The sequence below is a fragment of the Triticum urartu genome, chromosome 5A (genome assembly GCF_056163025.1).
Source record: "Triticum urartu cultivar PI428250 chromosome 5A, HENAU_Tu73, whole genome shotgun sequence".
NCBI lineage: Eukaryota > Viridiplantae > Streptophyta > Magnoliopsida > Poales > Poaceae > Triticum > Triticum urartu.
Genome location: NC_141877.1, coordinates 488,269,938 through 488,414,116, shown reverse-complemented (window position 1 = coordinate 488,414,116; position 144,179 = coordinate 488,269,938). Strand labels below are relative to the sequence as shown.

The following is a 144,179-nucleotide window of genomic DNA, read 5'->3' as shown; positions in this document are numbered from 1 at the left end:
GAGTACATCCTCGCGGTTGGGAGGTTGTAAATCCTAGCTGCGGGGATCTGCACCAACGATCTCCACCGACTCTTCTTCCGCTGTGCTTCGAGTCGGTACGGAACAGATCAAACCTTGTATGCAGTCTCCATAGTGGTCCTGGTCGTGCTCGCTATACCAAAAAAATTTGTTTTTTGTCGCGTTCCCCTACAATGGAATCAAGAGCCGTGCTATGCGTAGATGCAGGTTACGATCTAGAATACATGGAGATGTATGGGTATTGCATAATATAATTTTGGAGTAGATGAGATCTATTGCTGAAAATTATTTATGCGGGTGACAGATGAAATATGTTACCCGGCGTTCTTGTTGCTTCCCTAGAATTTGCATTTTCTCAATCTCGAGACAGCATGGTGGAATTTGACAAAGTTCTGGCAATCCGTGATCCTGATTGATCATGGAAGTGCTATCAGTTCTTTGGGTTCTGCCGTAGTCAAAAGAAAGATGAAATTCGCAGATGAAAGGGCATTGCAGATATGATCTGCACGGGGGTCATGCGTATGACGAAGTTTAGTATGGGGCTCGAGATTTAATTATCTCGTGTTTCATACACCCCGAGATGTTAATCTAGCAACTTGAATAATCATGCTTGATGATAAAACGTTGGTAGTTGCGGTTTAAGTCAAAACCTTAGAAGCCACGTAAAATAAAATTTTGCATAAACCAATTAGAGGCGTCTAACTTGGTTTTGCAGGATGTGCATGTGATGTGGTATAGCAATGCTCATATTCAATTTGATTATGTATGAGATGACTATATGATGTAATTAACATGACCTGCGTGTCATGATTCGGCATGATGGCTGGAGCCATATGATTGCACTTTAATGACCTGCATGTCAACCTTAAGTAATGCATTTATTTTATCCGCTATGGAGATAGCAATATTATCTGGTGCATCGACAAGGTGGTGGCAATCTTCGCAAAGGTGAACACCGACGCGAATGCCGGAGACGAAGAAATACTTGACATCTCCATCAGAAGAGGCTATACCACATCATGCCATTATGAATTGCCTGGGATGTTTATCCCTTTTGATGCACCCTTCTTGATTGCGCGGTAGTCGCTTTTATTAGGGTGATCTCTCACTTAAAATATCAAGTAGTTAGTGTTCTCCCAAGTGCAGCACCGTCACAACATCTATCCTTTCGGGGTGTGCCATGGATGCATGGGTACGAACGATTGGAGAAATGTAAGGCGGGTGAGGAAAGACCTCGCAACAAGATCACTTGGTTGTCTTGACGTTCATGGCAGGATCGTCCTGAGCTCGGAACACACGCATTGAAAGATGAACAAGAGTCACATAGAGATGTGATTGGCAAGTTGGCCTACCAACTGAATCTTCGTCATGAGATGATGATTCTATGACGTTGAATTGATATTTGGATCTTGAATCACTCAAAATCAATTTTGAGAGATATTGATTTGAGTGGGAGCACACTTTAGAATAAAAATGTTTATTCACTAGTGCAAATTTCATTATTAACAAAGTCTAAGTGAAACTTGTGTTTTCCGTTGTAGATCAAATGGCTCGCAACACCGCGTTCAACTTAGGCCCAATGTTAGAGAAAGAGAAGTTAGCTACGACTGGAAACAACTATGCGGACTGGGTCCATAACCTGAGGATTGTCCTCAGGAGCGCTAAGAAATTGTACGTGCTTGAAACTGCTCTTCCAGCTAAACCGGCGGCAGAGGCCCCAGAAGATGAACAAAATGTCTGGGCCACTAAGGATGATGATCACAACTTAGTGCAGTGCCTCATGCTAGCTTGCATGAGTCCAGGGCTTCAAAAACGTTTTGAATTCCATAAACCCCGTGATATTATCCGGGAATTGGATGCTCTATACAAGGAAACCGCAAAGTATGAACGATTTGATATCATGAAGGCTTTGATGGAATGCAAGATGGCTGAGGATAGTTCAGTTGGCGAACACGTGGTCAAAATGATTGGCTATTTTGAAAGGCTTAAAACCCTGGAATTTCCACTTCCACCTGGCCATATGATGGACATGTTGCTTTCTTCACTCCCCCATCTTACGACGGTTTTGTCATGGACTGGAACATGACAAGGATGGAGAAGACACCGGAAGAGGTGCTCGCCATGCTGAAAAATACAGAAGGAGGACTGCGGAAAAATCGCAAGCAAGTGTTGCTTGTGAATAAAACCGCCTGTTTCAAAAAGAAAGGCAAGCCAAAGAAGGGCAAGGGCACCGGTAAGACCGGCTCCCAAAGCAACTCTAAGGGCGGAGCCAAGAATGAAACTGAGTGCTTCTACTGCAAGGGCACATGACACTGGAAGAGAAACTACAAGAAGTATCTGGAAGATAAGAAGACCGGGAAACCCGGAAAAGGTATAATTGTTATACAGGTTAATGTCATTGATGTTTTGCTTGCTAGCGAAAATTCTAAGTCTTGGGTATTTGATACCAGATCGGTTTCTCACATTTGCAACTCGATACAGGGGCTTCAGAAGGTGCGCAAGCTGGCAAAGAATGAAGTCATAATGCGCGTCGGGAATGGCATTGGGATCGCCGCTCAAGCCGTCGGCATTATGCCTCTACGTCTCCCTTCAGGATTTATCTTAGAACTAAGTAACTATTATTTTGTTCCACTGTTGTGTAGAAACATTATCTCCGAATCATGTTTAGTACACGATGGGTATTCATACAAGTCTGAGAACAATGGTTGTTCACTTTATTGTAAGGATATGTTTTATGGATTTGCACCCATTGTTGGGGGCCTTTTCATACTAAATGTTGAATGTGAAAATGATGTCTTTAACGTGAATGCCAAATGCCTTAAGAAGGCTGATACCACCACCACTTACTTGTGGCACTGTCGGCTTGGCCACATCGGAAAGAAACGCATGCAAAGACTCTAGAGAGATGGAGTTTTACCGTCCTTTGATTTTGAATCATTTGACACATGTGAAGCTTGTCTGATGGGGAAAATGACCAAGACGTCGTTCACGGGTCATCCTGAACGGGTGGGTGAATTATTGGAAATAATACATAGTGATGTATGTGGTCCAATGAGTACAACCGCACGGGGTGGGTATTTCTACTTCGTGACTTTTACTGATGATTTAAGTCGGTATGGCTATATCTACTTAATGAAGCATAAGTCGGAAACCTTTGAAAAGTTCAAAGAATTTCAGAATGAGGTCGAAAATCATCGTAACAACTGCGGTCTGATCGCGGAGGCGAATATCTTAGTCATGAGTTTGGCCAACATCTGAGTGACCGTGGAATCGTTTCATAGCTTATGCCTCCCGGAACTCCACAGAGAAACGGAGTATCGGAAAGGCGTAACCGAACCCTATTGGACATGGTAAGGTCGATGATGTCTCTTATAGATCTGCCGATATCTTTTTGGGGTCATGCACTAGAAACTGCTGCTCACACACTAAATAGAGCACCGTCTAAGTGTGTTAAGACGACACCACATGAGATGTGGAATGGGAAGAAACCCAGTTTGTCGCATCTTAAAATTTGGGGATGTGCGGTACATGTAAAACGTTTACAACCTACCAAACTCGATCCCAGATCAGACAAGTGTAACTTTGTAGGTTATCCACAAGAAGCAATTCGGTATTCCTTCTACCTACCCTCCGAGCACAAAGTGTTTGTCGCTAAAAGCGGAGTCTTTCTTGAGAAAGAATTTCTCGCCAAAGAATTAAGTGGGTGGACAGTACAACTTTATGAGATTGGTGAATCTTCGACAACTGTTGATATGGCTAAGGAACCGGAAGAAATTCTGCTAATTATCCCTGCAACTGAGCCGGAAGTTGTCGCATATGATGCGGAGACTTTAGACAATGTTGTAACTGAACATGCAGATCAGGTAGGGCTATCCAGCCACCTGAGTGGTTTCATAACGAAATCTTCATTCTTGAAGACGATGAACCTGCGCACTACAAGGAAGCGATGGCGGGGCCCAGCTCAAAAGAATGGCACAAGGCCATGAGATCCGAAATGGAATCCATGTACAAAAACTAAGTTTGGAACTTGGAAGAACTTCCAGAAGGCATAAAGCCGATTGGTTATAAATGGATTTTCAAAAGAAAGACGGAGGCGGATGGTAACATTACTATCCACAATGCTAGACTTGTCGCGAAAGGGTTCACACAAGTTCCAGGAGTGGACTACGACGAGACTTTCTCGCCCGTAGCTATGCTTAGGTCTATTCGGATATTGCTAGCAATTGCTGCTTATTTCGACTATTAAATGTGGCAGATGGATGTCAAAACGGCTTTCCTAAATGGAAACCTCAAAGAGGATGTATACATGATACAGCCAGAAGGTTTTGTCATTCATGAGGATGTTGGAAAGGTATGCAAACTTCAGAAAGCCATTTATGGTTTGAAGCAAGCATCAAGGAGCTGGAACATTTGTTTTGATGAAGTGGTCAAAGAGTTTGGCTTCATCAGGAATGACGAAGAATCTTGTGTTTACAAGAAGTTTAGTGGGAGCGCAAAAGCATTTCTAATCTTGTATGTCGATGACATATTATTGATTGGAAATGACGTGAATTTTCTTAGTGAAATAAAAGACTCATTGAAAAAGAGGTTTTCAATGAAAGACTTAGGCGAAGCGGCATATGTATTGGGCATCAGAATCTATAGAGATAGATCAAAACGCCTGATAGCACTTAGCCAAAGCACGTACATTGACAAGGTGTTGAAAAGGTTCAACATGGAGAACTCCAAGAAAGGCCTACTCCCCATGTCACCTGGCACAGTGCTTTGCAAGAATCAGAGTCCTCGGACTCTGGATGAGCGAGTACAAATGAATGATGTTCCATATTCCTCAGCAGTTGGTTCTATTATGTATGCCATGCTATGTACAAGACCAGATGTTTCCTATGCGCTAAGTGTTAGCAGCCGGTACCAAAGTGATCCAGGGTTGGAACACTGGGCCGCAGTCAAGGGTATTATTAAGTACCTCAGAAGGACCAAGGATTTACTCCTTGTGTACGGGGGTGATGAAGAGCTCATTGTAAGTGGTTACACTGATGCAGGCTTCATGACTGACCCAGATGACTTCAAATCTCAATCAGGCTATGTTTTCATATTGAACGACGGCGCAGTTGATTGGAAAAGTTCCAAACAAAAGACTGTGGCGGATTCTACGACAGAGGCGGAGTATGTTGCCGCTTCAGAAGCCTCCAAGGAGGCGGTATGGATCAAGCAATTTCTTGAAGACCTTGGTGTGGTTCCAAGTGCTCTGGACCTGGTAGAGATCTATTGTGATAATAGTGGCGCTGTGGCTCAGGCAAGGGAGCCAAGTTCGCACCATAAGACAAGACATATTCAACGCAAATATAAACTCATTTGACATCATGTCGAAGAGGGTTTAGTGAAAGTACGCAAGGTTCACAGGGATCTGAATGTGTCAGATCCGATGACGAAGCCTCTACCACGAGCAAAGCATGAGCAACACCGAATAGCCATTGGTGTTACGGAAGCCGTGTAACTTGATTATGACTCTAGTGCAAGTGAGAGTCTGTAGGAGATATGCCCTAGAGGCAGTAATAACAGTTATTTTGTATCTCTTGGTTTGTAATGAAGGTATATGTTCCATGCTATAACTACAATGATTCTCGAGTCTGCAAATAAAACGAGGCTTGGAGGGAAACTCATGTGCACGTGTGGGATAATAAATGGTAAAATGTATTCCTAGTCAAGCCTCTATGACTGGCTCAAGTATTGCATGATGATCCTGTTTTCCTGATCATGGGCATGACTATGCCGGCAATTTTGAGGGCACAATTGTTAATAGAACACATGTGTTGAATCGACCCAATATGATGTTATGTTGTGAGATACTTTCGTCACAAGTTAATGGTTAATAACACAGGGAAGTAAATGTTTGCATAATTCCTCAGACCATGAGAGTATCGAGTTTCTTCGTACTTTCTTCGTGAACTTTGGGGTTTGTTAAACGTAATCCGTAACTGGGTGACTATTACGGCGGATTACGGGTTCATGGAAAAGTATGGCAAGTAACAAGATAGCTCAAGATTGGGATTTGCTCCTCCGACGATGGAGAGATATTGTGATTTGATCACTGGGATGCCGGAACATGGAAACGAGAAAAGACAACAAAACCGGTAACGAGGTAACTTGCATGGTGGACAAAGTTTTGGCCCATGGGAATGCAATAAATCTCACCTCAGGTATTTGTGACATATTGCGAAGCAACAGGAATAGCTCACAACACCTGGAGGTTCACTCGAATATTTCATTCGTGTGGGTATAGGGGTCAATATGGGTGTCCACGGCTCTGATGTTGAACATTTATCGGAAGGGGTTCCAGGTCATGTCTACACTTCACCGAACCTATAGGGTCACACGCTTAAGGGTCATCTATCTACTGAATACTAGACAGGGAGTCTGAGAGAAAGTCACCGAAAAAGTTTCGGAGACAACGGAAGAGTTCCGGAGAGAGAACACCAAATGAGTTTCGGTAAAACCGAAAAGTTGTTTCGGAATATATTATTAGGTCAAAATGGTTTCGGCACTTGCCTGGAAATTCTTAGAGGGCCCCAGAATTGGTTTGGGAATTTTCGGAGAGAAAAACCGAAAATGTTCCGGAGCTGCCGTAACCGCCGTTGTTGCTTTTCGCTGATAAAAATCACCACACCGGAAATGTTTTGGATCATGCCCAAAATAATTTTAGAGGGTGCCGGAAATGTTCTGGGACCTTCTGGAATTTTTCAGAAAAAATGTTTCACGGAAAACATCTTGTCTCAGCACGAGGGGACAAGATCCCACGAATCGGGGGTTACATGTTTGGTGGCTTTTTGTCTAGGAAGCACCCATGTTTCTAGGAGACATTTTGGTGGCTTGTTTCCCCCCCCCCCAATGGGAGGGGGCAAGGTTGTGGCTGGGTGCCTCCATGGTGTCCCCTTGGTGCCACACTTGAGTTACCATTTCACCCTTCATGTGGGACATGTAGCATGGGTGTTTTGGTATTTCCTCCACCACCCCACCCCTTGCCTTGGCCTATAAAAGGAGGAGAAGGGGCTGCCATTCTCCTCATCCCTTGATCTCATACACATGACATGCATTATCTGGCTTCTTCTCTCCCTCCCACGAAAAGAGTTTTGTAGAGCCGTAAGGCTGTCTGGGTTCCGGCAGGAACTAGTTCTGGACGGCGAAGCCCTGCCGGATAGCTGACACCGTATGTGTGCAACCCCGTAGAGAGGTTGTAGTTTCGGTCTTTTGCCCAAGGGGCTGTTCGAGTGTCCTCCCGAAGGGCTGTTCGAGTCTCCGTTCGAGTTTCGAGGGTCCTCCCGAAGGGCTGTCCGCAACATCGTCCGGGGGACTGTCCGACCGCCTCCCGAAGGGCTGTCCGGCGAGGGATTACATCCTCGCGGTTGGGAGGTTGTAAATCCTAGCTGCGGGGATCTGCACCAACGATCTCCATCGACTCTTCTTTCGCTGCGCTTCGAGTCGGTACGGAACAGATCAAACCTTGTATGCAGTCTCCATAGTGGTCCTGGGCGTGCTCGCTATACCAAAAAAATTTGTTTTCTGTCACGTTCCCCTACATTAGGGAGCTATTATAAAATATTCCATTAATTTGGAATTTAACCATAACACACGTGCAAAATAAATCCATGCATTTTCTGTTTCGAGTCGATCTCCAAACCTTGCTGATAATTGTTTCTCCATTTATTGAGGCTCCTCCAAAAATCTCAACATTTTTTGCCACACCAAAAACCTAGTCCCAATTCAAACCCATTTAAATGATATTCAAATGAGTTTGAATTTAAATCTTGCATTCGTGCCAACTTCTATTTTCTCGGGCCAAGCATATTTTTGTGAGTCCAAGAAAATAACCCCCATGCCCAAATTCTTTCTCCAACCCTTTCTTTCTCTCATTTTTTTCTTTGCTATTTACTGTTTTTGGTAAATAAATAAGAAGTGGGAGATTAGAGAGAAGTGTTGGAAATATGCCCTAGAGGCAATAATAAAATGGTTATTATTATATTTCCTAGTTCATGATAATTGTCTATTGTTCATGCTATAATTGTATTATCCGGAAATCGTGATACATGTGTGAATACATAGACCACAACATGTCCCTAGTGAGCCTCTAGGTGACTAGCTCGTTGATCAACAGATGGTCATGGTTTCCTGACTATGGACATTGGATGTCATTGATAACGGGATCACATCATTAAGGGAAAGATGTGATGGACAAGACCCAATCCTAAGCATAGCACAAGATCGTGTAGTTCGTCTGATAGAGCTTTTCTAATGTCAAGTATCTTTTCCTTAGACCATGAGATTGTGCAACTCCCGGATACTGTAGGAATACTTTGGGTGTGCCAAATGTCACAACGTAACTGGGTGGCTATAAAGGTGCACTACGGGTATCTCTAAAAGTGTCTGTTGGGTTGGCACGAATCGAGCTGGGATTTGTCACTGTATGATGGAGAGGTATCTTTGGGCCCACTCGGTAAGACATCATCGTAATGAGCTCAATGTGACTAAAGGGTTGGTCACGGGATGATGTGTTACGGAACGAGTAAAGTGACTTGCCGGTAACAAGATTGAACGAGGTATTGGGATACCGACGATCGAATCTCGGGCAAGTAATGTACCGATTGACAAAGGGAATTGTATACGGGATTGCTTGAATCCTCGACATCATGGTTCATCCGATGAGATCATCGTGGAACATGTGAGAGCCAACATGGGTATCCAGATCCCGCTGTTGGTTATTGGCCGGAGAGTTGTCTCGGTCATGTCTGCATGGTTCCCGAACCCGTAGGGTCTACACACTTAAGGTTCGATGATGCTAGGGTTATTAGGAAGATTTGTATGTGATTAACGAATGTTGTTTGGAGTCCCGGATGAGATCCCAGACGTCACGGGGAGTTCCGGAATAGTCTGGAGGTGAAGATTTATATATGGGAAGTCATAATACGGTCACCGGAAATATTCGGGGGTATGCCGGTATTGTACCGGGACCACCGGAGGGGTTCCGGGGGTCCACCTGCCCCGGAGGGCCTTATGGGCTGTAGGTGAAAGGGAGCCAGCCCCTAGTGGGCTGGGCGCCATCCCACCCTAGGGCCCATGCGCCTAGGGTTTGGGGGGAACCCTAAAGGGGGGTGCCACCCTTGCTTGGGGGGCAAGCCGCCTTCCCCTTGGCCGCCGCCCCCCTCTAGATCTCATCTAGAGGGGCCGGCCCCCTTCCCCCTTGTCCCTATAAATAGAGGGGAGAGGGGAGGGCTGGAGCACCACATCCAAGGCGTAGCCCCTCCCCTCCCCAACACCTCTCCTCCTCCGCGTGAGCTTGATGAAGCCCTGCCGGAGAACTGCCACTCCATCACCACCACGCCGTCGTGCTGCTGTTGGAGCCTTCTTCCTCAACCTCTCCCTCCTCCTTGCTGGATCAAGGCGCGGGAGACGTCACTGGGCTGCACGTGTGTTGAACATGGAGGCGCCATTGTTCGGTGCTTAGATCGGATTCGACCGTGATCTGAATCGCTACGTGTACGACTCCTCCAACCGCGTTCTTGCAACGCTTCCGACTCATGATCTTCAAGGGTATGAAGATGCACTCCCTTCTCTCTCATTGCTAGTTACTCCATAGATTGATCTTGGTGATGCGTAGAATTTTTTTTAATTTCTGCAACGATCCCCAAGAGTGGCATCATGAGCTAGGTCTATGCGTAGTTTCTATGCACGAGTAGAACACAAGTTGTTGTGGACGTCGATTTTGTCAATTTACTTGCCGTTACTAGTCTTATATTGATTCGGCGGCATCGTGGGATGAAGCGGCCCGGACCGACCTTACACGTATGCTTACGTGAGACTGGTTCCACCGACTGACATGCACTAGTTGCATAAGGTGGCTAGCGGGTGTCTGTCTCTCCCACTTTAGTCGGATCGGATTCGATGAAAAGGGTCCTTATGAAGGGTAAATAGAAATTGGCATATCACGTTGTGGTTTTGGCGTATGTAAGAAACGTTCTTGCTAGAAACCTATAGCAGCCACGTAAAAAAACTTGCAACAACAATTAGAGGACGTCTAACTTGTTCTTGCAGCATATGCCGTGTGATGTGATATGGCCAAAAGGATGTGATGAATGACATATGTGATGTATGAGATTGATCATGTTCTTGTAATAGGAATCATGACTTGCATGTCGATGAGTATGACAACCGACAGGAGCCATTGGAGTTGTCTTAATTTATTTATGACTTGTGTGTCAACATAAACGTCATGTAATTACTTTACTTTATGGCTAACCGTTAGCCATAGTAGTAGAAGTAATAGTTGAGGAGACAACTTCATGAAGACACGATGATGGAGATCATGATGATGGAGGTCATGGTGTCATGCTGGTGACAATGATGATCATGGCGCCCCGAAGATGGAGATCAAAAGGAGCAAAATGATATTGGCCATATCATGTCACTATTTGATTTCATGTGATGTTTATCATGTTTTATATCTTATTTGCTTAGAACAACGGTAGCATAAATAAGATGATCCCTCGCAATAATTTCAAGAAAATGTTCCCCCTAACTGTGCACCGTTGCTAAGGTCCGTTGTTCCGAAGCACCACGTGATGATTGGGTGTGATAGGTTCTAACGTTCGCATACAACGGGTGTAAGCCAGTTTTACACACGCAATACACTTAGGTTGACTTGACGAGCCTAGCATGTGCAGGCATGGCCTCAGAACACGGAAGACTGAAAGGTCGAACATGAGTCATATAGAAGATACGATCAACATGAAGATGTTCACCGATGATGACTAGTCCGTCTCACGTGATGATCGGACACGGCCTAGTTGACTCAGATCATGTATCACTTAGATGACTAGAGGGATGTCTATCTAAGTGGGAGTTCATTAAATAATTTGATTAGATGAACTTAATTATCATGAACATAGTCTAAAATTCTTTGCAATATGTCTTGTAGATCAAATGGCCCACGCTAATGTTGCCCTCAACTTCAACGCATTCCTAGAGAAAACCAAGCTGAAAGACGATGGCAGCAACTACACGGACTGGGTCCGTAACCTGAGGATTATCCTCATAGCTGCCAAGAAAGCATATGTCCTTGATGCACCGCTAGGTGAAGCACCTATTTTCCCAGCAGAACAAGACGTTATGAACGCCTGGCAGACGCGCAGTGATGATTACTCCCTTCTTCAGTGCGGCATGCTTTACAGCTTAGAACCGGGGCTCCAAAAGTGTTTTGAGCAACACGGAGCAATGAGATGTTCCAAGAGCTAAAAATGGTTTTCCAAGCTCATGCCCGGGTCGAGAGATATGAAGTCTCCGACAAGTTCTACAGTTGTAAGATGGAGGAGAATAGTTCCGTCGGCGAGCACATACTCAAAATGTCTGGGTTGCACAACCGCTTGCCTCAGCTGGCAGTTAACCTCCCGGATGATGCGGTCATTGACAGAATCCTTCAGTCACTCCCACCTAGCTACAAGAGCTTTGTGATGAACTTCAATATGCAGGGGATGGAAAATACCATTCCTGAGGTATACTCAATGCTGAAATCAGCAGAGGTGGAAATCAAAAAGGAACATCAAGTGTTGATGGTGAATAAAACCACTAAGTTCAAGAAAGGCAAGGGTAAACGGAACTTCAAGAAGGACGGCAAGGGAGTTGCCGTGCCCGGTAAGCAAGCTGCCGGGAAGAAGACAAAGAATGGACCCAAGCCTAAGACTGAGTGCTTTTATTGCAAGGGAAACGGTCACTGGAAGCGAAACTGCCCCAAGTACTTAGCGAATAAGAAGGCCGGCAATGTCAAAGGTATATGTGATATACATGTTATTGACGTGTACCTAACCAGCGCTCGTAGTACCTCCTGGGTATTTGATACCAGTGCGGTTGCTCATATTTGTAACTCAAAACAGGAGCTGCAGAATAAACGGAGACTGGCGAAGGACGAGGTGACGATGCGCGTCGGGAATGGTTCCAAGGTCGATGTGATCGCCGTCGGCACGCTACCTCTACATTTACCTACGGGATTAGTTTTAAACCTCAATAATTATTTAGTACCAACTTTGAGCATGAACATTGTATCTGGATCTCATTTAATGTGAGATGGCTACTCATTTAAATCTGAGAATAATGGTTGTTATATTTATATGAGAGACATGTTTTATGGTCATGCCCCGCTGGTCAATGGTTTATTCTTATTTAATCTCGAACGTGATGTTACACATATTCATAGTGTGAATGCCAAAAAGATGTAAGGTTGATAATGATAGTCCCACATACTTGTGGCACTGCCGCCTTGGTCACATTGGTGTCAAACGCATGAAGAAACTCCATGCAGATGGACTTTTGGAGTCTCTTGATTATGAATCATTTGACACGTGCGAACCATGCCTCATGGGCAAAATGACCAAGACTTCGTTCTCCGGAACAATGGAGCGAGCAACCAACTTACTGGAAATCATACATACTGATGTGTGCGGTCCAATGAGTGTTGAGGCTCGCGGAGGCTATCGTTATGTTCTCACCCTCACTGATGACTTGAGTAGATATGGGTATGTCTACTTAATGAAACACAAGTCTGAGACCTTTGAAAATTTCAAGGAATTTCAGAGTGAGGTTGAGAATCAACGTGACAGGAAAATCAAGTTCTTACGATCAGATGGTGGGGGAGAATATTTGAGTCACGAATTTGGCATGCACTTAAGGAAATGCGGAATTGTTTCACAACTCACGCCGCCTGGAACACCTCAGCGTAATGGTGTGTCCGAACGTCGTAATCACACTCTATTGGATATGGTACGATCTATGATGTCTCTTACCGATCTACCGCTGTCATTTTGGGGTTATGCTATAGAGACTGCTGCATTCACTTTAAATAGGACTCCGTCAAAATCCCTTGAGACGACACCGTATGAATTGTGGTTTGGTAAGAAACCTAAGCTGTCGTTTCTGAAAGTTTGGGGATGCGATGCTTATGTCAAGAAACTTCAACCTGAAAAGCTCGAACCCAAATCGGAAAAATGCGTCTTCATAGGATACCCTAAGGAAACTATTGGGTATACCTTCTACCTTAGATCTGAAGGCAAGATCTTTGTTGCCAAGAATGGATCCTTTCTAGAGAAAGAGTTTCTCTCGAAAGAAGTAAGTGGGAGGAAAGTAGAACTTGATGAAGTATTGCCTCTTGAACCGGAGAGTGGCGCAGCTCAAGAAAGTGTTTCTGAGGTGCCTGCACCGACTAGATAGGAAGTTAATGATGATGATCATGAAACTTCAGATCAAGTTGCTACTAAACTTCGTAGGTCCACAAGGACATGTTCCGCACCAGAGTGGTACGGCAACCCTGTCCTGAAAATCATGTTGTTAGACAATGGTGAACCTTCGAACTATGAAGAAGCAATGGCGGGCCGAGATTCCGACAAATGGCTGGAAGCCATGAAATCCGAGATAGGATCCATGTATGAAAACGAAGTATGGACTTTGACTGACTTGCCCGATGATCGGCGAGCCATAGAAAATAAATGGATCTTTAAGAAGAAGACAGACGCGGATGGTAATGTGACCATCTATAAGGCTCGGCTTGTCGCTAAAGGTTATCGACAAGTTCAAGGGGTTGACTACGATGAGACTTTCTCACCTGTAGCGAAGCTGAAGTCCGTTCGAATCATGTTAACAATTGCCGCATTCTATGATTATGAGATATGGCAAATGGACGTCAAAACGGCATTCCTTAATGGTTTCCTTAAGGAAGAATTGTATATGATGCGGCCAGAAGGTTTTGTCGATCCTAAGAATGCTGACAAGGTGTGCAAGCTCCAACGCTCAATCTATGGGCTGGTGCAAGCATCTCGGAGTTGGAACATTCGATTTGATGAGATGATCAAAACGTTTGGGTTTACGCAGACTTATGGAGAAGCATGTGTTTACAAGAAAGTGAGTGGGAGCTCTGTATCATTTCTCATATTATATGTGGATGACATACTATTGATGGGAAATAATATAGAATTCTTGGAAAGCATAAAGGCCTACTTGAACAAGTGTTTTTCAATGAAGGGTCTTGGAGAAGCTGCTTATATATTAGGCATCAAGATCTATAGAGATAGATCGAGACGCCTCATTGGTCTTTCACAAAGTATGTACCTTGACAAGATATTGAAGAAGTTCAATATGGATCAGTCCAAGAAGGGGTTCTTGCCTGTATTGCAAGGTATGAGATGGAGCACGACTCAATGCCCGACCACGGCAGAAGATAGAGAAAATATGAGTGTCGTCCCCTATGCCTCGGCCATAGGGTCTATTATGTATGCCATGCTGTGTACCAGACCTGATGTAAACCTTGCCGTAAGTTTGATAGGAAGGTACCAAAGTATTCCCGGCATGGAACAATGGACAGCGGTCAAAATAATCCTGAAGTACCTGAAAAGGACTAAGGATATGTTTCTCGTTTATGGAGGTGACGAAGAGCTCGTCGTAAAGGGTTACGTCGATGCTAGCTTTGACACAGATCTGGATGACTCCAAGTCACAAACCAGATACGTGTATATTTTGAATGGTGGGGCAGTCAGCTAGTGTAGTTGCAAGCAAAGCATCATGGCGAGATCTACATGTGAAGCGGAGTACATGGCAGCCTCGGAGGCAGCACAAGAAGCAATCTGGATGAAGGAGTTCATTACCGACCTAGGAGTTATTCCCAATGCGTCAGGCCCGATGATTCTCTTCTGTGACAACACTGGAGCTATTGCCCTTGCCAAGGAGCCCAGGTTTCACTGGAAGACCAGGCATGTCAAGCGTCGCTTCAACTCCATTCGTGAAAATGTTCAAAATGGAGACATAGATATTTGTAAAGTGCATACAGACCTGAATGTCGCAGATCCGTTGACTAAACCTCTTCCTCGAGCAAAACATGATCAACACCAGAACTCTATGGGTGTTCGATTCATCACAATGTAACTAGATTATTGACTCTAGTGCAAGTGGGAGACTGTTGGAAATATGCCCTAGAGGAAATAATAAAATGGTTATTATTATATTTCCTTGTTCATGATAATTGTATATTGATCATGCTATAATTGTATTCTCCAAAAATCGTGATACATGTGTGAATACATAGACCACAACATGTCCCTAGTGAGCCTCTAGTTGACTAGCTCGTTGATCAACAGATGGTCATGGTTTCCTGACTATGGACATTGGATGTCATTGATAACGGGATCACATCATTAAGGGGAAGATGTGATGGACAAGACCCAATCCTAAGCATAGCACAAGATCGTGTAGTTCGTCTGCTAGAGCTTTTATAATGTCAAGTATCTTTTCCTTAGACCATGAGATTGTGCAACTCCCAGATACTGTAGGAATACTTTGGGTGTGCCAAACGTCACAACGTACCTGGGTGGCTATAAAGGTGCACTACGGGTATCTCCGAAAGTGTCTGTTGGGTTGGCACAAATCGAGACTGGGATTTGTCACTCCGTATGACAGAGATGTATCTCTGGGCCCACTCGGTAAGACATCATCATAATGAGCTCAATGTGACTAAAGGGTTGGTCATGGGATGATGTGTTACGGAACGAGTAAAGTAACTTGCCGATAGCGAGATTGAACGAGGTATTGGGATACCGATGATAGAATCTCGGGCAAGTAACGTACCGATTGACAAAGGGAATTGTATACGGGATTGCTTGAATCCTCAACATCGTGGTTCATCCGATGAGATCATCGTGGAACATGTGGGAGCCAACATGGGTATCCAGATCCCGCTGTTGGTTATTGGCCGGAGAGTTGTCTCGGTCATGTCTGCATGGTTCCCAAACCAGTAGGGTCTACACACTTAAGGTTCGATGACGCTAGGGTTATTAGGAAGATTTGTATGTGATAACCGAATGTTGTTCGGAGTCCCGGATGAGATGCCGGACGTCACGAGGAGTTTCGGAATAGTCCGGAGGTGAAGATTTATATACGGGAAGTCATCATACGGTCACCGGAAATATTCGGGGGTATGCCGGTATTGTACCGGGACCACCGGAGGGGTTCCGGGGGTCCACCTGCCCCGGAGGGCCTTATGGGCTTTAGGTGGAAGGGAACCAGCCCCTAGTGGGCTGGACGCCATCCCACCCTAGGGCCCATGCGCCTAGGGTTTGGGGGGAACCCTAAAGGGGGGCGCCACCCTTGCTTGGGGGCAAGCCCCCTTCCCCTTGGCCGCCCCCCCTCTAGATCTCATCTAGAGGGGCCGACCCCCTTCCCCCTTGTCCCTATAAATAGAGGGGCGAGGGGAGGTCTGAAGTACCACATCCAAGGCACAGCCCCTCCCCTCCCCAACACCTCTCCTTCTCCGTGTGAGCTTGGCGAAGCCTTGTCGGAGAACTGCCACTCCATCACCACCACATCGTCGTGCTGCTGTTGGAGCCTTCTTCCTCAACCTCTCTGGCGGTGTCCTGAACTAGGGGGTACTCACCACGTCGTCTCCCGATCTATTAGATTGGGCCGAGGCCCCCCATGGCCGTATACTCATGGGCCAGTTCGGACGGCTGCCGTATACAAGGAAGATTCCACAAGACTTGGCGATCAAGGCAAGGACTTCTCCCCACCGGCGTATTCGGCTAGGACTCTTTTTATCCTAGGCCTCTGGTGCATTATATAAACCGAGGCCAGGCTAGTTGATAGAAGATACAACATACACATCAACAATCATACCATAGGCTAGTTTCTAGGGTTTAGCCTCTCTGATCTCGTGGTAGATCTACTCTTGTATTATCCATCTCATCAATATTAATTAAGCAGGACGTAGGGTTTTACCTCCATCGAGAGGGCCCGAACCTGGGTAAAACTTCGTGTCCCTTGCCTCATGTTACCATCCGGCCTAGACGCACAGTTTGGGACCCCTACCTGAGATCCGCCAGTTTTGACACCGATATTGGTGCTTTCATTGAGAGTTCCGCTGTGTGATCGACAAAAGGATCGATGGCTCGCCTGCAGATCAACTACGATTTCGGCGTCTTCGTCACCAGCTCGACTGGTCACCTTGGTTCGACCAAGAAATGCACCCCGTGTTCGGATCACCATGTTCGGACGAGTGCCTTCATCAAACATCAACTCCGATCTCTATCAAGATCATGGGGGAATCATCCATGGAGCTCGGGGGCTCAACGTCAACATTGCCCTCAAGCGACCGTGCTGTTTTTTTGGACAGCGAACTCGTATATGTCGCCACCACCTCCTCGAGTATCGCTTTGACGATCTCTTTGGTGGAATTGTGCGGAATTGAGTCTATAACAACCATGGAAAATTTCGTCGAGTTCCGATGGAGGAATCTCTGGCAATCCACGATATACCGGAGCAGTGTCAAATCTGGACGGGAATTTGGATGAGTTTAGGGCGTGGTGTTCAGCTTCTAGCTCGTACGTCCTTTGGAAAATCCAACCGTTGATCGGCTGCGGAATTCCTGTATCTACCACCTCTCAAAATTTCAGCTCGATCCGACCGTCCAAACTCCGGGAACCTTCCGATTAGTGCATTACTTTTCGGATCTGTTTTCTGCGCGAAAATGAATCCGACTCGAGTTCATCTTTTCTATAAACGGGATTTCGGACATCCTTTTTGAAGGAAGTTTTGTATGGGGTATTGTGTTTTGTTCCCGAACACATCCAACTAACTTTAAGATCTTTTGAACATAATCTTCAACATCATGCTGGTGTCAAACCAGTCCGGCAATATTACTCCACGGCTGCCGACCTGCGCTGGACACGGCGTCACTTTGTTGAGCCGAGCTCAACTTCTTCGGATCATCATCTCGGCAAGCCGAACAAGTGTCCGGCATCGCGAAGGATAAATCATCACCAACATCGCCGCCCCACGGATTACACGGAGCGGGCATACCGGCATCGCCACACGGTTGCTTCACCAAGCCGGCATCGACCACGTCACGACCTGCATCGACAGGGCCGCACTATTGCTTCTTCAAGCCGGTGTCCATCACGCCGTCCTACTTCGACTCATCGGCTGACATCGAGGCTTCGACATCTCGGCTGGACCGGGGGCTTCGCCATCTCTTCATCAACCTACTCCAGACACTTCGGCGTCACTAGCCGACCAGCTCTGTCACGTTAGCTGGGCCGAGGGCTTTGCCTCGGCGAGTCAACCTTTACCAGCATTGCCATGCCGCCATTTTATCGCCCATCAGGCAATGGGTGTGTGGAGCGAGTCCCAATTTTGGGGATCACCTTCCTTTGGATTGCTACAACAAATAAACCAGGTGCTATTAATCCCAGTATTTTTTGCTCATTTGGGTTCATTTTTCCCAAGGAATTATTACTCTGGTTTGTCCGTCATATGTACACAGGTCTATCAAATGGTGGCCGCATTAACGATGGTCGCGTGGTGGTTCGATCAGTTTCCGTACATAGTCCGGCAAACACCGCATCCGGAGCTCGGACTGACCTGCGAATTCAGGCTTTGCCACGCCTTTACTGCATCATGCCGACGCCCTGCGTCGACATTGACTTCGGCGCCAGGCCATATTTCTTCTATTACTCACTTTGCATCAATTATTTATTATGCAATGATTTTTTTTAATTATCATTATTACTATTATCTCCGGTTTGCACTATTTTTTCTGCACAGGAAAATGATCTGGGGACTTCGGCGTCACTCTGCCGATCTGCATTGACCGTGCTATGTCACCACTTCGGCGTGTCGAGCTCTCCGCTCCGCCACCTCGGGACCAGCTTGGGGGATGGAACCTTGCCCCGCATCAAGCTCGGACCGCGTCATCAATACCGAACACATTAACCAGCTAAGTCGATTTCATGCTCAAAGCTTTAATTTCTAACTTGTGTTCGGTTCGACCAAGCGTTATACTTTTTTGGAAAAAAGTTGCTTGTAAAAAATTTTCTTGTCCAAACTTTGTTTGTGACACATAAATTCAAATACCCAATTCATTTGGGGGCTTCCTTCACGAAGCTTTTCCTGTTGCATATGATTATACTTGTACGGCTTCGTTCCTTGTTCGTGTATTACGCCACAATATGCACCATATTGACTTAAGCGATTTGCAAGCTGGGTTGCCTCGCTCCTGTGTTTACCCCTACGTTCTCGATTGTTCGGCTAGGGAGTAAAGGGAGCACCTCTGCGATTGTCACGATCGGGTCTCCCGAGCCGGACCTCAGACTGGGTGAAGCCGAAAGCTAGCGCTCTTATAGTTTTCAATGATGGTCGGCACACAATGGAACTCATGAGTACAAAAAATCTATTGCACAAGTCTCATAATAACAATGAGCACCGAAGAAAGGTATCGGTGGGGGTACTATTTTCTTCGAAGATGCTTCTTACTCTTCGTAGTAATATAGCATAAGTTCCCTGAGCGCGCTTTGTCTGTTACAACCTTATGGCCTGATTGCCTGGTTATTGGAAACACCGTCGATATTCTCGACCGATGGAGTACATAACACTTTTCGGTCCTTGACCGAAGAGGGAGAAGCCGATGGTCGGTTAAGACGCGTTTAAAGTTCGGTTGAACATAGATATGATATAAGTACTTTGGTACATGCAATCATTCTTCTACCCAAGTCACTTGGGGGCTCTTAGGTTTATTTGAGCCTTTTTATAATAAGTGTTCTTCTTCTTAGTCGTTGCAAAGTTTTATTATTATTATTTATCACTCCTTTTTTCGACACGAGTGTGCGGTCACTAGCTGGGGAGCCTAATTTCTCTCTCAAAGCCGCTAGAGTTTAGTTTGCTAAACTGGCCTGATGAGAAGTACTCCGCCCTCGGGATGGGAGGTTGAAGCCGTAGGCTGACCCGCTCAAAGTCTTGAGATAGGATGTATCATGTTAAAGCACGACAGAAGCACTTCTTTTTTCTAAGACCGATTTTCGGATTGGCACTGAACACTTGATCTTGTTCGGATGTCATGTTTTTACTGACGTTTCTTGGTTTTCCAAGCTTTTTGACACTTTTAAACTATTTGTGCTTTTCCAGCATTAGTCTCGCAGTGCAACGCCGGACACCTTTAGGGATTCAGCAAAAACATTCTCAGATATTGCTATATATGCATCGGTTTTGAATTGTGTCTTCGGTCAATAGTTGGGTTGCCCGGCTCCGGCACTTGCTTCCTACGTTTCGTTTTGTTCGGCTAAGCATGCAAAGGGAGAACCACTGCGATTGTGCTTCCAGCTCACATGATTAAGCACCTCAGTGGAGAAAGCCGAAAATTGACTATCACAATAAGCGTAAACTGGTCAGCGATCTGATGACTATGTTAAATGATGGGCCGTTCATAACATTGGCCGAAGTGTTTACGGCTTGACCCCGACTGTCGCCGAACACTACCGGGGGCTATTAACTGGCCTCCCAAACTAAATCCTCAATATTTTGCTCTTACATTAGAGCTGAGGTTTAATGATCATGCTTAGCATGACAACCCAAAGAAAGGAACCGATAGCGGGACTATTTTCTTTGGAAGACATTTCTTCTGTTAAACAGTAATATAACTCTCTGCGTACCTTTGTTTATAAAACCGTATGGCCAGATTGCCTTGTTTGTTGTAAATCTTTACCCTCATAAAGGCTTTATAAAGTAGGACAAACACTCCTCGGCTACTGGCCGAGGAGGTGGAAGCCGATGGTCGGTCAACAAAGTTTTGTACAATGCGGATCCGAGCATTAATGACGTAAAATACTTGGATACATAGAGTCATTACACATAATTTGTGATTTTACTATGGATATTGATCCTTAATTCGTCCACCCATGCCCGCATTAAGGCTCGGGGGCTACTGGGCTTCGGGCTTATTATTTACAAATATTAAAGGGGCACATTGATCCCCAGATCTGGTGTTACCACCCGACCAGTGTCTCGGGGGCTACTGCATTGCTTGACCAATGCAGAAAATTTTATGTGCAATATAGTTTCCGAGGAGATTTTGATCCTCAGGTTGGTCGGCCACACCCAACCTGAGTCTCGAGGACTGAGCACGCCGCTTTTAGTGTCCCGAAGTATTCTGCCGAGCTTGGACTTGATCCAGGTTGATTTTGCAAATCAACCTGAGTCTCAGCGGCTACTGGGATCAGCGGTCTTACGTCATCCTTCAGGTGCATCTCGGGTTTTAGACCGATACACACCTTGAGGGCTACTGGCTATATATCTCGGCAGAGAATAAATTGCACCAATAAAAAATATTCACAAAAATCGGCCCACATTCGGGGTGGTGCACCACCTCGGAAGCAGCCCGTCATAAAGCTCGGGCGTTGGTGGCTGGCTCCATAGAGGGCATTTCCGGCATTAAGCTCGGCTAAACTCCTTCAAACTTCTTTGAACCAAGGTGATTTACGACACCTCGGATATACAGTCCGGCGTTGGAGTTCGGATACATAGTCCGGCGTTGGAGCTCGGATACATTCCAGCGTTAGGGCTGGAAAGCGGTCCGGTGTTGGTGCTCGGTTGCAAAAGATACCTCGAATACAGTCCAGCGTTGGAGCTCGGACGCAAGAGGACACTGCCGCCCGGGAACAACTTCAAACCCGAGGTGTGGCATAAAAATAACAAGGCATTGGTAAAGGCCGAAAACTTAAAGGGGCTCCTCGGATACCCGACGTGTAAACTCGTCGAATGCATTTCGGTGATCCTCAAGATCGAAGATAAAGAAGATTTGTTGAACCAGTTTTCAAGACCAACGACCGAAGATGAAGAACAGTTCGGAAGAATCGAGGAGCATCCCTAACTTGAAGACCGGTTCAGGGGGCTACTGACGGTGTCCTGGACTAGGGGGTACTCACCACGTCGTCTCCCGATCTATTAGATTGGGTCGAGGCCCCCCATGGCCGTATACTCATAGGCCAGTTCGGACGGCTGCCGCATACAAGGAAGATTCCACAAGACTTGGCGATCAAGGCAAGGACTTCTCCCCACCGGCGTATTCGGCTAGGACTCTTGTTATCCTAGGACTCTGGTGCATTATATAAACCGAGGCCAGGCTAGTCGATAGAAGATACAACATACACATCAACAATCATACCATAGGCTAGCTTCTAGGGTTTAGCCTCTCTGATCTTGTGGTAGATCTACTCTTGTACTACCCATATCATCAATATTAATCAAGCAGGACGTAGGGTTTTACCTCCATCGAGAGGGCCCGAACCTGGGTAAAACTTCGTGTCCCTTGCCTCCTGTTACCATCCGGCGTAGATGCACAGTTCGGGACCCCCTACCCGAGATCCGCCGGTTTTGACACCGACACTCTCCCTCCTCCTTGCTGGATCAAGGCGCGGGAGACGTCACCGGGCTGCACGTGTGTTGAACGCGGAGGCACCGTTGTTTGGTGCTTAGATCGGATTCGGTCGCGATCTGAATCGCTACGTGTACGACTCCTCTAACCGCGTTATTGCAACGCTTCCGACTAGCGATCTTCAAGGGTATGAAGATGCACTCTCTTCACTCTCGTTGCTAGTTACTCCATAGATTGATCTTGGTGATGCGTAGAATTTTTTTAATTTCTGCAACGATCCCCAACAAGAAGCCCATCCCGATGCAGCCCAACCTCACTGATCCATGGCCTATCCCTTCCTCCCGTCGCCATTTTCTCTCTAGCTCCGCCTCTCCCGCGCCCTTGCAAACGCGTGTGAGCACTGCTGTTGCGGGGGTCGTTGCCCATCTCCAGCCGCCCCACCGGTTCCTTGGTTGTCGCCCTGCCATCCCTCTACCCCGCTCGTCCTCAGCTTTGCTGCATCTCGTGATGGCCACCCGCAGCTCACCACCGCCCGACGCATCCCCGTTGCTCCTCCTCGTGCCTTGTTTCGGCATCGTCCGCAACATCCGACGACCACAGCTCCGCCCCCATGTGCCTCTCCATGATCCCTACAGCAGCCAACCTCTGTCGTCTCCATGGCCAAGCCGACGCCATGGCCGACCCCAAGCTCTCCTCTGTCGTCATCATCTGCAACAGTTGCAGGTTCGGCAGACCCATGCCCGCCATGGCCCTCCTCGCGCCCCTACTTCCTCTCCGGCAGCCTCCCGTGGCAGCAACCACCTTTGCGGCCAAGGCCATCGAACCACGACTTCGCCTCCTGCTCGACAAGTACCGCACCGAACACCAAGTACAAGGATAACTCGCGAAGCCCCTGTGCGCCAAGTTCCTTGTCTGGATCCATGTAACTTGCCTAGATATGTAGTTTACATATGCTTCACCTCTTGCCATGTTAATCAACATTTAAACTTGATGAGTAGCTTAAACGAGAGCGAACTAAATACTTGAATGTGGTGTTTCGTCGATATGCAACTCGTTGCATATTGAACTCCACTTAATTTGTACTATTGTTTGTTGCACTTTGCCATGCCATGACTCATTAAACCGGACATGCATCATATTTGGTTGTGCATCATGTCATGTTTATGCTTGTTTGTTTACTATGTTCTTTGCTTCTTTCCCATTGTGCTTCTTCTCGATAGTTTCGGTTACGTTGCGATTGTGAGAATTCGTTCGACTACGCCTTTTTGTCTACTTCATGGATTCGGTCTTCTTCCTAGCGGGATTTCAGGTAAGATAACCATTACCTTGGATACCACTACTATCTTTGCTTTGCTAGTTGTCTCGATGCTATCGCAATGCCGCGCTACCTACCACTTATTTATCAAGCCTCCCAAATTGCCATGATAAGCGTCTAACCTTCCCACCATCCCAGCAAACTGTTGTTTGGCTATGTTACCACTTTGCTCGGCCCCTCTTATAGCGTTGCTAGTTGCAGGTGCAGTGCAGGTTGTTGTTGGGGAACACAGTATTTCAAAAAAAATTCCTACGATCACGCAAGATCTATCTAGGAGATGCATAGTAACGAGAGGGGGAGAGTATGTCTACGTACCCTCGTAGACCAAAAGCGGAAGCATTATTAAACGTGGTTAATGTAGTCGAACGTCTTTGTGATCCAACCGATCAAGTACCGAACGCACGGCACCTCCGCGATCTGCACACGTTCAGCTCGGTGACGTCCCTCGTACTCTTGACCCAGTTGAGGCCAAGGGAGAGTTTCATCAGCATGACGGCGTGATGACGGTGATGATGAAGTTACCGACGCAGGGCTTCGCCTAAGCACTGCAATGATATGACCGAGGTGGAATTCTGTGGAGGAGGGCACCGCACACGGCTAAACAATCAACTTGTGTGTTCTTGGGTGCCCCCTCCCCACGTATGTAAAGGAGTGAGGGGGAGGCCGTCCGGCCCTCATAGGCGCGCCAAGGGGGAGGAATCCTCCTCCTAGTAGGAGTAGGACTCCCCCCTTTCCTAGTTCTACTAGGAGAAGAAGGAAGGAGGGGGGAAGAGAAGGAAGAAGGGGCGCCGCCCCTCCCCCTAGTCCAATTCGGACTAGGCCCATGGGGGGGCACGACCAGCCCTTGGCAGCCCCTCTCTCTCCCCTAGGCTCAATAAGGCCCATTACTTCTCATGTGGTTCCGATAACCCTTCCGGCACTCCGATACATATCCGGTGACCCCCGGAACTCATCCGATGTCAGAATATAGTCATCCAATATATCAATCTTTATGTATCGACCATTTCGAGACTCCTCGTCATGTCCGTGATCACATCCGGGACTCCGAACAACCTTTGGTACATCAAAACACATAAACTCATAATATTGACCGTCATCGAACGTTAAGCGTGCGGACCCTACGGGTTCGAGAACTATATAGACATGACCGAGACTCATCTCCAGTCAATAACCAATAGCAGAACCTGGATGCTCATATTGGCTCCCACATATTCTATGAAGATCTTTATCGGTCAAACCGCATAACAACATACGTTGCTCCCTTTGTCATTGGTGTGTTACTTGCCCGAGATTCGATCGTCGGTATCTCAATACCTAGTTCAATCTCGTTACCAGCAAGTCTCTTTACTCATTTCGTAATGCATCATCCCACAACTAACTCATTAGTCACATTGCTTGAAAGGCTTATAGTGATGTGCATTACCGAGAGGGCCTAGAGATACCTCTCCAATACATAGAGTGACAAATCCTAATCTTGATCTATGCCAACTCAACAAACACCATCGGAGACACCTGTAGAGCATCTTTATAGTCACCCAGTTACGGTGTGACGTTTGATAGCACACTAAGTGTTCCTCCGGTATTCGGGATTTGCATAATCTCATAGTCATAGGAACATGTATAAATTATGGAGAAAGCAATAGCAATAAACTAAACGATCATAGTGCTAAGCTAATGGATGGGTCAAGTCAATCACATCATTCTCTAATGATGTGATCTCGTTCATCAAATGATAACTCGTGTCTATGGTTAGGAAACTTAACCATCTTTGATTAACGAGCTAGTCAAGTAGAGGCATACTAGTGACACTCTGTTTGTCTATGTATTCACACGTGTACTAAGTTTCCGGTTAATACAATTCTAGCATGAACAATAAACATTTATCATGATATAAGGAAATATAAATAACAACTTTATTATTGCCTCCAGGCATATTTCTTTTAGTTTTTCCATGTTGGGACATGGATATCATGGGATATCACAATATCTCTTATTTAATTAATGCATATATATATACTTGGTAAAGGATGGAAGGCTTGGCCTTTTGCTTGGTGTTTTGTTTCACTCTTGCTGCCCTAGTTTTCGTCATACCGGTGTTATGTTCCTTGATTTTGCGTTCCTACCACGGTCATGGTTTATGGGCCCCCCTTGACAGTTCACTTTGAATAAAACTCTTCCAGCAAGGCCCAACCTTGATTTTACCATTTGCTCAATAACAACTAAAACTTGCATGGGGACTTTTCGGACCCCGAGAACTTAATTAACAACTCGGGCCAGTGCTCCTCATGAGTGTTGGTCCAAACTAGAGCAGCTTGCGGCGCCGCCCCTTGGCAACTTGGGGTATTTGGTCGCTGTAACCATAGCTCATCCGTCGTGGCCTGAGACGAGATACGCGCGGCTACTCTTAGGGTGTCGGCATGTCGGGAGGTCTTGCTGGACTTATTTTACCATTGTCGAAATTGAAGGAAATATGCCCTAGAGGCAATAATAATGTTATTTCCTTATATCATGATAAATGTTTATTATTCATGCTAGAATTGTATTATCCGGAAACATAATGCTTGTGTGAATACATAGACAAACCAAACGTCACTAGTATGCCTCTACTTGACTAGCTCGTTGATCAAAGATGGTTATGTTTCCTAGCCATAGACTTGTGTTGTCATTTGCTTAATGGGATCACATCATTAGGAGAATGATGTGATTGACATGACCCATTCCATTAGCTTAGCACCCGATCGTTTAGTATGTTGCTATTGCTTTCTTCATGACTTATACATGTTCCTATGACTATGAGATTATGCAACTCCCATTTACCGGAGGAACACTTTGTGTGCTACCAAACGTCACAACGTAACTGGGTGATTATAAAGGAGCTCTACAGGTGTCTCCAAAGGTAAATGTTGGGTTGGCGTATTTCGAGATTAGGATTTGTCACTCCGATTATCGGAGAGGTATCTCTGGGCCCTCTCGGTAATGCACATCACATAAGCCTTGCAAGCATTGCAACTAATGAGTTAGTTGCGAGATGATGTATTACGAAACGAGTAAAGAGACTTTCCGGTAACGAGATTGAACTAGGTATTGAGATACCGACGATCGAATCTCGGGCAAGTAACATACCGATGACAAAGGGAACAAAGTATGTTGTTATGCGGTCTGACCGATAAAGATCTTCATAGAATATGTAGGAGCCAATATGAGCATCCAGGTTCCGCTATTGGTTATTGACCGGAGACGTGTCTCGGTCATGTCTACATTGTTCTCGAACCCGTAGGGTCCGCACGCTTAAGGTTTCGATGACAGTTATATTATGAGTTTATGCTTTTTGATGTACCAAAGTTTGTTCTGAGTCCCGGATGTGATCACGGACATGACGAGGAGTCTCGAAATGGTCGAGACATAAAGATTGATATATTGGACGGCTATATTCGGACACCGGAAGTGTTCCGGGTGATTTCAGAGAAAACCGGAGAGCCGGAGGGTTACCGGAACCCCCCCGGGAGAAGTAATGGGCCATATGGGCCTTAGTGGAGAGAGAGGGGCAGCCAAAGGTGGGCCGCGCGCCTCCTCCCCCTGGACCAAATTGGACTAGGAGAGGGGGGGCGGCGCCCCCCTTTCCTTCTCCCTCCCCCCTTCTTTCCCCCTCCTAGTAGGAGTCCTACTCCTACTAGGAGGAGGACTCCTCCTGGCGCGCCAATAGGGGCCGGCCGGCCTCCTCCCCTTGATCCTTTATATACGGGGGCAGGGGGCACCCCTAGAGACACATGTTGATCCACGTGATCATATTCTTAGCCATGTGCGGTGCCCCCTTCCACCATAATCCTCGATAATATTGTAGCGGTGCTTAGGCGAAGCCCTGCGACGGTAGTACATCAAGATCGTCACCATGCCGTCGTGCTGACGGAACTCTTCCCCGACACTTTGTTGGATCGGAGTCCGGGGATCGTCATCGAGCTGAACGTGTGCTAGAACTCGGAGGTGCCGTAGTTTCGGTGCTTAATCGGTCGGGCCGTGAAGACGTACGACTACATCAACCGCGTTGTGCTAACGCTTCCGCTGTCGGCCTGCAAGGGTACGTAGATCACACTCTCCCCTCTCGTTGCTATGCATCACCATGATCTTGCGTGTGCGTAGGAAATTTTTTGAAATTACTACGTTCCCCAACAGTGGCATCCGGGCCTAGGTTTTATGTGTTGATGTTATATGCACGAGTAGAACACAAGTGAGTTGTGGGCGATATAAGTCATACTGCTTACCAGCATATCATACTTTGGTTCGGCGGTATTGTTGGACGAAGCGGCCCGGACCGACATTACGCGTACGCTTACGCGAGACCGGTTCTCCCGACGTGCTTTGCACATAGGTGGCTTGCGGGTGACAGTTTCTCGAACTTTAGTTGAACCGTGTGTGGCTACGCCCGGTCCTTGCGAAGGTTAAAACAGCACCAACTTGACAAACTATCATTGTGGTTTTCATGCATAGGTAAGATTGGTCCTTGCTTAAGCCCGTAGCAGCCACGTAAAACTTGCAACAACAAAGTAGAGGACGTCTAACTTGTTTTTGCAGGGCATGTTATGATGTGATATGGTCAAGACATGATGCTAAATTTTATCGCATGAGATGATCATGTTTTGTAACCGAGTTATCGGCAACTGGCAGGAGCCATATGGTTGTCGCTTTATTGTATGCAATGCAATCGCGTTGTAATGCTCTACTTTATCACTAAGCGGTAGCGATAGTCGTGGAAGCATAATATTGGCGAGACGACAATGATGCTACGATGGAGATCAAGGTGTCGCGCCGGTGACGATGGTGATCACAACGGTGCTTCGAAGATGGAGATCACAAGCACAATATGATGATGGCCATATCATATCACTTATATTGATTGCATGTGATGTTTATCTTTTATGCATCTTATCTTGCTTTGATTGACGGTAGCATTATAAGATGATCTCTCACTAATTATCAAGAAGTGTTCTCCCTGAGTATGCACCGTTGCGAAAGTTCTTCGTGCTGAGACACCACATGATGATCGGGTGTGATAGGCTCTACGTTCAAATACAACGGGTGCAAAACAGTTGCACACGCGGAATACTCAGGTTATACTTGACGAGCCAAGCATATACAGATATGGCCTTGGAACACGGAGACCGAAAGGTCGAGCGTGAATCATATAGTAGATATGATCAACATAGTGATGTTCACCAATGAAACTACTCCATCTCACGTGATGATCGGACATTGTTTAGTTGATTTGGATCACGTAATCACTTAGAGGATTAGAGGGATGTCTATCTAAGTGGGAGTTCTTTAAGTAATATGATTAATTGAACCTAAATTTATCATGAAACTTAGTACCTGATAGTATCTTGCTTGTTTATGCTTGATTGTAGATAGATGGCCCGTGCTGTTGTTCCATTGAATTTTAATGCGTTCCTTGAGAAAGCAAAGTTGAAAGATGATGGTAGCAATTACACGGACTGGGTCCGTAACTTGAGGATTATCCTCATTGCTGCACAGAAGAATTACGTCCTGGAAGCACCGCTGGGTGCCAGGCCTGCTGCTGGAGCAACACCAGATGTTATGAACGTCTGGCAGAGCAAAGCTGATGACTACTCAATAGTTCAGTGTGCCATGCTTTACGGCTTAGAATCGGGACTTCAACGACGTTTTGAACGTCATGGAGCATATGAGATGTTCCAGGAGTTGAAGTTAATATTTCAAGCAAATGCCCGGATTGAGAGATATGAAGTCTCCAATAAGTTCTATAGCTGCAAGATGGAGGAGAACGGTTCTGTCAGTGAGCATATACTCAAAATGTCTGGGTATAATAATCAGTTGATTCAATTGGGAGTTAATCTTCCAGATGATTGCGTCATTGACAGAATTCTCTAATCACTTCCACCTAGCTACAAGAGCTTCGTGATGAACTATAATATGCAAGGGATGGTTAAGACAATTCCTGAGCTCTTCGCAATGCTGAAAGCTGTGGAGGTAGAAATCAAGAAGGAGCATCAAGTGTTGATGGTCAACAAGATCACTAGTTTCAAGAAAAAGGGCAAAGGGAAGAAGAAGGGGAACTTCAAAAAGAACAGCAAGCAAGTTGCTGCTCAAGAGAAGAAACCCAAACCTGGACCTAAGCCTGAAACTGAGTGCTTCTACTGCAAGCAGACTGGTCACTGGAAGCGGAACTGCCCCAAGTATTTGGCGGATAAGAAGGATGGCAAGGTGAACAAAGGTATATGTGATATACATGTTATTGATGTGTACCTTACTAATGCTCGCAGTAGCACCTGGGTATTTGATACTGGTTCTGTTGCTAATATTTGCAACTCGAAACAGGGACTACGGATTAAGCGAAGATTGGCTAAGGACGAGGTGACGATGCGCGTGGGAAATGGTTCCAAAGTCGATGTGATCGCAGTCGGCACGCTACCTCTACATCTACCTTCGGGATTAGTATTATACCTAAATAATTGTTATTTGGTGCCAGCGTTAAGCATGAACATCATATCTGGATCTTATTTGATGCGAGACGGTTATTCATTTAAATCTGAGAATAATGGTTGTTCTATTTATATGAGTAATATCTTTTATGGTCATGCACCCTTAAAGAGTGGTCTATTCTTATTAAATCTCGATAGTAGTGACACACATATTCATAGTGCTGAAGCCAAAAGATGCAGAGTTGATAATGATAGTGCAACTTATTTGTGGCACTGTCGTTTAGGTCATATCGGTATAAAGCGCATGAAGAAACTCCATACTGATGGGCTTTTGGAACCACTTGATTATGAGTCACTTGGTACTTGCGAACCGTGCCTTATGGGTAAGATGACAAAAAACACCGTTCTCCGGTACTATGGAGAGAGCAACAAATTTATTGGAAATCATACATACAGATGTATGTGGTCTGATGAATGTTGAGGCTCGTGGCGGATATCGTTATTTTCTCACCTTCACAGATGACTTAAGCAGATATGGGTATATCTACTTAATGAAACATAAGTCTGAAACGTTTGAAAAGTTCAAAGAATTTCAGAGTGAAGTTGAAAATCATCGTAACAAGAAAAATAAAATTCCTATGATCTGATCGTGGAGGAGAATATTTGAGTTACGAGTTTGGTGTACATTTGAAACAATGTGGAATAGTTTCACAACTCACGCCACCCGGAACACCACAGCGTAATGGTGTGTCCGAACGTCGTAATCGTACTTTACTAGATATGGTGCGATCTATGATGTCTCTTACTGATTTACCGCTATCGTTTTGGGGATATGCTCTAGAGACGGCCGCATTCACGTTAAATAGGGCACCATCAAAATCCGTTGAGACGACGCCTTATGAACTGTGGTTTGGCAAGAAACCAAAGTTGTCATTTCTGAAAGTTTGGGGCTGTGATGCTTATGTGAAAAAGATTCAACCTGATAAGCTCGAACCCAAATCGGAGAAATGTGTCTTCATAGGATATCCAAAGGAAACCATTGGATACACCTTCTATCATAGATCCGAAGGCAAGACTTTTGTTGCTAAATTCAGAAACTTTCTGGAGAAGGAGTTTCTCTCGAAAGAAGTGAGTGGGAGGAAAGTAGAACTTGACGAGGTAACTGTACCTGCTCCCTTATTGGAAAGTAGTACATCACAGAAACCTGTTTCTGTGACACCTACACCAATTAGTGAGGAAGCTAATGATAATGATCAAGATACTACTGAACCTCGTAGATCAACCAGAGTAAGATCCGCGCCAGAGTGGTACGGTAATCCTGTTCTAGAAGTCATGCTACTAGATCATGATGAACCTACGAACTATGAAGAAGCGATGGTGAGCCCAGATTCCGCAAAATGGCTTGAAGCCATGAAATCTGAGATGGGATCCATGTATGAGAACAAAGTATGGACTTTGGTTGACTTGCCCAATGATCGGCAAGCAATTGAGAATAAATGTATCTTCAAGAAGAAGACTGACGCTAACGGTAGTGTTACTGTCTACAAAGCTCGACTTGTCGCAAAAGGTTTTCGGCAAGTTCAAGGGATTGACTACGATGAGACCTTCTCACTCGTAGCGATGCTTAAGTCTGTCCGAATCATGTTAGCAATTGCCGCATTTTATGATTATGAAATTTGGCAAATGGATGTCAAAACTGCATTCTTGAATGGATTTCTGCAAGAAGAGTTGTATATGATGCAGCCGGAAGGTTTTTTCGATCCAAAGGGAGCTAACAAAGTGTGCAAGCTCCAGCGATCCATTTATGGACTGGTGCAAGCCTCTCGGAGTTGGAATAAACGCTTTGATAGTGTGATCAAAGCATTTGGTTTTTTACAGACTTTTGGAGAAGCCTGTATTTACAAGAAAGTGAGTGGGAGCTCTGTAGCATTTCTGATATTATATGTAGATGACATATTGCTAATCGGAAATGATATAGAATTTCTGGATAGCATAAAAGGATACTTGAATAAGAGTTTTTCAATGAAAGACCTCGGTGAAGCTGCTTACATATTGGGCATTAAGATCTATAGAGATAGATCAAGACGCTTAATTGGACTTTCACAAAGCACATACCTTGACAAAGTTTTGAAGAAGTTCAAAATGGATCAAGCAAAGAAAGGATTCTTGCCTGTGTTACAAGGTGTGAAATTGAGTAAGACTCAATCCCCGACCAATGCAGAAGATAGAGAGAAAATGAAATATGTTCCCTATGCTTCAGCCATAGGCTCTATCATGTATGCAATGCTGTGTACCAGACCTAATGTGTGTCTTGCTATAAGTCTAGCAGGGAGGTACCAAAGTAATCTAGGAGTGGATCACTGGACAGCGGTCAAGAACATCCTGAAATACCTGAAAAGGACTAAGGATATGTTTCTCATATATGGAGGTGACAAAGAGCTCATCGTAAAAGGTTACGTTGAGGCAAGCTTTGACACTGATCCGGACGATTCTAAATCACAAACCAGATACGTGTTTACATTAAACGGTGGAGCTGTCAGTTGGTGCAGTTCTAAACAAAGCGTTGTGGCGGGATCTACATGTGAAGCGGAGTACATAGCTGCTTCGGAAGCAGCAAACGAAGGAGTCTGGATGAAGGAGTTCATATCCGATCTAGGTGTCATACCTAGTGCATCGGGTCCAATGAAAATCTTTTGTGACAATACTGGTGCAATTGCCTTGGCAAAGGAATCCAGATTTCACAAGAGAACCAAGCACATCAAGAGACGCTTCAATTCCATCCGGGATCTAGTCCAGGTGGGAGACATAGAGATTTGCAAGATACATACGGATCTGAATATAGCAGACCCATTGACTAAGCCTCTTCCACAAGCAAAACATGATCAGCACCAAAGCTCCATGGGTGTTAGAATCATTACTGTGTAATCTAGATTATTGACTCTAGTGCAAGTGGGAGACTGAAGGAAATATGCCCTAGAGGCAATAATAATGTTATTTCCTTATATCATGATAAATGTTTATTATTCATGCTAGAATTGTATTATCCGGAAACATAATGCTTGTGTGAATACATAGACAAACCAAACGTCACTAGTATACCTCTACTTGACTAGCTCGTTGATCAAAGATGGTTATGTTTCCTAGCCATAGATGTGTGTTGTCATTTGATTAATGGGATCACATCATTAGGAGAATGATGTGATTGACATGACCCATTCCATTAGCTTAGCACCCGATCGTTTAGTATGTTGCTATTGCTTTCTTCATGACTTATACATGTTCCTATGACTATGAGAGTATGCAACTCCCGTTTACCGGAGGAACACTTTGTGTGCTACCAAACGTCACAACGTAACTGGGTGATTATAAAGGAGCTCTACAGGTGTCTCCAAAGGTAAATGTTGGGTTGTCGTATTTCGAGATTAGGATTTGTCACTCCGATTGTCGGAGAGGTATCTCTGGGCCCTCTCGGTAATGCACATCACATAAGCCTTGCAAGCATTGCAACTAATGAGTTAGTTGCGAGATTATGTATTACGAAACGAGTAAAGAGACTTGCCGGTAACGAGATTGAACTAGGTATTGAGATACCGACGATCGAATCTCGGGCAAGTAACATACCGATGACAAAGGGAACAAAGTATGTTGTTATGCGGTCTGACCGATAAAGATCTTCGTAGATATGTAGGAGCCAATATGAGCATCCAGGTTCCGCTATTGGTTATTAACCGGAGACGTGTCTCGGTTATGTCTACATTGTTCTCGAACCCGTAGGGTCCGCACGCTTAAGGTTTCGATGACAGTTATATTATGAGTTTATGCTTTTTGATGTACCGAAGTTTGTTCGGAGTCCCGGATGTGATCACGGACATGACGAGGAGTCTTGAAATGGTCGAGACATAAAGATTGATATATTGGACGGCTATATTCGGACACCGGAAGTGTTCCGGGTGATTTCGGAGAAAACCGGAGAGCCAGAGGGTTACCGGAACCCCCCCCCCGGGAGAAGTAATGGGCCATATGGGCCTTAGTGGAGAGAGAGAGGGGCAGCCAAAGGTGGGCCGCGCGCCTCCTCCCCCCTGGTCCAAATTGGACTAGGAGAGGGGGGCGGCGCCCCCCTTTCCTTCTCCCTCCCCCCTTCTTTCCCCCTCCTAGTAGGAGTCCTACTCCTACTAGGAGGAGGACTCCTCCTGGCATGCCAATAGGGGCCGGCCAGCCTCCTCCCCTTGATCCTTTATATACGGGGGCAGGGGCACCCCTAGAGACACAAGTTGATCCACGTGATCATATTCTTAGCCGTGTGCGGTGCCCCCTTCCACCATAATCCTCGATAATATTGTAGCGGTGCTTAGGCGAAGCCCTGCGACGATAGTATATCAAGATCGTCACCACGCCGTCGTGCTGACGGAACTCTTCCCCGACACTTTGCTGGATCGGAGTCCGGGGATCGTCATCGAGCTGAACGTGTGCTAGAACTCGGAGGTGCCGTAGTTTCGGTGCTTGATCGGTTGGGCCGTGAAGACGTACGACTACATCAACCGCGTTGTGCTAACGCTTCCGCTGTCGGTCTACAAGGGTACGTAGATCACACTCTCCCCTCTCGTTGCTATGCATCACCATGATCTTGCGTGTGCGTAGGAAAAAATTTGAAATTACTACGTTCCCCAACAGAAATGTCTTATGAACCGGGATTTCGAGCTTGATCGGGTTGTTTCGGGATGGAGGACTTTCCTCCACTGATCGTGAGAGTTTGTGATGGACTAAGTTGGGACACCCCTGCAGGGTTTAATCTTTCGAAGCCGTGCCCGCGGTTATGTGGAAGATGAGAGTTTTTTAATATCCGGTTGTAGAGAATTTGACACCAGATCCGAATTAAAATACACCAACCGTGTGCGTAACCGTGACCGTCTCTTTTCTAGTGAGTTCGAGAAGAGAACACGGTGGGGTTATGTTTGACTCGTAAGCAGTTCAGGATCACTTCTTGATCATTAATAGTTTGCGATTGTTATGTGTACTTTCTCTTCTTATTCTTGTACTCGTAAGTTAGCCACCATACAAATGCTTAGTGCCTGCTGCAACCTCGCCACTTATCCATTCCATACCCATTAAGCTTTGCTAGTCTTGATACTCGTGGTAATGGGATTGCTGTGTTCTCGTGGCTCACAGATTACTACAGCCACAGTTGCAGGTACAGGTAATGCAATGATCTGACGCGAGAGCGATGCTTGCTTGTTTTGGAGTTCTTCTGCTTCTTCTTCCTCATTCAAGGGATAGGTTCCGGGTCGGGAACCTGGGATTAGTAGGGTGGATGTCGTTCTTCTTTTTCGTGTGATTTCATCCGTAGTTGGATCCTGCTCTTCTGTATGATGATTGATATGTATTGATGTACTGGTGTATTCATGTTGTAGCTTGTGACGAGTGTAAGCCTTTATCTTGTATTCTCATCTATTCAGTACATGGTATGTTGTAATGATATCCGCCTTGGTAGGCGCTCAAAATGCGGTTGTGCCCCAATCATGAGTTCATCACGTGATTGGGATAGAATCACATCTTGGGCGCTACATTATGATTGGAACTATTACCAAGCATCCGTAACCAGTAACCTTCATTAAGGTAAAACCCAGCTGTAGCATTAAGATATATTGGTCCCCCTTCAATCCCGTATGAATCAATTCCTATTGTAGGAAGAAACTTCTGTCACTCTTGCCCTTCAATGCATAGTCCTATCAACATACAACTAACCATATGGTGTGATCCACACGTGCGCTCATATGATGGGCACCAAAGGACGTCAACATAACCACAAACAAATTAAGCCAATCATAGCAATTCACCAAGTACTCATAGGGCACCACGACCACGAAGAAGCCGGCATGTCCGCGGGCGCCGCGGACAGCTTGAAAGAGTAGTGCACGGTAGGTCGCCGTTGCTTGTGTCCCAGGAAGGCCACCGCTCCTCCCCTCCCGTCGACGCCAAGCTTGGTGGGATCACCATCTTCGGCCGATTAGTCGCTTGGCGGCAATGAGGAGGCGGACAGCTTCACTTCCCGGGCCTCTGGAGAAGGAGGTCATGGAGGCAGAGCTGGAGAGCACCAAGGCAGAGCTGGAGACACTGAAGCTTCAGTTCTCTTGGTTCATGGCCAGATACGGGGAACGGGTGCCGACGACCATTTAGATTAATTATACCTAGCCGGACGAGCTCCATTTAGTTGATGTAAATGTAATGAAATCCGTCATATTTAGATGAAATCCTTTATGTTTATATGAAATCAGGTCGTGTTTGATCGAATTTTGTCGGGTTAGTTTGAGTTGTTGTGAAAATGTATGCAACTACGATTGGATGGCTGCCTCCCGCATCCGTGTCTGCGGACTGGCCCCCCTGTTCGCGGATGGATGTGGGAAGAAATTTGCTGGTTGTCATTGGAGATGCCTTTATCGGGATCATAGTTCCAAAATGGGTGGGGTCGCGTCCCGCATATAGGCGTTCAAAAGACCCGCTTCTGAGTCCATAGGCTCATCTACACCCTCGCTGGCAAAAAAAATCAAAACAAATACTAGAAAAATTCCAAAAAAATTACATAGTAGATAATTTAATACGTGAGGTCCGCTCTAATTTTAAGATTATTTGACCATCCGAGCAGCTGTCGGTAAAGAAGACAAATTTGGGGTCCCTAAAAAAAGTTTACTGTCCATACATTATCCTGATTCAGTTTGTCTTTTTTACCAAGAGTTGCTCGGATGTTTAAATGATTTAAAAATCATAGCGGACCTCACACACTAAATTTTCTACCGTGCAAAAAAAATTAGAATGTTGATCTAGGAACTTGGCCAGATCGGAGATCGCTTTGACTCAAACCATGCACAATGGCAGTGGCGGCCAGTACGGCACATGACATGAATATTGATAGTAAGACCTCGTCAGGTGTCTGGCAACTATCCCTAGTCGACTGACCTAGCCTGTTCCCCATTTTAATTACTATACATACTACTGTATAAAAAATAAAACCAAGGATTGTGTCAGTCCACGTATTCTTGCCCATGAAAAAGTGTGGATGCACTGTACAGCTAAATGAACCGAAGCACATGAATCCTGGTTCAGCGAGTCATCTCCTGAACCTAAGCATGGCGTCTCTCACTGAGCAGAGCTACGGATACCAGCAGAGCAATCTGTTCGTCCTCTGTACACGAGGCGCCGATGCAGGGAGTGATGAACCGATGGCGATTCGTTGTCCCGCATGTGGAAGGCCTCTCTTGATCGAACGGCTCCTGCTGCATGCAAAAAATTAACAGATCAAATAAGAGTTCACCAAAGGAGAGGCAGGGAAGAAGTCCAGTTGAAGTGAAGACTTGAGAAGAGATGAGAGGCTGGCATGAAGGGTAAGAGCCACTCGGGCTAGCCAAGGAGACTGCCTGATGTGCATAGTAGTGAGAGACCGATCCACCAGAGAGAAAGAGATCCCATTCACAGCCACAGGCAAGTCATCCTTGGCTACCAGAAGAAGCCATTACCACCATGCAACGCCCCTCTCTCTGCATCTCTCTCTCTCTCTCTCTCTCTCTCTCTCTCTCCTCCCTTCTACATAGAAGACTTTCCTAATCTGGGTTGGTTGCTGTTATGGCATTGCCACCTTCAATGTCTTCTATTTATCGTACCTCAAAGGTGCCATTCTAAGCATCTCATAGCTAAAAAAATTGCCATTCAAAAGCTAACGACCAAATAAAAGCAGCCCATGCCGATACAGGCTGGCCGGATCAGACCAAATCTAGATCTTTCCCTCATTTGGAAAAATTCCGAGAATCCGGCCGCAGCGATTCGTGCGGCCCATGCTGCACGGATAATGTATCTATCTATCTATCTAATCTGCAAGTTGAGTCAATCGCAAAAGCGTAGATGGCTCGGTCTGGAAAATGGAACTTTGATTGGAACCTTGATGAGAATATAACATCGTATAATTCAGTACGCACCCCATCAAATTACTGCTTGCCATCTGTTTATTACTCTCTCTGTTTCATAATATAAGAGTGTTTCTAGTGTCAAAAACTCTCTTATATTATAGAATGGAGGGAGTAATTTCGTTCACATCAAGGGTAAGAGCATCTGCAGCCACAATGTATAAATTTGGTCTCTCAAACGCTCGCGGACGCGTCCGGGCATGTCCGCTTTGACACCCTATTTTTTTTGTTCACGCAGCCATGTCCCTCAGTTTTTCCTTATATGTTCAGTCATAAGCATGTGATTGATGGAGAAAGGGAGAGAAAATGAAAAGAAAGAAAAAAGATGCTCTAGTGACCGGGCATATGCCCGGGCACTCCTCATACTTATCTCATATATGAAATGAATATGAGGGCTGCCGGACAGTCCGGGTATTTAAGGAGGCTTTTAGGGGTCAGTTTAAGTCAACTTTTTGCTTCTCTCTCCTGTCCGGTCAGTGGTCTCTGTGCCTGCCCGGTCAATTTGAGGAGTCTGGCTAAGAGCATCTACAACCGCATTGGGCAAATCCGACCCCTCAAACACCCGCGGGCGGCGCGTCCACAGGCACTGACCGGGCATGCCTCATATTTCAACTTCCACACTCGCGTCCCATATATTCTAAACCTCAAAACCATGCAATTCATGCAAAGCTACGTAAAACATATGATCATAGCGCGGTTCATCGGATTAGCCGAACAAAAGGAACATGATTCATCGGAATTCAATGGCGGACAGTGCAAATCCATACTACAAACATAGAAAAACTATAAACAGAACGAGGAAGGGCGGAGGAAATCACCATTTCCTCGCCGGCCCCTTCCCCTTCCGTCTGTCGGCACGGCTGTGCCCCTCCTCCGTGTAGGCGTCGGCATGCGGAGGCGCGTCATCATCGGAGCTGGAGGTGGAGCCGTCCGTCATATCCGAGTTGGAGCTGCACCTCATGCCCAACAACCTGCGGAGCAAGCGGTTCTGCTCCTTCGCATGGTGGGTCGCCTTTGCCTTCGCCGCCGCCTCCTTTGTTGCATCGCGCTCAAACAACTCGATGGCGAGTCAGAGCGCCTCGACATTCTTGCGGCGGAGACGCTGCGCATCCATCACCGCCGTCGTGAGCGAGCAGCGGAGGACAGAAGCGAGGAGCGCTGCCTCAAGATCGACCGGTGCTCGAGTGCAGATGGCACGCGGACATCGACTCGGACGCCGCTGCCCTCTCCCTCGCCCGCTGCCGCTCGCACCGGGCTGCTCGTGCCTCCTACTCGGGCGTCTGAGTGCGCGCTAGCCCCGCCGCAGGCACGAGGAGCCAGCGGTGGCCGAGCACCACCTCCAGAGCAGAGGGTGCTGGTGGTGGGAGGCTCACCTGGAGGAGCGGAGCGGAGTGGCCGAAGCTGCGTTGACGGGCGCCGGGCGCTGACGAAGTGGACCGCCGCCGCCGGATCCGCCTTGGTCGACAACCGAACGCCTCAATGCGATGCGTAGGGCGACCTCCTCCACATCGTCAGGGTCCGCTTCGCGCAGCAGGCTAGACCAGTCATCGTCGGAGTCGGAGGCGGTGCTACTTTGGTCGCCAACCATCATATGCATTCGGAGGGGATCGGAAGTGGAGTGGATGGAGAGGGGAGTGAAGTGGAGTTTGGATTGACTGCGGTCTAGGGTTTTCCGAACAGCGATATTTGTGGGCAAGCCGTGCGCCAGGCTGGCCAAGTCGACATGGCGGGCGCACCCGGACGCCCCATATCCGCCTTGTTGGGGAACGTAGTATTTTAAAAATTTCCTACGATCACGCAAGATCTATCTAAGAGATGCATAGCAACGAGACGAGAGAGTGTGTCCACGTACCCTCGTAGACCGAAAGCGGAAGCGTTTAGTAACGCGGTTGATGTAGTCGAATGTCTTCACGATCCAACCGATCCAAGTATCGAACGTACGGCACCTCCGTGTTCAGCACATGTTCAGCATGATGACGTCCCTCGAGCTCTTGATCCAGTTGAGGACGAGGGAGAGTTCCGTCAGCACGATGGCGTGGCGACGGTGATGATGAAGTTACCGGCGTAGGGCTTTGCCTAAGCACTACAACGATATGAACGAGGTGTGTAACCGTGGAGGGGGACACCGCACACGTCTAAGAGAAGACTTGGTGTGTCTTTGGGGTGCCCCCTTCCCACATATATAAAGGAGGGAGGGAGGCCGGCCCCCCTAAGGGCGCGTCAAGAGTATGGAGTCCTATTAGGACCTCCAAGTCCTAGTAGGAATCCCTTTTCTTTTCGGAGTAGGAGAGAAGGAAAGAGGGAAAGAGAGAGGGAGTAGGAAAAGGAAAGGGGGCGCCGCCCCCTTCACCTAGTCCAATTCGGACCCATGGGGGCGCCACCTCCCCTTGGTCTGCCTCCTCTTTTCCCATATGGCCCAATAAGGCCCATTACTTCTCCCGGTGAATTCCCGTAACTCTACGGTACTTCGGAAAATATCCGAATCACTCGGAACCTTTTCGATGTCCGAATGTAGCCTTCCAATATATGCATATTTACCTCTCGACCATTTCGAGACTCCTCATCATGTCCGTGATCTCATCCGGGACTCCGAACAAACTTCGTCATCAAATCACATAACTCATAATACAAATCGTAATTGAATGTTAAGCGTGCGGACCCTACGGGTTCGAGAACTATGTAGACATGACGGAGACACATCTCCGATAAATAACCAATAGGAGAAGCTGGATGCTCATATTGTTTCCTACATATTCTTCAAAGATCTTTATCGATCAAACCGCATAACAACATACGTTACAGAGCTATCCAGAAATTATGTATTATTTCCAATCACCAATATGTCATTGCTACCTCTTGAGCATGCGTTGGTTTTTCCCTTGAAGAGGAAAGGGTGATGCAGCAAAGTAGCATAAGTATTTCCCTCAGTTTTTGAGAACCAAGGTATCAATCCAGTAGGAGACTACACGCAAGTCGCCTAGTGCCTGCACAAACAATCAAGAACCTTGCAACCAACACGATAAAGGGGTTGTTAATCCCTTCACGGCCACTTGCAAAAGTGAGATCTGATAAAGATAATAAGATAAATATTTTTGGTAGTTTTGTTGTATAGATTGAAAAGTAAAGATTGTAAAATAAATAGTAAACAAGAATTATAGATCGGAAACTTATATGATGTAAAGTAGACCCCGGGGCCATAGGTTTCACTATTGGCTTCTCTCATGATAGCATGTATTACGGTGGGTCAACAAATTACTGCCGAGCAATTGATAGAAAAGCGCATAGTTATGATGATATCTAAGGCAATGATCATAAATATAGGCAGCGCGTCCGTGTCAAGTAGAACGAAACGATTCTGCATCTACTACTATTACTCCACACATCGACCGCTATCCAGCATGCATCTAGAGTATTAAGTTCATAAGAAAAGAGTAACGCATTAGGCAAGATGACATGATGTAGAGGGATAAACTCAAGCAATATGATATAAACCCCATCTTTTTATCCTCGATGACAACAATACAATATGTGCCTTGCTGCCCCTGCTGTCACTGGGAAAGGACACCGCAAGATTGAATCCAAAGCTAAGCACTTCTCCCATTGCAAGAAAGATCAATCTAGTAGGCCAAACTAAACCGATAATTCAAAGAGACTTGCAAAGATATCAAATCATGCATATAAGAATTCATAGAAGAACCAAATATTGTTCATAGATAAACTTGATCATAAACCCACAATTCATCGGATCTCGGCAAACACACCACAAAAAGTATTACATCGAATAGATCTCCAAGAACATCGAGGAGAGCTTTGTATTGAAGATCAAATAGAGAGAAGAAGCCATCTAGCTAATAACTATAGACCCGAAGGTCTGTGGTAAACTACTCACACATCATCGGAGAGACTATGGTGTTGATGTAGAAGCCCTTCGTGATTGAATCCCCCTCTGACAGATCGCCGGAAAAGGCCCCAGATGGGATCTCACAGGTACAGAAGGTTGCGGCGGTGGAAAAGTGGTTTTGTGGCTCTCCTGGATGTTTTTAGGCGGTATACTTTCATTGCCAACATAACAACCGAGAGATTTCGATATCTTCCATACTACACACATTATAGGCGGTTCCCAAACAGAATGGTAAAGTTTATACTCCCCCTCCACCAACAAGCATCAATCCATGGCTTGCTCGAAACAACGAGTGCCTCCAACTAACAAGAGTCCCGCGGGAGTTTTGTTTGCAGTTATTTTGATTTTATTTGCATAAAGCATGGGACTGGGCATCCCGGTGACCAGCCATTTTCTCGTGAGTGAGGAGCGGAGTCCACTCCTCTTGAGAATAACCCGCCTAGCATGGAAGATACAGACAGCCCTAGTCGATACATGAGCTATTCGAGCATACAAAACAGAATGTTTATTTGGGTTTAGAGTTTGGCACATACAAATTTACTTGGAACGGCAGGTAGATACCATATATAGGTAGGTATGGTGGACTCATATGGAATAACTTTGGGGTTTATGGAATTGGATGCACAAGCAGTATTCCCGCTTAGTACAAGTGAAGGCTAGAAAAGACTGGGAAGTGACCAGCTAGAGAGCGACAACAGTCATGAACATGCATTAAAATTAATCAACACCGAATGCAAGCATGAGTAGGATATAATGCACCATGAACATAAATATCGTAGAGGCTATGTTGATTTTGTTTCAACTACATGCGTGAACATGTGCCAAGTCAAGACACTCGAATCGTTCAAAAGAGGATACCACCCTATCATACCACATCACAACCATTTTAATAGCATGTTGGCACGCAAGGTAAACCATTATAAGCTCCTAGCTAATTAAGCATGGCATAAGCAACTATAATCTCTAATTGTCATTGCAAACATGTTTCTTTCATAATAGGCTGAATCAGGAACGATGAACTAATCATATTTACAAAAACAAGAGAGGTCGAGTTCATACCAGCTTTTCTCATCTCAATAAGTTCATCATATAATCATCATTATTGCCTTTCACTTGCACGACCGAATAGTGTGGAAAATAATAATAGTGCACATGCATTGGACTAAGCTGGAATCTGCAAGCATTCAATTCAAGAGAGAAGACAAGGTAATATGGGCTCTTTGTTAGATCAACAATAATGCATATGAGAGCCACTCAACATTTTCATTATGGTCTTCTACTCTCGACCCCCAAAGAACAAGAGAAGAAATAAAACTATTTACACGGGAAAGCTCCCAATAAGCAAAAGAAGAACAATAAATCTTTTTGGGTTTTCTTTTTAATTGTTACTACTACAGGCATGGAAAGTAAACTAACTAAAAGCTACAACTATTTTTTTGTTTTTCTTAAGGTTTGTCCAACACACAAGAAGAAGGCATAAAAAGGAAATAAACTAGCATGGATGATACAATGAAAAAGTATTAGCACCGACAACTAGCATGAGTGTGTGAACATGAATGTAATGTAGGTGAGAAATACGTACTCCCCCAAGCTAAGGCTTTTGGCCTAAGTTGGTCCATGGCCACGGCTGGCCTGGTAGATATCCAAAGTTATAGCTGGGGTCGTACTGAGAAGGATCCCCCTGGTGCCACTAGTTGGCGATCTCTTCCGGATTCCACTGATAAACAGACAGACGGTGAGGATCAAATTGTGGTTCCGGCTCTGGCTCTGTAATTGATGTGGGGTTTCAGTAGGCGTGAATGTGTAGGATCGAAAGTATGTCTAGAGGGGGGTGATTAGACTACTTGACCAAATAAAAATCTAGCCTTTTCCTAATTTTAGTTCTAGTCAGATTTTAGCAACTTAGCACAAGTCAAGCAATCAAACTACACATGCAATTCTAAGAGTATAGCAGCGGAAAGTAAAACAATTGCATATGAAGGTAAAGGGAGGAGTTTGGAGTGTGCAAACGCAATTGGAGACACAGAGATTTTTGGCGTGGTTCCGATAGGTGGTGCTATCGTACACCCATGTTGATGGAGACTTCAACCCACGAAGGGTAACGGTTGCGCGAGTCCACGGAGGGCTCCACCCACGAAGGGTCCACGAAGAAGCAAACTTGTCTATCCCACCATGGTCGTCGCCCACGAAGGACTTGCCTCACTCGGGTAGATCTTCACGAAGTAGGCGATCTCCTTGCCCTGACAAACTCCTTGGTTCAACTCCACAATCTTGACGGAGGCTCCCAAGTAACACCTAACCAATCTAGGAGACACCACTCTCCAAGAGGTAACAAATGGTGTGTTGATGATGAACTCCTTGCTCTTGTGCTTCAAATGATAGTCTCCCCAACACTCAACTCTCTCTCACAGGATTTGGATTGGGTGGAAAGATGATTTGAGTGGAAAGCAACTTGGGGAAGGCTAGAGATCAAGATTTATGTGGTTGGAGTGGAATATCTTGACCTCAACACAAGTGTAGGTGGTTCTCTCTCAGAAAATGTATGTTGGAAGTGTAGGCATGTTCTGATGGCTCTCTCTCCGAATGAAGAGTGGGTGGAGGGGTATAAATAGCCTCCACACAAAGTCTAACCGTTACACACAAATCACCAAACTCCGTGGGACCGAATCATGAAACTCGGTCAGACCGATTTAGTTCAAAATGTGAACGTTAGGATTTTCGGTGGGACCGACATGTCAACCCGGTGGGACCGGTTTTTTTAGGGTTAGGGCATAACGTAATCTCGGTGAGACCGATTACACAAACTCGGTGATATCGATTTTGGTAATGGACTAACAGAGAGTTGGTCAGGCAAACTCGATGGGACCGATTCGCTCATCTTGGTTGGACCGAAACGTTACAAAAGGGAAACAAAGAGTTTGAATTGCAATCTTGGTGGCACCGATCGCTCATCTTAGTTTGACCGAAACGTTATGAAGGGAAACAGTGAGATTACAATCCCATCTCGATGAGACCGAGATCCCTATCGGTGAGTCCGAAAAGACTAGGGTTTCTGGCAATGGCTATGTAACTGAACTCGGTGGCGCCGGATAGAATGTTTTGGTGGGGCCGAGTTTGACTTTTGGTTTGGGACATATCTGGATGTGAGAAAGTAGTTGAGGACTTTGGAGCATATCACTAAGCACTTTGAGAAAGCAAGCCATTAGGCAACACCTCATCCCCTCTTAATAGTATTGGCTTTTCCTATGGACTCAATGTGATCTTGGATCACTTAAAATGAAAAGATGTAGAGTCCTGAGCTTTGAGCTTGAGCCAATTCTTTGTCCTTAGAATTTTGAGGGATCCACTTTTCTCATCCATGCCATGCCAATCATTGAGCTTTCCTGAAATGTTTATCTTTAAGTAGCATTAGCTCAATGAGTTATATGTTGTTAGGAATTACCAAAACCATCCAGGGATAGTTGCACTTTCAATCTCCCCCTTTTTGTTAATTGATGACAACATATAGATCAAAGCTTCGACAAATGATAAATAAGATTGAAAAAAAACATCGACGCTTTGAGAAGTATGTGATAAGCAAGAGCTCCCCCTAAATTTGTGCATTATTTAAAATTTGCTTTTGAATGCAAATGCACAATCAATTAGGATCATGGGTTACTCTTCCATGTCACATACATCTTGGTGGAGCGCTCAAAATGATAGAGAATAAAAGCATGCACTAATCACCAAGCAAGTGAATGGTCATATAAGGATATAAGAGATGATATCATCCAACAAGCATTAGGGGTAGCATATGATCAAACACATGATCAACAAGTATCTCATAAGGACATAAAGTATCTCACACAAGCACTCAATAAAGAAGTTCAACCAAAATAGCAAGAGAGATAAAAAGAACAACACTCTCTCTCGAAGCCTATGATCTATACATTTTTCTCCCCCTTTGGCAACAAGTTACAAAAAATTTCAAAAATGCATAGTGCTAAACGACTCTCAGGCTTGATCTTCGGGAGGTGGTGTAGAGAGAACTCCAAGGACGAAGGCTTCCTATTAAGTAGTTGGAGCTGATGGAGTGGCTGCTGGAGGTGGCACTAGAGTTGTGGCTGCTGGTGCTGACACTGAAGCTCGAGTATCTGTCACGGGCACTGCAGCAGATCTTTGTCCTCTGGGTACTCTAGAAAAGCATCTGTAGTGGACTTGCCCTTCTTCTCCTCTGCTTCCTCCTGAAGCTGCTCAACTGCAGATTGGATCTCCATTACCTTCAGATCAAGATCATAGAATTTGGTCTCTATAATCCTCTCCAAGCTCTCCTGGTTTTGAGACAGGGTGGCCAAGCCCTTCTCAATCATCAAGGTGGATTGGATCAGATATCCAAGCTGATCTTGCTTGCTCTTTAGGAAAACCTGAGATGCCTCCTCAACACTTGGCATCTTTGCAGCTTTCTCTGCCCTTGCTTTTGATCTCTTCTCATGTGCTTGAGATGAAGATGGTTCATTTTCATCCATGACAACAGTGTTGTCTTCAAATTCAGGTTAGATGGGCAGGTGCTCCTTATCCAAAAGATATTTGCATGTGCCCATCTTTGAGTTGATGAGCTCCTGAATTTGTGGGGCATACCCACAACTCCTCTTCTGATCAGCTGCTGTCCTTTTGATTGTCTCCATAATCAGACTCATGACTTTGAATTTTTGAGGCACATCAAACAAATGTAGCAAGTTGATGGCATGTCCTCTGATCATCTTGTGATCACCTGACTTGGGTAGCAATGTGTGTCTGAGGATCCAATTTATAGTAGACAGGCCAGACAACAAGAAGTGGACAGATCCAAACTTGTGAGTATCCAAAGCAGCATCTGGGATCTCTTTGTACATGTTGGCCATTGTGTTGTGGTCTTTCTTCTTCTCAGCATAAATATCCAAGTCATCCTCATTTTCTTCTGGGGCATTGATCAACTGAGCCCATTCTTCAATAGAAGATTGGTACCTTGTACCTTCGGACATCCAAATGATCTTTCCATCTGGGTAGAAGTGGGCAGTGGAGTAAAACTGCATGATCAGCTCATCGTTCCACTTGGTGAGCTTCTAGGCCACAAAGGTATCAACTCCACATGCCTTGAAGCTGTCATATACACCTGGATAGTGATCTTCATTCTCCTTGATGTACTCCTAGTCAACCCATCTCATGTCACACACAATGGGCTTCTTGGCAAACAGGATTGTCTCATAAAAGTCTTGTTGTTCCTTGGTGTGAAACCTGTAGTCCACAGCAGTCCTCCTCCTGACAACATATGGATCAGACTGTCTCCATAACCTCAGTCCTGCATCCTTCCTGATTTTCATGTTTTCTGCCACAGGGTGTGTATCATTGTGGTCAGGGATCTTGGGCTTCAGCTTCCTCAACACAACTGAGTCATTTTCTTCTTCTTCAGCAGCTTCAGGCACTGGGGCCTTGTTTTTCTCCTTAGCAGGAATGTTTCTAGTGCTTCTCTTGGGTTTAGGATTCTGAGCTAGAGCAGTAGCCTTGGGAGCAGCTATGGGTTTAGATGGAGTAGCCCCTGATCTGATTGCATCTCCCATGAGCTTTTGTGCTTTGGGTGCTGGTGCATCATCCTCTTCCCATTCATCTGAACCTCTCATTATTGATGATCTGCCAAGCACTCTAGCAGTGGTCTTATTGACCCTTTCCTTCATTTTCTTCCCTTCTCCAACTGCCTCTTCAGTTGGCTTGGAGGTTTCAGCAGTGGATACTCTGGCCTTAGACATAGGAACTCTTCTTGCTGGACCCTTTGTTTTCATTCTTGGCTTTGTTGTAGCAGTTGTGCCATACTCCTTCTTCAGCACCTTTTTCCTTGAAGTGGCCTCATCCTCAACAGCCACATAATCTTCATCCTCTGAATCAGAAGTTTTCTTCTTCCTTGTGCTGGTAGCTGCCTTTGGCAAGTTACTTGGTGTGCTCCTGCTGCCCTCATCATAGCTGCTAGAGGGATCAGAACCCTCACTCATCTGCACCTGCTGTTCAGACTTGTTCTGGCTGTCACTTTGGTCAGACATCATGCAGGCAAACTGTCATCAGACCCTATGAATAGATTATAGATGAGGTGGAGAAGATGAGCATCACAAAGTATAGGAGTTTTGCAAAACAATTGAGTCAAAAAGTTTAGTTTTAGTTCTCTACAGAAGTGATCTCAGAGCTACCGAATTGACAAACTCGGTGATACCGAAGCAACACTTGGAACCTAAACTAGTGAACTCAGTAAGGCCGAGTCACAGTTCGGTGGCACCGAAATTGCTAGGGTTTCACAGAATCTTGAACTCAGTCACACCGATTTGCGTGTTTCGGTCAGACCGAAGAGCGCATGTGCAATGGCCAAGGCCAAATCGGTGAGACCGATTTCTACAGTTCGGTCGGTCCGAGATGAGTTCTGCGGAGAGCTAACCCTAAAATTTTCGAATCAATCTAGACCTAAGGAAGTTTTAGCTGGATGGATGAATCTCAATCGTGGCAAGAAACATGGCATTGTCCTTGTGCTAGGAATCGGAGTGAAAAAGATAGCACAAGGGATTGAACACTTACCCTAATGCGGCGAGTGTTCAGCGGCAATGGCGGAGCAGATTGCCGTTGACGGTGGCGGAGACCAGCGGTGGGAGGTCGCTGGCGGCGAGAAGATGATCCAGAGACCCGAAGAGGCAGAGTAGGTTATGCACGGGCGAAGGGTTTCGGAAAAATTTCCAAAATTTGGCCCGTCAATATATATAACCTGACCCTGTCGGTGTGACCGAGTGGAACAACTCGGTGGCACCGAGATGCAAAACTGCAGGCAGTTACTGCAACTCGGTGTGACCGAAAGGTTCTAATCGGTTGCACCGAGACTGAAAACCTAGATCAACTAAGTGATCTCGGTAGGACCGGAAAGGATGAATCAGTCAGACCGAAATGCATAAAGAGGTTTTGGAAGTTTAAGTCTATGACGAATCGGGAACTCCGAGTGCTCCTCACACAGAGTGGTTCGAATCTGACTTGATCAAACTTTGTGATGTAGCATGAATAGAGTTTGAGACGAGAAAAGCATAGATAGCTAGAGGGAGTTCTTAGGCATTCTTGTCCATCCATTTGGCAAAATAGAAAAAAAACCAATCAAAGCAACAAATGGATTTCCTCGAATGAGAAAAATATGCATTCAACATGCTCACACAATTAAAATGACAAATGAAATATGTGACGAAGCATGCATAGACACTCTAGCATCTATCAAGCAATTGGTGATGACTAGGTCATCTATATATGAGTATATTGACTTAGGAGTCAAATGAGAACATTTGATCATAGGTCATACTCATTGTTTAAGCACAAGTGGGGTTACCACTTTTACATAGAGCATGGTTGTACTCACACCATTAGAGTTGCTTTAACTCAACTGATTAGAGTAAAGCTCCCCCTAGATGTGATATCCCCCCTAAGAGGGATCAACTAACCTTGGGTTTTGTCGATGATGACTTCATGTAGGTGTTGAAGATGTGGATGCTCAATGTTGATGTAGATCATTCGGAGCAATCCTTTGGAGTGAGTTGCACTTTCAATACCTACATGGGTTAGTCCCACAAGGAACAAACAAGGATATCCATAGACATAGAGTGATGTGTACACAAGATGATGTCCATGGAAGCATTAGGTTACCTTGTCCCTTGTCTTACCAACAAGAGGGTTTGTGACTCCTTGAACTAGTGCAAGATACGAAAGTTGTTTGCACTTGTCCTTGGGTGCTTCCTCAAATGCATCAATCTCCTCTTGAAGCTTGTCCTTGCCTTTTTGCTTGTGGTCTTATGGTGGAAGATCATCTTGAACTTGTGTTCCTTTGAAAGAAGTAGGATCATACTTCTCTTGTTGAGTAACAAACTTCGTCTTGGGGTATTGATATTCTTCCCACTCAACTCCATTGGCATTGAACTTTCGTTCAAACCAACACCTTGATTCTTCTAGTGTCTTCCTTGCTTGCGTACAATTTCCTCAAATGAAGGAAAGGGTCAAGAAGATCACTGCCAGAGTGCTTGGCAGATCATCAATAATGAGAGGTTTAGATGAAGAGGAAGAGGATGCTGCACCAGCACCCAAAGCACAAAAGTTCATGGGAGATGCAATCAGATCAGGGGCTACTCCATCTAAACCCAGAGCTGCTCCCAAGGCTACTGCTCTAGCTCAGAATCCTAAACCCAAGAGAAGCACTAGAAACATTCCTGCCGAGAAGAAAAACAAGGCCCCAGTGCCTGAAGCTGCTGAAGAAGAAGAAAATGACTCAGTTTTGTTGAGGAAGCTGAAGCCCAAGATCCCTCACCACAATGATACACACCCTGTGGCAGAAGACATGAAAATCAGGAAGGATGCAGGACTGAGGTTATGGAGACAGTCTGGTCCATATGCTGTCAGGAGGAGGACTGCTGTGGACTACAGGTTTCACACCAAGGAACAACAAGACTTTTATGAGACAATCCTGCTTGACAAGAAGCCCATTGTGTGTGACATGAGATGGGTTGATTAGGAGTACATCAAGGAGAATGAAGATCACTATCCAGGTGTATATGATAGCTTCAAGGCATGTGGAGTTGATACCTTTGTGGCCCAGAAGCTCACCAAGTGGAACGATAAGCTGATCATGCAGTTTTACTCCACTGCCCACTTCTACCCAGATGGAAAGATCATTTGGATGTCCGAAGGTACAAGGTACCAATCTTCTATTGAAGAATGGGCTCAGTTGATCAATGCCCCACAAGAAAATGAGGATGACTTGGATATTTATGCTGAGAAGAAGAAAGACCACAACACACAGGCCAACATGTACAAAGAGATCCCAGATGCTACTTTGGATACTCACAAGTTTGGATTTGTCCACTTGTTGTCTGGTCTATCTACTATAAATTGGATCCTCACACACACATTGCTACCCAAGTCAGGTGATCACAAGATGATCAGAGGACATGCCATCAACTTGCTACATTTGTTTGATGTGCCTCAAAAATTCAAAGTCATGAGTCTGATTGTGAGACAATCGAAAGGACATCAGCTGATCAGAAGAGGAGTTGTGGGTATGCCCCACAAATTCAGGAGCTCATCAACTCAAAGATGGGCACATGCAAATATCTTTTGGATAAGCAGCACATGTCCATCTACCCTGAATTTGAAGACAACACTGTTGTCATGGATGAAAATGAACCATCTTCATCTCAAGCACATGAGAAGAGATCAAAAGCAAGGGCAGAGAAAGCTGCAAAGATGCCAAGTGTTGAGGAGGCATCTCAGGTTTTCCTGAAGAGCAAGCAAGATCAGCTTGGATATCTGATCCAATCCACCTTGATGATTGAGAAGGGCTTGGCCACCCTGTCTCAAAACCAGGAGAGCTTGGAGAGGATTATAGAGACCAAATTCTATGATCTTGATCTGAAGGTAACGGAGATCCAATCTGTAGTTGAGCAGCTTCAGGAGGAAGCAGAGGAGAAGAAGGGCAAGTCCACTATAGATGCTTTTTCTAGAGTACCCAGAGGACAAAGATCTGCTGCAGTGCCCGTGACAGATACTCGAGCTTCAGTGTCAGCACCAGCAGCCACAACTCCAGTGCCACCTCCAGCAGCCACTCCATCAGGTCCAACTACTTCATCGGAAGCCTTCGTCCTTGGAGTTCTTTCTACACCACCTCCCGAAGATCAAGCCTGAGAGTCGTTTAGCACTATGCATTTTTGAACTTTTTTGTAACTTGTTGCCAAAGGGGGAGAAAAATGTATAGATCATAGGCTTCAAGAGAGAGTGTTGTTCTTTTTATGTCTCTTGCTATTTTGGTTGAACTTCTTTATTGAGTGCTTGTGTGAGATACTTTATGTCCTTATGAGATACTTGTTGATCATGTGTTTGATCATATGCTACCCTTAATGCTTGTTGGATGATATCATCTCTTATATCCTTATGTGACCATTCACTTGCTTGGTGATGAGTGCATGCTTTTATTCTCTATCATTTTGAGCGCTCCACCAAGATGTATGTGACATGGAAGAGTAACCCATGATCCTAATTGATTGTGCATTTGCATTCAAAAGCAAATTTTAAATAATGCACAAATTTAGGGAGCTCTTGCTTATCACATACTTCTCAAAGCGTCGATGTTTTTTTTCAATCTTGTTTATCATTTGTCGAAGATTTGATCTATATGTTGTCATCAATTAACAAAAAGGGGAAGATTGAAAGTGCAACTATCCCTGGGTGGTTTTGGTAATTCCTAAGAACATATAACTCATTGAGCTAATGCTACTTAAAGATAAACATTTCAGGAAAGCTCAATGATTGGCATGGCATGGATGAGAAAAGTGGATCCCTCAAAATTCTAAGGACAAAGAATTGGCTCAAGCTCAAAGCTCAGGACTCTACATCTTTTCATTTTAAGTGATCCAAGATCACATTGAGTCCATAGGAAAAGCCAATACTATTAAGAGGGGATGAGGTGTTGCCTAATGGCTTGCTTGCTCAAAGTGCTTAGTGATATGCTCCAAAGTCCTCAACTACTTTCTCACATCCACATATGTCCCAAACCAAAAGTCAAGCTCGGCCCCACTAAAACTTTCTATCCGGCGCCACCAAGTTCAGTTGACATAGCCACTGCCAGAAACCCTAGTCTTTTCGGTCCACTGATAGGGATCTCGGTCTCACCGAGATGGGATTGTAATCTCTCTGTTTCCCTTCGTAATGTTTTGGTCAAACTGAGATGAGCGATCGGTCCCACCGAGATTGCAATGCAAACCCTCTGTTTCCCTTTTGTAACGTTTTGGTCCAACCGAGATGAGCGAATCGGTCCCACCGAGTTTTCCTGACCAACTCTCTGTTAGTCCATTACCAAAATCGGTTTCACTGAGTTTGTGTAATCGGTCTCACCGAGATTACGTTATGCCCTAACCCTAAAAAAACGGTCCCACGGTCCCACCGAAAATCTTTACGTTCACATTTTGAACTAAATCGGTCTGACCGAGTTTCATGACTCGGTCCCACTGAGTTTGGTGATTTGTGTGTAACAGTTAGATTTTGTGTGGAGGCTATTTATACCCCTCCACCCACTCTTCATTCGGAGAGAGAGCCATCAGAACATGCCTACACTTCCAACATACATTTTCTGAGAGAGAACCACCTACACTTGTGTTGAGGTCAAGATATTCCACTCCAACCACATAAATCTTGATCTCTAGCCTTCCCCAAGTTGCTTTCCACTCAAATCATCTTTCTACCACATCCAAATCCTGTGAGGGAGAGTTGAGTGTTGGGGAGACTATCATTTGACGCACAAGAGCAAGGAGTTCATCATCAACACACCATTTGTTACCTCTTGGAGAGTGGTGTCTCCTAGATTGGTTAGGTGTTACTTAGGAGCCTCCGTCAAGATTGTGGAGTTGAACCAAGGAGTTTGTAAGGGAAACGAGATCGCCTACTTCGTGAAGATCTACCCGAGTGAGGCAAGTCCTTCATGGGCGACGACCATGGTAGGATAGACAAGGTTGCTTCTTCGTGGACCCTTCGTGGGTGGAGCCCTCCGTGGACTCGTGCAACCGTTACCCTTCGTGGGTTGAAGTTTCCATCAACGTGGGTGTACAATAGCACCACCTATCGGAACCACGCCAAAAATCTCTGTGTCTCCAATTGCGTTTGCACACTCCAAACTCCTCCCTTTACCTTCATATGCAATTGTTTTACTTTCCGCCGCTATACTCTTAGAATTGCATGTGTAGGTTGATTGCTTGACTTGTGCTAAGTTGCTAAAATCTGCCTAGAACTAAAATTGGGAAAAGGCTAGATTTTTATTTGGTCAAGTAGTCTAATCACCCCCTCTAGACATACTTTCGATCCTACACGTGGTATCAGAGCTTTGGTCTCCATTTGCTTTGATTCCATAGCTTTTGGTGGTCATAGCCTTGGTTTCACAACCTAGGAGAGTATGGCGTCTAGCGAGGGAAATTACCACCGTAGAGGTCCTTACTTTGATGGTACAAATTTTGCTAGTTGGAAGCATAAGATGAAAATGCATATCCTTGGACATAACCCCGCCGTTTGGGCTATTGTGTGTATTGGCTTGCAAGGTGAATTCTTCGATGGGAGAGAACCAAACCGTGAAGCTACCGCGGAAGAGTTGAAGATGCTACAATACAATGCTCAAGCTTGTGATATTCTCTTCAACGGATTATGCCCTGAAGAATTCAACAAAATCAGCCGTCTTGAGAATGCAAAGGAAATTTGGGATACTTTGATTGATATGCACGAAGGTACCGAATCTGTCAAGGAATCCAAATTGGATGTGCTTCAAAGTCAGCTTGACAAGTTCAAAATGAAGGATGGTGAAGGCGTCACTAAAATGTACTCTAGGCTTGCTCTCATCACAAATGAGATTGCCGGCTTAGGAAGTGAAGAGATGACCGATAGATTCATCATCAAGAAGATCCTAAGAGCCTTGGATGGAAAATATGATACCGTGTGCACACTGATCCAAATGATGCCCCATTACAAAGATCTCAAGCCAACGGAAGTTATTGGAAGAATTATTGCTCATGAGATGTCACTCAAGGATAAGGAAGAGCTTCACAACAAGTCAAGTGGTGCTTACAAAGCCTCGTGTGATGCTCCCACATCACCAAGTGAGAAGCAAACCTTCAATGAATAATTGAGTCTAATGGTGAAGAACTTCAACAGGTTCTACAAGAGTAGAAGCAAGGAAAGAAGTTCCAAGTCAAGGTCCTACAATGACAAAAGATCTTCTAGTCGTGAGCGTAATTGCTACAATTGTGGAAGACCCGGACACTACTCCAATGAATGTACGCCCCCCTACAAAAGAAGAGGAGATTCTCCCAAGAGAAGGAGTAGAGATGATCGTTATGAACGAAGACCCTCTCGGAGAAGCAAGGACTCGGAAAGGAAGGACAAGTCATCAAGGAGCTACACAAAAAGAAGACATCAAGCTCATGTTGGTGAATGGGTATCCGGTTCCGACTCCGACAATCACTCCAAAAAACGTTATCACTCCGACTCCGAATATACTCAAGATGAAGGTGTTGCCGGACTAGCACTTGTGACAACCAACTCTTACGACATATTTGACTCACCAAATGAAGGAATTGGGAGATGCTTCATGGCTAAAGGTCCAAAGGTAACACACCCCGAGTATGTTGATTTCAATAGTGATGAAGATGATTTGCTAGGAGATGATGATTTACTTGTTGACAACTCTAGTTATGAAAACTATGATGAGCTTGCTATTAATCATGATAATCAACATAAAACGAATGACGATGATAAGAAGGAGATTGAGCGTCTAACTAAAGAACTAAACACTCTTAAGTTAGCTCATGAAACTACCTTGGAAGATCATCGAGAACTTCTAAAGACTCATGATAAGCTACGCTTTGAAAATCTCAACCTTGAGCAAGAACATGAGTTTTTAAAGGCAATCAATGATGATCTTCACAAGAAAAGTTCTTATATTGCCAAGCGTTTACTCTTGTCTACTTACATGCCACAAGTTAAATCTAGCAACAAGAACAAGAAAGATTCTTCATCTAGTAGTAACAACAATCATGCTAAATCCAATGTTGTTTCTTCTAGTAGCTCTCTTGATTCCACTAATGATTCTCTTAGCCAAGTTACACTTGAGCAAGAAAATAGCTTATTGAAGGGAATTATAGATAAAGGTGTTTACAAGAGCCTTGCGGGAAGTAAGCAATTTGAGGAAATTGTACGCAAGCAAGGAAGACACTAGAAGAATCAAGGTGTTGGTTTGAACTAAAGTTCAATGCCAATGGAGTTGAGTGGGAAGAAGATCAACACCCCAAGACGAAGTTTGTTCCTCAACAAGAGAAGTATGATCCTACTTCTTTCAAAGGAACACAAGTTCAAGATGATCTTCCACCACAAGACCACAAGCAAAAAGGCAAGGACAAGCTTCAAGAGGAGATTGATGCATTTGAGGAAGCACCCAAGACCTTGGTCAAATGGATTCCCAAGACTACATCAAGTTCTACTTCAAGTACGACTACAACCCCAAGGATTCCCATCAAGATGGTGTGGATCTCGAAGAACAAGAACTAGAGAGTTGTTGAGGGTGACTCCATCAACCTACTTCACTCTTATCATTTTGGCAAGGATAAGTGCAAACAACTTTCGTATCTTGCACTAGTTCAAGGAGTCACAAACCCTCTTGTTGGTAAGGCAAGGGACAAGATAACCTAATGCTTCCATGGACATCATCTTGTGTACACATCACTCTATGTCTATGGATATCCTTGTTTGTTCCTTGTGGGACTAACCCATGTAGGTATTGAAAGTGCAACTCACTCCAAAGGATTGCTCCGAATGATCTACATCAACATTGAGCATCCACATCTTCAACACCTACATGAAGTCATCATCGACAAAACCCAAGGTTAGTTGATCCCTCTTAGGGGGGATATCACATCTAGGGGGAGCTTTACTCTAATCAATTGAGTTAAAGCAACTCTAATGGTGTGAGTACAACAATGCTCTATGTAAAAGTGGTAACCCCACTTGTGCTTAAACGATGAGTATGACCTATGATCAAATGTTCTCATTTGACTCCTAAGTCAATATACTCATATATAGATGACCTAGTCATCACCAATTGCTTGATAGATGCTAGAGTGTCTGTGCATGCTTCGTCACATATTTCATTTGTCATTTTAATTGTGTGAGCATGTTGAATGCATATTTTTCTCATTCGAGGAAATCCATTTGTTGCTTTGATTGTTTTTTTTCTATTTTGCCAAATGGATGGACAAGAATGCCTAAGAACTCCCTCTAGCTATCTATGCTTTTCTCGTCTCAAACTCTATTCATGCTACATCACAAAGTTTGATCAAGTCAGATTCGAACCACTCTGTGTGAGGAGCACTCGGAGTTCCCGATTCGTCATAGACTTAAACTTCCAAAACCTCTTTGTGCATTTCGGTCTGACCGATTCATCCTTTCCGGTCCTACCGAGATCACTTAGTTGATCTAGATTTTCAGTCTCGGTGCAACCGATTAGAACCTTTCGGTCACAACGAGTTGCAGTAACTGCCTGCAGTTTTGCATCTCGGTGCCACCGAGTTGTTCCACTCGATCACACCGACAGGCTCAGGTTATATATACTGACGGGCCAAATTTTGGAAATTTTTCCGAAACCCTTCGCCCGCGCATAACCTACTCTGCCTCTTCGGGTCTCTGGATCATCTTCTCGCCGCCAGCGACCTCCCACCGCTGGTCTCCGCCACCGTCAACGGCAATCTGCTCCGCCGTTGCCGCTGAACACTCGCCGCATTAGGGTAAGTGTTCAATCCCTTGTGCTGTCTTTTTCACTCCGATTCCTAGCACAAGGACAACGCCATGTTTCTTGCCACGATTGAGATTCATCCATCCAGCTAAAACTTCCTTAGGTCTAGATTGATTCGAAAATTTTAGGGTTAGCTCTCCGCAGAACTCATCTCGGACCGACCGAACTGTAGAAATCGGTCTCACCGATTTGGCCTTGGCCATTGCACATGCGCTCTTCGGTCTGACCGAAACACGCAAATCGGTGTGACTGAGTTCAAGATTCTGTGAAACCCTAGCAATCTCGGTGCCACCGAACTGTGACTTGGCCCTACTGAGTTCACTAGTTTAGGTTCCAAGTGTTGCTACGGTATCACCGAGTTTGTCAATTCGGTAGCTCCGAGATCACTTCTGTAGAGAACTAAAACTAAACTTTTTGACTCAATTGTTTTGCAAAACTCCTGTACTTTGTGATGCTCATCTTCTCTACCTCATCTATAATCTATTCACAGGGTCTACTGATAGTTTGCCTGCATGATGTCTGACCAAAGTGACAGCCAGAACAAGTCTGAACAGCAGGTGCAGATGAGTGAGGGTTCTGATCCCTCTAGCAGCTATGATGAGGGCAGCAGGAGCACACCAAGTAACTTGCCAAAGGCAGCTACCAGCACAAGGAAGAAGAAAACTTCTGATTCAGAGGATGAAGATTATGTGGCTGTTGAGGATGAGGCCACTTCAAGGAAAAAGGTGCTGAAGAAGGAGTATGGCACAGCTGCTACAACAAAGCCAAGAATGAAAACAAAGGCTCCAGCAAGAAGAGTTCCTATGTCTAAGGCCAGAGTATCCACTGCTGAAACCTCCAAGCCAACTGAAGAGGCAGTTGGAGAAGGGAAGAAAATGAAGGAAAAGGTGCTGAAGAGGAAGAGGATGCTGCACCAGCACCCAAAGCACAAAAGTTATGTGTCTTATTGACCCTTTCCTTCATTTTCTTCCCTTCTCCAACTGCCTCTTCAGTTGGCTTGGAGGTTTCAGCAGTGGATACTCTGGCCTTAGACATAGGAACTCTTCTTGCTGGAGCCTTTGTTTTCATTCTTGGCTTTGTTGTAGCAGTTGTGCCATACTCCTTCTTCAGCACCTTTTTCCTTGAAGTGGCCTCATCCTCAACAGCCACATAATCTTCATCCTCTGAATCAGAAGTTTTCTTCTTCCTTGTGCTGGTAGCTGCCTTTGGCAAGTTACTTGGTGTGCTCCTGCTGCCCTCATCATAGCTGCTAGAGGGATCAGAACCCTCACTCATCTGCACCTGCTGTTCAGACTTGTTCTGGCTGTCACTTTGGTCAGACATCATGCAGGCAAACTGTCATCAGACCCTATGAATAGATTATAGATGAGGTGGAGAAGATGAGCATCACAAAGTATAGGAGTTTTGCAAAACAATTGAGTCAAAAAGTTTAGTTTTAGTTCTCTACAGAAGTGATCTCAGAGCTACCGAATTGACAAACTCGGTGATACCGAAGCAACACTTGGAACCTAAACTAGTGAACTCAGTAAGGCCGAGTCACAGTTCGGTGGCACCGAAATTGCTAGGGTTTCACAGAATCTTGAACTCAGTCACACCGATTTGCGTGTTTCGGTCAGACCGAAGAGCGCATGTGCAATGGCCAAGGCCAAATCGGTGAGACCGATTTCTACAGTTCGGTCGGTCCGAGATGAGTTCTGCGGAGAGCTAACCCTAAAATTTTCGAATCAATCTAGACCTAAGGAAGTTTTAGCTGGATGGATGAATCTCAATCGTGGCAAGAAACATGGCATTGTCCTTGTGCTAGGAATCGGAGTGAAAAAGATAGCACAAGGGATTGAACACTTACCCTAATGCGGCGAGTGTTCAGCGGCAACGGTGGAGCAGATTGCCGTTGACGGTGGCGGAGACCAGCGGTGGGAGGTCGCTGGCGGCGAGAAGATGATCCAGAGACCCGAAGAGGCAGAGTAGGTTATGCACGGGCGAAGGGTTTCGGAAAAATTTCCAAAATTTGGCCCGTCAATATATATAACCTGACCCTGTCGGTGTGACCGAGTGGAACAACTCGGTGGCACCGAGATGCAAAACTGCAGGCAGTTACTGCAACTCGGTGTGACCGAAAGGTTCTAATCGGTTGCACCGAGACTGAAAACCTAGATCAACTAAGTGATCTCGGTAGGACCGGAAAGGATGAATCGGTCAGACCGAAATGCATAAAGAGGTTTTGGAAGTTTAAGTCTATGACGAATCGGGAACTCCGAGTGCTCCTCACACAGAGTGGTTCGAATCTGACTTGATCAAACTTTGTGATGTAGCATGAATAGAGTTTGAGACGAGAAAAGCATAGATAGCTAGAGGGAGTTCTTAGGCATTCTTGTCCATCCATTTGGCAAAATAGAAAAAAAAACCAATCAAAGCAACAAATGGATTTCCTCGAATGATAAAAATATGCATTCAACATGCTCACACAATTAAAATGACAAATGAAATATGTGACGAAGCATGCATAGACACTCTAGCATCTATCAAGCAATTGGTGATGACTAGGTCATCTATATATGAGTATATTGACTTAGGAGTCAAATGAGAACATTTGATCATAGGTCATACTCATTGTTTAAGCACAAGTGGGGTTACCACTTTTACATAGAGCATGGTTGTACTCACACCATTAGAGTTGCTTTAACTCAACTGATTAGAGTAAAGCTCCCCCTAGATGTGATATCCCCCCTAAGAGGGATCAACTAACCTTGGGTTTTGTCGATGATGACTTCATGTAGGTGTTGAAGATGTGGATGCTCAATGTTGATGTAGATCATTCGGAGCAATCCTTTGGAGTGAGTTGCACTTTCAATACCTACATGGGTTAGTCCCACAAGGAACAAACAAGGATATCCATAGACATAGAGTGATGTGTACACAAGATGATGTCCATGGAAGCATTAGGTTACCTTGTCCCTTGTCTTACCAACAAGAGGGTTTGTGACTCCTTGAACTAGTGCAAGATACGAAAGTTGTTTGCACTTGTCCTTGGGTGCTTCCTCAAATGCATCAATCTCCTCTTGAAGCTTGTCCTTGCCTTTTTGCTTGTGGTCTTATGGTGGAAGATCATCTTGAACTTGTGTTCCTTTGAAAGAAGTAGGATCATACTTCTCTTGTTGAGTAACAAACTTCGTCTTGGGGTATTGATATTCTTCCCACTCAACTCCATTGGCATTGAACTTTCGTTCAAACCAACACCTTGATTCTTCTAGGTGGTGCTATCGTACACCCATGTTGATGGAGACTTCAACCCACGAAGGGTAACGGTTGCGCGAGTCCACGGAGGGCTCCACCCACGAAGGGTCCACGAAGAAGCAACCTTGTCTATCCCACCATGGTCGTCGCCCACGAAGGACTTGCCTCACTCGGGTAGATCTTCACGAAGTAGGCGATCTCCTTGCCCTGACAAACTCCTTGGTTCAACTCCACAATCTTGACGGAGGCTCCCAAGTAACACCTAACCAATCTAGGAGACACCACTCTCCAAGAGGTAACAAATGGTGTGTTGATGATGAACTCATTGCTCTTGTGCGTCAAATGATAGTCTCCCCAACACTCAACTCTCCCTCACAGGATTTGGATCCGGTGGAAAGATGATTTGAGTGGAAAGCAACTTGGGGAAGGCTAGAGATCAAGATTTATGTGGTTGGAGTGGAATATCTTGACCTCAACACAAGTGTAGGTGGTTCTCTCTCAGAAAATGTATGTTGGAAGTGTAGGCATGTTCTGATGGCTCTCTCTCCGAATGAAGAGTGGGTGGAGGGGTATAAATAGCCTCCACACAAAATATAACTGTTACACACAAATCACCAAACTCGGTGGGACCGAATCATGAAACTCGGTCAGACCGATTTAGTTCAAAATGTGAACGTTAGGATTTTCGGTGGGACCGACATGTCAACTCGGTGGGACTGATTTTGTTAGGGTTAAGGCATAACATAATCTCGGTGAGACCGATTACACAAACTCGGTGAGACCGATTTTGTTAATGGACTAACAGAGAGTTGTTCAGGCAAACTCGGTGGGACCGATTCGCTCATCTCGGTTGGACCAAAACGTTACAAAAGGGAAACAGAGGGTTTGCATTGCAATCTCGGTGGGACCGATCGCTCATCTCGGTTTGACCGAAACGTTACGAAGGGAAACAGAGAGATTACAATCCCATCTCGGTGAGACCGAGATCCCTATCAGTGGACCGAAAAGACTAGGGTTTCTGGCAGTGGCTATGTCAACTGAACTCGGTGGCGCCGGATAGAAAGTTTCAGTGGGGCTGAGTTTGACTTTTGGTTTGGGACATATGTGGATGTGAGAAAGTAGTTGAGGACTTTGGATCATATCACTAAGCACTTTGAGCAAGCAATCCATTAGGCAACACCTCATCCCCTCTTAATAGTATTGGCTTTTCCTATGGACTCAATGTGATCTTGGATCACTTAAAATGAAAAGATGTAGAGTCCTGAGCTTTGAGCTTGAGCCAATTCTTTGTCCTTAGAATTTTGAGGGATCCACTTTTCTCATCCATGCCATGCCAATCATTGAGCTTTCCTGAAATGTTTATCTTTAAGTAGCATTAGCTCAATGAGTTATATGTTGTTAGGAATTACCAAAACCACCCAGGGATAGTTGCACTTTCAGAATGGCCTTCGGTGGAACAAGGTACTTGCCTGCAGATAAGTCAAAGAAGGAAGGAGCAGGCAAAGTAATAGTCTCAGGGTGATTTTTATCAAATATCAGCTTGTACTTAAGCATATTTTCCTTGTTCTTAACGATAAAATCATGTGCTACCATACTCCTATAGTCTAGAAAAACAGGAGGCGGCAACTTCTCTTCCTTCTCATAATGCCTAATAGGTATATTAAAATGTGCAGCGAGGCGCGAGGCAAAGATACCTCCCATGATGGGGCCCTTAGTACGGTTAAGATTTAACCGCTTTGCAACAATAGCACCCATACTAAATGTGTTATCAAGGAACAAGGCATGGCACAAAATAACAATATCAGGGGCACTAAGGTTGCCACAGTTTCTGTGACCAATTAAGCATCTACTAGCAAATATTTCAGAGTAACGTAAAACAGGAAAGTGTATGCTAGTAATTCTTGCATCGGAAACCTTCCTCGTTTCCCCTACAGCAATTGTATCAATAAACCCTTCCACATCATCATGATGTGGTTTCTCTACACTGCCCTCAAAAGGGATCAAAAAAATCAGACAGAAATCACGAAGTGACATTTCCTTATGCTCATCATATAAATAAAATTCCACCGAAGGTGGTGAGCTCCTAGCATGGAAATGAAAGTTTTGCACAAAGATATTGGTGAGTAAGAGATACTGTTCGCGTCGGTCGTGGAGGAAGGTGGTGAGGCCTGCATTCTCAACCAATTCATAGAAATCATCATAAATCCCGGCTGCTCTCAAGAAATCATCACAAGGCCATTCACACAGCCGGACCTCCGCAGTGCGAGGGAGATTATACTTAGGCTTCTTGTTCTCTTCACTTTGTTTATCCTTCGAGCTTTGGCTCGATGAGCCCCTCAAAATCTCTTCATCTTTTTCTGAAATTTTTAGTAACTCAAAATAAAAATGAACCAAACTCAACAAAATTGATAGCAACTACTCCTACCAGTGCCTAGAGGCAATATCATGCATTAAAACTACTTTTGACCCTATAAATTTGACATGCAAGCTCAAGAACAGGGTCACCTAAGCAGCAAAAATTTGCAATGAATAAAGCACTAAAACTAAAACTAATTGGACCATTGGAGGAGTCACATATCAAAGAACAATCCCCCAAAGCAGTTTTGTGAATCGAGCATTGAGCTAGGAGATCAAAAATGGTAGCAAGATGCGCTTGGACTCGGGTTTGAGCTGGCTAGTGATGTTTTTGGAAGGAAGAAGGAGTGTGTGGTAGCTGGAATAAGTGGAGGGGAGCCACCATGGGCCCATGAGGCAGGGGGCGCGCCCAGGGGGTGGGCGCGCCCTGGACCCTCGTGGCCAGGTGCTTGCTCCCCCTGCTGTGTTCTCAATGCCAGATATTCTCAAATATTCTAGAAAAAATCATATTTAATTTTCAGGGCATTTGGAGAACTTTTATTTTCTGGGTATTTTTTATTGCATGGATAATTCAGAAAACAGACAGAAAAATACTATTTTTGCTTTATTTAATATAAGTAACAGAAAGTAAAAAGAGGGTACAGAGAGTTGCGTTTTCTAAATTCATCCATCCCATGCTCATCAAAAGGAATCCACTAACAAGGTTGATCAGGTCTTGTTAACAAACTCATTTCGAATAACATGAAACCGGAGAATTTTCGAATAACACTAGGTTACCTCAACGGGGATATGCATGTTCCCAACAATAAGAATATCATATTTCTTCTTGACAGTAGGAAGAGGAAATTCAAAACCTCCAATAGTGATTGTTGAAATTTTTCCAATAGAATTGATACTATGGACTTGAGGTTGTTTCCTCGAAAAGTGTACCGTATGCTCATTACCATTAACATGAAAAGTGACATTGCCTTTGGTGCAACCAATAACAGCCCCTGCAGTATTCAAAAAGGGTCTTCCAAGAATAATAGACATACTATCGTCCTCGGGAATATCAAGAATAACAAAGTCCGTTAAAATAGTAACGTTTGCAACCACAACAGGCACATCCTCACAAATACCGACAGGTATAGCAGTTGATTTATCAGCCATTTGCAAAGATATTTCAGTAGGTGTCAACTTATTCAAATCAAGTCTACGATATAAAGAGAGAGGCATAACACTAACACCGGCTCTAAGATCACATAAAGCAGTTTTAACATAGTTTCTTTTAATGGAGCATGGTATAGTTGGTACTCTTGGATCTCCTAGTTTCTTTGGTATTCCACCTTTAAAAGTATAATTAGCAAGCATGGTGGAAATTTCAGCTTCCGGTATCTTTCTTTTATTTTTAACAATTTCCTTCATGTACTTAGCATAAGGATTCATTTTAAGCATATCGGTCAAGCGCATACGCAAAAAGATAGGTCTAATCATTTCAGCAAAGCGCTCAAAATCCTCATCATCCTTTTTCTTGGATGGTTTGGGAGGAAAAGGCATGGGTTTCTGAACCCATGGTTCTCTTTCTTTACCGTGCTTCCTAGCAACAAAGTCTCTCTTATCATAACATTGATTCTTTGATTGTGGGTTATCAAGATCAACAGCAGGTTCAATTTCTATATCATTGTCATTACTAGGTTGAGCATCAACATGAACATCATCATTAACATTATCACTAGGTTCATGTTCATTACTAGATTGTGTTTCAGCATCAAAAATAGAAATATTATTGGGATTCTCAGGTGTGTCAATAACAGGTTCATTAGAAGCAGGCAAAGTCCTATCATTTTTCTTTTTCTTCCTTTTAGAATGACTAGGTGCATCAACATTAGTTCTCTGAGAATCCTGCTCAATTATCTTAGGGTGACCCTCAGGATACAAAGGTTCTTGAGTCACTTTACCTCCTCTAGTTGCAACTCTAACATCATAGTCATTATTCTTACTATTCAATTCATTGAGCAAATCATTCTGAGCTTTAAGTACTTGTTCTACTTGAGTGGTAACCATAGAAGCATGTTTACTAATAAGTTTAAGTTCATCTTTAACACTAGCGATATAATCACTCAAGTGTTCTATCATATAAGCATTATGTTTCAATTGTCTACCAACATAAGCATTAAAATCTTCTTGCTTAACCATAAAGTTATCAAATTCATCCAAACATTGGCTAGCAAACTTAGTAGGAGGGATTTCAGCTTTATCATATCTATAGAGAGAATTTACCTTTACTACCTATGTCGTGTTATCAAGATCGTATATTTCTTGAATAGGTAATGAATTAAGACCATGTATTTCTTCAACAGGAGGTAAATTCTTAACATCTTCAGCTTTAATACCTTTTTTCTTTCATAGATTTCTTTGCCTCTTGCATATCTTCAGGACTAGGAGTTGGTTCAGGAAGTGTCCAATTATTTTCATTAGTCAACATATTATTCAATAGAATTTCAGCTTGATCAACTTTTCTTTCCCTGAAAACACAACCAGCACAACTATCCAGGTAATCTCTGGAAGCATCGGTTAGTCCATTATAAAAGATATCAAATATTTCATTTTTCTTGAGAGGATGATCAGGCAAAGCATTAAGTAATTGGAGAAGCCTCCCCCAATCTTGTGGGAGACTCTCTTCTTCAATTTGCACAAAATTATATATTTCCCTTAAAGCAGCTTGTTTCTTATGAGCGGGGAAATATTTAGCAGAGAAGTAGTAAATCATATCCTCGGGACTATGCACACAACCAGGATTAAAAGAATTAAACCATATCTTAGCATCACCCTTTAATGAGAACGTAAATAATTTAAGGATATGACAGTAGCAAGTTTTCTCATCATTAGTGAACAGGGTAGCTATATCATTTAATTTAGTAAGATGTGCCACAACAGTTTCAGATTCATAGCCATAGAAAGGATCAGATTCAACCAAAGTAATTAATTCAGGATCAACTGAGAGATCATAATCCTTATCAGTAACAAAGATAGATGAAGTAGTATAAGCAGGATCATATTTCATTATAGCATTCAGAGATTTTTCTTTCAGCTTAGCTAATAGTTTCTTAAGATCACTTCTATCATTGCACACAAGAAAGTCTCTAGCAGTTTCTTCATCCATAACATAACCCTCAGGAACAACAGGTAATTCATATTTAGGGGGAGAATCTTCATCATCACTTTCATCAATGTTATCAGTTTCAATAATTTCATTCTCTCTAGCCCTAGCAAGTTGTTCATCAAGAAATTCACCAAGTGGCATATTAGTATCAAGCATAGAAGTAGTTTCATCATAAGTATCATGCATAGCAGAAGTGGCATCATCCATGCGACATATCAGAATTAATAGCAGAAGCAGGTTTAGGTGTCGCAAGCTTACTCAAAACAGAAGGTGAATCAAGTGCAGAGCTAGATGGCAGTTCCTTACCTCCCCTCGTAGTTGAGGGAAAAATCTTGGTTCTTTGATCTTTCAAGTTCTTCATAATGATAAGCAGATATAAATCCCAAGTGACTCAAAGAATAGAGCTATGCTCCCCGGCAACGGCGCCAAAAAATGTTCTTGATAACCCACAAGTATAGGGGATCGCAACAGTTTTCGAGGGTAGAGTATTCAACCCAAATTTATTGATTAGACACAAGGGGAGCCAAAGAATATTCTCAAGTATTAGCAGCTGAGTTGTTAATTGAACCACACCTAGAAACTTAATATTTGCAACAAAGTGTTTAGTAGCAAAGTAATATGATAGTAGTGGTAACGGTAGCAAAAGGTAACGGTAGCAAAAAGTTATATTTTGGGGTTTTGTAGTGATTGTAATAGTAGCAACGGAAAAGTAAATAAGCGAAGAACAATATAGGAAAGCTCGTAGGCATTGGATCGGTGATGGAGAATTATGCCGGATGCGATCGATCATGTAACAGTCATAACCTAGAGTGACACAGAACTAGCTCCAATTCCTCAATGTAATGTAGGCATGTATTCCGAATATAGTCATACGTGCTTATGGAAAAGAACTTGCATGCCATCTTTTGTCATACCCTCCCATGGCAGCGGGGTCCTATTGGAAACTAAGGGATATTAAGGCCTCCTTTTAATAGAGTACTGGACCAAAGCATTAACACATAGTGAATACATGAACTCCTCAAACTACGGTCATCACCGGTAAGTATCCCAATTATTGTCACTTTGGGGTTAACGGATCATAACACATAATAGGTGACTATAGACTTGCAAGATAGGATCAAGAACTCTCATATATTGATGAAAACATAATCGGTTCAGATCTGAAATCATGGCACTCGGACCCTAGTGACAAGCATTAAGCATAGCAAAGTCATAGCAACATCAACTCAGAACATAGTGGATACTAGGGATCAAACCCTAACAAAACTAACTCGATTACATGATAAATCTCATCCAACCCATCACCGTCTAGCAAGCCTACGATGGAATTACTCATGCACGGCGGTGAGCATCATGAAATTGGTGATGGGGGAAGGTTGATGATGACGATGGCGACGGATTCCACTCTCTGGAGCCCCGAACGGACTCCAGATCAGCCCTCCCGAGAGAGTTTAGGGCTTGGCGGCGGCTCCGTATCATAAAACACGATGAACCCTTCTCTCTGATTTTTTTTTCTCCCCGAAAGTGAATATATGGAGTCAAGGTTGAGGTCGGTGGAGCATCAGGGGGCCCATGAGGCAGGGGGCGCACCTGGGCGCGCCCCCCACCCTCGTGGACAGGTGGTGGGCCCCTGACGTGGATCTTTCTTCCAGTATTTTTTATATATTCCAAAATAATTCTCCGTTGATTTTCTGGTCATTCCGAGAACTTTTATTTCTGCACAAAAATAACACCATGGCAATTCTGCTGAAAACAGCGTCAGTCCGGGTTAGTTCCATTCAAATCATGCAAGTTAGAGTCCAAAACAAGGGCAAAAGTGTTTGGAAAAGTACATACGTTGGAGACGTATCAGGGAACGCAGTATTTCAAAATTTTCCTACGATCACGCAAGATCTATCTAGGAGATGCATAGCAATGAGACGGGAGAGTGTGTCCATGTACCCTCATAGACCGAAAGCGGAAGCGTTTAGTAACGCGGTTGATGTAGTCAAACATCTTCACGATCCAACCGATCCAAGTACCAAACGTATGGCACCTCCGTGTTCAGCACACGTTTAGCACGATGACGTCCCTCAAGCTCTTGATCCAGCTGAGGACAAGGGAGAGTTCCATCAGCACGATGGCGTGGCAACGGTGATGATGAAGTTACCAGCGTAGGGCTTCACCTAAGCACTACTATGATATGACCGAGGTGTGTAACTATGGAGGGGGGCACCGCACACGGCTAAGAGAAGACTTTGTGTGTCTTTGGGGTGCCCCTGCCCACGTATATAAAGGAGGGAGGGAGAGAGGCTAGCCCCCTAGGAGCGCGCCAAGAGTATGGAGTCCTATTAGGACTTCCAAGTCCTAGTAGGAATCCCTTTCCTTTTCGGAGTAGGAGAGAAGGAAAGAGGGAAAGAGAGAGGGAGTAGGAAAAGGCAAGGGGGGTGCCTCCCCCTTCCCCTAGTCCAATTCGAACCCATGGGGGGGCGCCACCCCCCCTTGGCCTGCCTCCTCTTTTCCCGTATGGCCCAATATGGCCCATTACTTCTCCCGGTGAATTACCGTAACTGCCCGATACTTTGAAAAATACCTGAATCACTTGGAACCTTTCCGATGTCCGAATATAGCCTTCCAATATATGCATATTTACCTCTCGACCATTTCGAGACTCCTCGTCGTGTCCGTGATCTCATCCGGGACTCCGAACAAACTTCGGTTATCGAATCACATAACTCATAATATAAATCGTCATCGAACATTAAGCGTGTGGACCCTACGGGTTCGATAACTATGTAGACATGACCGAGACACATCTTCGGTCAATAAACAATAGCGGAACATGTATGCTCATATTGGTTCATACATATTCTACGAAGATCTTTATCGGTCAAACCGCATAACAACATACGTTATTCCCTTTGTCATCGGTATGTTACTTGCCCGAGATTTGATCGCGGGTATCATCATACCTAGTTCAATCTCGTTACTGGCAAGTCTCTTTACTCGTTCCGTAATGCATCGTGCCGCAACTAACTCATTTCACATTGCTTGCAAGGCTTATAGTGATGTGCATTACCGAGAGGGCCCAGAGATACCTCTCCGATACACGGGATGACAAATCCTAATCTTGATCTATGCCAACTCAACAAACACCATCGGAGACACCTGTAGAGCATCTTTATAATCACTCAGTTACGTTGTGACGTTTGATAGCACACAAAGTGTTCCTCCGGTATCCAGGATTTGCATAATCTCATAGACAAAGGAATATGTATAAGTCATGAAGAAAGCAATAGCAATAAAACTAAACGATCGTTGTGCTAAGCTAACGGATGGGTCTTGTCCATCACATCATTCTCTAATAATGTGATCTCGTTCATCAAATGACAACACATGTCTATGGTTAGGAAACTTTAACCATCTCTGATCAACGAGCTAGTCAAGTAGAGGCATACTAGGGACACTCTGTTTTGTCTATGTATTCACACATGTACTAAGTTTCCGGTTAATACAATCCTAGCATGAATAATAAACATTTATCATGATATAAGGAAATATAAATAAAAACTTTATTATTGCCCCTAGGGCATATTTCCCTCACGCCCTATATTTAGGCTAGATATGGGGTGTCGGTCAGCCCGAGAATTTGAGGGCGGTTTGAGAGGCCCGTCTGGGTCCAAATTTTGTGACCGGGCGGCAATGTCCGGGCGTTTGAGACGGGTTTGAGGGATCCGTTTGTAGATGCTCTAAGTGAAACTTCTATGGATACATATATTCCTAGTGGCAAATAACAAAAAAATGGGGCAATTTTTTTTCTTTGCGAGAAAACTTTCAATATTTTTATCAACTGTCAAGGTAGTACAAAGAACACTAGAAATAAAATTTACATATAGTTCTGTAGATCACCTAGCGACGACTATAAGAGCATGTCTAGCAGACCCCTTAACACGCAGGAAACTGTAAAATAATCGTCGTTTTACAGTTTTAGGCGAAAAAAGCAACCGGAATAGAACCCGTAAACGACCCCCACCCGTAAAAGATTTTAAGGGGCGCGGAAAACATCCCGGCCAAACCCGTGAAAATAAGGATTTTGGAGACAACCCAAGGGCGCCATGTATATGCGAAAGACCATTGATGAGAATCCAACTGTCATCGGAACCTTCATGAATCGCTCACGTCCGCCCGTTCCCGGCCGCCGCGCTCGTCCCGACTACCGCGCTTGCCGGCCGTCCCGGTTGCCCCGCTCGTCCCGACCCCTCGGCCGCCCGCCCCAACCGTCGCTCGCCCCCCGGCCGCCTGCCGCCATGCCCAGTCGTCGCATGAAGCTAGCTAGGTAACTCAATTTAGCTAGCTAGCTCTCCGTCCGCTCGAATTGCTAGGCTTCATGCGAGTCGGCCGCGAACGCCTCGGCCACGGCGGCTGCTGCTGCAGTCGGCATTGCTGCTGGCTCCAGCCCGGTCGCGCTCGGTGACGAGCACGAGGAGGCGGTCGCGGAGGCATGACGCGCACACGTCGAGGGGACGGAGATCAAGATGGGAAGGGCGTGAGGAAGAAAATGGTATATTTAAAGAATATTGTTTTTCATGGGTTGATTATACGGGCTCTATTCGGCCGCAGCTAAAATCGGCTCTTATAATGTGTTTTCCTCGACCCGTAAAACACTTATACGGGTTGCAGTTTTAAAGGGTCTGCTAGAGATGCTTTAAGTATGCCTGTTTACATGACTATGGTGCCATCCTCTGACATGAACGTTTCAAAATGTTGACTGGCTGTGTTTTTTTTTCTTTTTGAGGAAAGGAAACAAGCACCTACTCGACCACTGGTGTGGATTGATCAGGGTTCCGAGGAGAGATTGCTTGCCCTGCTCTATGAGACGGAGCTTCGTTGTCACCACTGACCTCACAGTTTGTCTAGGAGGCACTATAATTTATTTTTCGTAGCATAATTAAGCCCACGATAATTTGTCGGCCGCACTTGCCGTTTCTGGGCAATCATTGGAATCTCTTTCTGGAAGCATATGTTTCTTTTCTGTCCTTTTTTACAGAGACATCAGTCAATCCATGAGACCCTGTGTGGCACAGTCCAAAGCCGGTGGTGTGGTAGCCTGTTCAGCTGCGTTGGGGCGCGAATGCAATGTTTTCTTTTAGAGAACGTCGGCACTTTATTACTTACTCCCTCTGTATCTAACTTTGATGATTCAAACAATCTTATATTAGTTTACAAAGGAAATAAATAATAAGATTACATAGAGTCTTCCGGATACGATATAGAGCAGAATCTATGTAAGATTTTGCTAAGGTATGAGCAACAACATTGTACCGCCGACGAACATGTTTGAAGGACACAAATAAGAAGCTCGGTGACACATTTTTTATGTTCGCCACCAAAGAACCAACAGAGGAGCGATCACGGGCATGAGGCTTGGCAATCCGAGGCGAACGTAACACAGGCGAAATTCTCCTCAGGTGCCAAGTAAACTGCACGGCGAAGTGCAAGAGCTTCTGCCAGCTCAGGATCAAGAGCTTCTGCCCGAGAGGGATTAAGAACAAGCCAGCACACATTGGCATACATGGTCCAGAGCAACAATGCCAGTGTTGGACCTACCTTTTTTTTAGAAAGTGTGTTGGACCTACCTAGGTCAGCAAAAATAGCAGCATCTGAAAATAGAGCAATGGAACCAGCGCGGATGCCATGTTTTGCGCTCTGCGAGAAATACATTTTTTAGGCATCTCATTGTGCTCACCAGCGGGAGCAACCGAAGTAGAACAGCCTAGTACTAGCGCCCTTTAAAAAAACATTCATGACCATTTTCTAAATTTGTGAATTTTAAAATTCATAACTTTTTAAAAAAGTTTGTGAACATTTTTTCAATTTTCTGAATATTTTTTAAACTCGCTTATAATTTCTAATTCATGAAATTTTTACACACTTTTCAGATTCATGAATATTTTTCTAAATTAACTCAAATTCGAAAATATATTTTAATTTTTTTTAGTTCATGAACATTTTTTGGAATTAATAAACAGTTCACAGATTCTAAAAATGATTATTAGTTTAATCGTGTGAGAAAACAAAAGGGGGGGACCATTCAAAAAGGTTCCCAAAACCAGGGGAGCTCCTAATCGGCGCCTGTTGCACCAGTTTTCCTTCCAGGCGCATAGAGCTGCCCTGATTGGGCCGGGCGTTTGCGCAGTACAATAGCAGGGCGCGAGGCACTGTAGCGATATCAGTTATTTCAGGGTCACGTGGTACTGTAGCGATTTCAGTTACTTCAAGGTCACGTGGTACTGTGGTGAATTGAAAAAAGTGAACTTGAAGAAAGATCCTAAATTTGAAAAGGTTCATACGAATTAAAAAAAGTGTGTGAATTTGAAAAACTTCACGAATTTCAAAAAAAAAGTTCATGAAAATTAGGAAAAAATAACAAATTTGAAAATAAGTTCATCAAATTTGCAAAAAAATCGATTTTGAACAAAAAGTTATCAAATTTGAACAAAAATTCATCAATTTTAAAAAGTTCATCAATTTTGAAAACAAGCTCATCGACTTTGGAAAAAGTACATCGACTTTCAAAAGAAGTACATCAAATTTGAAAAAAAAATCGATTTTTGAAAAAGTCCATTGATTTTTGAACAAAAAGTTCATCAAATTTGAACAAAAGTTCATCAATTTAAAAAAAGGTTCACCAATTTTGAAAAAAAGTTCATCCTTTTCATTGATTTTGAAAAAAAGTTCATCAAGTTTGAAAAAAGTTCATCAATTTTGAAGAAAGAGTTCATCGATTTGAAAAAACTTCATGAAATTTGGGAAAAAAATTCACAAATTTAAGAAAAAGAAAAAATAAAGTTAAAATAGGCCGGCCTAGTTCAGAGGTGGGTGTACCCGATTGCACGAACACCGCGCAAAGAGCGCCGTTTAGAATTTGCCCAAAAACAGAGGGGGAAAAAGGGAAAGAAGTCATAGTGGGCCGGCCCATAGAGGACACATATGGACAAATGCCATTCTGCATGTGCGACACTTGTGGCAACTTCAGAGTTTTCTATTTTTTCGTAGATCCGTTTATTCAAAATGTTTTATCTCTTAAACCGTGCGTCCAAATCTCAAACCATTTTCACCGTTGGATTCCTCACGTCAGGGTCGTCAAAACTAGATCCCATGTTGATAGGTTTTGACGAACTTGTTTTTTCACAAGAAAAATCAGACGAAAAAACCGAACTAAGAACACGTTTTTCCCTTCCCGAAAGCTGTTTCCGAGAGGCACGGCCGTGCCTCTCATGCAAAAAAAAAAGAGAAAACGTGTTTTTCCCGTTTCTGAGAGGCACGGCCGTGCCTCTCACGGAATCAAAATCGTTTCTCTCGCAAAGAAAAAAATAAAAAACATTTTTCTCATTTTTGACAGGCACAGCACGGTCGTGCCTGTCGCAAAGGAAAAATAATTAAAACGCATTTTTTCCATTAACGAAGCAAAAAATGCATTTTTCGTGCAAAAGAAAATTTTAAAGTTTTTTAGTCGAAAAGCTAAGAAAGACAGATGAAAATTCGAGAAAAAAAATTTAACAAGTCAAAAACGCGTGCAAAAATATAAAAAAAGCAAAATCCAAAGGGAACATGATACGTGGCGACGGCTGAGAGCGCGCGTTCTTAGGCCACCGCAAATGATCGTTACGAGGATCCCAAAGAAGAGCTCGTCAACTAGTTGCTCTCGCGATACGCAGGTACACAATCAGCATTAGGCATGCTCGGGCCAGCCCAAGCAGATCAGGTAGAGAATGGGCCAAGCCCGTGGGCATCGATAAACGATGATGGTTGGTGGTGTGAAGACTGAAGACGAAAATGCCCGGTGCTCAATTTTGTTTTTATTTTTGAATTGGAGCTCTGAACTGAACCACGTACGCGTGCCATGTGAGCAAATTGACCAGGTCTGGATTTTTTTTTCCTTCTTCTGCTGGTACCGTGCACATCAGGTAGAATTAGGCAATGGATGCTACACAAAAGCTTGTCGTTCAGCGTCTGCTCAGCAGTCCCCTACTCGGCCAGCATTACTGAGAAGAGACTGTAAGGCCAACTCCACCGCGCGACCCTAAACGGACATTTATTTTGTTCGGATTCTATTCGTTTGGTTAGAGATTTGAGGTCGTGTCCGGACGTATCCTGGGATGCGGTGGGCGTGCGCCCAGCGCGCGGACGCATCCCGGCCGTATCCTGTCCACGTATTTTTCTTTGCAAGTCCTTAACTTTTTTTTATCATTCATTTTTGATACATGACAATACATCATCACATTTTGACTAGTAAAGTAAGGCCAAAGAAAATAAGAACAATAAGAATACATTTTAGAAGATAGCCAACTTCCATAACTGCCCCCTTGAGTTGGGTTAGGACCTTCTCGATGCACTCATTGTTGATCTGTGAAGGAGGCTCGATCTGGCATCCTCCTTTCTTCTTCAAGCCAGATGTAGATGTTGCTTCCTCAGACCTAGTCTCGTGTCTAGCCTCTAATCTAACAACAAGTGCACTTGTCTCATGTACAGCCTCTATGCTAGCTAAAAGTGCACGAACATGTACTAAATTTCGCTCTATCAATATATCGATGTACTCTTCTTCCCAATACCAAAACTTGCATCCATTCTACATAGCAAAATTTGAAGTTAGCACAACTAGTCAAATCTAGACCACAAACCGAAGCTAAAAAAAAGCGCATACCCCATCGTTTAAGCACTTGATGAACACCCATCCGGAATGTTTCGGCGTTGTAGACACGCGGCCCATGACCATCCTTGGGCAGTGGTCGCACTTAATGAGTGGCAACGCTGCGCCGGCGAGCTTTTGGGCAAGCACCGAGCCCGGCCGATCGCCATTCGTGTATCTGACGGCGGACCATCGATGATGTAGATCCGAGCGGCTAGAGGAGGAGCCACTGTCTGCATGTGGCCTTGCGGCCTTTCCAGGGCCTTCCGGCGAGGTGCCGGGCCAGTCCATGGCGCGGCCCGGCCTCCCACAGCCGGCCGAGCTCAAGACCGACCGGATCCGCCCCAAAACCGGCCGGCGGGTGCGCAAACCAGGTGGCCGTGGTTGGGTAGCTCGGCGGCGCCGAGGGAAAGGGGTTGGGCGAGCTCGCGTCCGAACTGCACGGCTGCAATGGCAGCGGCGGCGACGGCAGCGAGGGAAAGAGTGGGGAAGAGTGGAGGAGGGCAGATAGAAAAAGGCCCGCCTTGTACCACCGACGGACGGGCCAGGGGAGGACACGCGCAGACAACCCGTGCGTCCGTGTGGTGTCCGTTTCACCTCAAAAACGGCGCAAATTTAGACCGCGGATGGGTCAAAAGCAGACACAAAATGGACAAAAGTCCGTTTGCTCCCGCGCTCTAGACCGATTCTTTTGTTTTTTTTATCTCAAACGGACGGGGCTGGACAGAATAGGGTCGCACGGTGGAGTTGGCCTAAACACGCTTACGTGAGCGCGGTGAGCCTGACTTTGTGCGCCCAGCGGTGGACGCCAAATCTGTCCCTGTAGCTAGGTTCCAAGACAGAGCTAGCTAAACGCAACGCAAACTCGCAGTACATACGAGATACTACGACAGACAGACAGACAGGTAGCCTGCCGGACCCGTGCACTCGGGTCGCTCCGTGCCCGCGGGAGAGGATGGGAGGGAGGTGGCGTACGTGCGTGCTCCATCGCGCGCTCCGGCTGGTGTCGCTCTTGCCACGTTCGTGCAGGCAAAGCAGCTGCCTGCCGACACACAAGAACACGTTACCCTGACTTAGCATGTGTGTCAAAGTGTTGAGGATGACGTACGCCTTCTCATGCACATCTAGCTTTACGGGGGCCTTTCTTCTTGATGGCGTGTTTTGATTTTTATTTTTTTTGGTTGGTCCTATCTCCTATGCGGCCGGCCATGTCTGCGGTTTTTTCTTTTCTTTTTGCGAGCTATGTCTGTGGTTTTCTGGACATGGAGTTTTGCCTTCTTGGTGCACGTGAACTCCCGTGTATACACTAGTATGAAATCTAAACATTTAACGCCAAAAAAAAAGGAAACTGAATATTTCTTGGCGACTACTGTAACATGCATATGGTTAAGCGTTTTGTGCGCGAATGGAATTGAAGAAACGACATTTGTGGTGCTCTGTGAAACAAAATTGGTGCCCTATGCTGAGCGCCAATCTTGAAGCATCTTACAGGTCTACTTTTTCCCTGAACATTCAGGATGTCATTTCTTTTGAGCAGGAAATATGCACGCTCTCAATCTGGATGCATTTGAGCAGGCACGACTTTTGAGCACGTGTTTGACACGCATGAAGAAACCTCTAGCCTGAACAGTGTGCTTATAAATTAACCAAATCTACCACACGGGAGAGTGCCAATTACACAAGCAAAGTCACCACGCCCAGCCAGCCACCACTAGCTGGGCAGCCCTTACGAAGACACGTCTCCCTCCAAGTCCCAGCAGGCACGCGCCCACCAGCGATCAAGCTCTGCACAGCTCCACAATGGCCGGCGCCACCGCGGCCACGCCGTCAGCCTTCACGCCGGCGGCCCCGCGTCTGCTCCCCCGTCGGGCGTCGCCAGGTTCACGCAGAAAGGCAACGTCGCTGCCGCGGTGGGCCGCGTCCGCGTCCGCGTCCACATCCAAGAGCCGAGCGCCGAGGCCGCGGCCCGCGTCGCCGGCGTCGTTGTCGCTGGACGCGACGGCCGCGGCGGGGAGGAGACCAGGGGTTAGGGAGTACGTGGAGGCGTCGCGGGAGATGGCGCGGCGGCCGGACGGCGGGCCGCCGAGGTGGTTCGCGCAGCTCGGGTGCGATGCCGGCGAGCGCGTCCCTGGCGCGCCGACGCTGCTCTACTTGCCCGGTATGTATGTATGTATGTACGCGCGCTTCTTTGTGGCATCTTTTTACAGCGCGAATTCGCTCGTTTGGCGTTGAAGAAATATGCACCTCCTCCAAGTTTGAATTTTCTGCCACACGCGGTCAAGGTTGAGCATTATGCTTATGGATTCATGGAACTTGGATCTTCTTTTCAATAGGAAAAGTGGATCTGAATACTATTCTCAAGTGGTGGCACTGTCGTTTTCGTTTACAATGTGCGCATGCACGTGTGATGTACTCCCTCCGTTCATAAATATTTGTCTTTTTAGAGATTTTAAATAAACTACCACATACGGATGTATATAGACATATTTTAGAGTGTAGATTCACGCATTTTGCTCCGTATGTAGTTACTTATTGAAATCTCTAGAAAGACAAATATTTAAGAACGGAGGGAGTAGTATAAATAATATGCAGAAAATCCAATACTAATCAAAATAGACAAGTATGACAACGACAAAAAATACTCATGGCAGCCAAATATATGCTCTTGACCTGCTTGGCCACTTTCAGACCCTTCCGAAACCATAGAAAAAAGCACTATGAAAATCACACACATGCTCCGGTGCATGGACCGCGTGCTGCTCAATTCCTCACTATAATTAGCATGGCAAAACCTGGCTTTCTTCAGCAGTGGCAGCAGGATCAGATGGACAGTGACTTGTTCTGTACTGTCCAATTCCTGGGTTCAGTTGTGGAGCCACCGAATCAGGGCTTTGATTCTTTTGACAGATTCAGATGTGTGCTAGAAAAATAGTTCTCCTTTTACATGAATCTGTTGCCATGTCCTTTTTGTATTGTGGCTGGATAATTGGAACACTGGGACATTTTCTCATTGATCGAGTCACTTCGCTCCCTGCCATTTCCAAGAGAAATGAAGTAACAGTCTTCAGTGATGTTGCCCTTGCAGGAATCGATGGAGTTGGGTTAGGGCTCATCCGGCACCACGACAGATTAGCAAAGTAAAAAAGCTCTCACAAGGAATCCGATATCAGCACCCTCTGTTTTCTCACCACCGCGGCTAATGACTGTTTCCGCTCTGCAGAATGTTCGACATGTGGTGCTTGCATATACCCGTCCAAGACCGCACGACCTTCCAAGGTGCGTGTTTCTCGTGTGGGTTTTCTGAACTGAAGTAGCACACAAATGTCATGCTTCATTCTTCAAGAAAATGTCCATCTTGGAGTATTCCAGTATGACTATTGCCACATATTCTGGGGCCTTGCTGCTAAGAGCAACTTCAATGAGGCGACCTATTTCGTCCGCCCGTGTCCGTTTAGGTCGGCGCGAATAAAAGTGGCGGCCCAACGTGCCGACCCAAACTCAAATCGTGTCCGTCCGGCGTCCGCGCCGACCCAAACTCAAATTGTGTCTGCCCGGCGTCCGCGCCGACCTATTTTCGGCCCAAAATTGCGTCTGGAATGCGTCGGCGCGGACGCGAAGCGGACGCGCCGCGCGTCTCCTCGCCGTCCGCTGCGTCTCCACCTGGCGGCCACCCAACCGCCACCGGTCGTCTTATTTATGACGACCACCGACAGCGGGCTCACGCGTCAGTCAGTGCGCGCGTCCTTTTTTAACCACGCGTGCGGTGGGGTCGGCCTCATCCACTTCTCCCGTCCACATCTGGCCCCCCACCACTTCCTTTGCTTCCTCACCGGCGACCGCAAACCCTAGCGCGCGCCATGAGCCTCTTCGACAAAAGCAATGGCAAGGGGAAGGGCACCCCCGGCGCCTCGTCATCCCGTGCTCCCCCTCCCCCTCCCCCTCCACCGCCGGCGCGTTTCCGCCCTGGACGCCGGCGCCTGCACATCCCGGTGCACCAAGCGCGGTAGCACTGGGAGTACAGGCAGCCCCTCCCCTACCCCGACGTGATGCTGCCGCACCATTGGCATTTGGATCCAAACCGGATCCCGGTGCCGGCGGTTCCGCGGACCCAGCTGGCGCACGACGACGAGGTGCGCCGGCGCCGCGCGCTGCTCACACCGGAGCAGTGTCGGCTGCCCGAGTACGCCGCCGACTCTCCTAACTGGGAGGCTTGGTTCGCCCTCGAACACGAGGAGCAACGGCGCTCGGGTGTCGACGCCGTCCCGCCGCCGTTCCCGCCGCCGCCCCCGCAGGTAGAGCCGGAGGACATGGAGGCGGAGGCGAAGTAGCAAGCCGCCCTCGAGGAGGCCCTGCAACACGCGCTGGAGGCTAGCCGCATCGAGGAGGACGCGCACTGGGATGGGCTGGAGCAAGCCCTTGCCCTGTCGGCGGCGGGGGACTCCGTCCACACCCCGCTCTTCGTGCCGCCGCCTCCGTCGTTGCCGCCCGTACAGCCCAAGCCGGAGCCGGAGCCGTCGCGTAAGCGCTCCCCACCTCCACCCACTTGGCCGGAGGAGGCCTACTCGTGGACGGGCCAGTACCGCGAGTGGGTGAGCGCGCCTCCCGTCTACTTCGCCGCGACGCCGGAGGAAGAGGCGGCCCACCTCGAGCGATGGAAGGAGCACTGGCTCCGCCAGGAGCAGGGCAACGGCGAGGAGCAGATGCGCTACGAGGCCATGCTCCAACGCGACGCGGAGGCACTCCGGCTCGAGAAGGAGGAGGAGGAGCGCGCGCGGCTTGCCGCAATGCCGCCGCCCCAGCAGACGCCGGAGGAGGCTGCCCTGGCAGCGTACCAGGCGGCGTTCGGGTGGGCTGGCCGCTCCGGTCTTCATCGACCTCACCGACGACGGCGACGTCGAGGGCAAGGGCAAGGCCGACGACGTCTAGGGCAGCGTGCGGGGCGGCAGCAGGCGGGCGCAGACTTTTTTAATGTTTTTATTTAATGTTTATTAGATGTAGGTGGACTTTGGCCGGCGTTTGACCGGCCACTTTTATATTTAATTATGTTTATTTCATGCAACTTGTTTTTTCTTCACGCCGCCACATTTGGGTCGGCCTCCCCGTTGGACGGTCAAGCCGACCCATTTTAAAATGCGGATACCGGCGTCCGCCTGACCGACCCAAACGGATAAAAAGTGGACAAAGTGCGCGTCCGTTTGGGTCGCCTCGTTGGAGTTGCTTTAAGCAATCTGGATGGAACTTGGGCGACGGATGCAGGTCTTGTTGAGTACGTGGAGAGGACAGTGAGATCAGAGAGGTCACGGGCACCGGACAGACCAATCTATCTGGTTGGAGAATCCATTGGAGCATGCATTGCTCTCGCCGTGGCGGCACGGAACCGAGACGTCGATTTGGTACTGGTCCTAGTCAACCCAGGTCTTGCTTCCATCATCCATGGCTTCTGCATGCATTGCTCTGTTTTTTCTTTCGTTGACAGTAACTTCTTACTAACCAGTCTGTATTTTGGCATCTTCATTTTACAGGGACATCTTTCCACAGGTCACAGCTGCAGTCTCTCTCAGCACTCCTAGATTTGGTCCCTGATCCATTCCATTTAAGCACTCCACAGTTCCTAAATTTCCTCACAGGTTTGGCACCATCTCTGCGAGGAAAATTTCTGACTTGCTGTTAGATGAATAGCACTAGCAGACTTTGACGTGCATCTACTGATCACAGCTCAATTCTTTCAGGCAACTTCATGAAGATGTCATCAGGAATTGATGGAGCTGATCAGGCATTATCGGAGGTCACCAGTGCTTTGCTGCCTTCTCTCATGGTAAGCTGCAAAATATTGAGGAAATTGCTTCTCTGTAAAAAAAAAGTTGCCACGGTCCTAATGATGCTTTTGTGTGCTTCTTTCTGCAGTACTTGGCTGATATTCTGCCAAAGGAATCCATTGTGTGGAAGATGAAAATGTTGACGACGGGGGCATCATATGTCAGTTCTCGCTTACATGCAGTCAAAGCACAGACCCTGGTGGTTGCTAGGTATGATCTGCAATAGTCACACTGAAAAAATATATCTGTGATCTAAGGAAATGTTCCCTTACAAATGATGAGAAGAGTACAGTGTCCAAATGCTTTACATGAATCCTCTGCAACATTCCACTGATTTTCCTTTTGAGCCTATTACGCTCATTTACCAGAAATAGCTGATCTTTTTTTCAGTGGAAATGATGAACTGCTGCCAAGCCGCGACGAGGCTGAAAGGCTACGTGCCACGCTAAAGAACTGCAGAATCCGTCACTTCAGGGACAATGGCCACAAAATCTTGTTGGTAATGAAGATAAATAATCCTCAGTCCTAAAAGACACACAGAAACAGCCTAGTTCTTTACCCATGTACTATGTCCATGTTTGCACTTGAAAGTTGAAACCCACTTCTTCCATGGACCAAATTACCAATATCACCATTTGCATCAACTATAGCATTCAAGCATTTCAAAATTCTAACCTGTTACTGCCCAAAACCGTGGCAGGAAGATGGATTTGATCTAGCGACAAGCATTAAAGGATCTACATACTATCGCCGCTCCAGGCAGCCAGACTTTGTTTCAGACTATCTACCGCCAACTCCTGATGAGCTAGAAAAGGCGATTGATCACGACAGGTACCATTTCTGGTAAATTAAAGCTTGATGGATTGTTATGTGACTACTAAACTGCTGCTGAATTTCCTGAAACTTCAGGTTCCTGAATTTTGCCACCGACCCGGTGATGCTATCAACACTGACTGATGGGAGGATAGTGAGGGGACTAGCAGGGCTGCCAAGGGAGGGGCCTGTCCTGTTCGTTGGGTACCACATGCTCATGGGGTTTGAGCTTGGACCCTTGGTCACAGGAGTGCTGAAAAGCACTGGAATCCACATCCGCGGCTTAGCGCATCCATTCTTGTTCAACGAGAGTTCAGAGCAGCTCCTGCCGGATACGTCGTACTTCGATCTCCCCCGGATCATGGGTGCGGTGCCTGTCACCGGGGTGAACTTTTACAAGCTCCTTTCAGAGAAGCAGTTCGTGCTGCTGTTCCCGGGAGGCGCGCGTGAAGCTCTTCATAGGAAGGTAAGAATTTGGTATGGAGAGCAAAACATATCTTGTGGGCAGTGAAAACATCGATTGTTTTGGGAGATGACATAGTCGTCTACAGGGGGAGGAATACAAGCTGTTTTGGCCTGAGCAGTCTGAGTTCGTGCGGATGGCATCAAGGTTTGGAGCAACAATAGTACCATTTGGTGTGGTTGGAGAAGATGATATATGTGATGTAAGTGCCACCTCAAAAATATGTTGTCTTAGTCTGCCATCTCCTTGATTTATCTAATGTATACAAGCAATGTTTTTCACCTCAGATGTTGTTAGACTACAACGATCTTGTGAAGCTCCCATTTTATGACGCCATTGACAAGAAGATAAATGAAGGTGGCCTAAGAAAGCTAAGGTATATTTTGATCTTACTTTAGGATCAGAAGTTTCTTTTTGGTCTCCCAGATACTTTGCCTGTAAGAGATCAATGATCTTGATTTACCTTGTTGTTTCACAGGACTGATTCTACGGGGGAGATAAAAAACCAAGATATGCATCCTGTAGTGCTTACGCCAAAAGTGCCAGGGAGGTTTTACTTCATCTTTGGGAAGCCCATTGAAACAAGAGGTAAACAGTTGCACTAACAAATACTAATCTGAAAACAAATTTATTTTCCATGTCCTCGTGACAGAATGGAAAAAGAGTCAGAATGCATGCAGCCTTATTTCGGAGACCCGATGTCTGATTAGGTTTGCTTCTTGTTTGCATAGGGAGGGAGAAGGAGCTAAGAGACAAAGAGAAGGCCCAGCACCTGTATTTGCATGTCAAATCTGAAGTGGAGAGCTGCATCGAGTATCTGAAGGAGAAGAGAGAGGAGGATCCCTACAGGAGCATACTGCCCAGGCTTCTGTATCAGGCAACTCATGGTTCTGATGCAGAAATACCCACATTTAAACCCTGAGGCTGAGATGAGCACTTCCAGAACACCATTAGTTAGGATCCAAACCAATTGTTTATATTCCTCATGTTAATCTTTTATATACGTAGTTATTTGTTATTAATTTACCTCAAAATAATTGTAGTCTATTCCTTTTTTTGCCGGGAAATTATAGTTGTCAGAGTGTAAACTCAAGACACCAGGGATCGAGGATACCCTGTATTTGTGTGTTCGGCAAAGGCTCTAGGTTTCTCTGGGTAAGCCGCAAATTTTGTTTCGCTCTATGTGAACCTGGTTGGTTAGGGGCCTTATTCGAACAGAAAAGTTCAGAATCCATGCAGTTTTGATGACACTTGCCAGAACAGTTACAAGAAAAAAAATCTGGAAATTTGGTCATTTCGCCGGGGACCAGAAAGCCTTCCACCGCAACACATGTGCCCATAAATTAAGAGAACACACGCTCGTTTACAGAAGTGAAGTTAAGTATTCCTTCCGTTCCAAATTACTTGTCGCAGGTGTGGATGTATCTAGATGTATTTTAGTTCTAGATACATCCATTCCTGCGACGAGTAATTTGAAACGGATGGAGTAGTTAACAACAAGCCACCATTTTTGGCTGGCTGGGATGGCAATCTTGGATCCTCTTTTAGGCCGACTTTGAGAAGATGAATCAATGGTGGATTTGGAGCGAGGATCGGCCAGGCTATTTGAGGAAGGCGGTCCACTTTCGGTTGGCTGGGATGGTAATCTTCGACCCTTTCTTCTGCTTAATTAATGAGATGAGACAAAGCTTTTGCCTCCGTTTAAAAAACTAAAAAAAAAAAACAAGCCCTCATTCTTCTGTTGGGCAACCCCGAAGGCAGACACGTCTCCCTCAGAGTCCAAACACACGAACGCGACGACACACAAGCGCAGGCAGCAGCACGCGCGCACCAGCGAGGCAGCGATCGAGAGCACAGCGCGCGCATGGCTGCCACGCCGTCGGCCTTCGCCCCGGCGCGCCCGCGTCTCCTCTCCTGCCGTGCGCCGGGCAGGAGGCCGGCGCAGCTACCGCGGTGGACCGCGTCCGCCACCAGGAGCGGAGCGCCATCGTCGTCGATGGACGCGACGGCGAAGGCCGGGAGGAGGCCAGGGGTGAGGGAGTACGTGGAGGCGGCGCGGGAGATGGCGCGGCGGCCGGACGGCGGGCCACCCAGGTGGTTCGCGCCGCTCGAGTGCGGCGGCGGCGGCGGCGAGCGCGTCCCCGGCGCGCCGACGCTGCTCTACTTGCCCGGTATGTAATGTATACGCAGGCGCATTTCTTTGTCCTTTCTTTTTGCGTAGTATACGCGCGCATTTCTTCTACCGCTCGCGTTGCAAAATATACACCTCCGAGTTGAAAATTTCTACCGCACACGGTCAAAACGCACTGTGAATCTGAATACTGTTGCTCAAGTAATCTTGCTCTGCTGCATCAGCAGCCTAATAAAGTTAGAGAAATATATCGAAGCCTCGGCCACATATTATTATTATCCAAGCACATCAGCAGCAGTGCAGCAGCACTAAAATAAGTGGCATGATAATCGAAGATGAGCGCTACTTTTTAAACAATGGAGGTGGCCTGCAGTGTCACACATGGGCTCATGGCAGCAGCCAATCTTCTTGACCTGCCAGATCGTGCCCAAACCATAATCAACAGTTTAAAAAGTACGTACGTACGCTTGAAAATCCCACACACATGCGTCGGTGCACGGGGCCACGTGATGCTCAGTTTCTCACAATAATTAGCATGAGAAAACTGGGCTTTCTTCAGCAGTTGGTGGGCAGCAGGATCAGATGGACAGTGACTTGTACAATAATACCACATGAATATAATGCTGTCCTATTCCTGGGTTCAGTTGTGGAGACACCGAATCAGGGCCTTGATTCTTTTGCCAGATTCAGATGTGTATGTGTACCAAAAACAAATATTACTACTAGCGTGGAAATGCCAAACGGAGACTGAGCCCGTGGAGGCCTTAATTTGAAAACATCAAAATTCAAACTTCAGTTTCAATTTCAATTTATTTATTTTTTGAAAAAAAATACGCATATACCTAGTCCTAGATACATAATGCAAATTTTCAGGTTGAAATATGCTAAAATGAGATCTACACAAAAAAAGATAAATCTAGGGCTTTTTAGCAAATGTATTATTCATCCTCAAAGTCCATGATTTTGTTTTTTTTGTGGAGCTCGCGTTTCAAGGTATTTCATCCTGAAATTTTACACATGCACATTACATCCTTGCATACATGTGTATTATTTTTCAGATTTTTTTGAAACTGAAAATTTTGAATTTTAAAATTTTCTAAATAAAGGCCTCCATGGAGCTCGGTCTCCAAAATGCCCTACCCCTACTAGTGATCCTATGAACTTGTTGCCAAATCTCTCTTTTTGTGTGGCTGGTACCAACTACATATGGCTGGATGATTGGAGGAGCTTCCAAACATTTTCTCATTGATCAAGTCACTTTGTTGTTCCTTGCCACTTGAAAGAGAAGAAATGGAATAACTGTCTTCAGTAATTGTGGTTTTGCAGGAATCGATGGAGTTGGATTAGGGCTGATCCGGCACCACGAGAGATTAGCAAAGTACGAGCAAATCACAAGGATCCAAAATCGCCTCTCTGTTTATTCATCACTGCAGCTAGTGACTGTTTCTGCTCTGCAGGATGTTCGACATGTGGTGCTTGCATATACCCGTCCAAGACCATACCACCTTCCAAGGTGCGTCGACTTTCAGAACTGAACTGAACAAAATTCATGCTTCATTCCTCAAATGCTCATCTTGGAATTCCAGTTTGCATATCTACTTTGAGGCCCTGACTGAAAAAAAAACTCACCGATGAACGCCAGGACTTGTTGAGCACGTAGAGAGGACAGTGAAATCAGAGAGCTTAAGGGCACCGGACAGGCCAGTCTATCTTGTTGGAGAATCCGTCGGAGCGTGCATTGCTCTTGCGGTGGCGGCGCGGAACCGAGACGTCGATTTGGTGCTGGTCCTAGTCAACCCAGGTCTTGCTTCCATCACACTTACACCCAGGCTGTTTCTGCCTCGTTCTGTTCTTTCTTGTGGTGACAGTAACTTGTTATTGACCAGTCTGCATTTTGGAATTCACTTACAGGGACATCTTTCCACAGGTCACAGCTGCAGTCTCTCTCGGCACTCCTAGATTTGGTCCCTGATCCCTTCCATTCGAGCACTCCACAACTCCTAAATTTTCTCAGAGGTTTAGCACCACCTCCATGAGGAAAATTTCAGCAGGCTTGATGTGTGCACCTACTGATCACGGTAACTCTTTCAGGCAACTTCATGAAGATGTCGTCGAGATTTGATGGAGCTGGTAAGGCATTATCGGAGGCCACCAGTGGTTTGTTGCCTTCTCTCATGGTGAGTTGCAAAATATCAAGGAAACTGATTCTCCATAAATCTCTGTGTGCCGCAGTCTCAATGATGCTTTTCTTCTTTCTGCAGTATTTGGCTGATATTTTCCCAAAGGAATCCATTGTTTGGAAGATGAAAATGTTGAGGACAGCGTCGTCGTTTGTCAATTCTCGCTTACATGCAGTCAAAGCCCAGATCCTGGTGGTCGCTGGGTATGTATGACCTGCAGTAGTCACACTCCTAAAGTACAGCTGAGATCTGAGGAGAATGTTCCCTTGCAAATTCTTTCATCAACTCACTGCCACACTCCAATGATTCTCCTTTCGAGCATATTGCACTTGTTTAGACATATCTGAAGTTGGCAATCTTTTTTGTCAGTGGAAATGATGAACTTCTGCCAAGCCGTGAAGAGGCTGAAAGGCTACATGGCACACTGAAGAAATGCAGAATCCGTCACTTCAGGGATAATGGCCACAAAATCTTGTTGGTAATACAGATAAATAATACTCACTGATAAAAGGCATTCAGAAACAGCCTCTTATTTTAGCTATGTGTGTGAAGTCATATCCTTGGGTTGCACTTGGAACCCCATTTCTTCCATGGAACAAAACACCATTTGCATCAACCATAGCATTCAAGCTTTCTTGAGAAAGAAAAAACTACAGTTATTCAAGCATTTCAAAATTCTAACCTATAACTGCACAAAAACCTGGCAGGAAGATGGATTTGATCTAGCAACAACCATTAAAGGAGCCGGATACTACCGCCGCTCCAGGCAGACAGACTATGTTTTAGACTATCTACCGGTGACCGATGATGAACTCGAAAAGGCGATCGACCGTGACAGGTACCATTCCTCTAAGATTCAAATTTGATGGGTTGTGACATGACTACTAAACTGCTGCTGAATTTACCGAAACTTCAGGCTCCTGAATTTTGCCACTGACCCAGTGATGCTATCGACACTGCCTGATGGGAAGATAGTGAGGGGACTGGCAGGGCTGCCAAGGGAGGGCCCTGTCTTGCTTGTTGGGTACCACATGCTCATGGGGTTTGAGCTTGGACCCCTGGTAACAGGAGTTCTGAGGAGTACTGGAATCCACATCCGCGGGTTAGCGCATCCATTCATGTTCAACGAGAGTTCAGAGCAGCTCATACCGGATTCGTCGAACTACGACATCCACCGGATCATGGGTGCGGTGCCTGTTACGGCAGTGAACTTTTACAAGCTCCTTTCAGAGAAGCAATTTGTTTTGCTGTATCCAGGAGGCGCGCGTGAAGCTCTTCATAGGAAGGTAAGAATTTGGTATAGAGAGCATAATATATCTTTGGAGACAGTAAAAACATCGATTGTTCTGGAAGGTACAGGGCGAGGAATACAAGCTATTTTGGCCTGAGCAGTCTGAATTTGTGCGGATGGCATCAAGGTTTGGAGCAAAAATAGTACCATTTGGAGTGGTTGGAGAAGATGATATATGTGATGTAAGTGCCACCTCAAAAATATGTTATCTTGCTCTGCTATTTCTAATGTATAGAAACAATGTTTTTCACCTCAGATGTTGTTAGACTACAACGATCTTATGAAGCTCCCATTTTACGACATCCTTGACAAGAAGCTAAATGAAGAGGGGCTAAAGCTAAGGTATATTTTGATTTTATTTTAGAAGCAAAATTTTATTTAGTTTTGTAGTCTCCCAAATGCTTTGCCCATAAGAAATCAATTGTCTTGATTTACCTTGTTGTTTCAAAGGACTGATTCTACGGGAGAGATAAAGAATCAAGATATGCATCCTGTAGTGCTGACGCCAAAAATGCCAGGAAGGTTTTACTTCATCTTTGGGGAGCCTATTGAAACAAAAGGTAACCAGTTGCACTAGCAAATAGTAGTAATCTGAAAAGATTTTTCTAAATGTTCCCATGGCAAGTCAACACACACTACACCGTTATTCTTTTCTGATGATTGAAAAACAAGTCAGAATGCATGCAAACAAATTGCTGTGACCCGATGTCTGATTAGGTTTGCTTCTTGTTTGCATAGGGAGGGAGAAGGAGCTAAGAGACAAAGAGAAGGCCCAGCACCTCTATTTGCATGTCAAATCTGAAGTGGAGAGCTGCATCAAGTATCTGAAGGAGAAGAGAGAGGAGGATACCTACAGGAGCATACTGCCCAGGCTTCTATATCAGGCAGCTCATGGTTCTGATGTAGAAATACCCACATTTGAACCCTGAGGCTGAGATGATCACTTCCAGATTACCGTTAGTTAGGATCCAAGCCAATTGTTTACATTGTTCATGTTAATCTTTTATATACATAGTTATTTTTAATTGCAGTTTATTCAAATTAGAAGGGTTAATAAATATTAAAAAACTAAGTTCAGAACTGTAAATTTCTATGTGAAGTACATTTGCGGATTTACTAAGCTGGGCAGGGGCTCTGATTCCAAATGATGACTGAGTGAAGGGCCAGAAGCTTTCCCAGTCACTAAATGTTCTTTCGTATATCTACCAGTATATTGTGCTAAAGGACAACAAAACGAAACTAAGCACAGTGGTTGCGCATCACTAGAATGGCAATTTCCCAAATAAAAGAAAACACACCATAACAAAGATTGTGTTGACCATGTTCTAGACAAAACACGAAATTGGAAATGGGATATTCCATTGCAATCATTAATTCTGTACATGGTAATAGTAATAAACACAAAGAGACTAACTGACAAGTTAGTGATGGCATGATATGTACACATTTCATGTTAGGTGTTCAAGCATCAGTTGCTTATGTCGAAGTACTTGGGATCAGCTGGGAAGTCATGCTCAACCCGGAGCTGCAACAAGACAGAAAATTCAGTTAGAGATACAGATGTAACTTCAAGACAGGAAAATTAAAGCAATAAATATACTAATAAGATATGCAACGCCGCACTTTTAATAACATTTATGTTAATATCTGCATGTGCCAAATTGATGTGCCCTATAATGTAATCTGTCAGAATGTAGAGGTCAAAAGAGCAACAGCAAAATCTCAGTATTTTATATCATCCTAATCAGCAATTTTGGGAAATCTAGAATGCTATCCATGTGTCAAGGCCCTGTGGAGGCTGCCACTGCACCCTTGGATTCTCCGCTAGCTTTGCATGCGCCAACCCTTTTCTGCTGATCTTTTTCGCTTTTTGTAGTGCTGTGCAGGCTTGTTGTTTTTGCCAATTCCAATTTTGTTCGGTTTGTTTGGCTTTGTAGTTTTGTTACGGTTCTTGGTCTTGCAAGTTTTTGGCCTTGTCACATATTACTGCATGTTCGAGGAAAAGAAGAATACTATACGTGCTATAGGCAAAATTACTCGGTTTCACTAGTGCAGAAAGGAACAAAAAGGAAGTTGTGTTAAAGGAGATAGCTACACAACCTAGAGTGATCTCAGTTTCTACATACCTCGCCTTCGTCTGAATCTGAGTGCCTTTGAGGAAAGACAACTCTAATATCATTGTAGAGATAAAATCGCCTCTCTTCCTCGATAACAGTACTCCGATTGAGTGGTTCTGGTGACATGCCAGGTTTGGTCCGCTGCATCGATCTTGATGATTTCTTGGAAAAGGGGCTCAGAAAACGCAGGTGCAAAGCATAACGAAGGACGCCTCCAGCTGAACTATCATTCACTTTGGAAGGTCTGCAGCAAGACTTCTTTTCACTGTCTATTTGACAGAAGCAACCACCATTGGCATTAGTCCGACTTTCTGAGCTCCCAATGGAACTCGATTCATTTGATTCGCTAATGTCACATTCCATTGAGCAACATGTTCTGTTGGTGTGACCTCCCTTCTCTGATTCATCAGTCAAGTAGCAGTTCTGCCCCTGTTCACAGCCTGCAAAAATAAAATAATTCATCAGCAAATTGAACTCGACAATTTCACTTTAGCTATCAATGGTATTGGCATTACATTCAGAAAACAGAGTGCCGCATTCTCTAAGTTCACTTCCATATTGGACTGACTCGACCTTTGTGTGACTGGCATCGCTTCCTTCTTTCACTGGATTAGAAGGAGGAACAGATGATAGAGTGACCTTTTGCCGCACGAAAGTCTGTCCCATTTTAAAATAAAAGAAATAAGATGAACTCGAGAAAAGAAGTTAAAAAAAAGACAAATAATCATGACACACTTTCTTATTCAAAACAAATAAAGCCCGTCTTGATGCAAGTTTGGGACAAAAGGCGAATAATTATGAGCCCTTTTAAATAGGCAAACACCATTACTCGAAATACTTCAAAATGGCTCCTTTTGACACACGTCAAGTTATCTTTTTCCAGTGTATCAGTATATTGCAGGTCAAATTTACTGGACATCCAATGAAATGGTAACATTTTCAGTTACAGCCAGACGATCAGTATACTGGCCTAGTCACCACAGCGGCAACCAGTGTTGCTAACTATAAAACAAACCTGGGACAATTCTACTATCATCTCACAGTAAGACTACTGATATGAGTGCAAACCTTTTGCTTGTTATATCTACCAAAAATAGAAGTTTGTGAATGGCATTGGCATACAACCACATTTAAGATATATGTTTCGTGTATGAACTTAAAGGGAGGGGGGAGGGGCATTTCACCTATGAAACAGTTGCATATATGTCATCGTAATAACTTGACAAAATTGAGAAATACACCATCATAGGAACTCAACTAAATTGAGAATTCCTATGGAGTAATCAGCACGATAATAAAATTCTATATATTTCCAAGTTCTGATATAACAGCTATAAACACTTGCAGATATGGGATCCCAGTAACTCAACAAAGTTGACAAATATGCCATAGGAACTCGAAAATATTGAGAATCTCAACAGAGCAAGTCTACACAATAAATATTCTGCTGGTAAACCATATGGAAACAAGAAATCCAAGCCATGGCGGTAAAGAAAATCTGTGATTGTCTTCAGTATTTAGGTCTACATGACAATGAAAATAGTGAGAAGTTACAGGCCTTGCAACAACTCCCTAGTTCACATACCTTGGTTCCAGCAGGCATGCCACTCAAATCATAGTTGCAAAAGAAGGTGTGCAGCGGTGTCTTCTCTGGGTTACTGACCACCTGTCGAGGGCAACAGTTTGCTTCTTGTAAAACAGGTGCATCAAAGTATGACGGTTAAATAGAACTTTAAATAGATTAGCCAAGCAAAGAACGACTCGAGGGTGGTGGAGATGGAGACAGTACATCAGCCTCACAATTAGCGTCAGATATTGACATGCACACACGAAGAGCAAACTTTGAATTTCATATTCCATTTTCGAAGTGGCAGAAGATAGTAAACGGATACTTGAGGCATCCATTATAGTGAATTGAGGATGTTTTATTTGTTTAGATAGTTCAGCACAGTGGTGTGAGCTTGTGAAGATTAGCAATAGGGTGAGAAAGAAAAAGAAATTATCAGTACAAATCAAAAACCCAGGCATGCACCCATGCCCCACCTATTGTATATTCTAATATTTTCATCATTCGATTAGCGTATTAAAACTTCAGGGCTTCACCCACAGGCAAAATGAGTCAAGTGTTATATTTGGAAAAGAGTGAGAGACTACTATACTAGCAAGGGCAGGCATCCCAGAGAAAGTTGAACTCATGCCCAGTGCAAACATGTACATGGTAATGCACCAATTCATCAGAAACAATCCAGTATTTAGTAAGGCCAATAATTTAGTACCAGCTGAATGCGCCCTTTAATTGGGATGTGTAAGCGACTTCTCGATGATCTTGAATCATTATTGTTGGAGCTTCTTTTAAGTTTTGGGCTTTTGCTGTTGTTAGTAGGCAACCTCCCAGCAAGATCAATCGACGAATAGTACATCAGGGAGCTATCCTCATCAATGCTGGTTACTGCAAATGGAAGCTTCTGAGTTGGGGGAGAGAAGTTGCCGCCGGTCACATTCAGGACAGCCAGAAAGCCATCAATATTCTGCATTTCAAGAAAAAAACAGAATAAATACCAAAAAATGTGTGCGGTGTCCAACTGAAAAACTCAGTTAGGAGGAAAGTAGTAAAAGACACACTGCGGACCTGCTTATCTTTTCCACACGAATAGCGACCAGATAAAAGGGACTCCTCGAAGGAGCCAACTAGTGACCTTCTTACAGGAAAGAGGCTTAAACCCCGAAGGCATCCAATGCGTGGGGATACAGGCACAGATTCTGGGACCCAATTTTGGAGTCTTCTATCTGAACACCTCTTAGGGGTCATCGCATCAAAGTTAACATGCAAGATAGTAGTTTTTCCTGCTGCATCCCTTGCCCTGATTCTATCGCCATGTTCAGAACCATCTTCACGTATTGATATTTCTGTTTCCTTCGAGTCAAGAAAATCATTTTCAAATTCTCTGGCTAAATCTCTCTGAGCCCCCACATTCTTCCCTCTCTGCATCCATTTTGGGCCGAGAGGGGACAAGCTGAGTGGAGGGGAATGTGCTAATTTTGGTAGTGGGACAGCTACCGCAACCCTTTTGAGATTTACAATCCTTTCGGCCTCTAGGTGATCTGAACAAGAATATGACTCCCTGCCCTCAAGCAAAGGACCGTCGGTGAATATATTACTGCTAAACTTATCAACTACCTGTGTTTTGCTCCAACTGGAGTGTCTGAAGGCTGGCCAAGTAGGTGATTCAAATGAATCAAGAGACGCAGTGTGGGCTTTTTTACAATCTTGAAATCCAGAGGTGCAAAGTTGCCTAACTTGATCAGAATGCTGCATTTTGGCATCAGCAGAACCAATATTTAGCGCATCGCCGCTGAAGTGTCCATGGAGCTCATTAGTTAAAGGCGATAACACCCTTTTCCTTGCTTGAGGCCCATGCTGTTCAATAGATGAATGGCAAGTGTTGATGACTAAAGATGAATTCATTTTGTCAGCTACCATTGTATCAGAATCTCCCTTGAAACCAGCAAAACCTGATTCAAACCCAATAACCCTCCTCACAGGCATCTGAACAGGTCGCAACTTAGGGCATGATCTAAAACTTGGATTCCTCGGATCAGGTTTTAAGCCTTGGGAGCCAGCAGGCCCATCGACAGCATGGCTGGCTCCAAAATTTCCATCAAATCCAATCAAAGAATCTAATGCAGCTTTTCTCTTCAGATCGCTGATGGATGGGTATGGAAATGCCCTGTTACTTGAGCCTCCGGTGGGAAGCCTGCCCAAATCACTATTATCACTACCACCAAAACAAGGAGGACTAACTACACATGTACTTAGCTTAGGAGGCTCCTCCTCCTTAATTGCAGGAACTTGAGGCAAACCCATCACAATGTACCTTCAACAAAAGGAGAACAAACTTGAAGTTGCTCCTAAAATGCGCTAATTTTGATCTTCCAATGACCCCTTCAGCTATTACTTTCAATCTCCAAAACTGTTGCAGTTGTTCTAGTAACAACTAACTCCGACTCTGCACGAAGGCTTCAACTGCATTGAGGTTTCTGATTCGAATCCATCAGTAGTGAAGATGCCATCGTCGAACCGCCAATCATGCTCTTGTAGTTACTGCAACAATTGGAGATGAAGCACAGTTTAGAGCCTGAACAAGCAACAAGAAACCTAGGATGAACCATGCCAACAGTTCAGATCGCAGTCCTGCATAAACAAATCAAAGGCTGTCACCACATTGTCGAATTGGAGTTCCATGGCCATTTATCTCTGCAGAAACAGTATGGCATTGTCCATTTACAGAGCCTCTACACATCAGAAACAACATCGAACTACCAACTACGTAATATATGATGCAATGCAGCAAAATCAGCAAATAAAAACCGTCCATTGCACATCAGCAGTGTTAAAAATTAATCTTGCAGCTAAATCTATGGGCAACAGAAGGCATCTAAGATGGCCTCGGATCGAGGAAACTAGGAACGATCTGAAAGCGATCACCACATCGATGACCAGAGCGCAAGAACTAGAATCACACATGAACGCATCCAAGATCCCCCACCATACGGACCAAAAATCCATCCATACATACAAAGCAGAAAAGGGTGCCGCAGAAATCCAGGGCGACAGGCAATCAGCCCACGAACGAACCAGATCAAGAAACTGACCGGAAAAGCAGCCGCGGAGCAGCGATCAAGGGATTTCTTTGGTTCAGGAAAAGGGGGAAACCAGATTGGGTTTCCTGCGGCAACCGGGGCGATTCGATCGGAAGCACGGGGAATTTAGGCAGGATGATGATCTTGCTAGCGGATTTACCGAGGAAGGGATTGGGCCATTCGCCCGGGCGATCCCCTTCTCCGGCCCCGGGCTATCTTGTGCGGTTGCTCTCGGCCTCCGCGTCCGCCTCGTGATGTGCTAGCTTGGGCATTGGGTTCTTCTCTCTCCCATCTCCGCCATGGCTTAAATAGATTCCTACCGTCCGAGGATTTTCTCCCTGCGGCCCATTCCTTTTCACCTTTTTTTTTGCGGTTTGCGCCAAATTGAAAATAATATTTCTTTTCCAATTTCAACTGTATGGAAACCATTATTTTTCAACATCCTATTTGTAGAGGGGAAAAAGTAGTGTAGCAACACCAAATCAAATTACGAGCGAAAAGGTTATTAGTAATGCTCGATGTTTTCCCGCTTTGGCGGTTCTTAATTCCGAATTGTCGGATGTGGCATTGTGATTTGCTCTTCGAACATTGTTACGAGATTAGGCCTATGTTAGTCCTGCAGGGTCCATGCCCTACCCTCCCCATCCCCCCCCCCCCCCCCCCCCGCCCCCATGGTGTTGTGGGGCCAGCATGTGGCGGGGAGGGAGTGTGTGGGCAAGGAATTGGGGGTGGGCCAACGAGTGCTATCGATGACAATGTAGGTAGTTATGGTGGAAGAAGTCGCTCAACTGCTCAAAATATATGGTTTGGTTAGAAAAGATATTTTACTTTCTGAAAGGATTGCTCAACTATGTGGGTGGAGATTGCGATGTGTCGGTGGTGTTGAGAGCCGAAGGTCTTGGTGAGTTCCTGCGTGGCTCCGTGGTTCCTGCATGGCTCTGTGGTGCCTTCCATGGCAACCTCGCTCTATTGTTTACGCCCATTGTGTGCTTTTTACTATGGGCATGGGCGATTCTTCTTGGGTTCACTTTTGTGGTAAGGTGGTTGTGCTTGATGTTGCGTGCTATTGGCAAATCGTGGTGTGTCCATGTGTGCTCTTAGGGAGCTCCTCCACCTAGCTAACAGTGCGGTGCCCTCTGGTCTACGGTCCGAAGATAGTGGCCTTCTTCGATGGTGGAGGCGGATGGCTCTGTGATGCTGTCTCGTTAAGTGGGTGGACTAGACAGTTATCTGGCGGCTTAATTTTCCCCGCGATTCACCCCTCTCTCTCTCACTCTCTCTCTCTAGTCCGAATGCACTATGGTCGGGACTTCGATTATGTAGCTTGTGCTTCCAATTTCTTAGTCAATAGTTTTTATTCTTCACCTTGTATCGTCGTATGGGGTTGCATCTCTATTGTCCTTTTATTTTTCTATTGTTTGTAAGGTATCGTTCATTGTAATCATCGTCGGTTGATGGTTTTGTCAATCCAGAGTCGAGCTAGACCCGAGCCTTTTCTCGAGCTCGGCTTGAGAGTTTTCTCTAGAAAGAAACAATTAGAGAAATTTCCTTATTTGGCCCCGAAAAAGGATCTATTTGACACTCGCCGTAAATTTATTTCCTTATGTGACACTTGCATCAACTAGTAAATGCCTACGCATAATGCATGTTAATATTAGGGAGGAAATTAATTGCACTTAGGATATTAATTACATTTTAGTTGCATGTTTATATTAGGTAGTTGTGCTAGAATATCAGTTAAACATTAATTATTGTATGTGATTAGCACCGACGTTGATATTTGGTATGGTATTAATTACGCGCTAAACATGTTGAACACTCATCATTGGAGTAATATAGGTCTTTTTTTTGCGAAGAAAATCTAGGGTTTTTTTTCCGAGGAAAATCTAGGTCGTTGGATTGACATGATTTGATGACCAAGGTTAATTAGATCTGCCTCTTTGAATCTTTTTATATTAACGTAGATATAGATTACAGATGCCAGTTTTTTCCTCCACGGTCTAAAAATGGTCCATGACTCTTAAACATTGAAGTAAACCTTATATTTTATTAAAATCTAACGAAACTAATTAGAGGTCAACATATTTTTGCAGACCTGATGAAAAAGGTAACATAAAAAACATATTAATTTGAAACGAAGGGAGTGCTTGGGGCTGCATTCATTCACCCGTCTCTCATTTCCCATGCTCGTGAAAGGTGACACTCCCACGGAACCAAAAGCGTAAACAAAAGCCGCCGGGGTGACCAAGGCCAGGCGAGGCACGTGAAAGCGTCGTTGCGTGCCTTCCGAGGCGTGGCGGGTTCGTCCGTCCAAAACCAGTTCCACGGGGAAAGAAGAGGACGACAACCTTGCCATCTCATCTCGCCAATAAAAAAGGGAGTACCTAGAACTCATCCAGATGAGATATAATTTGGTCTCATTCACTTGGAAAACAAGAACATATAACATCCACGTCAGCACACACGCATCTTATAGCACCATATAGCATCACATCCAATGGCTATAAAAGATGAATGAGACCAAATTATATCTCATCTAGATGAGTTCTAGCAAAACTGAATAAAAAAGGCGCCCGAAACGCATAGGCAACGTCTGCACTTTTCTTTCGGTTGCGCAAAGGAAGAGGTTGGCGTACTCTGCTTATGCGCGCACCAACTTGGTCTCAGTTTCCCTTCCTTTTTATTTAATAACAAGAAAGAAAAATGTAGAGGAGATGAGCTCGTCGTTCCTTGTCCCTGCCTGCGGGATTTACTTTTCCACGAGTGCCATTTCATTCATTCCCAGCACCTACATTTTGGTCGTGGGCGACACTCCTGTTTGCTGTCCTGCACCGCACCGCTGCTGGTCCAGCGTCGTCCTTGCTTCCTGCCCGCTGCTGCTCGTGATCGAGATCGTCGGTCCACACCACCTTTCTCTTTTTCTTTATCTTTATAAAAAGGTGCCAAATCTGGCTGGCTGGTTGGTTGTTGGTATGTGAATCGAGATCGTACATGTACCCCTTAACTCACAGCCAAGCTAAAGAAGATTTGTGATTGCTTGTGCGCATATAGTAAGTACCCTCTGAAATATCCTACGTCTCTGCAAGAGACTTTCGTACTACTCCAACTTCACAACACAAGCCAGCCATCCGTACCCGTCATGAGAGGTCAATCAATCGGGAGATGCAATGGATCCCAGAATTCGCGACGAATGATTGCGCGGTTGTTGCGGACCAACAACAAATGTTGGCCCAGAAATCAGATGAACAGGTCAGGTCTCCAGCAAATCTTCTCTGAATAAATAAATAGGTTGGGCAGACGGACCGAAATAGCCAGAGGACCAAAACGAAATGGAAACACCACACCATCCTTGGCGTTCAAACAGGCCAAACTTCTTGCTTGCCCCTGGAAGCACGGTCAAAAGTTCAACCCAGAGTGCGAGAATTACAAGGATGGCGACAACGACAGGCATACTTCGGTGTTCATTCAGTTAAAACCCCACTGATATGCATCTCTCACCGCCACACCAAAATCCGCTCACGTCGAAAGACACATGACTCAAAAGGCCAGGAAGCAACTGCACGCTTGCATGTGGTGGCCCTGTTCTAGTGCGCGCCAAAACGTTTGGCGATCATCTCGCTCATGTCGATGAACCTCTGCGCGCAGTTGCTCAGGCAGCTCGTCTCGCCGGAGCTCAACTTGCTCCCGGGAGCGCCTGTGATGCACTTGTCCCAGCACTCGCTCGTCACCTTGCCGATCATCTCGCTCACCATCATCTTCTCCTTCTCTTGCTGAGTATACAAATACAGAATTTGGGTTAAGACTTGGAAGTTGGGGCACACCATCGGGTAATGGATAAGTTGCCCGCGTCAACTAATGAATCACCCTGGTAACAGATGGGTAATGGTCAGGGGCGACACTCAAATATGAGCCACCCTGGTAACAAATAAGTAGCAAAAGGTAAACGCAGGTTATGCCTTTCAGTTTTCAAGAAAGATAGTATAGTACGAATCTGACACCAGAACATAAGATACCGATGATAACGGCTCTACTTTGTCTACAAATACATACAGCAAACTTTGTGCGTAACTGACTATCCATTCCCCCCCACACCAAAAGGCCCAAACTAACCCGACAGACACTTGCAAACAGAGCACAATATTATGGCATTCTGAAGGATGACGCTCACACCCATGTTTACATATATATCATAGTAGAACCCATCCTGCAGGTGGTTCAACACTTATGTGCATCTGTTGAACCGTGAAACCTAGTAGAAAAAGGAATTGATAACATTAACTGCATCTCGTAAAGATGCCACTAAATAATCGTTACACGTTATGTTGGTATGGGCCAGGGCCAATACTACCTGCAAGCTAAAACTACAGAACGAGATTTATTAGTTTAGTAAAGTTATAATTGGAGAACCTAGAACATCGGCTGGGCCAAAACTCATAGGCTTGCATGGGTATCTAGAAACTGCTATACATCACAACCGCAGCCGCTCACAGGTTTGAAATAAGAAATGCCAGCAACTGAATCACAAGGCAAGTGCTTGCAAGGAAAATAGCCTGCTAGCTTAAGTCGATGAAGGGAATCCTCAAGGCTACGCCGGTTGCGCAACAGAGACAGAAGGTGGCAGCTAAAGCTGAAGAACGGAATCACTCAGAGCTGCTACCACCAGTCGCACAACGGAAACGCAGACATGAAGCCCTCTGAAACCAAGGTTAGCAGGCACTAACATGTAAGAACAGGCAGTGTGGACCGTGCGACCACTCAACCGTTCCAGTCACCCACACAATCAGCGCTATGAAACCCCCAGAATCCCCCATCCTCTAGCACCCAGCGAGCATAGCCTGTACCAACAGACGGATCCGCGCAACAGCCGAAACCGGCCCGCTTCATGGAAAACGAAAATCCACTACCACGCGACGCCTGGAACGAGCACGAGCAAGGGCGACCCCCCGCCCGCGGCCACGCCTAGGGCAGGGCAGGTGCGCCGCGAAGTGGAGCGCGCGGGGCTCGGAAATCCGAGGGCCAGCGGCGGCCGGGACGGCGCGTGCTTCGGGCGGGGCTCGAGAAATTTTGAAATCGATTGAGGGGAAGCTGCGCCGAGGGAGCTCTCACCTCGATGAACCGCTGCAGCTCGGCCGAGGCGTCCATGGCTGATGGCTCCGGAGGGCGACGGCCGGACGGGCGAGGACCGCTAAAACCCTAGTTCCGGCGGAAGACGAGGGGGGCAAGGGGAAGAGGAGAGCGGAGAGTGTCGGGAGAGAGACAGGGGAGAAGCAGGGGTTTATGTGGCGGCCGTTGACCCGCTCCACGAGACCTGGGCTTGGGTTTGGGTTCGAAACGGGCCCAGTTCTACCAGGCCCAACAAGGCCATGCTCCTCCGCTCACAAAAACAAAAGGATTGTCTAAAAAAAAGGTGAAGCACCCTTAAAAAAAACGGACAAACAGGGCAGCCCAGCGCGCGACGGCCCGGACCCATCTGATCCGTTTTGTGTCCGGGCCGATCCATTTCAAGCGCAAACTTGCGCCGGGTTTGGGTCGCGGCGGATAGCGAACGGACGCTTCGAACGTCCGCGTCGGGGCCGCGTGGCAGGCGACCACCTACCTCCCACCCGCCAACATAAATGCGCAAGGGAGGGTGGCCCCACCTGTCATCCGCACAACGAAGGGTCACCGTCCTTCTTAAATGGGAAGCTGTGGACCGGTCGTCGTCCACAGTTCCCACTTCGACCCCTCTCTACCCCCTCGAAACCCGACACCCTCGAAACCCTAGCCGCTTCCCGTCGTCGACCTCGCCGGTCGGCCGCAACCATGGGCCTTTGGAAGCACGACCGCAAGGGGAAGCACGACCGTGAGGCCAGCTCCTCCTCGGGACGCGCGCCTGATAACCCACAAGTATAGGGGATCGCAACAGTTTTCGAGGGTAGAGTATTCAATCCAAATTTATTGATTCGACACAAGGGGAGCCAAAGAATATTCTCAAGTATTAGCAGCTGAGTTGTCAATTCAACCACACCTGGATAACTTAATACCTGCAGCAAAGTATTTAGTAGCAAAGTAATATGATAGTAATGGTAACGGTGGTAAAAGGTAATGGCAGCAAAAGTAATATTTTTGGTATTTTATAGTGATGATAACAATAGCAACGGAAAAATAAATAAGCGAAGAACAATATATGGAAAGCTCATATGCAATGGATCGGTGATAGAGAATTATGCCGGATGTGGTTCATCATGTAACAGTCATAACATAGGGTGACACAGAACTAGCTCCAATTCATCAATGTAATGTAGGCATGTATTCCGAATATAGTCATACATGCTTATGGAAAAGAACTTGCATGACATCTTTTGTCCTACCCTCCCGTGGCAGCGGGGTCCTAATGGAAACTAAAGGATATTAAGGCCTCCTTTTAATAGAGTACCGGACCAAAGCATTAACACATGGTGAATACATGAACTCCTCAAACTATGGTCATCACCGGGAATGGTCCCGACTATTGTCACTTCGGGGTTGCAGGATCATAACACATAGTAGGTGACTATAGACTTGCAAGATAGGATCAAGAACACACATATATTCATGAAAACATAATAGCTTCAGATCTGAAATCATGGCACTCGGGTCCTAGCGACAAGCATTAAGCATAGCAACATCAATCTCAGAACATAGTGAATACTAGGGATCAAACCCTAACAAAACTAACTCGATTACATGATAAATCTCATCCAACCCATCACCGTCCAGCAAGCCTATGATGGAATTACTCACGCATGGCGGTGAGATCATGAAATTGGTGATGGTGGAAGGTTGATGATGACAACGGCGACAGATTCCCCTCTCCGGAGCCCCGAACGGACTCCAGATCAGCCCTCCTGAGAGAGTTTAGGGCTTGGCGGTGGCTCCGTATCATAAAACGCGATGAATCTTTCTCCTCTATTTTTTTCTCCCCGAACACGAATATATGGAGTTGGAGTTGAGATCGGTGGAGCTCTAGGGGGGCCACGAGGCAGGGGGCGCGCCCAGGAGGGCAGGGGCGCCCCCCACCCTCGCGGCTAGGGTGTGGGCCCCCTGGCCTTGATTCTTTGCCAGTATTTTTTATTATTTTCAAAAATAATCTCCGCGGAGTTTCAGGTTATTCCAAGAACTTTTGTTTCTGCACATAAATAACACCATGGCAATTCTGCTGACAACAGCGTCAGTCCGGGTTAGTTCCATTCAAATCGTGCAAGTTAGAGTCCAAAATAAGGGCAAAAGTGTTTGGAAAAGTAGATACGACGGAGACGTATCACCGCCGCGGCTCCGTCAAGAAGGAGGAGCCCGCATCACCGCCACGCTCCTCCATTCGAGCCCCCGCGCCTGCCCCCTTCACTATCGCGCCTAGGCCGCCGGCGAGCACGACTGGTGGTACCTGGCCGTGGATGTGTGCTGGCGGTACTGGGAGACGAGGACGCCGGTCCCGTGAAGCGACGTGCACCTCCCCAACAACTGGCACCTCTCCGCGGACCGGGTCCCCATCCCGCCGGTGCCAGCGAGCGGCCGTGCCAGGCGCGATGAGATCGAGCGCCGCCGCCGCCTCCTCCCCGACGACCTATTCGACGACGAGAGGTACACCCCCGACTCCGTCCCGTGGGACACTTGGCTCCAGGACGAGCACGACGTGTGGCGCGCGTCGTACTTCGCCGGCACGGTGTTGGGGCCGCGGCGGCCACGTCGGGAGGTGCGCGGGCATACGCGGGTGCGCGGCCTGACGCCCATGACGTCGTCTTCCCCATCTCCGTCGCCACCTCCACCTCCTCGCATGATAGCGGAGGAGGAGGCCCGACTCATGGCGCGTGTCATGGAGGACTCCATGCACACGCACGATGAGCGCCAATGGCCGGGCCTCGAGAAGACGATGGCCCTCTCTGCGGCCGGTGATGACCCACAAGTATAGGGGATCTATCGTAGTCCTTTCGATAAGTAAGAGTGTCGAACCCAACGAGGAGCAGAAGGAAATGATAAGCGGTTTTCAACAAGGTATTCTTTGCAAGTACTGAAATAAGTGGTAACAGATAGTTTTGTGATGGTATAAATTGTAACGAGCAACAAGTAACAAAAGTAAATAAGGTGCAGCAAGGTGGCCCAATCCTTTTGTAGAAAAGGACAAGCCGGAACAAACTCTTATAATAGGAAAAGCGCTCCCGAGGACACATGGGAATATCGTCAAGCTAGTTTTCATCACGTTCATATGATTCGCGTTCGATACTTTGATAATTTGATATGTGGGTGGACCGGTGCTTGGGTGCTGTTCTTACTTGAACAAGCATCCCACTTATGATTTAGGTCATATGTGGATGTGGGAAGGTAGTTGAGGGTTTTGGAGCATATCACTAAGCACTATGAAGCAAGAACCTCATCAAGCAACACCTCATCCCTCCTTGATAGTATTGGCTTTTCCTATAGACTCAATGTGATCTTGAATCACTAAAATATAAAATGTAGAGTCTTGAGCTTTGAGCTTGAGCCAATCTTTTTGTCCTTAGTATTTTGAGGGGTCCACTTTCCTCATCCATGCCATGCCATTCATTGAGCTTTTCCTGAAATATTAATCTTGGAATAGCATTAGCTCAATGAGCTATATGTTGTCAGGAATTACCAAAACCACCTAGGGATAGTTGCACTTTCAATCTCCCCCTTTTTGGTAATTGATGACAACATATAGATCAAAGCTTCGACAAATGACAATAAGAGTGAAAAACATTGTCGCTTTGAGAAGTATGTGAAAAGCAAGAGCTCCCCCTAACTTTGTGCATAGTTTATGATTTGCTTTGGACTGCAAATGCACAGAGAGTTAGGCTCATGGGTTACTCTTCCATGTCACATACATCTTGGTGGAGCGCTCAAAATGATAATAATTAAATACATGCACTCATCACCAAGCAAAGTGAATGATCATATAGGGATAAAAAGATAATGTCATCCAACAAGCATTAAAGTGGCATATGATCAAACACATATGATCATCCAAGTATCACGCAGACAGAAAGTATCTCAAACAAGCAAAGCAAATAAAATTCAACCACCAAAGCAAGAGGGAATAAAAGGAAACACTCTCTCTTGAAGCCTATGATCTATACATTTTTCTCCCCCTTTGGCAACAAGTTACCAAAAAGTTCCTAGAAAATGCATAGCACTAAATCGTCTCTCAAGCTTGGTCTTCAGGTGGTGGTGTCTGGATAACTCCAAGAACGAAGGCTTCAGTCGATGTAGATGGAGCTGATGGGGTAGGTGCTGGAGCTGGTGGCACTGAAGCTGTAGCTGGTGCAGATGAAGTTGCTCTGGTGTCTGGAACAGGCACTGCAGCAGATCTCTGAGCTCTAGGCACTCTGGCAAATGCATCAGTGGTTGTCTTACCCTTCCTCTCCTGCATATCATCCTGAAGTTGCTCCACAACAGAATGGATCTCAGTTACCTTCACATCCAAGTCATAGAACTTCTGCTCTATGATCCTTTCCAGGCTCTCCTGGTTTTGAGTCAGGGTGGCCAGTCCCTTCTCAATCCTCAGAGTGGATGCAATCAAGTAGCCAAGATGATCTTGCTTGCTCTTCAGAAGATACTGAGATGCCTCTTCCATGGTTGGCATCCTTGCAGCTTTCCCAACCTTTGCCTTCTCCCTCTTTGCTTGAACGTGCGCAGAAGATGGTTCATCCTCATTCATAACCATAGTGTTCTCCTCAAATTCTGGGTAGATGGGCAAGTGCTCCTTGTCCAGCAGATATGTGTCGGTGCCCATCTTGGAGTTAATCAGCTCCTGGATCTGTGGGGCATACCCACAACTCCTCTTCTGATTTGCAGCTGTCCTCTTTATGGTTTCAACTATTAGGCTCATGACTTTGAACTTTTGTGGAACATCAAAAATGTGCAACAAGTTTATGTTGGGGATCGTGGCAGAAATTTAAAATTTTCTACGCATCACCAAGATCAATCTATGGAGTAATCTAGCAACGAGGGGAAGGAGAGTGCATCTACATACCCTTGTAGATCGCTAAGCGGAAGCGTTCAAGTGAACGGGGTTGATGGAGTCGTACTCGTCGTGATCCAAATCACCGATGATCCTAGCGCCGAACGGATGGCACCTCCGTGTTCAACACACGTACGGAACGGAGACGTCTCCCACGCCTTGATCCAGCACGGAGGAAGGAGAGGTTGGGGAAGACTCCATCAAGTAGCAGCACGACGGCGTGGTGGTGGTGGAGGAGCGCGGAACTCCAGCAGGGCTTCGCCAAGCACTACGAGAGACGGGGAGGGAGAGAGGTAGGGCTGCGCCAAGAGGGAGATGATCTCGTGTATCTTGCAGCCCCCAATACCTCAAGTATATATAGGGGAAGGGGAGGGGCTGCGCCCCCATCTAGGGTTCCCTCCCTAGGGGTGGCGGCAGCCCCAAAACCCATCTAGGGTTGCGGCCAAGGGGGGAGAGAGAGGAGGCGCACCTAGGGTGGGCCTTAAGGCCCATCTGCCCTAGGGTTTGCCCCCCTCCCCTCTAGGAGGCGCCTTGGGCCTTGGTAGGAGACGCCCCAGCCCACCTAGGGGCTGGTCCCTTCCCACTATTGGCCCATGTAGGCCTCCGGGGCTGGTGGCTCCTCCCGGTGGACCCCCGGACCCCTCCGGTGGTCCCGGTACACTACCGGTGATGCCCGGAACACTTCCGGTGGCCAAAACCATACTTCCTATATATTAATCTTTACCTTCGGACCATTCCGGAACTCCTCGTGATGTCCGGGATCTCATCCGGGACTCCGAACAACATTCGGTAACCGCGTACATACTTTCCCTATAACCCTAGCGTCATCGAACCTTAAGTGTGTAGACCCTACGGGTTCGGGAGTCATGCAGACATGGCCGAGACAACTCTTCGGTCAATAACCAACAGCGGGATTTGGATACCCATGTTGGCTCCCACATGCTCCACGATGATCTCATCGGATGAACCACGATGTCAAGGATTTAATCAATCCCGTATACAATTCCCTTTGTCTAGCGGTATAGTACTTGCCCGAGATTCGATCGTCGGTATCCCGATACCTTGTTCAATCTCGTTATCGGCAACTCTCTTTACTCGTTCCGTAACACATCATCTCGTGATCAACTCCTTGGTCACATTGTGCACATTATGATGATGTCCTACCGAGTGGGCCCAGAGATACCTCTCCGTTTACACGGAGTGACAAATCCCAGTCTCAATTCGTGCCAACCCAACAGACACTTTCGGAGATACCTGTAGTGTACCTTTATATCCACCCAGTTACGTTGTGACGTTTGGCACACCCAAAGCACTCCTACGGTATCCGGGAGTTGCACAATCTCATGGTCTAAGGAAATGATACTTGACATTAGAAAAGCTTTAGCATACGAACTACACGATCTTGTGCTAGGCTTAGGATTGGGTCTTGTCCATCACATCATTCTCCTAATGATGTGATCCCGTTATCAACGACATCCAATGTCCATGGTCAGGAAACTGTAACCATCTATTGATCAACGAGCTAGTCAACTAGAGGCTTACTAGGGACATGGTGTTGTCTATGTATCCACACATGTATCTGAGTTTCCTATCAATACAATTCCAGCATGGTTAATAAACGATTATCATGAACAATGAAATATGATATAATAATAACTAATTTATTATTGCCTCTAGTGCATATTTCCAACAGTCTCCCACTTGCACTAGAGTCAATAATCTAGTTCACATCGCCATGTGATTAACACTCATAGGTCACATCGCCATGTGACCAACATCCAAGAGTCTACTAGACTCAATGATCTAGTTCACATCATTATGTGATAAACACTCAAAGAGTTCTGGGTTTGATCATGTTATGCTTGTGAGAGAGGTTGTAGTCAACGGGTCTTGCCATATTTAGATCCCTATGTATTTCGCAAAACTTTATGTCATATCGTAGATGCTGCTACCACGTTCCACTTGGAGCTATTCCAAATTGTTGCTCCATTATAGGTATCCATATCTCTACTCAGAGCTATCCGGATAGGTGTTAAGCTTGCATCGACGTAACTCTTTACGTCGAACTCTTTATCACCTCCATAACCGAGAAACATTTCCTTATTCCTCCAAGGACAATTTTGACCGCTATCTGGTGATCCAGTCCTAGATCACCTTTGTACCCTCTTGCCAGACATGTGGCAAGGCACACATCAGGTGCGGTACTCAGCATGGCATACCGTATAGAGCCTATGACAAGATCATAGGGGACGACCTTCGTCCTTCCTCTTTCTTCTGTCGTGGTCAAGCTTTGAGTCTTACTCAACTTCACACCTTACAACTCAGGTAAGAACCCCTTCTTTGACTGATCTATTTTGAACTCCTTAAAAAACATGTCAAGGTGTGCGTTCTTTGAAAGTATCATCAGGTGTCTTGATCTATTTCTATAGATCTTGATGCCCAATATGTAAGCAGCTTTATCCAGGTCTTCCTTTGAAAAACACTCTTCAAACAACCGTTTATGCTTTCCAGAAATTCTACATTATTTCAGATCTACAATATGTCATCCACATATACTTATCAGAAATGTTGTAGTGCTCCCACTCATTTTCTTGTAAATACAAGTTTCTATCAAACATTGTATAAACCTAAAAGCTTTGATCACTCTATCAAAGCATGTATTCTGACTCCGAGATGCTTGCTCTAGTCCATAGAAGGATTGCTGGAGCCAGCATACCTTTTAGCATCTTTAGGATCGACAAAACCTTTTATTGCATCACATACAACTTTTTCTTACGAAAACTCGTTTTGACATCCATCTGTCAGATGCTAACATGATTTCGACAGACTTAAGCATCGCTACGGGTGAGAAATTCTCATCGTAGTCAACTCCTTGAACTTGTGAAAAGATTCTTTCCCACAAGTCGAGCTTCATAGACGGTAACATTACCGCCCACGTCCGTCTTCTTCTTAAAGATCCATTTATCTCAATGGCTTGCCGATCATCGGGCAAGTCCACCAAAGTCCATACTTTGTTCTGATACATGGATCCTATCTCGGATTTCATGGCTTCTAACCATTTGTCGGAATAGGGGCCCACCATCGCTTCTCCATAACTCGTAGGTTCATTGTTGTCTAACAAGATGATATCTAAGACAGGATTACCGTACCACTCAGGAGTAGTACATATCCTTGTCGACCTATGAGGTTCAATAGCAACTTGATCCGAAGCTTCATGATCACTATCATTAACTTCCTCTTCAACAGGCGTAGGCGCCACAGAAAACATCTTTCTGTGTTGCATCACTCTATGGTTCAAGTAAAGGTTCGACAACCTCATCAAGTTCTATCTTCCTCCCACTCAATTCATTCGAGAGAAACTCCTTCTCGAGAAAGGACATGTTCTTAGCGACAAACAATTTGCCCTCGGATCTGAGATAGAAGGTATACCCAACTGTCACCTTTGGGTATCCTATGAAGATGTGTTTGTCCGCTTTTGGGTTCGAGCTTCTCCGGCTGAAGCCTTAAGCATCACATCCCCAAACATTAAGAAACGAAAACTTTGGTTTCTTGCCAAACCAATGTTCATACGGCATCGTCTCAACAGACTTATATGGTGTCCTATATAAAGTGAATGCAGCTGTCTCTAATGCATAACCTCAAAATAATAGCGGTAGATCGGTAAGAGACATCACAGATGAAAGGATCGATATGGTTGACTAGAGGGGGGGGGTGAATAGGCAACTACCAATTTTTACTTTTCTTTACCAAATTAAACTTTGCATCAAAGTAGGTTGTCTAGATGTGCAACTAGGTGAGCAACCTATATGATGCAATAACAACAAGCATACAAGCAAGCAAGGGAAGAAACACTAAAGAGCTTGCACAAGTAAAGGTAAGAGATAACCAAGAGTGGATCCGGTGAAGACGAGGATGTGTTACCGAAGTTCCTTCCTTTTGAAGGGAAGTACGTCTCCGTTGGAGCGGTGTGGAGGCACAATGCTCCCCAAGAAGCCACTAGGGCCACCGTATTCTCCTCACGCCCTCACACAATGCGAGATGCCGTGATTCCACTATTGTTGCCCTTGAAGGCGGCGACCGAACCTTTACAAACAAGGTTGGGGCAATCTCCACAACTTAATCGGAGGCTCCCAACAAGACCACGAAGCTTCACCACAATGGACTATGGCTCCATGGTGACCTCAACCGTCTAGGGTGCTCAAACACCCAAGAGTAACAAGATCCGCTAGGGATGACTGGGGGAATCGAAAATTTCTTGGTGGAAGTGTAGATCGGGGCCTTCTCAACCACTCCCGAGCAAATCAACAAGTTTGATTGGCTAGAGAGATAGATCGGGCGAAAATGGAGCTTGGAGCATTTAATGGAGCTTGAGCAATAAATGGAGCTTGGGGGAGGAAGAGGTGAGTGAGAGAGAAGAAGGGGACTCCCTTTTATAGTGGGGGCAACAATCCCGTTGCCCCCCACCAACCAGCCCCGCACAGGGCGGTACTACCGCTGAGAGGGGGCGGTACTACCGCCAGGACAGCGGTACTGCCGCGCCAGCCAGCGGTACTACCGCGCTGAGGAGACTAGTAGGGAAAGGACCCAAATGCGGTACTACCACGGTGGTAGGGGCGGTACTACCGCTCCTGGAATGGTACTACCGCCTCTACAACCGTAAATAGTGCCGCAAAACCCGACACGAGAAAAAGACCTCTTGAATCGAGGCGGTAGGAGCCAGACTGCCCAGCGGTACTACGACAGTGGGGTCACGGGCGGTACTACCGCTGTGGAGCGGTACTGCCGCTTGTGACCCTTCGGCCGTACTACCGCAGGCAGTGCGGTACTACCGCTGGGGCGCGAGAGAAAGAGAGAGAGAATCTCTCAAAGATGCTGAGGACAAGGCGGAGGTGCCAGGCCCCCAGCGGTACTACTGCTGTGGAGCCACGGGCGGTACTACCGCTGTGGAGCGGTACTGCCGCTTGGCTCCTCAGCGGTACTACCGCTGGGTTGCGCGGTACTACCGCTTGGACCCAGACAGGACAAGGAAGAGAGGAGAGATCTCTTCAATGAAAAGGAGATGCTCGGAGGGTGAGAAGCTGATGTGTACGTGATGATTCCACCCATGCAATACCCCAGCGGACCCCCTCTTGATAGTACGGTGCCCTATACGCAACTAGTCCACCGAGAAAGAAACGAAAGAGCTACACCGTCTTGAAATACACTCTGAGGGGAAGAAAGCGTCTCGTGCCAGGGGAGAATTTGTGAATTATTCAAAGCACAAGATTAGTCCGCAAACATGTTGTCATCAATCACCAAAACTATCTTGAGAGAGATATGCCGTAACAATATCCCCCTTTTTGGTGGATTGATGACAACTAGGGATTTGCACAAGGAAAAGAAATAAAACAAAGAAAACTAAGAACTACAAAATATAGACGGGCTCCCCCAGAATGTGTGCACCAAGATATGGCACGACACACACATTCAAATCAACACTCCCCCTATATTTTATAGTCCAACAATACTAAGCACAAGATATATGAGAGAAGAGAATAAACAGGACAAGCATGCATCTCATAATAAACTACAGTACTCTGAAAAGACATAAGTAATAAGGTAGCGATAGGGAGCATATGTCTCGCACCATATGTCTAGAACTTAGGTCTCACACCAAACCAAACCAAATAAAGACACCGAGAGAACACACAACAAGAAACCATAAGACGACTCAACGACTCAAAGCACGACAAAAACACAAATCCCTACACTCTCTCCCCCTTTGGCAGCGAGACACCAAAAAGGGCAAAGAGTGACGCTACGACTCCAGGTGATGGGAAGAAGACGATCTCGAACATCACATCTCTGCATCTTCATCGTGGGTCGAAAACTGCTCGGCATCGGAGTCGGTCCAATGGCAATTCTGATGAATCCAGTCCTCCTCTTCAGTGATCTGACCCTCAGACCCACTGGCAACTGTTGCTCCCATCTGACGCATGAGCTCCTTGTGGCGCGTCCTGGCATGCTTCTCCGCCACATGAGTCATGTACTGACCATGAGACTCCATGCAGAAAAGCTTCTTCATCTTGCGCTTAAGCTTCTGTGCCCACGACGGTTCTGTACTAGAGGGGCCAAAGTCCTCCTCATGATCATCAGTAGCAGCCCCACCCTCGGTCCCCATGGCAGCAGCAGCAGCAGACGGACCCCCTGTGGCAGCAGTAGCAGATGGACCCCCTGTGTGAGGCGTTGTCCAATTGTCCTTATTCCTCAGACACTTGATCTCATGAGAAACCAAGTCTCCAGTTTCTAGCAACACTCTGGGATAAGTCTGTGCCCAGGCCCTCTCAATGAGCCTCATGATGAATGGACCATATATAGGGCACTTGCGCTCAGACACGGCAGAGAGAAGTTCAGACCACATGACATGAGAAATATCCAGGCTCTCTCTAGTGCTTGCTTCCTTCTCATGCTGACAGAAAAGGAGCATGTCCACGAGGTAAGAGTGGACCATATCCAGATTCCCGATCCGAGGGAAGAGAGTCTCACGGAAGATGCGATGAAGAATGTCCAGATACGGAGACAACTCATAGGTCTTCTTCTCAGTTACTGGGTGAACTTTCACAGTGTAGTAGGGCTAGAGGGCTTGCTTGTGGGTGGACGTAGCGTTGCGGTGAGGGCGGAAACCGACAGGAGTCTCAAGTCCGTGATCCACCACATCAAGTAACTCCATGAAAGCCTTCCACTTGACCGAAAGCAGCTTGCCATTGGTCATCCATGTCAGAGTCCTCTCGACATCCGTCCCAAGATGGACGGTGACATAGAATTGAGCCACTAAATCTGCATCGAAATCCTTGTTGAATTGCATGATCCTGAGAATGTTCAGCTGAGTGCACATCTGAAGGGCTTCGCCAAAGTACTCCGGGTCCTTCTCCATAGCATCAGTGTCAATGGAGCGAACATCAACAAAAAGATTCTTCTTGGCTTTGATCACATCAAAATAGATGGCAAACTGAAAACGGTTCCAGAACGGGCGGTTGACCAAAGTGGGTTCTTGGTCCACCGCATAGGGGTTGCGGCGACGCTTCTCCCAAAACTCCTTGTTGGTCATCTCAGTCACAGTCTTCCCCTTTGGCTTGTTGGCGGATCGCTTCGATTGCTGAGGAGGTGGAGGAACACTTGCAGATGCACTTGCTGGAGGCGGTTGGGTGCTCGAGGAACCACCGGCTGGCTCTGAGGTGCGGTAGCGTTTTGATGTAGCACGCCCGGGGTTGATACGCCGACCTTGCTGCTCGGAATGGTCATCACCTGGAGCCAAACATAAGAACACGCAAAACAACCAGAAAGAACGAGCATAAGCCAACGAACTCAACAAAAATGATCAAGGTAAGGCAGGAAAATGATGGAATTTGGCATGCAGCGGTAGTACCGTGACATGCCCGCGGTAGTACCGCCCCAAAGGGAGCGGTAGTACCGCTCTAGGTCAAGCGGTAGTACCGCTCCAAAGAGAGCGGTAGTACTGCTCGAGGCGGAGAAACAGCAGTTTCCTACAGCACGAGGCGGTGAAACAGCGGTTTCCTACTACCGTGGTCAGATCCGGCACTACCGGCCTTCCAAATTCAAAAATAATCCTACCAAACTCTAATCGAGATAGTCTAGTTGCCTTCTCCAACCAACTCAAGCCTAGATTTAGCCAAAAATCTAGAGATGCAACCACCATTGCCCCTAAGAAACAAGATCTGAAAACGGGACAAAACGAAAGAAGGAACGGGGGCAATACTGGCATCCATGGCAAGAGAACGAGGTGGGGATCGACTCCACCAAAGGAAATGGAGAGGGACGCCCCGGAGACGGAGATCCGCCGGAGCCCTCCCGTGGCGAGTGGAGGCTGGAGAGAGGAAGAGAAAAGAGGGGGTGAAGTGAATGGGTATGGGGGAGAAGAAACCTCCCCCTGCCCCGACTTAACCCCCTGGTCCCGTCCCTCAGCGGTAGTACCGTGCTGGGGGGGCGGTAGTACCACTAACGAGCGGTAGTACCGCGCACCAACAGCGGTAGTACCACCCAGCACGCCACGGCAACTAAACAAACAAGGCTTTTGCTCAACGGAAAGACAAAAAAAGACAAGAGAAAGAGCACACCAGCAAACGACCCAGACACACCTCTTTAAAAGAGGGCGGTGGCCGAGGCCACCTATGTTTGAGTCAAAAGGTATGGCACCGTGAAGATTTTAACCTTGGGCCCATGACCAAAACTCGTCTTTGAAGCACAAGAACCATCAACAATGGCTAAAATGAAAGACTTGATCAATTTATGCATAATGGGGGGAGGGAGAGTTCATTGAGAGAACAACACTCCCCCTATGTCCATGCCTACACCTAAACTAGACAACAAAATGAGCGTGGTGGGGTGTGCAAGGGTTCAAGCCACATTGCTCAAATCAATGATATTTAGCTCATGCCTTAACTCGCGAAATCTTGCTTCATCCAAGGGCTTCGTGAAAATATCTGCAAGGTTGTCATGAGTGTTGACATAGTTGAGCTCGATCTCTCCTCGCCTAATGTGATCCCGGATGAAGTGATACCGAATCTCAATATGCTTCGTCTTGAAGTGTTGCACCGGGTTGAGGGAGATCTTGATGGCACTTTCATTGTCACACCAAAGAGGCACTTTGTCACAAGTGACACCGTAATCCTTTAAAGTTTGCCTCATCCATAGGAGTTGTGCACAACAACTACCGGCGGCAACATACTCCACCTCAGTGGACGAGAGAGACACACAACTTTGCTTTTTGGAAGACCAACTTACCAAAGAGCTACCAAGGAATTGGCACCCTCCGGAAGTGGACTTCCTATCCACTTTGTCTCCCGCCCAATCGGAATCCGAGTACCCTACAAGCTTGAAGTTTGATCCTCTTGGATACCATAAGCCAAAGTTTGGGGTATGAGCCACATATCGAAAGATTCGTTTGAACGCCACATAGTGACTTTCCTTAGGTGCGGCTTCAAACCGTGCACAAATTCCCACACTCAACATGATGTCCGGTCTAGATGCACAAAGGTAAAGCAAGGATCCAATCATGGAGTGGTATACCTTTTGATCCACCACTTTACCATTGGGATCTAAGTCAAGTTGGCACTTGGTGGGCATTGGGGTGGAGGCTGGCTTGACGTCACTTAGCTTGAATCTCTTGAGCATGTCTTGAGTGTATTTGGATTGATTGATGAAGGTTCCTTCTCTTCTTTGCTTCACTTCGAACCCTAGAAAGAACTTCAACTCTCCCATGGAGGACATCTCGAACTTTGAGGTCATGAGAGCGGCAAATTCCTCATTGAAAGCTTTGTTAGGGGAACCAAAGATAATATCATCAACATATAATTGGCACACAAACAACTCCCCTTTGACCTTCTTAGTAAAAAGAGTGGGGTCGATTAGCCCAACTTCAAAACCACGGTCTTGTAGCAACTCGGTAAGGTGGTCATACCACGCATGTGGGGCTTGTTTAAGGCCATAGAGTGCCTTATCGAGTTGATACACATGATCGGGAAAGTAGGGATCCTCGAACCCGGGGGGTTGCTTGACGTAAACCAATTCATTAATAGGACCATTAAGAAAAGCACTCTTCACATCCATTTGTTGTAACTTAAAGTTATGATGAGAAGCATATGCAATCAACATGCGAATGGATTCAAGACGAGCAACGGGAGCAAAGGTCTCACCGTAGTCGATACCCTCGACTTGGGAGTAGCCTTGTGGTACCAAACGAGCCTTGTTGCGAATGATAATCCCATGGGCATCTTGCTTGTTCTTAAATATCCACTTGGTTCCTATGACATTGTGATTCCTAGTCGGTCTTGGCACCAATCTCCACACTTTGTTGCGCTCGAAGTTGTTGAGTTCTTCATGCATGGCATTGAGCCAATCCGGATCTTCTAGCGCTTCATAGACCTTGTGGGGTTCCACACAAGAGACAAACGCGTGATGCTCACAATAATTTGCTAATTGTCTACGAGTGCTTACCCCCTTTCTTAAGCTTCCAAGCACATTCGTCATGAGATGATCCTTGGTGGAGAGCTTGGAAGAAACCTTGGCGGCACGACGCTCTAATTCCTCCTCGGGGGTGAGACAAGGAGTGGTCACTTGATCATCTTGAGCGTCGTCTTGGACTTGTTCTTGTTCTTGAACTTGCTCGGAGGAGAGAACTTGAACTTGGGCATCACTTGATGTGTCAACACCGTCTTGAGCGTGATCTTGCCCTTGGTCATGTTCTTGAGGATGAGGGACTTCATGTTGTTCTTCGGAAGCGTGTGGGCCTTGGGTTGGTGATGGCTCCACTTGAGTGGAGCTTTGTCCTTCTCCTTCGGCCACAAGGGGTTCCTCAATGGGTAGGATAAAGCCAACACCCATTCTTCTTATGGCTTGGGGAGGAATTTCATCACCTACATCACAAGTGCCACTTTGCTCCACTTGGGAGCCGTTATTCTCATCAAACTCCACATTACACGTCTCCTCAATAAGTCCCGTGGATTTATTGAGGACACGGTAAGCATGAGAGTTTGTAGCATAGCCAACAAATATGCCCTCATAAGCTCTAGCCTCAAATTTAGACAACCGAACACCTTTCTTGAGAATGAAACACTTACACCCGAATACCCGAAAGTACTTGAGGTTGGGCTTTTTACCGGTGAGTATCTCGTATGGAGTCTTGTTCAAGCCCTTGCGGAGGTAGAGCCGATTGGATGCATGACACGCGGTGTTGATGGCTTCGGCCCAAAAGTTGTACGGAGACTTGAACTCCGCCATCATGGTCCTTGCCGCATCCATCAACATCCGGTTCTTCCTCTCCGCAACACCGTTTTGTTGAGGGGTGTATGGTGCGGAATATTGATGCTTGATTCCCTCATCACTAAGAAATTCATCCAAGGTGTAGTTCTTGAACTCGGTGCCGTTGTCACTTCTTATTGTCAAGATCTTTGCATTGTGTTGACGTTGTGCTTCATTTGCAAAGTCAATGACAGTTTGTTGGGTCTCGCTCTTCCTTTCGAAGAAGTACTGAGGGAGTCCTGGATTAGGGGGTGTTCGGGTAGCCGGACTATACCTTCAGCCGGACTCCAGGACTATGAAGATACAAGATTGAAGACTTCGCCCCGTGTCCGGATGGGACTTTCCTTGGCGTGGAAGGCAAGGTTGGCGATGCGGATATTCAAGATCTCCTACCATTGTAACTGACTCTATGTAACCCTAACCCTATCCGGTGTCTATATAAACCGGAGGGTTGTAGTCCGTAGGAAATCAACTCCATATACAACAATCATACCATAGGCTAGCTTCTAGGGTTTAGCCTCCTTGATCTCGTGGTAGATCTACTCTTGTACTACCCATATCATCAATATTAATCAAGCAGGACGTAGGGTTTTACCTCCATCAAGAGGGCCCGAACCTGGGTAAAACATCGTGTTCCCTGCCTCCTGTTACCATCCGGCCTAGACGCACAGTTCGGGACCCCCTACCCGAGATCCGCCGGTTTTGACACCGACATTGGTGCTTTCATTGAGAGTTCCTCTGTGCCGTCACAATCAGGAAGGATGCCTCCTCCCGTCTTTAAAGACGGCGCTGTTGCTAAGGGAGCCTTGGCTGTCGGCCAACCCCTCCGGCTAGGTGGTTTCCTCATGACCGCCTGCTTGGCTGTTGCGCCGACGGTGACCTCTCGGGTCATCAAAAGCAACCTACACGTCAGCTCGGAGCTCGTCGAGCAGCTAGATCCAATGGAGCTCTCTTCCGTAAACAAGCTCTTGGATCGCATCGCCGCCCTGGGGGTCGCTACGGATTACGACCAGGTTGGGCTTAAACCCGATCTAAGAGAAATTAACTCTCCCCAAGTCACCCACCACATTGCCGTGGTAGAGACGCAGTGCGGCGACCCTTCACCTATTTTAAGGACTAGCTACGTCCGAATTCCCGACCCCTCCAAGCCGGATACCCGTGGAGGAGGAGATGTAACTCAAGACCTGAGCTTAGGATCAGGCAACGGGCCAGATTCACTGGACAACATCCAAGAATCCGAACTTCAGAGTTCGGAAACTCTTCGGTCTCCGAATCTTGGATTGGGTGAGGTTTCAGATTCAACGACACCCGCCCACCCGATCATAAGCGATCTCTCCCAAATCAGGCAGAGGCCCGAGGAAACAGTACATCATTACTGGGCCAGATTCCTCCTGGTTATGAACAGGATAAAGGATTGCCGTGAGGAAGACGCAATCTCAATTTTCTGCAGTAATTGCATGGACAAGGGAATCCTTAACGCCGTAAGTCGTCGTGACATCACACGCTTCACTGACTTGGCGTCCATAGTACAAAAATACTGTGCGATGGAAAGCGCCTGGAAAACCGAAATAAATTTTTGGGATGATCCGGCCTTGAATAGTAATCCCGTCCGAACTAAGAGGGTGCATTATCAAAGGACACCCGGGATAAACACCAAAAAGCCAAAACCCTCTACAGGGCATGGAACCGTACTGGAAACATGGCTTGATGGACCCTGTAGAATTCACAGTACAGAGGACGCCACACCAACTCACAGCCTTAGAGCATGTTGGATACTCCGGCAGGTGGCCAAAATCGGCGAGGACCTCTTAATTCCGGAGGCCGCAGAAAGCCAGCCCAAGGACACCAGTACCGTTCTCACAGTCTTCGAGACTTTCGCATCAAACAATGTGCGAAAAAGAACACTCCGCAGCCTCGCCGAAGTCTATCAAGTTGCAACAATAAATCCATGGAGCGACACTGCCATTACCTTCAACGCAAGTGATGAACCTAGATTCCGAACAGCCCGAGCACCAGCCGCATTGGTCCTCAGTCCCATAGTGGACGGCTTTCGCCTCACCAAGGTGCTCATGGATGGAGGCAGCGGACTGAACCTCATTTATGAGGAAACCCTTCAAAAAATGGAAATAGACTGGAACCGCGTCGAGCGAAGCAGCACAACCTTTAGAGGAATAATCCCCAGTCGGGAAGCACGCTGCACAGGAAAAATCACACTAGATGTGGTGTTCGGCACGCCGGATAATTACAGGTCCGAAGAAGTCACGTTTCAGGTGGCCCCGTTTAAGAGCGGATATCACGCTTTACTAGGGCGGGAAGCATTCACAATCTTCCAAGCAATACCCCATTACGGGTACATGAAGCTTAAGATGCCCGGGCCGAATGGAATTATCATTCTAGCTAGTGATCCGGACATAGCACTCCATGCCGAAAACAAGACGGCCACATTAGCCCTTGAGGCACTATCCGAAGCCTTAGCGGCCGAGGAACTGACTGCGCTGCGCTCCACGGTTAACATGGATGATGTGATACTCGATAAGAGATCCAAATCCACGTCCTTCAAGCCAGCTGACGAAATAGTCAAATTCCAGGTCCATCCAACGGACCCCAATAAAACAGCTTCCATCGGGGCACGACAGACCCCTGATGCAGACGCCGCACTGCAAGAGTTCCTACGAGAGAACTGGGACATCTTCCCCTGGCACCCTTCAGACATGCCAGGGATCCCACGCAGGCTGGCCGAACACAGCTTAAATATCCTAAAAGGATTTAAACCTGTCAAACAAGCCATTCGGCGTTTTTCCGAACCCAAGAGACAGGCTATGGGAGAGGAGCTAGCCAAGCTATTAGAGGCCGGATTCATCAGAGACATAAAACATCCGGACTGGCTAGCAAACCTGGTGATGGTACCAAAGAAGGACAAATCCTGGCGCCTGTGTGTCGATTTTAAAGACCTCAACAAGGCTTGCCCAAAGGATCCCTTCCCCCTCCCCCGTATCGATCAAATTATCGATGCCACCGCAGGACACGATTTGTTGTGTTTCCTCGACGCATACTCCGGTTACCATCAAATCAAGATGGCAGAATCAGACCAAGCTGCAACAGCATTCATCACACCATACGGCCCATTCTGCTTCAACACAATGCCCTTTGGGCTGAAAAACGCCGGCGCAACATATCAGCGCATGATCCAGACATGTCTGGCAAACCAGATCGGCAAAACAGTGGAGGCGTATGTGGATGATGTGGTCGTCAAATCAAGACATGTCGAATCCCTAGTAAATGACTTGAGGCTTACATTCGATAACCTCCGAAAATATGACATCAAGCTCAACCCAGAAAAATGCGTCTTCGGCGTTCCAGCCGGAAAGCTCTTGGGCTTCATTGTATCCGGTAGAGGAATTGAAGCAAACCCAGCCAAGATCCGAGCTTTGTCACAATTGGATGTCCCGAAGGACCTTAAACAAATACAAAAATTAACCGGATGCGTGGCGGCTTTAAGCCGCTTCATCTCCCGCTTGGGAGAAAAGGCACTACCCCTTTATCGCCTCCTTCGGCGCACCGAACACTTCGAGTGGACGGATGCCGCCACGGCCGGACTTGATGAAATAAAAGCCATATTGGCAACAAACCCAGTCCTGGCCGTGCCAGTCACCGGCGAACCAATGTTATTGTACATTGCAGCAACACACCAAGTTGTCAGCGCAGTGCTCGTTGTCGAGCGGGAAATGGACGGACACAAATTCCCCCTTCAAAGGCCGGTCTATTACGTGTCCACTGTCCTCACTCCATGCAAATCACGGTACCCGCATTATCAAAAGATTGCATACGCGGTATTCATGGCATCCCGAAAGCTACGACACTACTTTCGAGAGTGTTCCATAATAGTAGCCTCGGAAGTGCCACTAAACGATATTATCAACAACCGCGATGCAACGGGCCGGATTGCAAAATGGGCCATCGAGCTTCTCCCGTTCGATATAACCTATAAGCCACGGCGAGCTATTAAATCGCAAGTTTTGGCCGACTTCGTCGCAGAATGGACGGAGGCCGAGCTCCCTAAAGAGTACGACACATATTCAAACTAGATTATGCATTTCGACGGCTCCAAAATGTTGGCCGGACTGGGGGACGGCGTCGTCCTGACGTCCCCCACAGGAGACACAGTCCAATATGTGCTCCAGATCATGTACACGGATTCCAACAATGCAGCCGAATATGAGGCCCTCCTACATGGCCTCCGGATAGCAGTATCCATGGGTATCCAGCGCCTAGAAGTACGCGGGGATTCAAACCTCGCGATATCCCAAATAAATGGAGACTTCAACGTCAAGGACCCAAAAATGGCAGCTTACCGCGACGCCGTCCTAAAAATGTCAGCTCGATTTGAAGGGCTGGAGTTTCACCATATAGCCCGAGAAAATAATCAAGCGGCGGACGTCCTAGCACACATCGGAGCAAAACATGATGCAGTCCCCCCCAACGTCTTTTTGGAAAGATTGTTCAAGCCATCCGTAGCATGGGAGGGGGAACCCGCAAATAACAGCCCGAACCCAGCCGCACCACTCGACGCCGAACAATCTGACACAATTGGAGGCTCTGCCAATGAAATTACACCTTCAGCCCACGTAATAATGGCGGTTATCGCCCCGTGGACAGAACCATTCCTAGCCTACCTTACTAGGCAGGAACTCCTGGAGGACCAAAACGAGGCCCGCTGCATAGTGCGGCGATCTAAGGCCTACAGAGTCCATGAGGGAGAACTTTATAAGAAAAGCACTACCGGAGTCCTTCAAAGGTGCATCTCCAAAGAGGAAGGGCGGAACCTCCTGGCTAAAATTCATGCCGGACTCGGTGGTCACCATGCCGCTGCTCGGTCCCTTGTTAGCAAGGCTTTCCGTACAGGCTTTTACTGGCCGACGGCCCGAGCAGACGCTCAGGACCTAGTCCAACGATGCGTTGGTTGCCAACTTTTTGCCAACCAAAGCCATATGCCACCCACCGCACTCCAAACTATACCCATCACCTGGCCTTTTGCGGTCTGGGGGCTTGACATGGTCGGACCCCTTAAAGGTGGAACCCATAGGAAAAAATACTTACTGGTCATGGTGGATAAGTTCACCAAATGGATAGATGCCAAGCCTGTTAAAACGGCCGAATCCGGACCTGTGATAGACTTCATATCCGGGGTTGTACACCGTTATGGCGTCACCCACAACATCATAACCGACAACGGTACAAACTTTACCGCCGACGAGGTAAAACTCTGGTGCAAAAACATGGGCATCAAGCTCGATTATGCTTCCGTCTATCACCCACAAACCAACGGCCAGGTCGAACGTGCAAATGGTCTTATCATGAGCGGCATTAAACCCAGACTGGTGCGGTCCCTCAAGGAATCTAACACGGACTGGGTAGAGGAGTTTGACTACGTGCTATGGGGGCTGCGGACCACGCCAAATCGCACCACCGGGTACACACCATTTTTTATGGTGTACGGCGCAGAAGCAGTTCTGCCCTGCGACATAATTCATGACTCACCTAGAGTGCGCATGTACGAAGAAAGAGAAGCCGAGCTCGATCGGCAGGACAACTTGGACGCCTTGGAGGAGGAGCGCGATGTGGCAAAAGCCCGTTCCGCATTTTATCAACAGCAGGCCCGAAGATATCAAAACAGAGAAGTATGGCCCAAAAATCACAATGTTGGCGAACTAGTTCTACGCCTGCCGGATAAGAAAAAGGACAAACTCAAGCCCAAGTGGGAAGGTCCATTCATAATCGACCAAGTCCTGACTGGTGGGGCGTACCGCCTGCGAGATGCGTCGAACAACCGACTCGAGCCAAACCCGTGGAACGCCACCCGTCTCCGAAGATTCTATGCCTAGCGCCGGACTCTGTGTTCGTCTCCTTCCTCTGTCCATCCCTTTTTGTATTTTTCTGTCTTACATTTCTCTCCTTCCCACTTTTTTTCTTCTTTCATAGCCCTTAAAGGCTCATCTAGTGACGCGCCTCTCGCGCTCATTAAACCTGGGGGCTTCTTTAACAGAAGCTTATTTATACGGGCTTCACGCCCAACACATGCGTCAAACTTCCGCATGTACCTTTTTTCTTCACCATTATATGCATCGATATGACTTAAGTTTTGGCCAAGCTGGGTTGCCTGGCTCCTGTGCTTACCCCTACGTTCCCGATTGTTCGGCTAGGCGGTAAAGGGAGCACCTCTGCGATTGTTACTGCCGGGTCAGCCGGATGTGTACCTCAGACTGGGTGAAGCCAAAAGCTAGCGTTCTTAAGGGAATATTCGGTCGGTGAAATAAAAGATGATCTTTTTACTCATTTTATGCGCCCCCAGATGCTTTTTTTTCTGCGTCTCTTCACGCAGTCCGGACATGCACCTTAGGGCATGCCTCCCAGCGAAAGGAACCCTTAACGGAACTATTCTCTCTGGAAGATGTTTCTTACTAACCATGTAATATAACATAACTAGTTGGGCACTTGTCTGATAAAGCACTGATGACCCCTACGCCTGGTCTCCACGCATACCCCGGTTCTTATATAACCGCTAGGGTATTCGGACACACTCCGGACCGTCAGGTCCCGAGGTTGAAGCGAAAAGGTTGGCAACGACAAACGATCTACAACCGGCTAGAAGGCATTACACATTTCAATTCAAAATTACACAGTCATTCTGACTGATTGTATTCCTCTTCTATACCATCTAACAGGCTGTCTAATTTACAGTCCCGCTGGGAATACTTCGCGGCCAACTCTACTTGGCCGTATACTAAGCTTACAGGGATCTCCTTCCCGTCAGGCCCCACTGGTCCGACCTCGACCTCGGCCATGTGGTTTGGGTCAGACTTCGTAAAACGGGTCTTCACCATGGCCCAGACCTCCCTAGCGCCTTGTCGGCAGGCCGATATCTTCCACAACCGGAAGCGCTGCCGAGCTCCCTTCAGCTTCTCCGCAAGCTCTCCAAGGCCCTCGGGCACGGAGTGGGCAGGCCATAAGGCTTGGGCAATACCCCGCATCACCTGCCGAATTCGCTCGTGAAGTTGCAAGAGTTCGGGAAGAAGGTCACCCGTAGAACCGGGCATCTCCTCTGCAGGACGACCTGTGAGCATACCTACAGACATTACTCTGTTAGTCGACTTCCTCGCCGAACTCTTTTTTCAAAGTTCGTTCAAGCACTTACTAAAAATGCCGCGTCGAAGCCGCTGATTCTCCTTCGTGGAGTACGACAGCTGGCCACGAACATCTTTAAGTTCGACGTCCAGCTTGGTGTTGGCGTCCTGAAGATCATTCTTCTCTCGCCTCACCTTTGTCAACGTACTCTCACCGGCCTTTAGCCGGCGTAAGAGTTGTTGCTTGTCCGGATCGAGTCCGGCGCCATCTGCAATATGATTTGTCAGATTTGCACCCACACCGCACAATACTAATCTTTCGAAGTGTATCTTACCTGAGGGGGTCTCTTTGGGCTCCCCTGCTGCGGCTAGTGTGGCCTCTAGTTGGGCCTTACACTTTTCCAGCTCCTGGGACAGTACGGTATTCTTCTCTGTAAGAAGCTGCATATTAAATGATCCTTAAATCAGTTGCTCTAACTGCTTCAAGTCTCGGGGGCTACTGGCATATATATATATATATATATATATATATATATATATATATATATTTAACCAAAATTTTCTTACCCGTATGTCTTTTACATACTGCTCCGTGGCTCTGGCTAAACCATTTTGAGCGGCACGGAGGTACGCATCTCCCGAATTAAAGGCATCTAAAGCCTCTTGGGAGAAACAAGCGTCGCATAGAATTGTTCGGCGACGCCTGTGGTTCATGGCACTCTCCACTTCAGAATTTGTGGCAGACAGCCTGTCCGCATCCTCTGTCGGAGGAGCGTCCGGTGCGCGCCTTGTGCTCGCCTCCGCTTCCTGGCCAGACGTTGGAGCCTGGCTGGTGGAGGCGCGATTGGCAACCTCTCCGGATGTAGTCCGGCGAGGTCTCTTCGTTCTGAAGATAGCACGAATGTTAATATGCCCTGACAGAATAACTCCAGGGAAACAGAGGGTGCACTATACCTTTGCGCCGGCATCTCAGTCCGGACTACATTCCTTTTTGCCCCACGGGGCCCTGCGGCCCCTCGTTGGCTAGCCGCCGCAGGTTCGGCCTCCTGCCTCGGAAATCTCCCCTGCAAAACATGGTTGTCGTCAGAAACACCGGGCTACGTGAGGATGGAATCTCTTTCAAGGGAATAATACCCCGGTTTCTGTCACCTGGGAGGCCGGGATTAACCCTGGGTAATCCGCCATAATGGCTACCAAGGTATTTTCCTTGCTTAGCTGATGGAACACCCCATCGATAAGCTCCACCGATATGTCCGGATCCTCTTCGGAGTTCGGATTGAGGGACCGTTCTAGGTCCTCAGGCTGTGGAGGGCGGCTGTTTATATCCTTTACCTCTTGTCGTAGTTCCTGCATTGAAGTCGTTAGACTACCTATCCAACCATGGGAGTATAAAACAAACGGGCAAGCGCAATTGTTCACTTACCCAACTTGGAGGATCATACATACTAAATACGGCCCGCGGGTTGACGTGGAGGAATTCCTCCTTTTCTCCCTTGTACAAAGAGGATAAGATCTTTACTAAGGCAGCGGCTGAGGCCGGCCCCTTACGACCGTAACGTGTGGCGTCATCCTCCCCGTTGAAATCCCACATGGGGTGGCCTCTATATTGAAGCGGCTGCACCCCCCGCATAATGCATGCGGCCATGACTCCAATCATGGTTAGTCCGGAATGAGCCAACAGTCTTATTCGGCCCATCAGGTAAAGGACATCTCTGTCGCTTTCTCTCTAAGAGCTCCGCGGACGCCAGCTCAAGCGTTTCTTCAATGGAGCACTGCTGAACTCAGGGAGACCGACCCGGATAGGGTCCGGTAGCGGGACGTCATCTATGTAAAACCATTCCGAAGGCCAGTCCTTGGACGCCTTCTTTGGGGTTCCGGATAGGTATCCGGTCCCGGCGATGTGCCATACTTCGGCTCCGCCCACTTGGTATATAGACCCCTCTTGAGAACGGGGCACCAGGCAGAATAACCTCTTCCACAGCGCGAAATGAGCCTCAACGCCTAAAAATAGCTCGCAAAGGGCGACGAAACCCGCAATATGCAATACGGAGGCGGGCGTGAGATTGTGCAGCTGGAGGCCGTAGAACTCCAGAAGCCCGCGGAGAAATGGATGAATTGGAAATCCCAGTCCCCTTATTAGATAGGGGACGAGGCAAACCCGCTCTCCTTTAGAAGGGTTGGGGGTGCTCTCCGCTTGTTTTCCGCCATTGTAGGTGGCGAGACCGGCTCGGACCGGGACCATGTATGCCTAAGGGAGAAATCCCTTGGCCTGAAGCGACACTAACTCGCTATGCGGGATGGTGCAACTCTCCCAGTCCCCGGGTTTGGGACCGGAGGGGCGAGGGGAGGAGCTGCGATGGCTGGTCATGTTGGAATGGACCTTTGCTGGAAGCGCTCTGATGATAACTCGCGGAAAGGAGAAGATGTGGTTTGGACCTAAATCCCCATCCCGTTAAATAGGCGGCTCGTTTATACGGCTAGGGGTGTGGATGTAAAAACGCCTCGGCTTTTCGCATTCGTTTGACACATGGAAGACGGCCATTATTGGGTGTGGAAGTCGAGGAGCACTACATTACAAAAATCGGACATTATTCCTACAGGTACACAAGATTTGGAGAAGAACCCGCCTTGCAATGCCGAACAATCTGCGCGCCGGACTCGTCGTCATTGAAGCCTGGTTCGGGGGCTACTGAGGGAGTCCTAGATTAGGGGGTGTTCGGGTAGCCGGACTATACCTTCAGCCGGACTATACCTTCAGCCGGACTCCAGGACTATGAAGATACAAGATTGAAGACTTCGTCCCGTGTCCGGATGGGACTTTCCTTGGCGTGGAAGGCAAGGTTGGCGATGCGGATATTCAAGATCTCCTACCATTGTAACCGACTCTATGTAACCCTAACCCTATCCGGTGTCTATATAAACCGAAGGGTTGTAGTCCGTAGGAAATCAACTCCATATACAACAATCATACCATAGGCTAGCTTCTAGGGTTTAGCCTCCTTGATCTCGTGGTAGATCTACTCTTGTACTACCCATATCATCAATATTAATCAAGCAGGACGTAGGGTTTTACCTCCATCAAGAGGGCCCGAACCTGGGTAAAACATCGTGTTCCCTGCCTCATGTTACCATCCGGCCTAGACGCACAGTTCGGGACCCCCTACCCGAGATCCGCCGGTTTTGACACCGACAAGTACACCCACGTGTACCTTGAGTAGTCATCCACAATCACCAAGCAATACTTCCTACCTCCAAGACTATCGAAGGATGGGGGCCCAAAGAGATCCATGTGAAGGAGCTCCAAGGACCTCTTTGAATAAATGATAGTCGTGGGAGGGTGAGCCTTCTCATGTAGCTTTCCTTCGATACAGGCACTGCAAGCACGATCTTTAGCAAAACTAACATTCGTTAGTCCACGGACATGGTCCCCCTTGAGGAGACTTTGCAAAGATCTCATATTGACATGGGCTAAACGGCGATGCCAAAGCCATCCCACATCAACTTTAGCCATTAGGCATGTCGCGGTCTTAGTGGGTCGCTCCGAAAAGTTAATCACATATATACCGTTCTCGACATGCCCAACAAAAGCTACTTTAAGAGTCTTGCTCCACAAGAGGGCCACGGTATCGATATCAAAGAACGTGGCAAAGCCCATGATTGCAAGTTGACGAACGGAAAGTAAATTGTATGCAAGGGACTCAACAAGCATGACCTTCTCGATCGTGAGATCATGAGAGATGACCACCTTGCCAAGTCCCAATACCTTAGAAGATGAGGCGTCACCCCACTCGACATTGGTGGGCATAGATGGAACTTTGTGCACGTCCACCACCAAGTCCTTGCTTCCGGTCATATGATTTGTAGCTCCGCTATCGAGCAACCATGATCCTCCACCGGAAGCAAACACCTACAAGAGATCAATGCTTGCTTTTAGGTACCCATTTTGTAATGGGTCCTTTGATGTTAGTAACAAGGGTCTTAGGAACCCAAATAGACCATTCAATGTACTCATGAAGAGAACCAACAAATTTGGCATAAACATGCCCATCACTAGCACGACATAATACATAAGAAGGGTTAAAATCGCCGGCTTTGTTGAGAGGGGTGACATTGCCCTTCTTGACATTGTTCTTCTTCTTCTCCTCGGGGGCACTCTCTCCCTCCCTCACAAAGGTTTGCATGAGGGGAGGAGGTCGTTTGGTCTTGTCATTCTTCTTCTTGTTCTTGGAGTTGGGCACGTACCCAACCCCTTCCTTGACCACACTTCCCTTTTGGTTGATCAAGAGATCATTGAGGTTCTTCTTGCCTTGTATGCAAGTCGCAAGACCTCTCTCAAGTTGCTCCTTCAACTTAGCATTTTCCTCAACAAGATGTATATGCTCACAACACGGGTTAGTAGCATTTGCATTATCAATTAAAACCATATGAGGAAAAGTTGCTTTCTCCTTAGTTAGCTTCACTTGGAGTTGATCATGAGACTCCTTGAGACTAGCGTGAATACCCTTCAAGGCCTTGTGGGCCTTGTCAAGTATATCAAACTCCTCTTTGAGTCTAGCAAGATCAACCCCGAGTTTGGCCCACACGAGAAACAATGAGGACATGATCATAATCTTTCTTTAACTTAGCATGATCAACGTTGTGTGACTCCTCAAGAGCCAAACGAAGACCACGCTCTTCCTCAAGAGCATTGGAAAGATCCGAAATCTCATCGGCATAGTCACGACTATGCCCTTCCATCTTAGAGATGGTGTCTTCGTGAGCCTCGATCATGTCATTGGCTTCACCAAGTTGTTCCAAGAGAGCAACAAAGTGCTTCTTGGATTTTTCCCTTGAGTTTGCCCATAAAGGCCTCAAACTCGTTAGCCTCCACATTAGCTCCCTCAAGTTCATTAATGCTATCCGTCGGGGAAGGATGATTAATGATGGTAGTTTTGATGTTGGAGGTTACCTTGTTGGTGGCTTTAGCCATGAGGCACTTGGCGGTGATGCTCTCATTGGGTGAGTCGAAGAGAGACACCCGTGACATTGTTGCAATGGAAACGGAGGCCATGGCAACCGACTCATCATCTTCATCATCGTCATCATCCTCATTGTACTCTTCTTGCACAACCAAAGCCTTGGGAGGAGTCTTCTTGGTGAAGTTGTTCTTGTTGGGGAACGACTTGGCCTTGTCCTTTCGGATGAGCTTGCCACCATTGTCTTCCCTCTTCTCATACGGACATTCCGCAATGAAATGACTCACGTTGCCGCAATTGTAGCAAGTCCTTACACGTTGCTTGCCCCTTGTGCCACTCGAGTTGTTTTTGCTAAAGTTTGGCCTCAAGTTTTTCTTGCTCCAAAATTGCCTTGAAGCAAGTGCCATGTGTTCATGATATGCATACTTCGTATCTTCGGGGTTGCTCTCCTCTTCTTCCTCTTCTTCTTCTTCCACGGTGAGCTTCGCCTTCAATGCAAGGTTAGGCTTCTTTGCCCGTTGAGAATGGAGCACCGCATTGTCGGCGGTCTTGTCCAAAATGTTCATGGCCACAAAATCATCCAACTCTTCGCTTGAGGTCAAAGTGTGGAAGTCCGGTCTTTGACGAATGACGGAGGACATGGCCTTGTGATAGGGCATCATTGCCTTGAGGAATTTGCGCTTGATCCAATTGTCATCCGTGTCCTTGCTCCCGTGATCTCATAGTGAGACCGCGAGTTTGGTTACTCTCCGATAAAGCTCACGAGGTTCTTCATCTTCTTTCATTGCAAACTCATCGGCCTCATCTTGTACCACTTCATAATTGGAGCGTTGAATGCTTGCGCTTCCCCGGTAGAGAGAGACAACACAATGCCATGCATCTTTGGCCAAGGCGAAGGGACGAAGATGAGGTAGGTCTTCGGGTGGAATTGCATCTTGAATGATGAAGAGAGCATTCTCATTGAATTGATTGTCCGCGGCTTCCCAAGGAGTGAAGTTGCTTGGATCATGTGGATAGAAACCTTCTTCAATGATTCTCCAAAGGTTAGTGTTCACATGATTTAAATGACGTTTAAAGTGGTAAACCCAAGAATCAAAATCCTCATTTTTCACAATCTTAGGGGGAGGACCGGCATGATTCAAATGAGTAGAAGGAACCGGTCCACCATAAACAAGTGGTGGTTCCACATGGGCAAAGATGTCGGTGCCATTCTTACAACTAGAAGAAGGAGCCTTTTCACTACTAGCTTCCCCCTTGTCGGGGATAGCATCCGTCACCTTGTTGGCGGGGTTACCCACTTTCAACGGTGCGCTGGATAGTTTAAGCCCCTCAAGAAATTTAGTAAACATGCTTTCAACTTCGGTCGTCATGGAGGTTTTCAATGTCTCCAAGGCCACATTGAACTCCTCACGAGAGATCGAGGTTCCCCCATCTCCCGTAGACGAGATCGGATTCACACCGGAGTGTTCCTCCACACCGTCTACGGTATCAACCATACTCTTTGGACGGTAAAGTACTTAATAAAGAGACGAGGCTCTGATACCAATTGAAAGGATCGATATGGTTGACTAGAGGGGGGGGTGAATAGGCAACTACCAATTTTTACTTTTCTTTACCAAATTAAACTTTGCATCAAAGTAGGTTGTCTAGATGTGCAACTAGGTGAGCAACCTATATGATACAATAACAACAAGCATACAAGCAAGCAAGGGAAGAAACACTAAAGAGCTTGCACAAGTAAAGGTAAGAGATAACCAAGAGTGGATCCGGTGAAGACGAGGATGTGTTACCGAAGTTCCTTCCTTTTGAAGGGAAGTACGTCTCCGTTGGAGCGGTGTGGAGGCACAATGCTCCCCAAGAAGCCACTAGGGCCACCGTATTCTCCTCACGCCCTCACACAATGTGAGATGCCGTGATTCCACTATTGTTGCCCTTGAAGGTGGCGACCGAACCTTTAAAAACAAGGTTGGGGCAATCTCCACAACTTAATCGGAGGCTCCCAACAAGACCACGAAGCTTCACCACAATGGACTATGGCTCCGTGGTGACCTCAACTGTCTAGGGTGCTCAAACACCCAAGAGTAACAAGATCCGCTAGGGATGACTGGGGGAATCGAAAATTTCTTGGTGGAAGTGTAGATCGGGGCCTTCTCAACCACTCCCGAGAAAATCAACAAGTTTGATTGGCTAGAGAGATAGATCGGGCGAAAATGGAGCTTGGAGCATTTAATGGAGCTTGAGAAATAAATGGAGCTTGGGGGAGGAAGAGGTGAGTGAGAGAGAAGAAGGGGACTCCCTTTTATAGTGGGGGCAACAATCCCGTTGCCCCCCACCAACCAGCCCCGCACAGGGCGGTACTACCGCTGAGAGGGGGCGGTACTACCGCCAGGACAGCGGTACTGCCGCGCCAGCCAGCGGTACTGTCGTGCTGAGGAGACTAGTAGGGAAAGGACCCAAATGCGGTACTACCGCGGTGGTAGGGGCGGTACTACCGCCTCTACAACCGTAAATAGTGCCGCAAAACCCGACACGAGAAAAAGACCTCTCGAATCGAGGCAGTAGGAGCCAGACTGCCCAGCGGTACTACGACAGTGGGGTCACAGGCGGTACTACCGCTGTGGAGCGGTACTGCCGCTTGTGACCCTTCGGCCGTACTACCGCAGGCAGTGCGGTACTACCGCTGGGCGCGAGAGAAAGAGAGAGAGAATCTCTCAAAGATGTGAGGACAAGGCGGAGGTGCCAGGCCCCCAGCGGTACTACTGCTGTGGAGCCACGGGCGGTACTATCGCTATGGAGCGGTACTGCCGCTTGGCTCCTCAGCGGTACTACCGCTGGGTTGCGCGGTACTACCGCTTGGACCTAGACAGGACAAGGAAGAGAGGAGAGATCTCTTCAATGAAAAGGAGATGCTTGAAGGGTGAGAAGCTGATGTGTACGTGATGATTCCACCCATGCAATACCCCAGCGGACCCCCTCTTGATAGTACGGTGCCCTCTATGCAACTAGTCCATCGAGAAAGAAACGAAAGAGCTACACCATCTTGAAATACACTCCGAGGGGAAGAAAGCATCTCGTGCCAGGGGAGAATCTGTGAATTATTCAAAGCACAAGATTAGTCCGCAAACATGTTGTCATCAATCACCAAAACTACCTTGAGAGAGATATACCGTAACAACAGATCGCACCATATCTCATAAGGTTCGATTATGACGTCCGGACACACCATTACCTTGTGGTGTTCCAGGTGGCTTCAACTGTGAAACAATTCCACAATGTCTTAAGTGTTTGCTAAACTCATAACTCAGAAATTCTCATTGATCAGATCGTAGGAATTTGATCTTCTTGTTATGATGATTCTTAACTTCACTCTGAAATAGCTTGAACTTTTCAAACGTTTCAGACTTGTGCTTCATTAAGTAAATATACCTATATCTACTCAAATCGTCAGTGAAGATGAGAAAATAGCGATATCCACCGCACGCTTCAATTCTCATTGGATCACACGCATCAGCATGTATGATTTCCAACAAGTCACTTGCCCGTTTCATTGTACCTGAAAACGGGGTCTTAGTCATCCTGCTCATGAGGCATGGCTCGCATGTGTCAAGCGATTCAAAATCAAGTGACTCCAAACATCCATCGATATGGAGTTTCTTCATGCATCTTACGCCAATATGACCTAAGCGGCAATGCCATAAGAAAGTGGTACTATCATTATTAACTCTACATCTTTTGGCATGAACATGTGTATTACCACGACCGAGATTCAATGAACCATTCACATAGGGTGCATGACCATGAAAGGTATTATTCATGTAAACAGAATAACCATTATTCTCTAATTTAAATGAATAACCGTATTGCAATGAACATGATCTAATCATATTCATGCTCAACGTAGACACCTGATAACGTTTATCTAGGTTCAATACTAATCCCGAAGGTAGATGGAGCGTGCGATGGTGATCTCATAAACTTTGGAAATACTTTCAACACACATCGTCACCTCGCCCTTAGCCAGTCTCCGTTTAGTCCGTAGCTTTTGCTTCAAGTCACCAATAATAGCAACTGAACCGGTATCCAATACCCAGGTGCTACCAGGAGTACTAGTGAGGTACACATTAACAACACGTATATACTTTGTTGAAGTTGCCAGCCTTCTACCATGCATTTGGGGTAATTCCGCTACCAGTGACCGTTCCCCTTACAATAGAAGCACTTAGTCTCGGGTTTGGGTTCAACCTTGGGTTCCTTCACTGGAGCGGCAACTGGTTTTCCATCCATGAAGTTTCCCTTCTAGCCCTTGCCCTTCTTGAAACCAGTGGTCTTGTTAAACCATCAACACTTGATGCTCCTTCTTGATTTCTACCTTTTGCGGTCTTAAGCACCGCGAACAGCTCCGGGATCAACTCCATCCCTTGCATGTCATAGTTCATCACGAAGATCTAGTAGCTTAGTGATAGTGGCTAGAGAACTCTATCAATCACTATCTTATCTGGAAGTTTAACTCCCACTGCTTTAAGTGATTGTAGCACCCAGACATTCTGAGCACTTGCTCACTAGCTGAGCTATTCTCCTCCATCTTGTTGGCAAAAGAACTTGTCAGAGGTCTCATACCTCTCAACACGGGCATGCGCCTGAAATCCCAATTTCAGCTCTTGGAATATCTCATATGTCTTATGGCGTTCAAAAACGTCATTGGAATCCCGATTATAAGCCGTAAAGTATGGTGCACTAAACTATCAAGTAGTCATCAGGATGTGTCTGTCAGGTGTTCACAACATCCACAGACGACGTTGTAGGGGTTTGCACATCGAGCGATGCATCAAAGACGTAAGCCTTCTGTGTAGCAGTGAGGACACTCCTTGGACTACAGACCTAGTCCGCATCATTGCTTACAATATCTTTCAACTTAATCTTTCTCTAGGAACGTATTGAAACAGGGAGCTACAACGTGAGCTATTTATCTACAACATATTTGCAAAGACAATTTAGACTATGTTCATGATAATTGAGTTCATCTAATCAAATTATTTAATGAACTCCCACTCAGATAGACATCCCTCTAGTCATCTAAGTGAAATATGATCCGAATCGACTAGGCCGTGTCCGATCATCACGTGAGACGGACTAGTCATCAACGGTGAACATCTCATGTTGATCTTATCTTCTATACGACTCATGTTCGACCTTTCAGTCTTCCGTGTTCCGAGGCCATGTCTGTACATGCTAGGCTCGTCAAGTCAACCTAAGTGTTTCGCATGTGTCCCGAGGCCATGTCTGTACATGCTAGGCTCGTCAACACCCGTTGTATTCGAACGTTAGAATCTATCACACCCGATCATCACGTGGTGCTTCGAAACAATGAACCTTCGCAACGGTGCACAGTTAGGGGGAACACTTTTCTTGAAATTTTAGTGAGGGATCATCTTATTTAAGCTACCGTCGTTCTAAGCAAATAAGATGTAAAACATGATAAACATCACATGCAATCAAATAGTGACATGATATGGCCAATATCATTTTGCTCCTTTTGATCTCCATCTTCGGGGCTCCATGATCATCGTTGTCACCGGCATGACACCATGATCTCCATCATCGTGTCTTCTTGAAGTTGTCTCGTCATCTATTACTTCTACTACTATGGCTAACGCTTTAGCAATAAAGTAAAGTAATTACATGACGTTTAAGTTGACACGCAGGTCATAAATAAATTAAGACAACTCCTATGGCTCCTGCCGGTTGTCATACTCATCGACATGCAAGTCGTGATTCCTATTACAAGAACATGATCAATCTCATACATCACATATATCATTCATCACATCCTTTTGGCCATATCACATCACAAGGCATATGCTGCAAAAACAAGTTAGACGTCCTCTAATTGTTGTTGCAAGTTTTTACGTGGCTGCTATAGGTTTCTAGCAAGAACGTTTCTTACCTATGCCAAAACCACAACGTGATATGCCAATTTCTATTTACCCTTCATAAGGACCCTTTTCATCGAATCCGATCCGACTAAAGTGGGAGAGACAGACACCCGCTAGCCACCTTATGCAACTAGTGCATGTCAGTCGGTGGAACCAGTCTCACGTAAGAGTACGTGTAAGGTCGGTCCGGGCTGCTTCATCCCACGATGCCGCCGAATCAAGATAAGACTAGTAACGGCAAGTAAATTGGCAATATCGACGCCCACAACTGCTTTGTTTTCTACTCGTTCATAGAAACTACGCATAGACCTAGCTCATGATGCCACTGTTGGGGATCGTAGCAGAAATTTAAAATTTTCTACGCATCACCAAGATCAATCTATGGAGTAATCTAGCAACGAGGGGAAGGAGAGTGCATCTACATACCCTTGTAGATCGCTAAGCGGAAGCGTTCAAGTGAACGGGGTTGATGGAGTCATACTCGTCGTGATCCAAATCACCGATGATCCTAGCGCCGAACGGACGGCACCTCCGTGTTCAACACACGTACAAAACGGAGACGTCTCCCACGCCTTGATCCAGCAAGGAGGAAGGAGAGGTTGGGGAAGACTCCGTCCAGCAGCAGCACGACAGCGTGGTGGTGGTGGAGGAGCGCGGAACTCCAGCAGGGCTTCGCCAAGCACTACGAGAGACGAGGAGGGAGAGAGGTAGGTCTGCGCCAAGAGGGAGATGATCTCGTGTATCTTGCAGCCCCCAATACCTCAAGTATATATAGGGGAATGGGAGGGACTGCGCCCCCATCTAGGGTTCCCTCCCTAGGGGTGGCGGCAGCCCCAAAACCCATCTAGGGTTGCGGCCAAGGGGGGAGAGAGAGGAGGCGCGCCTAGGGTGGGCCTTAAGGCCCATCTGCCCTAGGGTTTGCCCCCCTCCCCTCTAGGAGGCGCCTAGGGCCTTGGTGGGAGGCGCCCTAGCCCACCTAGGGGCTGGTCCCTTCCCACTATTGGCCCATGTAGGCCTCCGGGGCTGGTGGCCCCTCTCGGTGGACCCCCGGACCCCTCCGGTTGGTCCCGGTACACTACCGGTGATGCCCGGAACACTTCCGGTGGCCAAAACCATACTTCCTATATATTAATCTTTACCTCTGGACCTTTACGGAACTCGTCGTGACGTCCGGGATCTCATCCGGGACTCCGAACAACATTCAGTAACCGCGTACATACTTTCCCTATAACCCTAGCATCATCGAACCTTAAGTGTGTAGACCCTACGGGTTCGGGGGTCATGTAGACATGGCCGAGACAACTCTCCGGTCAATAACCAACAACGGGATCTGGATACCCATGTTGGCTCCCACATGCTCCACGATGATCTCATCGGATGAACCACGATGTCAAGGATTTAATCAATCCTGTATACAATTCCCTTTGTCTAGCGGTATAGTACTTGCCCGAGATTCGATCGTCGGTATCCCGATATCTTGTTCAATCTCGTTACCGGCAAGTCTCTTTACTCGTTCCGTAACACATCATCCCGTGATCAACTCCTTGGTCACATTGTGCACATTATGATGATGTCCTGCCGAGTGGGCCCAGAGATACCTCTCCGTTTACACGGAGTGACAAATCCCAGTCTCGATTCGTGCCAACCCAACAGACACTTTAGGAGATACCTGTAGTGTACCTTTATAGCCACCCAGTTACGTTGTGACATTTGGCACACCCAAAGCACTCCTACGGTATCTGGGAGTTGCACAATCTCATGGTCTAAGGAAATGATACTTGACATTAGAAAAGCTTTAGCATACGAACTACACGATCTTGTGCTAGGCTTAGGATTGGGTCTTGTCCATCACATCATTCTCCTAATGATGTGATCCCGTTATCAACGACATCCAATGTCCATGGTCAGGAAACTGTAACCATCTATCGATCAACGAGCTAGTCAACTAGAGGCTTACTAGGGACATGGTGTTGTCTATGTATCCACACATGTATCTAAGTTTCCTATCAATACAATTCCAGCATGGATAATAAACGATTATCATGAACAATGCAATATGATATAATAATAACTAATTTATTATTGCCTCTAGTGCATATTTCCAACAGTTTATTGCATGGCCTCTGATCATCTTGTGATCTCCTGACTTTGGCAAGAGAGTGTGCCTGAGGATCCAGTTTATAGTTGGCAAGCCTGACAGAAGGTAATGTACAGATCCAAACTTGTGTGTCTCAAGAGCAGCATCTGGGATCTCCTTGTACATGTGTGCCATGGTGTTGTGATCCTTCTTCTTGTTGGCATAGACATCCAAGTCATCTTCACTCTCTTTTGGAGCATTGATTAATTTCGCCCATTCTACAATTGTTGACTGGTACCTCGTACCTTCAGACATCCAGACAATCCTTCCATCTGGGTAGAAGTGAGCTGTGGAGTAGATCTGCATGATAAGCTCATCATTCCATTTTGTGAGCATCTGAGCCACAAACTCATCAACTCCACATGCCTTGAAGCTGTCATATACACCTGGATAGTGTTCATCATTCTCCCTGATGTACTCCCAGTCGACCCATCTCATGTCACATACTATTGGTTTCTTGTCAAGCATCACTGTCTCATAGAAATCCTGATCTTCCTTTGTATGGAACCTGTAGTCCACAGCAGTCCTTCTCCTGGTGGCATATGGATCTGACTCCCTCCATAGCCTCAACCCTGAATCCTTCCTGATCTTCATGTTTTCTGCTACAGGATGAGCATCATTATGATCTCGAATTTTTGGCTTTAACTTCCTCAAAACATGTGACTCATCATCATCTTCTTCCATTTCAGCTTCAGGCACTGGGGCCTTATTCTTCTCCTCAGTAGGGATGTTCCTCGTGCTCCTCTTTGGTTTTGGCTTTGGAGCTGGAGCGGCAGCCTTAGGAGCAGTCTTAGGCTTAGATGGAACAGCCCCTGCCCTGATGGCATCACCCAGAAGCTTCTGAGCTTTGGGTGCTGGTGCAGCATCTTCTTCCTCTTCCTCTTCAGAATCTCTCATGATTGAGGATCTCCCAAGCACTCTAGCAGTAGTCTTCTTGACCCTCTCTTTCCTCTTCTTCCCTTCTGCAGCAGCTTCTTTGGGTTCAGATTCCAAAGGTACTTGAGTAGAGGCTCTGGCTTTAGACATGGGAATTCTCTTTGCAGGCACTTTGGTTTTCATACCAGGCTTAGTGGCAGCAGCAGTGCTATATTCCTTCTTAACCACTTTCTTCTTGGAAGTGGCCTCATCCTCAACTGCCACATAGTCTTCATCCTCAGATTCAGAAGTTTTCTTCTTTCTGGCCCTGGTGGCAGCTTTGGGTAAGTTGCTTGGGGTGCTCCTACTACCATCATCTGAGCTGCTAGAGGGACTAGTGCCCTCACTCAAGTGAACCTGCTCCTCGGACTTGTTCTGACTGTCACTTTGATCAGACATATTGCAAACACTGACAGCAGACCCTGTGAATAGATATAGATGAGATAGAGTGGATGAGCATCACAAAATGCAGAGGTTTTTGCAAAAGAATGAGTCAAAAACTTAGTTTTAGTTTTCCACAGAAAGCATTTCGGATCAACCGATTTGTAAACTGGATGATACCGAAGCAGCTGTTGGAACCTAAACTAGTGAACTCGGTCAGACCGAGTCACAGTTCGGTGGCACCGAGACTGCTAGGGTTTCACAAACTCCTGAACTCAGTCACACCGGTTTGCAATTCTCGGTCAGACCGAGAATCACATGTGCAATGGCCTGAGCCGAATCGGTGGTACCGAGTTCCACAACTCAGTGGGTCCGAGATGGTTTCGGCGGAAACCTAACCCTAAATTCTCAATTCAAGACTAAACTACAGAGTGTTTTTGATGGATAGAATGATCTCAATCGTGGCAAGATACATGGTGAACACAATGTGCTAGGAATCAAATAAGAATAGCACAGTGATCGAGTTCATACCCTAGTTCGGCGATGAACTCGCTACGGCGGCAAAAGCGGGGATGATTCCCATTGACGGCAGCGGAGACCAGCGGCAGGAGGCGGCTGGCGACGAGGAGGACGATCCGGAGACCCTGGAGGCAGAGCGGGCTAAGCGCGGGCGAAAGAGTTCGGAGAAAATTTCCAAAAATTTACCCGTGGGTATATATAGCCCGACCCTGTCGGTGTGACCGAGTGGAACAACTCGGTGGCACCGAGATGCATAACTGCAAGCAGTTACTGCAACTCGGTGTGACCGAAAAGTTCAAATCGGTTGCACCGATATTGAAAACCTAGATCGACTTAGTGATCTCGGTATGACCGAAATGGGTGAATCGGTCAGACCGAAACGCATAAAGAAGTTTTGGAAGTTTAAGTCTATGACGAATCGGGGACTCCGAGTGCTCCTCACACAGAGTGGTTCGAATCTGACTTGATCAAATTTTGTGATGCGGCATGAATAGAGTTTGAGACAAGAAAAGCATAGATAGCTAGAGAAGGTTCTTAGGCATTCTTGTCTATCCACTTGGCCAAAAGAAAAGGAAATCAATCAATCAAAACAACAAGTGGATGTCCTCGAATGAGTAAATTATGCAACCAACATGCTCACACAATAAAATGACAAATGAAATATGTGGCAAAGCATGCACAAACAATTCTAGTATCTATCAAGCAATTGGCGATGACTAGGTCATCTATATATGAGTATATTGACTTAGGAGTCAAATGAGAACATTTGATCATAGGTCATACTCATCGTTTAAGCACAAGTGGGGTTACCACTTTTACATAAAGCGTTGTTGTGTTCACACCATTAGAGTTGCTTTAACTCAATTGTTAGAGTAAAGCTCCCCCTAGATGTGAGATCCCCCCTAAGAGGGATGAACTAACCTTGGGTTTTGTCGATGATGACTTCATGTAGATGTTGAAGATGTGGATGCTCTATGTTGATGTAGATCATTTGGAGCTATCCTTTGGAGTGAGTCGCATTTTCAATACCTACATGGGTTAGTCCCACAAGGAACAAACAAGGATATCCATAGACATAGAGTGATGCACACACAAGATGATGTCTATGAAAGCTTTAGGTTACCTTGTCCCTTGTCTTACCAACAAGAGGGTTTGTGACTCCTTGAACTAGTGCAAGATGTGGAAGTTGATTGCACTTGTTCTTGCCAAAATGATAAGAGTGAAGTATGTTGGCGGAGTCACCCTCAAGAACTGTCTAGTTCTTCTTCTTCGGGATCCACACCATCTTGATGGGAATCCTCGGAGTTGTAGTTGTACTTGATGAAGTGGAACTTGATGTAGTCTTGGGAACCCACTTGACCAAGGCCTTAGGAGCTTCTTCAAATGCATCAATTTCCTCTTGAAGCTTGTCCTTGCCTTTTTGCTTGTGGTCTTGTGGTGGAAGATCATCTTGAGCTTGTGTCCCTTTGAAAGAAGTAGGATGATACTTCTCTTGTTGAGGAACAAACTTCGTCCTGGGGTATTGATCTTCTTCCCACTCAACTCCATTGGCATTAAACTTTCGTTCAAAACCAATACTTTGATTCTTCTGGTGCCTTCCTTGCTTGCGTACAATTTCCTCGAATTGCTTACTCACGGCAAGGCTCTTGTAAACACATTTCTCTATAATTCCCTTCAATAAGCTATTTTCTTGCTCAAGTGTAACTTGGCTAAGAGAATCATTAGTGGAATCAAGAGAACTACTAGAAGCAACAACATTGGATTTAGCATGATTATTGTTACTACTAGAGGAAGAATCTTTCTTGTTCTTGTTACTAGACTTGACTTGAGGCATGTAAGTGGATAAGAGTAAACGCTTGGCAATGTAAGAAGAACTTTTCTTGAGAAGATCACCATTGATTGCCTTAAAGAACTCATGCTCTTGCTCAAGATTGAGCTTTTCAAAACGTAATTTCTCATGAGTCCTTGAAAGTTCTCGATGATCTCCTAAGATAGTTTCATGAGCTAACTTAAGAGTGTTTAGTTCTTTAGTTAGAGACTCAATCTTCTCCTTATCATTTTCATTCATTTCATCATAGTATTCATCACAATAGTTGTCAACAAGTAAATCATCATCACCTAACAAGTCATCTTCATCACTATTGAAATCAACATGCTCGGGGTGTGATACCTTTGGGCCTTTAGCCATGAAGCATCTTCCAATTCCTTCATTTGGTAAATCAAATATGTCGTAGGAGTTGGTTGACACAAGTGCTAGACCGGCAACACCTTCATCTTGAGTATATTCGGAGTCAGAGTGATAGCTTCTCTCGGAGTCATTGTCGGAGTCGGAGCCGGATACCCATTCACCAACATGAGCTTGATGTCTTCGTTTTGTGTAGCTCCTTGATGACTTGTCCTTCCTTTCCGAATCCTTGCTTCTCCGAGAGGGTCTTCGTTCATATCGATCATCCCTACTCCTTCTCTCTCTTGATGGTGATTCTTCTCTTCTACTTCTTATTTTGGGAGAATCTTCTCTTCTCTTGTGGGGAGTCATGCACTCATTGGAGTAGTGTCCGGGTCTTCCACAATTGTAGCAGTTTCGCTCTCGACTAGAAGATCTTTTGTCATTGTAGGACCTTGACTTGGAACTTCTCTCTTTGCTTCTATTCTTGTAGAACTTGTTGAAGTTCTTCACCATTAAGCTCGATTCTTCATTGAAGGTTTGTTTCTCACTTGATGATGTGGGGGCTTCACATGAGGCTTTGTAAGCACCACTTGACTTGTTATGGAGCTCCTCCTTATCCTTGAGTGACATCTCATGAGCAACAATTCTTCCAATGACTTCCATTGGCTTGAGATCTTTGTAATTTGGCATCATTTGGATCAATGTGCATACGGTATCGTATTTTCCATCCAAGGCTCTTAGGATCTTCTTAATGATGAATTTGTCGGTCATCTCTTCACTTCCTAAGCCGGCAATCTCATTTGTGATAAGAGCAAGCCTAGAGTACATTTCAGTGACACCTTCACCATCCTTCATTTTGAACTTGTCAAGTTGACTTTGAAGCACATCCAACTTGGATTCCTTGACGGAGTCGGTACCTTCGTGCATATCAATCAAAGTAGCCCAAATTTCCTTTGCATTCTCAAGACGGCTGATTTTGTTGAATTCTTCGAGGCACAATCCGTTGAAGAGGATATCACAAGCTTGAGCATTGTATTGTAGCATCTTCAACTCATCCGCGGTAGCTTCACGATTCGGTTCTCTCCCATCAAAGAAATCACCTTGCAAGCCAACACACACAATAGCCCAAACGGCGGGGTTATGTCCAAGAATATGCATTTTTCATCTTATGCTTCCAACTAGCAAAATTAGTACCGTCAAAGTAAGGACCTATACGGTGATAATTTCCCTCGCTAGACACCATACTCTCCTAGGTTGTGAAACCAAGGCTATGACCACCAAAAGCTATGGAGATCAAAGCAAATGGAAACCAAAGCTCCGATACCACTTGTAGGATCAAAAGTATGTCTAGAGGGGGGTGATTAGACTACTTGACCAATTAAAAATCTATCCTTTTCCCAATTTTAGTCTTTGGCAGATTTTAGCTATCTTAGCACAAGTCAAGCAATCTTAACACAATTCAAGCAAGCATGCAAAGAGTCTATGAGCAGCGGAAAGTAAAGCATGCAACTTGCAAGAATGTAAAGGGAAGGGTTTGGAGAATTCAAACGCAATTGGAGACACGGATGTTTTTGTCGTGGTTCCGATAGGTGGTGCTATCATACATCCATGTTGATGGAGACTTCAACCCACGGAGGGTAACGGTTGCGCGAGTCCACAGAGGGCTCCACCCACGAAGGGTCCACGAAGAAGCAACCTTGTCTATCCCATCATGGCCATCGCCCACGAAGGACTTGCCTCACTAGCGGTAGATTTTCATGAAGTAGGCGATCTCCTTGCCCTTACAAACTCCTTGGTTCAACTCCACAATCTTTGTCGGAGGCTCCCAAGTGACACCTAGTCAATCTAGCAGACACCACTCTCCAAGAAGTAACAAATGGTGTGTTGATGATGAACTCCTTGCTCTTGTGCTTCAAACGATAGTCTCCCCAACACTCAACTCTCTCTCACAGGATATGAATTTGGTGGAAAGAAGATTTGAGTGGAAAGCAACTTGGGGAAGGCTAGAGATCAAGATTCATATAGTGGGAATGAAATATCTTGGTCTCAACACATGAGTAGGTGGTTCTCTCTCAGAAAAATGTGTATTGGAAGTGTAGGTATGTTCTGATGGCTCTCTCCACAAATGAAGAGTGGGTGGAGGGGTATATATAGCCTCCACACAAAAACTAACTGTTACACACAATTTACCAATCTCGGTGAGACCGAATTGAGAAACTCGGTCGGACCGATTTAGCAAACCTAGTGACCGTTAGGATTTTCGGTGGGACTGAGATGCAACTCGGTAGGACCGATATGGTTAGGGCATAACGTAATCTCGATGTGACCGATTACACAAACTCGGTGGGACCAATTTTGGTAATAAGCTAACCAGAGAGTTGGTCATGTAAACTCGATGGGACCGATTTGCTCATTTCAGTGGGACCGAAATGTTACAAAAGGGAAACAGAGAGTTTACATTGCAATCTCGGTGGGACCGGTCGCTCATCTCGATAGGACCGAAACGTTACGAAGGGAAACAGAGAGATTACAACCCCATATCGGTGTGACCGAGATCCCTAACGGTGAGACCGATTTGCCTAGGGTTTGTGGCAGTGGCTATGACATCTGAACTTGGTGGCGCCGGATAGAAAGAATCTGTAGGGCCGAGTTTGACTTTTGGTTTAGGTCATATGTGGATGTGGGAAGGTAGTTGAGGGTTTTGGAGCATATCACTAAGCATTATAAAGCAAGAACATCATCAAGCAACACCTCATCCCTCCTTGATAGTATTGGCTTTTCCTATAGACTCAATGTGATCTTGAATCACTAAAATATAAAATGTAGAGTCTTGAGCTTTGAGCTTGAGCCAATCTTTTTGTCCTTAGTGTTTTGAGGGGTCCACTTTCCTCATCCATGCCATGCCATTCATTGAGCTTTTCCTGAAATATTAATCTTGGAATAGCATTAGCTCAATGAGCTATATGTTGTTAGGAATTACCAAAACCACCTAGGGATAGTTGCACTTTCAACATGGCGACAAAAAGCTTCAAGCTCTAGAGGTGCATCGGACTTGGAAGCTTTGATAAGTGAATCGGGCCTTCATGAGGAAGACGTAGATGATGTGGTGGTGGAACAAGAGGAGCCAATGCGCTGAATGCAACAATGGTATTGATCTATCTTGCTTGTAGCTTGCAGAGAAGACAAGGATACGCCTATGGGAAATAATGTTATTGATGAGCTAGATGGATGACTTTGGTTTATCAACTTTTTTGCTCGAGGACGGGCAAGCTTAAGTTTGGGGGTGTTGATGAGTGGATTTTATGCACTCCCTCATATCATATCCATCTAGCACTTATGCATATCCTCAATGCATAGTTCTTGGTATTTACCAAGTTTGTTGCACACCTTTTATTTTTATTTAGTTTTTGTTAGTTTTTCTTTGTTTTGTGGTCTTTGTAGGTGTGTTGACATGTTCATGGACTTCGGACATCAAAAGAACCAAGTTGGGGGTCAAACCAGAGAAGTTCCAGGCACCAGATCAAGGCCCTTTGGAGAGTTTGATCCAAGACCTCTGACGCATCGGGCTTTTCGCTAGCAATTCAATAAGCCCAAGAGCATCAAAATCGGAGTTCGTATGAAGAAATGGTGACCAAAATACGAAACAGCTCCTGAAGTCCAGAGAGAACGAAGCCTTCCATACGAGCATAGTCGCTCGTATGGATGCTCGTATGAGCTCCAGAGAGCCACAAAATTGACCAAAACTTTTCAGATTTTTCACCGATTTTGTCCCCGTTTTCCCCTACGGGATCCTTGATGGCCAATGTGTTGTATTAGATGTGGATTTGGCTCCCCTAGAGCTCTTGGATGAAAGGGAGGAAGCTAGATCAACGGAGGAAATCCAAGGAGGCCTCCTATATGAAGATCTCCAACCCTAGCCGCTGCAGGAAGCCATCTCCATCCTCCATAAGTCTCATCTACATCCACCACACCTCCATTGCAGCAACTCCACCAAGAGAGAAGGGCCAAGACAAGGTAGAAGGAAAGGGAGGAGGCGCCTCACGCCTCGTGCCGGCCGGAGGGGTGTTTGGAGGCATCAGGACATGCATAGTTATACCAGGCCCAACACAAACCACGCTCCCCTCGAAAAAGAAAAAGTAGCCATGATGCTGAAGCTCAGCCTGTTTGATGCACCACACATCAGATATGGGCTTGGACTAAAAATCAACTTCCCATGCCTAAGAAACTACTAGGATTACCTAATATGAGACTAAAAATCAAGTCCCCTCGAAGCGTATATAAACCCCCATTGGTCCCCTTCACCGGCGCCACCACATCCAACCTCTTCTCCCATCCTCTCGCTAGCACCCCCATCGGCCCCCTTCGTCGGCCGCCACCCCGCACCCTCTCTTCCCTCATTACCATGTTGATGGTCGTGCCCTCTCCGTGGGCCTTCCTCCAGCGAGACCAAAGAGGACCACACCGAGAGAGAGCTGTCGGAGAGAGCGTGGGACTTCTTCGAGTGGGTCGAGGATGACACGCATCGCAAGGTTCATTTAGCCGTCAGTTGCGCCCACCACTCCATCGCCCTCAAATGCTTCGACTGCATATCGATGACCAGATGCATAGAAATGGAAACTACGCTAATACCGCCGTTCAAAACTGTTGATGTATCCCACATTCAGGATGCACATACGTCCATCAATCACATGGCAGCAAAAGTCGCTGCAGCCAAAGCCTCCCCCGTCTGCGAGGTCATGAAGAGCCTGTAGTTAAATTAGGTTAAATCTATCTTGTGATCCTTCTTGAACTCTATTATGTAAATCCATGTTGAAATCCGAGTTGAAAAGCTTCTAATGTTGAGGTGGAAAACCAAAGCCTTCCCCGTCTGCGAGGTCATGAAGAGCCTGTAATTAAATTAGGTTAAATCTATCTTGTGATCCTTCTTGAACTCTATTATGTAAATCCGTGTTGAAATCCGAGTTGAAAAGCTTCTAATGTTGAGGTGGAAAACCAAAGCCTTCCCCGTCTGCGAGGTCATGAAGAGCCTGTAATTAAATTAGGTTAAATCTATCTTGTGATCCTTCTTGAACTCTATTATGTAAATCCGTGTTGAAATCCGAGTTGAAAAGCTTCTAATGTTGAGGTGGGGAAGGAAAACGACTTCTAGCCACTGGTAAACAGGTCCCACATTAAAAAGAAAATAGAGTGCGCTATCATGACAATTCTG

The 144,179-nt window shown here is 46.1% G+C and overlaps 4 protein-coding genes and 1 pseudogene across 8 annotated transcripts; 3 read left to right on the top strand and 2 right to left on the bottom strand.

Moving 5' to 3' along the window:
• The first annotated feature begins 1,597 nt into the window (after positions 1-1,597).
• LOC147972161 (uncharacterized) lies at positions 1,598-2,328 on the top strand (annotated as a pseudogene).
• A 73,784-nt stretch (positions 2,329-76,112) lies between these two features.
• LOC147972160 (phytyl ester synthase 1, chloroplastic-like) lies at positions 76,113-82,879 on the top strand. The gene is made up of 14 exons (XM_087521323.1): positions 76,113-76,757; positions 77,685-77,736; positions 77,820-77,875; positions 79,856-80,014; positions 80,122-80,226; positions 80,329-80,414; positions 80,504-80,625; positions 80,806-80,914; positions 81,116-81,246; positions 81,325-81,694; positions 81,780-81,893; positions 81,979-82,067; positions 82,170-82,279; positions 82,423-82,879. Exons 1-14 carry the CDS (start codon positions 76,400-76,402, stop codon positions 82,611-82,613), a joined length of 2,052 nt encoding a protein of 683 aa, XP_087377449.1. The 5' UTR covers positions 76,113-76,399; the 3' UTR covers positions 82,614-82,879.
• A 336-nt stretch (positions 82,880-83,215) lies between these two features.
• On the top strand, positions 83,216-88,318 carry LOC125509977 (phytyl ester synthase 2, chloroplastic-like). Its single transcript, XM_087521322.1, has 14 exons — positions 83,216-83,862; positions 85,149-85,200; positions 85,280-85,335; positions 85,465-85,623; positions 85,734-85,838; positions 85,914-85,999; positions 86,084-86,205; positions 86,372-86,480; positions 86,710-86,840; positions 86,919-87,288; positions 87,362-87,475; positions 87,550-87,635; positions 87,744-87,853; positions 88,032-88,318. The coding sequence occupies exons 1-14, from the start codon at positions 83,556-83,558 to the stop codon at positions 88,220-88,222; spliced, it is 1,998 nt and encodes a 665-aa protein (XP_087377448.1). The 5' UTR covers positions 83,216-83,555; the 3' UTR covers positions 88,223-88,318.
• A 314-nt stretch (positions 88,319-88,632) lies between these two features.
• On the bottom strand, positions 88,633-94,368 carry LOC125509976 (uncharacterized). 5 transcript variants are annotated; one of them, XM_087521321.1, is made up of 8 exons: positions 94,064-94,362; positions 93,286-93,602; positions 92,040-93,165; positions 91,687-91,938; positions 90,996-91,076; positions 89,926-90,067; positions 89,420-89,850; positions 88,633-88,818 (listed from the first exon to the last, which is right to left on the bottom strand). In XM_087521321.1, exons 3-8 carry the CDS (start codon positions 92,955-92,957, stop codon positions 88,762-88,764), a joined length of 1,881 nt encoding a protein of 626 aa, XP_087377447.1. In that variant the 5' UTR covers positions 92,958-93,165; positions 93,286-93,602; positions 94,064-94,362; the 3' UTR covers positions 88,633-88,761. The 5 variants fall into 5 exon arrangements, with proteins under 5 accessions (XP_087377447.1, XP_048531013.1, XP_048531012.1 ...); XM_048675056.2 differs by having other exon boundaries at positions 92,040-93,512; positions 94,212-94,368; XM_048675055.1 differs by having other exon boundaries at positions 92,040-93,602; positions 94,212-94,367.
• Positions 94,369-97,378: 3,010 nt separating this feature from the next.
• Positions 97,379-99,315, bottom strand: LOC147972159 (mitochondrial import inner membrane translocase subunit TIM8-like). The gene is made up of 2 exons (XM_087521320.1): positions 99,158-99,315; positions 97,379-97,821 (listed from the first exon to the last, which is right to left on the bottom strand). Exons 1-2 carry the CDS (start codon positions 99,191-99,193, stop codon positions 97,636-97,638), a joined length of 222 nt encoding a protein of 73 aa, XP_087377446.1. The 5' UTR covers positions 99,194-99,315; the 3' UTR covers positions 97,379-97,635.
• Between the last annotated feature and the right edge of the window lie 44,864 nt (positions 99,316-144,179).

Coding starts and splice junctions, on each gene's coding strand:
- LOC147972159 (XM_087521320.1), bottom strand. CDS start 99,193: ATGGACGCCTCGGCCGAGCTGCAGCGGTTCATCGAG. Junction 97,822..99,157: donor AGCTGCAGCGGTTCATCGAG/GTGAGAGCTCCC, acceptor TTGTATACTCAG/CAAGAGAAGGAGAAGATGAT.
- LOC125509976 (XM_048675056.2), bottom strand. CDS start 93,275: ATGGGTTTGCCTCAAGTTCCTGCAATTAAGGAGGAGGAGCCTCCTAAG. Junction 91,939..92,039: donor CGTGTGGAAAAGATAAGCAG/GTCCGCAGTGTG, acceptor CTTGAAATGCAG/AATATTGATGGCTTTCTGGC. Junction 89,851..89,925: donor CGGCACTCTGTTTTCTGAAT/GTAATGCCAATA, acceptor TTATTTTTGCAG/GCTGTGAACAGGGGCAGAAC.
- LOC147972160 (XM_087521323.1), top strand. CDS start 76,400: ATGGCCGGCGCCACCGCGGCCACGCCGTCAGCCTTCACGCCGGCGGCC. Junction 76,758..77,684: donor GACGCTGCTCTACTTGCCCG/GTATGTATGTAT, acceptor TTGCCCTTGCAG/GAATCGATGGAGTTGGGTTA. Junction 80,227..80,328: donor GTTCCTAAATTTCCTCACAG/GTTTGGCACCAT, acceptor CAATTCTTTCAG/GCAACTTCATGAAGATGTCA.
- LOC125509977 (XM_087521322.1), top strand. CDS start 83,556: ATGGCTGCCACGCCGTCGGCCTTCGCCCCGGCGCGCCCGCGTCTCCTC. Junction 85,336..85,464: donor AGACCATACCACCTTCCAAG/GTGCGTCGACTT, acceptor GATGAACGCCAG/GACTTGTTGAGCACGTAGAG. Junction 86,000..86,083: donor GTTTGTTGCCTTCTCTCATG/GTGAGTTGCAAA, acceptor TTCTTTCTGCAG/TATTTGGCTGATATTTTCCC.